Genomic DNA, 144,179 nt, shown 5'->3' on the forward strand with positions numbered 1-144,179 from the left:
CCTCGTCTTCCTCACCCCTCGCTCTCCTCAACCCTCGTCCTCACCTCGTTTTTCTTCTCACCCCCCGTCCTCACCCCTCGCTCTCCTCAGCCCTCGCCTCGTCCTCCTCACCCACACACCTCGTTCTTCTTACGTCTCACCCCCCGTCCTCCTCACTTCTCATCCTCCTCACCCCTCGCTCGTCCACCGCACCCTGCTCCTCATCCTCCTCACCCCTCACCTCGTCCTCCTTACCCCTCACGTCATCCGCTTGACCCCTCACCTCGTCCTCTTGACCCCTCACCTCATTCTCACCCCTCACCTCATTCTCACCCCTCACCTCGTCCACCTCACTTGTCCTCAACCCTCACCTCGTTCTCACCCCTCACCTCGTCCTCACCCCCACAGCTCGTTCTTCTTACTCCTCACCCCTCACTCTCCTCAGCCCTCGTCCTCCTCACTCTCATCCTCCTCACTCTCGTCCTTCTCACCCCTCGTCCTCCTCACCCCTCACTCTCCTCACCCCTCGTCCTCCTCACTCCCGTCCTCCTCACCCCTCGTCCTCCTCACCCCTCGTCTTCCTCACCCCTCGTCTTCCTCACCCCTCGTCCTCCTCACCCCTCGCCTCATCTTTCTCACCCATCGTCCTCCTCACTCCTCGTCTGCCTCACGTTTTACCTCGTCCTCCTCACCCCTCGACTCATCCTCACCCCTCACCTCTCGACTCATCCTCACCCCTCACCTCGTCCACCTCACCCGTCGTCCTCAACCCTCACCCCGTTCTCACCCCTCGCCTCTCGTTCTACTCACCTCGTCGTTACCCCTCACCTCGTTCTCACCTCATCCTCACACGGCTACCTGCACTCTCTGTAGTAGACGTGAATAATTGACTATAATTCAGATTGTTATTAATAACTTTATTACATGTTTTGTCACGAATCAAACATCACCTCCTCCTCACCCTTCACCTCGTCCTCACCCCGTCCTCGCATCTCGCCTCGTCCTCCTCACCCCGTTCTCCTTCACCCCTCGTTCTCACCCCTCACCTCGTCCTCCTCACCCCTCACCTCGTCCTTCTCATCCCTCAGCTCGTATTCCTCACCCCTCACCTCGCCCTCACTTCGTCCTCCTCACCCCTCGCCTCGTCCTCGCCTCGTCCTCGCCTCGTCCTCACCCCTTGCCTCGTCATCTTTACCCCTTAGCTCATCCTCCTCACCCTCACCTCGTCCTTCTCTAACCCCTCGCTCTCCTCACCTCGTCCTCACCCATCACCTCGTCCTCCTCACCCATCGCCTCGTCCTCCTCAACCCTCGTTCTCACCCCTCGCCTCCTCCTCACCGCTCGCCTTGTCCTCCTCACCCCTCGTTCTCCTCACCCCTCGTTCTCCTCACCCCTCACTTCGTCCTCCTCACCCCTCACCTCGTCCTCCTCACCCCTCACCTCGTCCTCCTCACCCCTCACCTCGTCCTCTTCACCCCTCACCTCGTCTTCCTCAGCTCGTCCTCTTCACCTCACCCCTCGCCTCGTCCTCCTCACCCCTCGTTTTCCTCACCCCTCGCCTCGTACTCACCCCTCACTCCATCCTCCTCACCCCTCACTTCGTCCTCCTCACCCCTCACCTCGTCCTCGCCTCGTCCTCACCCCTTGCCTCGTCATCTTTACCCCTCAGCTCATCCTCCTCACCCTCACCTCGTCCTCCTCACCCGTCACCTCGTCCTCCTCACCTCGTCCTCCTCACCCCTCAGCTCGTCTTCCTCACCTCGTCCTCACCCCTCAGGTCGTCCGCTTGACCTTTCACCTCGTCCACACCCCTCACCTCATCCTCACCCATCACCTCGTCTTCCTCACCCCTCACCTCATCCGCTTTACCCCTCAGCTCGTCCTCCTCACCCCTCGTCCTCCTCACCCCTCAGCTCGTCTTCCTCACCCCTCACCTCGTCCTCCTCACCCCTCGTCCTCCTCACCCCTCGCCTCATCTTCCTCACCCATCGCTCTCCTCACCCCTCGTCCGCCTCACCTTTTACCTCGTCCTCCTCACCCCTCGACTCGTCCTCTCACCTCAGCTCGTCCTCCTCACCCGTCGTCGTCCTCACCGCTCACCTCGTCCTTCTCACCCCTCACCTCTCCCTCGCCTCATCCTCCTCACCCTTAGCTCGTCCTCACTCCTCGTCCTCCCCTCCCCTCGCTGTCCTCACCATTTGCCTCGTCCTCCTCACCCCACACCTCGTTCTTCTTACCCCTCATCTTGTCCTCCTCACCACTCGACTCGTCCTTCTCACCCCTCACCTCACCTCACCCTCCTCACCCATTGTCCTCACCCATTGTCCTCCTCACCCATTGTCCTCCTCACCCCTCGTTCTCCTCACCCCTCGGCTCGTCTTCCTCACCCCTCACCTCACCTCGTCCACCGCACCCCGCGCCTCGTCATCCTCACGCCTCGCCCACCTCACCCCGTCCTTCTCACCCACACCGCGTTCTTCTTACCCCTCACCTCTTCCTCCTCACCCCTCGACTCGTCCTCCTCACCCCTCGTCCTCCTCACCCCTCACTCTCCTCACCCCTCGCTCTCCTCACCCCTCGCTCTCCTCACCCCTCGTCCTCACCCCCACACCTCGTTTTTCTTCTCACCCCCCGTCCTCACCCCTCGCTCGTCCACCGCACCCTGCTCCTCACCTCCTCACCCCTCGTCCTCCTCACCCCTCGCTGTCCTCACCCCACGCTCTCCTCACCCCTCGCTCTCACCCCTCGCTCTCCTCAGCCCTCACCTCGTCCTCCTCACCCCTCGTCCTCCTCACCCCTCGTCCTCCTCACCCCACACCTCGTTCTTCTTACTTCTCACCCCCCGTCCTCCTCGCCCCTCGTCCTCCTCACCCCTCGCTCGTCCACCGCACCCTGCTCCTCATTCTCCTCACCCCTCACCTCGTCCTCCTTACCCCTCACGTCGTCCGCTTGACCCCTCACCTCGTCCTCTTGACCCCTCGCCTCATTCTCACCCCTCACCTCGTCCACCTCACTTGTCCTCAACCCTCACCTCGTTCTCACCCCTCACCTCGTCCTCACCCCCACAGCTCGTTCTTCTTACTCCTCACCCCTCACTCTCCTCACCCCTCGTCCTCCTCACTCTCGTCCTCCTCACCCCTCGTCCTCCTCACCCCTCACTCTCCTCACCCCTCGTCTTCGGCACCCCTCGTCCTCCTCACCCCTCGTCCTCCTCACCCCTCGTCCTCCTCACCCCTCGTTCTCTTCATTCCTCGTTCTCCTCACCCCTCTCCTCGTCCTCCTCACACCTCATCTCGTCCTCCTCACACCTCACCTCCTGACCTCGTTCTTCTTACCCTTCACCTCGTCCTCCTCACCCCTTGCCTCGTCCTCCTCACTCGCTCCTGACACGGCCAACACACACGCCCATGGCAACCTCACTTAGGGCACGGCACACCGACTTAGCATCACCCTCATTTATACCTCCACGTTTATCGGCCTCGTTCTATCGTGACGGCCAAGACGCTGGACGTTTGTGATAAAGAACTTCGTAGCTCATCGGATTCCTCCTCCAGTGTACAAATAAATAAATATCACGGCTCTGATCTCTTTGCGGCGCCGCAGTGGCGTTCATCACTCGCCGCCTCCCCATGGCACGACTACGACGCCCTCTGTTGGACGCTGTGTGTCATCAACATTGTTGCCTGTGATTACACTCAACACAACGTTGTTGTAAGTGATTACACTCAACACAACGTCGTTGTTAGTGATTACACTAAACACAACGTCGTTGTGTGTGATTACACTAAACACAACGTCGTTGTTAGTGATTACACTAAACACAACGTCGTTGTTAGTGATTACACTAAACACAACGTCGTTGTTAGTGATTACACTAAACACAACGTCGTTGTTAGTGATTACACTAAACACAACGACGTTGTGTGTAATTACACACAACGTCGTTGTGAGTGATTACACTCAACACAACGTCGTTTTGAGTGATTACACTCAACACAACGTTGTTGTTTGTGATTACACTCAACACAACGTCGTTGCGTCTCATCAATATTTTTGTGTGTGATTACACACACAACAACGTTGTGTTTAATCACACAACAATGTTGCGTGTAATCACTCACATATTGAGTGATTACACACTCGGCGTGTGTCTGTAGCAGTTGTACGTGTGCCTCTTGTCGTAGATGTTCGCGGTTTGAATCCAGCGGCCGCCCTGTTTAATGCTACAGGCGTGTTCACCGCAAAGGCACCATGTGCCGTCTGCTTCAGTGGACGTTGAAGATCCCAGCGTCATGGACCAGATTAACCGAATTAAATACAATTGCCCGCAAATTACCCAGTTGGAATATACTGTGCCTAGTAATCATTGCTGGGAAATGTGGTAGAACCCTCCTGAAAAGAGCCAGTAGGGCTATCCTGGGTAAAACTGACCACCCACCCCCTCGTGTGGCATGCTAGCCTTAATAGGTGCTCGCTAACAGAACTTATTTATCGAACAGACTGTTAAATGAAGGGACTGTGTCTTCATTTGAGTCCGTGACTGTGTAACCTGGTACATAAGGGTGCCGCGGTGGTGGGATGTTAACTCCTTGACCTGGTATGCAATTGGTCGTGAGTTCGATCTGGACCCTGACGCCTGTATATTTGGAGTTTGCATGTCTCTCTCTCTCCCGTGGTCGCGTGGATTGTTCTCCAGGTCTTCCAGTTTTTCCCTCCATATTTAGAAACATGCGTTCAGAGCAGGAGTCTCAAACTCAACTTACCTGGGGGCCGCTGGAGGTAGAGTCTGGGTGAGGCTGGGCCGCATCAAGTATTACAAAAAAAGTGCAAGTAATCCAATCTTCTCAATCTTTATTAATAACAGTTCAGAACATGAACGGTTCTTCAGAACATAGGCTTCTCTTACCTACTCCATGCTTCCAGAGACCTGGCAGCGCTTCCTCTTCTTACACAGCTGAGCCACATTTGGCTTGAGGGAGGAAGCAATTGAGACCCTCAGTATGGCTTGAAATGCTCATCAGTAAGTTTGGACCTGTACTTTGACTTATTAAAGTTCATGGTGCAAAAGAGCTTTTTCACACAGATATATGCTCCCAAAAAGGCGCATGGTCCACTTGAACATCCTGGAAAGCTCAGGGAAGGTGGGGGTGATATATTTACATGTTTTTATCCCAATACCTGAGTATTTGGGATCTTATTTAGTATGCCCTTTCTATATATTCTGAGAGGTATTTGAAAACTTTATCATTGTTCATGCTTTTTTGAGCACTTCGTTTTTCTTATCATTATTTAAGTCATCAATCGTGTTCTCTCTCAGGTGTTTATACCTTTCACATTCATAAATAAAGTGATCTAGATTTTCTTTTTGTTCACATCCTACATATCTTTCTGCTCTAACGAATCTCTCTGGATGCCATTGAGCTAACTCTGGTGTCCATGTTACTCCACCTGTCTTAATTCTTAACATCAAGTGCATTGTCTCATGTTTTATATCTTTTAATTTCTTGCTCTTTTTGATTAAATTGTTCTTGGTAAATTATTTTCTTTTGCGATTGCACATATCTGTCCTTTTTCCTTTTCTTTGTTTCTCTTGTAATAATAATCTATAACTTCTTTATAATATTCAGGTTCTAACCAACATTTGGCTTTTGTTCTTGCCACCCATCTCATGCTATTTGCTATCCATGTAATTATTTTCCCTTTCCTATTGCAACACTCTGTTGTCTTTATTAGGTCACTGATTACACTTGTTGAGTCCGCCCACTTCCTAAGTCCTCTGTACCTTGCACTGGGTGACAGGATATATTTTCCTTCCACTTGGTGTCACTCCGGAATCACGTTTCAACCAAGTGACTAACGTTGCTAATTCGCGTTGGCTAACTTGTCAACAAACACCGGAAGCTGTCACGAGCCTGAGCTATGGTAAAAAAATATAATAATAATAAAATAAATAAATAATTGGCACCAAATAGTGGGCCACAAAATATCGTTCCGCGGGCCACAATTGGCCTGCGGGCCGCGAGTTTGAGACCCCTGGTTTAGAGTATTTTACTGCTATAAATTTCCACAAGATGAGCCACTCCGTTAAAACTAACATTTGTGACCAGATCGCTTTTTAAAAAGAGCTATATGGCTCACTTACCTGGTAAAATAAAAAGTTACATTTCAAATAATCACCACGGTAATGTGTCACCCACACGACCTTGAACTTGAGGCATCGCGCAGAACGCGGCATGCAGTGTGGGGTTAGCTGGGTGGTGCAGGGAGCTGCTACTACTTGCAGAGGGGCGGCGGGGCAGGGGGGGACTGAGTCCTCTTGCATAATTGACTTGCGGATTGACCGATGCATAGACGAAAAGATAGCACGTGAATGAATGAGTGTACGGCTGGACTGCAAATGAATGGACAATATTCTTCATCGCCATTTTAAAAAAACTTTACATTGTAATCCATCACCCTGTACATCTGCTGAACCAAGGGATCCTACAGCAGCATATGAGTGTGTTTTCATACATTGCCTGAGTGTGTGTTTCTTGCGTATGATCGGTATGTGTTTTACGCATGATCCATATTTGATATCACGCAAGATATTTGCCTGTTTTTCTAATGATCTGCACGTTTTTCACGCATAATCTCTGGGTTTCACAAATGTTCTGTGTGGGTGGCCGGGACCACCCTCAGCTGCCTTTTTCTCCCGAGTTGCGATGTGTACACATCGTACCAGATACTAATTTAAGGCTGAACCGACCTCTCGAGATCCAGGACGTACTGGTGATGGTGGCTGTAAGCGGGAATCGAGCTCGGGTCGCCGGATTCATTGTAGCGCAGCGTGCTAAACCCACACGCTCACAGACAGGACTCCAGCTCATCCACCTCGCGCACCTTTGCCAGGAACTTCCAATTGTGGAGCGACGAGCAAATGAAGCGACCCGACCTCCCCTCGGGATACGATGGCTGGCAGGTGGTTGAAGCTATCCGGCAGGAAGCGAGTGCAGGTAACGCTCACCTGAGCGTTGCGAGGCGTGCCCCGCAGGTGGTATCACGTGGGACGATGGATGTGCGACCACGCTATGGCCCTTTCACGATTCCGCTGCTGTATGGGGACCGCCACAACCTAGCGGATCGTTGCGGTGTATTTGACCATACTTCACCACGCTGGTTGGTTGCAGGTGTGGGGAGCGGCACAGTGCAAGGGTTCATGTTGCTGGACTGCCCCTTTTCTGATCATGTGACCCTTGCCAGATTAATTCTGCAAATGCGCAATCGCCGAGCCATGCGACAGCACCCCCGGTTTGCCACGTGTAGCTCTTGTAGACGATGACAACAAACACGCACCCTGCTCTACGGAGCCTGACAGCAGTCATGATGGTGGTGGTTTGCGTGGTACCTTACCATCAGACAAAAAAACTAAACAATTTTGTATTTTACCCGGTAAAGCTCACTGAGCTACATAGATGTTTCTCTGAAGCGACCTGGCTATCACAAATGATAACTCAACGAAGTGGCTTATCACGCGGAAATGTATTCTAGCCTCGATATTACAGCTGAATACAAATCCTCTGAGGGTACCCACGAGCCCGGGCAGCAAGGGGGCAGTTGACAGATGGTAAGGGGCCAAGGAGCAAGGGGGAGGATGGAGAAGGGCAGTGGGGAGTGGAGCAGTGGTGTGGCACGTTCGAGTGATGCAAATATTAACTGATTTGTATTGAATACAACTAGAACAATTTACACCGGTGCGTTGATCGATATGATGTTGGTTATAATGTTAACGATAATTATGTTGAGATTAGGATATGCAGGAGATAGTGAATATAATGATAATGTCTCTACGCATGGTGATGGTAGAGATCTTTTAATCTGGTGATGATGTAATGATGATGGCTTGGCAAGTTGAAGATGGTGATGATAGTGCTCCTGCTGGTGGTGGTAATTCAGATGATGATTATGATGCTGCGACTTGCTGTAGCTGCTTATAATAATAATGATGCTGCATTTGCTGCTGACGATGATGATCCCCCCCACCCTCGTCCACCTCCGCAGGTTTAGAGGATCGCCGCATGGTGGTGCAAGCACTGAGCCTGCTGAAGCGCGGGAGTGCGGAGAGGCGACCCCGCGAGATGGAAACAGGAGGGACAGGGTCCTCCTGGGGGGATATCGTGAGCGGCGCAGGGGGTCCTAGCGGGGTCGAGAGGGGAGGAGACACAGCGGATGGACACCTCATTGTTCCCCCCGACGGGGACCCTAATGGGGTCGCAGTGGGCGGGGACTCGGGTGGGAGATAACGGCCGAGGTTCGCGTGGCGAGAACAAACGCGCGACCCCGTGTGCGCGTGAGCGTGCGGGGCCACGAGGGCATGTACACGGGACCCAACCTCGGCGGGTTCGAGGAGGCCCTCCTGGAGCTTGGACTGCACGAGGCTTGAGACGGAGGTAGGTGGCTGAGGGGTTGGGTGAGCGACAGGTTGGGTGAGTGAAGGAGGCATTGATTGATTGCGTGGGTAGAGGGTGAGTGGGTAATGTTGAGTGAGCGGGTGTATGTGGTTGAGTTAGTTGGTAGGTAGCCGAGTGGGTGAATGTGGGAGGTTGAGGGGGTGAATGAATGGTTGGATGAGAGAGTGGGTTGGTGAGTAGGTGGGTGAGTGTGGGAGGTCGAGTGGGTGAGTGAGGGGGGTCGAGTGGGTGAGTGAGACGGATGGTGAGTGGGTGGGGGAGTTTGAGTGGGTGAGTGGATGCGTGGGTGATTTGGTAAGTGCATTGTTAATTGTGTAAATGGCTCGGTGAGTCAGTGAGTGCGTGCATGGGTGGGTAAGTGAGAGGATGAGTGGGTTGGGGAGTGCGTGAGTGGGTTGGGGAGTGCGTGAGTGGGTTGGGGAGTGCGTAAGTGGGTGGGGGAGTGAGTGGGGGAGCGAGTGGGCGGGTTAGTGATTTAATCAATCATCGTGTGATTGAATGGCTGAACGGAGGGGTAGGTGAATGAGTGTTTGTGGTTTAGTGAGTGTGTGTGGATGAGTTAGTGGGTGGGTGAGTGGATGATTGTGGGAGGTTGAGGGGGTGAGTGGATGTGTAATTTAATGGTTGTATGGGTGGGTGAGCGTGGGAAGTTAAGTGGGTAAGTGTGAATGAGTGAAGGGGTGGGTGAGTTGAGTGGGTGAATTATTGGGTGGCTGAGTGGGTGTGCGGGTGAGTTAGGGGGTGGGTCAGTATGGGTGGATGGGTGATGGAGTCGGTGATTGAGTTTGTAAATTGAGTGGGTGATTGAGTAGTAGGGTGAGAGTGGGAGGTTGGGTGGGTGGAGGTGAGGGGTTGCATGAGTGAGGGGTTTGGTGAGTTGGTGGGTGGGTGAATGAGTGGATTGATCAGTTAGTGTGTGGTTGAGTGGGTGGTTGGCTGAGTGGGTGAGAAGATGGGTCGTTGAGTGAGTGGATGGGTTATAGATTGAGTGGGTGGTTGTGTGATTGATTGGCTGAGCAAAGGGGTGAATTAGTGGATTTGTGTGGTTGAGTTACTGGTTAGGTGGGTGAGTGCATGAGTGTGGGAGGTTGAGAGTTCGTTGGTGAGTGTTTGAGTTAGATATTGAGTTGGTGGTTATGTGATTGAGTAGGTGAGCGGAGGATTGGGTGAGTGAATAGATGTTTATGTTTGAGTTAGTGGGTGGGTGATTGGATGAGTGGGTGGGTGATTGGATGAGTGGGAGGGTAATTGGATGAGTGGGAGATTTAAATGGTGAGTGAATGGGTGATTGAATGCTTGGATGGGGGGTGAGTGATTGAATTGGTGGGTGCGAGATTGAGTGGGTGGCTGGGTGAGTGGGTGAGATGATGGGTGGGTTAGTGAGATGATGATGGGTGGGTTAGTTGATGTGTGAGTGGGTAGGTTAGAGATTCAGTGGGAGGGAGGGTGGGTGAGTGGTTACGTGGCTCGTGGGTGAGTAGCTCAGTGGCTGGTTGAAGTGGTGAGTTAATTTGTGCGTGATTGATTTGGTGAATGGGTGAGTGAGTGGATGGATGAGGGAATGGATGAGTGAGATGGTGAGTGCGTTGGTGAGTGATTGAGTTAGTGGGTACGAGATTGGATGACCGTGGAAGGTTGGGTTGGTGAGTGAGTGGATGGATGTGAGAGGTTGAGTGGGTGAGTTATTGCGGTTAAGTATGGAGGGGGTGGGTAAGTGAAGGGGTGGTTCAGTGAGTGGGTGAGTGAGTGGATGGTTGGTGAGTGAGTGGGGTGAGTGAATGCGTGGGTGAGCAAGTGAATGAGTTGGTGAGTGGTTGTGAGTAGTGGGTGAGTGGGTGGTGAGTGAGTGGATATTTGTGGGTGATTTAGTCGGTGGGTGATTTGGTCAGTATGGGAGCTTGAAGCAGTGAATGGTTAGGTGAGTGAGGGGTGGGTAAGTGAGTAGATGAATGAATTAGTTAGTGGGAGCACTAGTGGGTGGGTGAGTGAGTGGGTGAAAAATTGAGTCAGTTGGTGGGTGGGTGGTTCCGTGGGTAGTGCGTCTTGGGTGAGTAGGTCAGTGGCTCGGTGAGTTCCTGAATTAATGGGTGGGTTAGTGAGTTGATGGGTGAGTGAGTGGGAAAGTGCATTGGTAAGTGTGAGGGTGAGTGGGTGGGTGGTTGCATGAGTGTGGTTTAGATATTTTAGTGGGTGGCTTTTTGAGTGGATGAGTTCGAGTGGGTCAGTGGTTGCGTTAGTGGGTGGTTGCGTTAGTGGGTGGGTGAATAATTACGTGGGTAGTGGGTGAGTGTGTGAAGAGGTGAGTGGCTGAGGGAGTAGGTGTGTGGGTGGGTTAGAAATTGAATGGGTGGCAGAGTGAGTGAGTCCTGGGTGAGTTAATGAGTTGGTGGGTCGGTCAGTGGGTGAGTGTCTGGATGGGTGATTGAGTAAGTCGGTGAGTGAGGGGTTGGGTGAGTGATGGGTTGGGTATGTGTGTTTATGGTTCGCGAGTTTGTGGGTGAGTGGGTCAGTTCTTGGTTGGGTGAGTGAGTTCGTTGGTGAGTGTTTGAGTTAGTATGTTGGTGGGTGAGTGTGTAGTTTAGTGAGTGAGTGATTTAGAGATGAAGTGGGTCATAGGGTGAGTGGGTGGGTGAGCAAGTGGTTAACTAAGTGAGTGGTTGGGTGGGTCGGTGAGTTGTTGACTGAATGGGGTCAGAAAGTAGGTGAGTGAGTGAATGGGTGAGTGACTGCTGGGTGGGTAAGTTAATGTGGGAGGTTGAGTGGGTAAGTTAGCTTGTGAGTGATTGGGTGAGTCAAAGAGTGGGGCGCTACGGTGGTGAAATGTTCACTACCTCGCCTAGTATACATGAGGTTGTGGATTCGATTGCGATCCTGCCGCCTGTATATTTGGAGTTTGCATGTTCTCCCCCTGGTCGTGTGGATTTTGCTCCGGGTCCTTTCCGCTGCATTTAGAATCAACATGCCTTTTGAGGATTTGGCTGCAATAAATGTATGTGATAAGCCACTTCGTTTATCTATCATTTGTAGCCAGGCCGATTCTGAAAAGGGTCTATATAGCTCAATGAGCCTTACCTGGTGAAATAAAAAGTAGTTTAGTTTAGGGGGTGGGTGGCTGTTTGGGTCGGTAGGTTGGTTAGAGGTTGAGTGGGCGGCAGGGTGAGTGGGTGGCAGGGTGAGTGGGTGAGTAGGTAAGTAGCTGGGTGAGCGGGTGGACTGGTGAGTGTGCGAGTTAGAGATTGAGTGGGTGAATGGGTTGGTGTGTAAGTGGATGCGTCGGTAAGTGGTTGAGTTGGTGGCAAGGTGCGGGTTTTTGAGTGGGTGGGTGTTTCTGAGTGGGTAGGTGGCTGAATGGGTGGGTGAGTGGGTGACTGAGTCAAGAAAGTGGAGCGCCATGGTGGTGAGATATTAACTACCTCGCCTTTTGTACAGGAGCTTGTGGGTTCGATCTCGATTATGACGCCTGTATATTTGGAGTGTGCATGTTCTTGTGGTTGCATGGATTTTTCTCCGAGTCCTCCGGGTTTTCTCTCCATATTTAGAAACATGCATTTCGAGGTTTTGGCTGTTCTGGAACTCACCCACTCAACTACTAAAGCCACCCACCAACCCACTCACAAACCCGCTCACCCTACCATGCACTCAATTTTTAATCAACGCACTCACGCACACACCCACTCACTCGCTCAACCACTCATCCACGCACCCACCTACACACGCACTCACTGACTTATTTGAGCAGTCATTTGTGGCCGCGTCGCTTATGAAAAAAATCTATATAGCTCCGTGGGCCTTTCCTGGTAAAATTAAAATAGTTAAATTTTAGTTTACAGTTGGGTGAGTGGGCGGTGAGTGCGTCGGTTCGATGAGTGAATGGGTGGTCAAGTAAGTAGGTGAGGGGCTGGGTGAGTTGTTGGGAGATTGAGTGGGTCACAGTGTGAGTGGGTGGGTTGGAGCGTGAGTTGGTCACTGAGTGAGTGGGTGGGTGAGGTGAGTGGGCGAGTGAGTTAGTGAGTGCATGTGTAGGTGGGTGCGTGGATGAGTGGTTGAGTGAGTGAGTGGGTGTGTGCGTGAGTGCGTTGATTAGAAATTGAGTGCATGGCAGGGTGAGCGGGTTTGTGAGTGGGTTGGTGGGTGTCTTTAGTAGTTGAGTGGGTGAGTTCGAGAATTGTACGCCACTGTGGCGAGATGTTAGCTACGTCGCCTGGTATTTTGGAGTTTGTAGGTTCCATCCCAACCCTGATGCTTGTATATTTGGGGTTTGCATGTGCTCTACGGTCACATGGATTTCGACTCCACATTTATAAACATTCATTTATCGGATTTGGCTGCTATACATTACTATGTGATAGGCCACTTAGTGAAGCTCTCATTTGTGGCCAGGTTACTTTGGAAAAATATTTTATATAGCTCTGTGGGTCTTACCTGGTAACTTAAAAAATAGTTGAATTTAGTCAGTTTGGATTAGTGAGTAGGTGGAATGTTGAGTGCGTGGGTTAGAGATTGATTTTGTGGCAGGGTGAGTGGCTGGGTGAGTTTGTGATTGGTTGGGTGGGTGAGTGTGTGAGTTAGACATTGAGTTGGTGGATGGGTGGGTGTGTGAGGGAGTGAATAGGTGACCTGGTGGGTGAGTGGATTGTTGAGTGAGTGGGTTGTTGAGTTAGGTAGTGGGTGGGTTGGTGAGTTAGTTTGTGGGTGTGTGGGAGAGTCAGTCAGTTAGAGATTGATTTGATTAGTGTGTTGAGGAGTTCCCGACGACGACTCGGAGACGGCTTGAAGGTAAGGGCTTTCGCCAAAGGTTTATTAAGTATATTACAATAACACAAAGGGTGTGACAACTTCCCAGGGGTTAGGGGTCCTACACTAGGTCCTGGTCCAGCCCGGCTAGCTCCGGTCTCTCTCCCTCGAGTCGGATGGGGGAACTTGCCAACCCCACCGACCGGGAAGAGCAGCACCTCCTACAGCTACCACCGGCTTCACTCCTGACTCTTCGTCGATCCCTCTCTACCCCTGGTTCCCTCTCCACCCTTCTCACTCTACCCGTTCCCACAGTGACCCCGCTTTCGTCACGGGGTCCCCCTTAAATACTAGAGGAGACGTGATGTCATGTGTGCAATCTAGTGCGATGATGCCACGTTCCGTGACGTCATCGCACTAGACGGCACACATGACGTCACGTCCCCATTTTACTCTACAAGTGGTTTGTGTGTGGGGGGGTGGGTGTTTGAGTGGGTGGTTGAGTTAAAGAGTGGAATGTCAAGGTTGCAAAATTTTAAGAACCTCGCCTGTATATTTAGAGTTTGCACGTTCTCCCCCGTGGTTGCATGGAATTTTCTCTGGGTACTCCAGGTTGCCCCTCCACATTTAGAAACATGCATTTATAGACTTTGACTGCTATAACGTTCTATGTGAAAAGCCATTCCATTGAGCAATCATTTGTACTCTGCTTGTTTCTGAAAAAGATGTATATAGCATGGGCCTTACCTAGTAAAGTAAAAAAAAGCTACATTTTTATTTGGTGTGTAGATGGGCGGTTTTGTGGGTGGGTGCGTGGATGAGTGAGTGCGACGTTCGATGGGTAGTAGGTGAGAGGCTTGGTGAGTGAGTGTGGATTGGAGATTGAGTTCGTGGCTTGGCGAGCGCGTGGCTGGGTGAGTGAGTGTGCAAGGCTCGGTGGTTGAATTAATGGATGGTTGAGTTAGTGGGTCGGTGTTTGAGTGTGGTTTCGTGGGTGGAAGAGTCAGAGAATGGAGTGTCATGGTGGCAAGATGTTAACTACCTCGCCGGGTATACAGGATGTTGTGGGTTCGATTCCACATTAGAAACATGCATTTAGAGGAGTTGGCTGCTATAAATGTATACGTGATAAGCCACTCTGTTGAGCTATCATTTGTGGCGAAGTTGCTTCTGAAAATCATCCATATATCTCAGTGGGCCTTGCCTGGTAAAACAAACAATTTATATTTAGGCTGTGTTGGTGAGTGGTCGGGTTGGTGAATTAGTGGGTGAGTTAGTGGGTTAGTGGGTGGGTTAATAATTGGATGGGTGAGTTCATGAGTGGGTGGGTGAGGGTGGGTCAGTGGGTGTGTTAGTGGGTACGGGTTTGAGAGGGTGGCTGGGTGAAAAGGTGGGTGGGTGAGTGATTGCGTGGGTGGTTTGGTGCGTGGGTGAGTGAGCAGGTGGGTGGGTGAGTGAGCAGGTGGGTGGGTGAGTGAATGGATGTTTGTGTTTGAGTCAGTGGGTGGGTGATTGGATGAGTGGGAGGTTGAAAAGGTGAGTGGATGGGTGATTTAATGCTTGGGTGGGTGAGTGGTTACGTGGGTAGTGGGTCGTGGCTGGCTGAGTTGGTGTGTGAGTGTGTCGGTGAGTGAGTTGGTGAATGGGAGGGTGGGTGAGTGATTAGAGTTAATGGGTACAAGATTGAGTGAATAAGAAGATGGGTGAGTTGGTGAGTGTTTGGGTTAGAGATTGAGTTGGTGGTTATGTGATTGAGTAGGTGAGTGGAGGGATGGGTGAGTGAATGGGTGTTTGAGTTAGTGGGTGGGTGATTGGATGACTGTGCGAGGTTGAAGGGATGAGTCGATGGGTGATTAAATGGTTGGTTGAGAGGGTGGGTTGGTTAGTGGGTGGGTGAATGTGGGAGGTTCAGTGGGTGAGTTATTGGGTGAGTGTGTGGATGAGTGAAGGGTTCGGTGAGTAAGGGGGTGGGTGAGTGAATGTATGGATGGGTGAGTGAATGGGGTGAGTGAATAGTTGGTTGAGTGAGTGGGTAGGTGGTGAGTGTGGGAGGTTGAATCTGTGAGTTTATGCGCGAGTTTATGCGCGAGTGGTTGCTGAGTGGTTTGGCTGGTAGGTGAGTGGGTTGGCTGGTAGGCGAATGGGTTGGCTGGTAGGTGAGTGGGTTGGCGGGTAGATGAGTGGGTTGGCGGGTAGATGAGTGGGTTGGCGGGTAGATGAGTGGGTTGGCGGGTAGGTGAGTGGGTTGGCGGGTAGGTGAGTGGGTTGGCGGGTAGGTGAGTGGGTTGGCGGGTAGGTGAGTGGGTTGGCGGGTAGATGAGTGGGTTGGCGGGTAGGTGTTGGGTTGGCGGGTAGGAGAGTGGGTTTGCGGGTAGGTGAGTGGATTGGCGAATAGGTGAGTGGGTTGGTGGGTGGGTGAGTGAGTGAGTGGCAGTGGGTGTAGTCGAGTTGTAGCCTCAGTAGTGGGTGAGTGACTGGGTGAGTATGTGGGTGGATGAGTTCGTGGCAGGAGAGTTAGTGGATGCGATAGTGAGTTAGTGCATGAGTGGGTGAGGGGATGGGTGAGTTAGTGGTTGGATGATGCGGTGAGTTTGTGAGTGCGTGGGTAGGTATTTGAGTGAGTGGATTGTTGAGTGAGTGGATGGGATGTTGAGTGAGTGGATGGGATGTTGAGTGAGTGAGTGGGTGGTTGGGTTGGTTCGTGACTTTGTGGGTGGGTGAGAGGTGAGTTCGTGGGTGAGAAAGTGAACGAATGCCTGTTAATACGTGGGTGGATGAGTAGGTGGGTGTGGGGGTTGGTAAGTGAGTGGGTGGATTAGAGATTGAGTGGGTGGTTGTGTGATGGAGTGGGTGGTTGTGTGATTGAGTGGGTGAGTGGACGGGTGAGTGTGTGGATATTTGTGGTTGATTAAGTCGGTGGCTGATGTGAGCAGTGTGGGAGCTTGAAGGGAGTGAGTGGTTAGGTGAGTGAGGGGTGGGTGAATGAGTTAGTAGGAGCGTTAGTGGGTGGGTGAGTGATTAAGTGAGTGAGTTGAGTGGCTGAGTGAGTGACTGGATGGGTGGATGACTGGGTGAGTGAGTGGGAGAGTGATTGAGTAAGTGAGTCAAGCGGGTGGGTGGGTGGGTGAGAAATTGAGTCAATTGGTGGGAGAATGGGTGAGTAGTTACGTGTGTAGTGCGTCGTGGGTGAGTAGGTCAGTGCCTGGATGAGTTTCTGAATAATGGGTGGGTTCGTGAGTTGATGGGTTGGGTCAGTGATGTGGTGTGTGGGTGATTGAGTGGATGGATGAGTGAGTGAGTAGGTGAGTGCATTGGTAAGTGTGAGGGTGTTTGAGTTAGTGGGTGGGTGATTGGATGAGTGTGCAATGTTGAAGGGGTGAGTGGGGATGGGTAATTGAATGGCTGGATGAGAGGGTGGGTTGGTGAGTGGGTGGGTGAATGTGGGGGGTTGAGTGGGTGAGTGTGTGGATGAGTGAGGTTTTGGGTGAGTGAGGGGTTTGGTGAGTGAAGGGGTCGGTCAGTTCGTGGGTGAGTGAATGGATGGAATGGGTGGGTGAGTGAATGGGTGGTTGACTGAGTGAGTGAGTGGATGGGTGGATGAGTGAGTGGGTGGGCAAGCGGGTGAGTTGTTGCATGGGTAATGGGTGAGTGGGTGGTGAGTAGGTGTATGTGGTTGACTTAGTGGGAGGGTGGGTGAGTGGATGAGTGTGGGAGGTTGAAGGTGTGAGTGAATGGGTGAGTCAGTGGCTGAATGAGAGGATGGATGGATTGGTGAATGAGTGTGTGAGTGTGGTATGTTGAGTGGATGAGTTAATGTGTTGGTGTGTAACTGAATGAGTGGGTGGGTGAGTGAGTGGGTGGCTTATTGAGTTAGTGGGGTGAGTGAGTGAGTGGGGGTGAATAGGTGGGTGGCTGAGTGGATGGTTGGTTGAAGTGAATGAGTGTTTGGGTTAGTTAGGGAGTTTGTGGGTGGGTCAGTTGGTGAGTTATTGGGTGGGTGGGTTGGTGATTGAGTCTGTGGGTGAGTGAGTGGGAGGGTGAGTCTGTGCATAAGTGTGTGGGTGGGTGAGTGGGTGGGTGGGTGAGTGAGCTCGTGGGTACAAGATTGAGTGGGTTGCTTGATGAGTGCGTCAGGATGGGTGAGTTTGTGGGTGTATGGGCAGGTTAGAGATTGAGTAAGTGGGTAAGCTAGTGGGTGGGTTAGAGATTGAGTGGGTGAGCGGAGGGATGAGTGAATGAGTGAGTGATTTGTGGGTGTGGTTGGATGACAGGATGGGTTTGTGATTGGGCGGGTGCAATGGCAGAGCCAGGATTTTCAGGTAAGGGGGAAACCCCTCCAGCAATGAAAAATCATAGGAGTTGTTTGTAAGTAAGAACTTGTCCCTTGCTTTTTATTCAACGCGTGTCCAGCGATGGCGCAGCCATCGATCGAGGGTCGGATTCGAACGTGTTGTGTGATCGGCATCGCGCTCACTAAAGGTGAATGCCTTGAGGGAAGTTGTGTACTATGCGCAACTTCGCACAATTCTGTGAGTCACTTATAACTGCTTTGCCGTTACTTATTGCCAATTATGGATCAGACTATTATCCTATCATCTCATAGAGTTCCTGGCACGTAATAATATGCTACACAATGGCAGTAGGGGTCGCAAAATGCCGATTTATTACTAATAAACCCCAATGATCCGATCGAAATTAGGGATTTTGGTCGGATCATTGGGGGGGCCACGTGCCATTATCCCCCCCCCCCCCCCCCACTGGCGGAGTGGATGGGTGGGTGAGTGTGGGAGGTTGAGTCGGTGAGTTTATGCGTGAGTGTGGCTGAATGAGTGGGTGGGTATGTGAGTGAGTAGTTGGGTGGGTTAGTGGGTGTGTGAGTGGGTTTGTGGATGGGTTAGTGGGTTGGCGGGAAGGGGAGTGGGTTGGCGGGTGGGTGGGTGAGGGGGTTGGCGGGTGGGTTAGTGGGTTGGCAGGGAGTGGGTTTGGGGGTAGGTGAGTGGGTTGGGGGGTAGGTGAGTGGGTTGGCGGGTAGGTGAGTGGGTTGGCGGGTAGGTGAGTGGGTTGGCGGGTAGGTGAGTGGGTTTGTGGGTGGGTCAGGAGTGACTAGGTGGGTGGGGGAGTAGTGGAGTGGTAGCCTGGGTAATGGGTGAGTGGGTGGGTTGTTCACTGGGTGACTACGTGCGTGGGTTCCTTAGTGACAGGCGACTTAGTGGATGCGATAGTGAAGATGCAATAGTGAGACAGAGTGGATGGGTTGTTGATTGAGTGGGGTGAATGAATGAGTGAGTGGGTGAGTTAGTGAGTGGATTGGTGAGTGGGTGGGTGAGTGCACGAGTGAGTGGATGGGTTAGAGATTGAGTGAGTGGTTGAGTGGATTGGTGATTCAGTGGGTGAGTTAGTGGGTGTTTGAGTTAATTTGTCTGTTAGTCTGTGGGTGATGGAGTCGGTGACTGGGTGAGTCTGTGCTGGTGGCTCGGTGGATGGTTGAGTTCATGGGTGGGTTTTTGAGTGAGTGGATGGGTTGTTGAGTGAGTTGATGGGTGAGTGAGTGGGTGAAACGGTGCGTGGGTAGGTTAGTGAGTGAGTGGATGGGTGGGTGATTGATTGGGTGAGTGTGTTGGCAAGTGAGAGGGTGAGTGGGTGAGTGAGTGGGTGGTTAATCGGTTGGTGGGTGCGTGAAGGAGTGGTTGGGATGAGTGAGTTATTGAGTGGATACGTCAGTGAGTGAATGGGTGGGTGAGTGAGTGAGAGGTTGCGTTGCTAGTAGGTGAGTGGGTGGTGAGTGGGTTGGTTCTTGAGTGAGTAGGTGGTTTGTTAAGTGAATGAGTGGGTGGTTGGGTTGGTTAGTGAGTTTGTGGGTGAGTTGGTGGGTGGGTGAGTTAGTGGTTGAGTTAGTGAATGAATGCCTGTGTTAATAAGTGGGTGAGTGGGTGTGGGGTTGGTGGATGAGTGGGTTGGTGAGTGAGTTAGTGAGTGGATGGGTGGATGAGTGAGTGATTGAGTGGATGGGTGGATGACTGGGTAAATGATTGGGTAAGTTATGAGGGTGAGTAAGTGAGTTACAGGGTGAGTGGGTCGGTGGGTGATTGGGTGGGTGGGTGAGTGGGTGTGATCATCGCCATGCTCTCCATGGAGCTCTCTGTAGTGAGGGGCAGCTCACAGGGACAGCTGTTGCAGAGATTCACAACAGCTGCTTCTCCTCCTCCAGTTCTGAACCAGCTGACCAGGGTTGCCAGACGAGGCCAAGCAGCTCCTCGAGTTGTTCCACAGCTTCCTTCATGCCTGCCGTGCCACGTGCAGCTTCTGCATGAGGCTACTCTTCCTCCTCAACCGTGACAAGCTGTGGACATACTGACCCATTAGACACTACACACAACTCAGTACTTGGCAGACAAATGCCAATTGCACACCAGGTGCTGAGTCACCTTGTGCCCACAGGGACATCTGTCATTGGGGGTGCCCTTTCACACGTGTTGAGATGAGATGTGATGTAAAGCGCTCTGAGATGCCCCGGTGTACAGAAAGGTGCTAAATCATTCTCATCGTTATCACTGTGTCCAGCAATAATGAAATTGTCTATAGATAGATAATCTGTATTTGTAAACGGGGACCATGACGGCTTAACGTGATGGTTAGACCAGCTCATCATTATCATAATACACTGAATCGTGTGTGCATGAATCTATTATTTACGTTAAACGCAAATTATATACGTGTGTGTGTGTGTGCGATGCGCGAGTGCTGTGCACTCACCTCCACCTCGCTCTGCAGATGCTGCTGCTCCGAGTGTGCACTCTGCTCGTTGTCGCGGTAGGGCGCCAGCTCAGCGTGCAGCTCTGCCACTACACGTTGATACCAGTGAATCTCTGCCTGCAGAGATTCCAGTTGCCAATTCCTGTCAATGAGCTGCGTGGGCCACGGGCAAATGGCGGCAGAGGGACACAGGAAAGCATTTTAACGACTGCGTGAGGTTATTGCAGAACATACAGGTATAATGACACACACACAACCAGGATCTTCATTTATAATTGAGTAATGTAATGAGCTACGAAGCTCTTTTACACAGATGTCCATACACCACCTTTGACCAAATAAACCGAAATGCATCCAATCATCTCAGATCTTGGAAGAAAAGCATGGTTGAACCTCAAGTGCTTGGATGGGCAACCACCATCAATACAAACCAAGATAACACCTATAAAAGCATGATGAAGACCGCTTGTTTTGCAATCGAAACGGCGTGGTTTTTTTTATATTATTAAAAAAAAGTACGTGACTTTACCGAAAGAATCAAGAATATGAATTCCTGCAGTCACGAAAGTTTTATGTTAAACATTTTTTAGGAATTAATTAACCCAAAATCTGGATTAAAATAATAGATTAAGATCGCTTCCCAACCAAAAAGAGGGAGGGGATGGAGATGCATGTAGCAGAGGGGAGCAGATGGTCTAGTAGTCGTAGGTACTTCTATTAGAGGTGGGATGGTGGATCGTAACGTGGTACAGTCCTTAAACAGAGAATGCTCAGTAACCTAGTGCGCATCCATTCTGTACAACCTTCAGTGTGAAAAATAAGTGTATACATACAGTCCTCGACTTAGGAACACCATACTTACGGAGACCCGACTTACGGATACCCGACTTCCGAATCTGTTTCTATGAACTGTATTAATTTTTGGTTACCATTGACTTTAAAACGCGAACTTGCACTTCCAAACTGAACCACAGAACTATTTTGTTCAGTGCTGCGATCCTCCACGAGATGTCATGAGTCAGCCTCATGCACGCGCACATGTGCGTATATGTGAAAGTGATTGTGTGGGGAGCGGTAGTGTTGCAGTTCACGCGCTGCGCTACAAACCCACTGACCCAAGTTCAATTCCAAGTCACGGCCAACACCAGTGACGATTATCTGAACCATTCCTGGGCCTCCCGTAGGTCAACTCGGCCTCAAATGAGCACCTAGCGCGCTGTATAAACATCACCACTCGGGACACAAATGCAGCTGGGTGTGGTGCTGGCACACAACCCCTCGCATGCCGTGCTGGCTTTCATAGGCTATCGCTAACAGCACGTGCCCCAACAGCCTATTAAGCTACAAGTGTAGCGGTGAGCACGCTTGTGATTTGAAAGCGGTGAGTGAAAATAAAAAAAAATATTTTTACTACATTTTATGTATTACTTACGATACACTATAATTTTAGTGTTAATGCAAATGTACATGATTTCTTATTTACGAGTTTAACAATGCTTGACTCTTTTGTTGAACCTTAACACATTTTATAACACTGACAATATGGGAATTTAAATATCGCACAATATTGTATTCCGAATTACGAACCGTTCCGACTTATGAATGGGCCTCAGGAACTAAATGCGTTCGTAAGTCGAGGACTGCCATATTATTGATATATTTGTCTATTATACTGTGTGTATTATTAGTTGTTTATCATGTAAAATTAGTTTACACTTGAAAAATATTCACCATAAATCCGGTATGTGGGGAAAAAATATTGATAGAGTATGTGTAGTGGCATAGCGCTAGCTGCTGGTAAAAAAGGGTAACTGCGGTGTATGGTAGTACCCACGTCAGCAGGCCACGATAGACACGAGAGGGGGACATCTAGGGGAAAGGTCACAGAGGGGGGGCCATCGGGAACCCGCTAGTAGGTTCCAGAGAGGGGGCGTGGCCGTGGCGGAGCGAGGCCACGCTGAGAGTATAAGAAGGGCCCCTGTGAGGGACCTTGTGGCTGTTGCTGGAAGTGGGATCCTCGTCGTGCTGTTCGTATATATAAGATAGTCGTCGTCACCATCTCGTCATCGTCGTTGTCGTCTCGTCGCTGTCGTCTTGTCGCCATCGTCGCTGCCGTCTTCACTCGATATTACGCTGCTAGATAGGTGTTCGCTGTCTCCGTTCAGTGCTGTCAGTGTTAGATGGTTAGTGTTTTGTATAGGCCAGCAACGGTAATAGTGTGTACCCACGTAGGGTGTCTGTATTATCCCAATGGTGCTCGTTAAATAAAAGAAGCGCCTAAAAGTCTTACTGTCTCTGAGTTAGTCACTACACATGTACACATAAAAGTGACTACTGTAGTCAGAGATGCAAACGCTTGGGCGTCATCTGGTGCCTTACTGTCGCCATCCAGCGTAAACTATTTGGGTCTTTATAGTAAAGTTCGTAAATCTCAAGTACGCTATGGCAAGGTACCACAGTACATAACATGCGATTGGCTATCAATGACTTGAGTACGTTAATAGTGAAAGTATGTACAACGGGAGGGCGTAAATAATGGTATTGCTGTATATATCTGCGTTTGTGCCATGCCGGACTTCATAGGTGCTCGCTAACAGCACTTGCTCACCTTCGCCTCACTCTGCTGGTGCAGCACTTGCAGATCCTGGAGCTGACAGTGAATGCTCTGCAGGTTTTCTTGGCATGGCGCCAGCTCAGCGTGCAGCTCTGCCACCACACGCTGGTAACCCAAAATCCCCACCTGCAGGGATCCCAGGTGCTCATTCTTTTCGATGAGCTGCATGGGCCACGGACAAACGGCAGCAGAAGGACATGGCTAAGCATTTTAACGACTGCGTGCAGTTGTTAAAGAACATACAAATCCAACAAACACATACAGAACCAGTATCTTTATTTTAAATGAAGGAATCTGATAAGCTATGAAACTCTTTTTCACAGATGTCCATACACCACACCACCTATGACCAAATGACCCGGAATGCACCCAATATTATAAGATCTTGGAAGAAAAGCAGGGTTGAACTTTTATGGTACTTGGATGGGTGACCACCATCCATACAACCCAAGATAACACCTATAAAAGCCCAGATATATGGATTAATTAACCCAAAAGCTACTTTAAAATGTCCGATTATAATTGCCTCCCAACCAAAAATAGGGAGGGGATGGACATGCACGTAGCAGAGGGGAGCAGATGTTCTAGTAGTAGTAGGTACTTTTACTAGAGGTGGGATGGTGGATTGTAATGTGGTACAGTCCCTAAACAGAGGATACTCAGTAACCCAGTGCGCATATACACATCTGTGTGAAAAATAAGTGTATATATAGGCAGTCCTCAACTTACAAACACCTGCACTTACGAACCTGCTTCCATCAAATATATATTTTATAACATTGACTTTAAACGCGAACTCGCACTTGAAAATTGAACCGCGTCACTATTTTGTTCAGTGGAGCAATCCTCCGCGACATGTAATAATTCAGGATGGCGCTTGGAGCAAGTGTTTGCCTATGAGTGTGTGTGTGTATGCACGCGCACGTGTCTATGTGTATGAAAGTGAATGTGTGGGGAGCGGTAGTGTAGCGATTAGCCTTCGAAAGCGGCGACCCGAGTTCGATTCCCGTTCATGGCCAACACCAGTGACGATTATGTGAACCGGTCCTGGGCGTCCCCTAGATCGACCCAGCCTCAAATGAGTACCTGGTGCGATGTGTAAACACCACCACTGGAGAGACAAAGGCAGCGAGGCATGGTGCTGGCCAATCACCCCCTTGTGTGCCATGCCGGCCTTCATAGGTGCTGCTCACTAACAGTACTTTCCCCAACAGTCTATTAAGGCTATACGGGGAGTCTTTGTCTGCGACGTGCGAATGCAGTGTACTCACCTCCGCCTCGCTCTGCTGGCGCAGCATGTCCAAATGCTGCAGCTGTGAGCGTGCGATCTGTGCGTTTCCGCGATACTGCTCCAGCTCTGTGTGCAGCTCGGCCAGCATACGCTGATACCAAAGAATCCCCGCATGCAGGGATCCCAGCTCCTGGCTCCTCTCGAACAGCTGCTTGGGCCACAGGCAGAGGGACAGAGAAAAGCATTTTAACGACTGTGTGCGGTTATTGTAGAACATACAGATGCAACAACAGACACATTTAGAACCAGAATCTTTATTCATATTGGAGGAGTCTGATGAGCTGTGAAAATATTTTTCACAGATGTCCATACCCCATGTTTGACCAAATCACCCAGGATGCACCCAATCTTGTCAGACCATCATGCACACAACCCATGATTACGCCTATAAAAGCCCACATATATGGATTAAGTAACCCAAAATCTGCAGTAAAAGGTCAGATTAAAATCGCTTCCCAAACCAGGACAGGGAGGGCATGGACATGCACGTAGCAGAGGGGAGCAGATGGTCAGACCCTACACAGCCTGACGACTCAAGTGCTGTGTCACGGTCAGACCTGGGCCGTTCCGGGGCCAGGAGAGCCTGGGTTCTCAGCGGCCGTGGGAACGAGGCTGGGAGCATTACCTGACGCAGAGTGTCCTCATTCTCAGCTTGGGACGTGGTCAGCTGATCCTGCAGCGCCGACAGTCCCTGTTGGGGGGTGGAGAGCTCCGGCTGGGCACTGGCACGCTCCGCCTCACTCGCTGCGAGCTCCTCCTTGCTCGCCTTGAGCTCCTCCCTCAGCCGAGTGATTGTGTCCTCGTCCTCCTGAGCCTTAATACAGGCAACGTTCGTTTTACCATCGTAATCATCACCATCATCATCATGAACAGCCATGATCCGTCCACCGCTGAATGTGTTTTTGTGATACTGCTGGATGAAAGTTTCCCTGAGCCATACCGGTCATGGGAATTAATTGATCATACTTCATCACACTGGTCAGCACGAAGTGGTACACCCAAGACTGGGTCAGATTTCACTGGCCACCAATGCTAGCCATGGTTGGTAATCAAACTCGGACAGCTTGGTTCAGAGTGCAGAAGGCTCATCACAGTAAATTAATACGTTGTATATCATCATAAATATTTCGCCGCACAAGGGTCTCCTCCTCTTGTGAACGCTGCCACAAATGTCTTAAAACTCAAACTTTAATTATCTTTATTTTACCAGCTAAGGCCTACTGAACTATATAGCTCTTTTTCAGAAGCGACCTGCCCACAAATGAAAGTTCAACGAAGTGGCTTATCATGTGGAAATGTATTGCAGCTATAGAATCTAAACGCACGTTTCTAAATGTGGAGGAAGAACCGGAGGACCCGGAAAAAATCCACGTGACCACAGGGAGAACATGCAAACTCCAAATATACAGGTGTCGGGGTTGGGATCAAACCCACAACCTCCTGCATACAGGCGAGGTAGTTAACATCTCGCCACCGTGGCGCCCCTCTTCAGTGCCAATCGCGGCTTCACCACGCGTGCCCTTGCGAGCCGATACCTTCTTGGAGTTGCGCTCGAACTGCTTAAAAGCATCGGTGAGGGTGAGCCGGACCTCCTCCAGCCCTGTCGCCAGCTCGCAGGCCTCTTTCCGATGCGCGTCCTGCTGCTGCGCCTTCTCCATCCCAAGTGCCTGGACGTGCCCCTCCGACTCCTTCAGCTACAGGCACGCACACGTTCCACAATGCTGGATTCATGTCTGGGGAAGTATACTGAATATGGTGTGCAGAATGTGGAAATCTTTTCTGGGTTGGAAAAGACCCAGCTGTAATTAAGCCCGGCTTGCAAACAGATAAATAATTCATAATAAAGGTTTTTGGGTTAGATCGCGTTTATTTATAAATGTGTCGTAACCCTCCACCACCCGACACGGCCAATCAGCAAAGAAAAGTGTCACGTTGACAAAAGACAAATAATTCACTACTTCAGCCCACCGGTGTGTTGAAGAGTTAATCCACATTTACAGTTTGAGTACGACGTTTCGCTGGTAAATACTTCCAGCATCATCGGGCAATTCGCCAGAATGGTAAAGCCCTCGCTTGCTCCCGGTTTTATATAGAGCAGAAGAGTGACGTCATCACTTAACTCATCAGGTGCAGTGATTAGAGGCGGAGGGGGGGGTAATGTAATTATATAATCGATTAGTAATCAGTCATTGGTTATGATTAGTAATGAGTTGTAGATTAGTAATTCTTTAAATCAAAATGTAATGTGTATTATTTAATAATACGCTTCCAGGCCGCACTAAGCCGGTAGCTGTCAGAGCGATTAAAGTTATTCTTGTTCCTCTCAATTTCAATGGATTCTCTAATTAGTCTTTGCCAGTAATAATTAGTTTTACACACCACTGCAACATTGTCAAAATCAATTGAGTGTCCTTGTTGACAAGCATGTTCTGCCACTGCCGACAGTTGTGTTTGAGATAATTTAATATTTCTCTGATGTTCTTTTAGTCTTACGCTGATGTTACGTCCCGTCTGCCCAATGTAGCAGCTGCCACATGAACAATTAATCCGATATACACCTTCTGTTGATAGTTTAGGTAATGCGTCTTTAGTGCAAGATACTAGTTTTTGAATTTTGTGTACTGTACCAAATCTTACTGTAATGTTTTGCTTTTGCAAAACGCGGGCTAATTTGTCAGTTACTCCTGAGATATATGGAATTTTTATTGTTTTAACAATCTGGTCGCTTTCAGTAGTATTGCTTTGCGATCGTGATTTGGCATTCAGTGCTCTGTTAATTTGAGCATTATTGTAGCCATTCTGTCGTAGTGCGTCTTTAACGTGTTTAATCTCTCTCACTAGACTCTCACCATCTGACACTGTTTTCGCCCGATGTACGACCGTCTTGATAAGAGAGGAACAAGAATAACTTTAATCGCTCTGACAGCTACCGGCTTAGTGCGGCCTGGAAGCGTATTATTAAATAATACACATTACATTTTGATTTAAAGAATTACTAATCTACAACTCATTACTAATCATAACCAATGACTGATTACTAATCGATTATATAATTACATTACCCCCCCCCTCCGCCTCTAATCACTGCACCTGATGAGTTAAGTGATGACGTCACTCTTCTGCTCTATATAAAACCGGGAGCAAGCGAGGGCTTTACCATTCTGGCGAATTGCCCGATGATGCTGGAAGTATTTACCAGCGAAACGTCGTACTCAAACTGTAAATGTGGATTAACTCTCCAACACACCGGTGGGCTGAAGTAGTGAATTATTTGTCTTTTGTCAACGTGACACTTTTCTTTGCTGATTGGCCGTGTCGGGTGGTGGAGGGTTACGACACATTTATAAATAAACGCGATCTAACCCAAAAACCTTTATTATGAATAATATTGGTCGCGAAAGCCTACGTGTTAAACAGATAAATAATTACCACTTAAGTCATTTAAACTCTGTGGTGTGCATATAGCTGTGTGTCTGCAAGCCTATATTGTTTCTCTAACAAATGCAAGCCAATCACATTTTAGAAAAAGTCCTGTAAACTGCAGCTGACTTTATAATTAAATTGTATTTATTCTAACTGAAAGTATGAAAATGTGAGAAAATACATTCGCAACTCTGAATCATGACAAATTATGAGAGGTAGTGAATTAGTTAAAGGCCTAGTCAGAAATTGCCTTGTCTAGTGTAATTACCTCATCCAACATTCACATATCTGCAGACAAAATTAAGAGCCATGAGGGGAGGACCGATCCTGTGGTCACAATTATACCTTTTGCCATATAGAAATGCATTATCATACTACATTCGAAAAAAACATTCTGGCTGTCTGCCTTCCTGGCTGCATCCATATTACTTATATAACCACTTCAGGTTTCAGCCACCTGTGATTAAGCCAGGTTCACATGTGCAGTGAGTTAATGATCTCAGCCTGATCATCAATGACTTCACAGAAAAGCCCATGAAAACAATGTCGGCTTTACACTACATCGAGCGAAGTTCCAGCTCTGAAAACCAAAGATCCGACTGTTTTGTGATGAACATTACTCATTACTCTCCATAGCAGGGCAGATATCAAAGTATTTCCTCCTATTGGGTGGGTACCAGAGGGCACTTAAATATTTCTCAGAAGTAGTTATGTGATTTATGCTTCTGCAAACCATTCTCTAACATGAAACTTGAATTTGGAGCTTTCGTGACTGCAGGAATTATTCTTTGGTTTTTATTATTAATTTTATTATTTCTTATTTCTACGTGACTTTACCTAAAAAAAACATTCTCGAACATGCGATGGTGCACTGCTCAGGCGATGAGGACAGGCCTCATGCACACACATGGAGGTGGGGGGGCTGTCGCATAAGGCTCTGGTTACCTGGTGCTGCAGCCCGGCGATCTGGCCGTGCATGCACTCCATCTCAGCATCCGTGTGCTGAAGTGTGTGCTGCAGCTGCACCACCTCCTGTGCCCTCGCGGCCTCCTCTGCCCTGGAGACTCCCAGCTCGGCCTTGAGAAAGTCCGTCTGTTGCTCCAGAGAATTGCCTGTCGGAAGGGACACAAAACCATGCCGATGAAGACAGTACAGCCACCAGTGGCAGCAGACAGAGAAGGAGCAGCAGCTCAGGAGGAAGAGTACCAGCAGCGGGAGTAGTAGCAGACAGAATAGGTCTGAGGTCCCTCAGACCTATTCACCAGCTTGCATGCAAACACAGGGTCCAGAATAATAATATATGCACAGGAAGGGCCTAGTGAGAGAGCAGTTAGTAAACCCAGTGCAGTCCTATGTTAGACAGCGGAAGTGGTCCACGTGGGAAATGAAGTAAAAACGAGGAATTACTCGTTTTAACTCGTAAAAAGAAGTTATTGGTGCACAGTGCTCGACAAAAATTAGTGTTCAATGGGTCCGTGGATTCAGAAAGATTTTGGAGCACAGGCCCCTACCCACCGGTCTCCTCGCAGCAAGCGTTAGCCTCCTGCAGTCGTTGCTGCAGCTCCAGTACTTCATGCCGCAGGTTGTCCACCTCGGTCTGCTGCACCTCTTGGTTGGTAAAGAGGTCGCGCATGTTCGCTCTCAGCTCCGCGGCCTCGGTGCCCAGCCGCTCGGTTTCAGTCCCGCGCTCTCGCGCCTCTTCCCGCGCCGCCACCAGGTCTGCCTCTGAGCGCCGCAGCAGCTCGTCACGCTCCTTCAGCGCCTGCGGGCGGAGACGGGCAGCATCTAAATTACACGTAATTACAACATGTAATTTGAATATATTAATAAATTGTTTAGCATTCATCCAAAATATTGAGAAAATAAGTGGGCTTGGGCAGGACACATTGCTGTTGCAAGAAGGGGGGTGGCTGTTGCGAGAGTGGAGGCCTCACCTTCTGGAGGACCGTGATGTGCACAACGTGAGCGTCGTACTCTGAATCTTCGTGCATATGTGATGCACGATATTCGGCCAGCTCTATGTATGCCAGATGCAGAGTCGCATCGTGCTCACGCCTCAGCTGCTCCTCGCGCTCGCCCCACCGCACTGCCTCCAACTCCACCTGCAGGCTGTTGATGGCCTGCGAGTGTGCCATTAGCTGCTCACGGGCAGAAGGGCACAGTGTCACAGGCACGTGCATGCATAGGTGGGCATCCCTTCATCACAGACACATGCAGCGTGCAGATGAGGACAGGTACAGACATACAGACACACGGAGCATGTAGTTGTACAGAGAGATAAGAGACTATAGACATGGGCAGGAGGCACAAGAAAATAAATTACAGATGCAGAGACATACACACAAAGACACAAGCAAGTCATACAAATTTGGACACATTATGGAAAGACAGTGCATGTGGAGAGAGCTGTACATAGCCAAAGGCAGAACATGCAGAGGGAGACAAGATAAGAATGCGGAGACACGGGCATTGAGTACAGAGACGCACATACAGGCGCCTCGCATGCAGATGGACGCACACGTGCAGTGGATGCTTTTCAAGATGAAAATAAGAAATTGAGATTCTATTGTAAACAAATCAAGAACTACAAAAATATGCAAGGTAAACACCTGTGGTCTTATTGAACATACCACAATCACGTTTAAAATATTTAGAATGATAATAGAAAGTCAAAAAATAGAACCATGATACATTGTATACATCAATCAACGATTGGTAAGCGTGCATACAACATGGCAACGTTCTTCATCATAAGATAATGAAGAAACTCGTTGCACCCAAATGTTCATCTTCAAATTGAGTCAATATTCAAAACAAATAACTAACAACGCCTCCTCACACCATGTCGGTCATGGGAATGTGTTTGACTATACTTCCCCATGCTGGTCAGCACCGTACAGATGTATTAATCAATAAAACATAATACATGCACATTATGTGGGGAGATGCTATGATACAAAAATTTAGTTTGATCTGCTTTTATCTTTTCATTTTCAACATTATTGGGAATAAAACCATGGACCACTCGCTACAGTGAATTTAGCAAAATTTATTACGGAACCAAAATATAATTCGATGGGTTTTTTTGTGCACTCATTTGCAACTAGGCTGAGACCACTATGCTTGAGAATCCGGTTTAATCACTGTGGTTGGGCGGCTGTAATCCACATTCAATCCTGGCATCTCAGCCATGCTGGCACAGCATGTCTGACCCCTGGGGCACCTAGCTACCTCCCAGAATGCACTCATTTAATGTGCCATTTCCTTGACGTTCAGATCGTAACTCTGAATAAAAACTCAACGCATGAATCAATAATGATGCACTTAATAGGGCAGAGCTTCTAAAAGGTGATGTTTCAGGCAATGGCCTTCATCGCATCAGAGAAGTCAAAGCAGTATCCATTGCAGCGTTATTGACGAATATGTTGAGGTTTTGTTATCTCTGCTTGTGTGCCACGCAGCTTCACAACGTGAACACGTTATTCGGGTCTTTCGGTAAGGCCATGTAGATACAAAAATAATAAAAAAATAATAACAATATCACGACATTTCGATCGCAACACAAGCAATCGTCATCAAGTGAAGGATATGGCAGGAGAGCTGCCGAGGCAGGAAAAAATATATGGCGGGAGCGCTGCTAAGGCAGGGAGTTAAAAAGGTTTGAGATGGGTGTAGCTCAAGGGTCAGTGGGCAGGGCTTGATGAAATTTGCATGTAAATGTAAGATCGACGAAATCTTGACAAACGAAGTTTCATTTTAGCCGTGCTCCGTGTAACAAGGGGACAGGGGGGTTGGTGGTGGCCACAGTACCTCCTCAGCATGGTTTTTCTTGAGTTGGTGCAGCATCTCATGGAGACTCTTCTCTGTCTGGCGCAGTGCGCCACGCAGGGTGGCGAACTGCGCTCTTGCCCTGCTCAGATTGTCCCGCAGGGTCGATACCTCCCGGGACAGCTGGTGCATTTCTTTCTCCGGCATTTCCAACTGCGACGGGAGCAAGGGCACATGGCACGGGCACGTTAGCGCCTCCCAGCGTAAATCCTGCCTTCAATCGCATTGTGACATGCCATTCGCCATCGGATGGTGGAGACAACACCATGGCACATGGCAAGTGAGGTGCCTAATACACAGGTAAACACACATAGGACAGATGGGCTGACACCCACACACCCAAGCAAAGGCAACACCACGATTCCCCGCACAGCCTAAACAGAGTGGTAGAATGCGCAGCAGCGCTGGCCTAGGAAACGCACCCACACCATCTTCATTTACATTCGCTCAGCCAATGAGAGTGACAAATGCTCCAAGACAACCAGCATTCATGGCCATGAGTACTTAAAAATCAATAATTTCGTCAATGTTAATACAATATTTGAACCTTATGGGGTCCCATAAGCCCCCGGCTCTCGCATAAACTGCGTTGCGACATCATTTTGTCTGTTGAAGGCGAATAAAAAAACGGCAAACTATTCCTCTCGACGAGCTCTACACGATGCGCTAATCAAAGTTTCAAAGTTTGGTTTCTTCTGCGCATTCGTCCTCGCTGCGCTTGGACGGCATGACAACAGAATGATCCGCGCCAGGTAGGTCGCGCCGTTTATGTGCGCGGTGTGACGGAGTCACCAAAAATGTATTCATTACGATTTTGACTTACGTTTATTCGCGACCTCGGGGTCCCGCCATAAGGTTAATTTGATATTCAGTTTTATCACAGTACGCTCTGAGCCACACAGCGCTTGCCAATTTTTAAAAGACAAACTCGTCCGCCGACGTGTTTGCTCCTCCTTGGTCTCTCTGCCTTAGCCCCAAAATGTCTGGGAATGTCAACATGCCAGTGATAAGGCCGGTCGAGGTGAGTGAGCATATGGCGATTACACTGGTGAGTACAGTACATAATACTTCCTGATGCTATTATTTAAAAAAAAATTCGTTTTGATGGAATGTTTACCATCTGTTTTATTACTCTTATAAAATAGCGCTGATACTGATACTCCAATGAAGCCCTCATTTATTGTTCATAAGCGATAACGCTGTCGAGAAGTCATCCCCATATATAATGGTATAACCCTTTTCGCGCTGATTTCCTGAATGCTCATTTCTCCACATAGGCATCTTGAGCGCTAAGCGAGACTGCCTGTATTCATTTCAGCCTAAGTCGACATAGGGGAGTCCCAACACTGGCTCAGATATCCCTCGCCACTGGTGTTAGCAGGTATTTGTGGTTCATGCGGACTTGCTGCCTTGTAAAAGGTGTCAATCTGGTGTTGGGGCAAAGCTTTTTTTTATCATTCCATACACGTTTGCATTTTAGCTGGTAAGTGGCAGAGTGGTGGCCTCCACTCCAGCCTAGATTTGTGTCTGTCCCCTACCTCTTGCCGAGTACAACTCCTCTGACATCAAAACACAAGGGGCCGTCCATAAATGACGTCACGCGATTTTGGACCCCTCCCCCTTTGTCACACGGTGTCACAAAAAGTCAGACCCCCCCAAAAAAAAACATGCTTCAAATCGCTTTAGTTCATAGTTCCATTTATTTGGTATAGCCCTGCGAGCCATTCAGCTCTTGAATCGGGTGCAACCGCAACAAACAAAAACATGAACAAGAAAACATCTTAAACTATTGTCATTGTAGTGCGTATTAATGTGGTGCTGCACTCTGATGTTGTAGAACATTTATTAAAAAGTATTTAATTAAGTAGAACGTGTTGTCTATTTTTATTTAAAATTGCGCATTTTGATGTGACATCACATTTCTCAAACCCCCCCCCCCGTCACACATCGTCACAAATGTCTGCCCCCCCCCCCAAGTGCGTGACGTCATTTATGGACGGCCCCCAAGAGGTGGCACTACGCACCTACACTGTTGACACATTCATTGTCTCATGTGTTGCTTTCTCAACTGTGGTCTGTTGAAGAATATCATGTATATTCTTGCCGACGCAGATAAAGAAACACAGGTGCTCAGATCGCTGGCTTTGCCCGAATTACAGGCCACCACGCAGCGATAAGGAGCCCGCAGCGCTGACGTAATCAAATGCAGCGATGACGTTGATGCAGCGATTACGCCTTCGACTACAGCGATGACGACATCGATTAGTGATGACGTCATCAATTACAGTGACGACGTCAATTTCAGTGAAGAAGGCATCGAATACAGTGACGATGTCATCAATGGCAGTGATTACGTCACTGGCTTTACCCAAAAAGGGCGGAGCCAATGGCTCGGGCCTTATTGCGTCACCAAACGTCACGTGACCCCCAGGCACAGCTGCTGGGAAATGGCAGTTGACACGAGATGCTATCACCTTGGCAACGCAAACAAGGACCAACTGCCCAGAGAAAGCTTTCTCCGACTAAAATCCTTGATGAAACTCTCAATCTGTGATCTTAAACTATGAACCTCGTTACCCACGCATCAAGCGCTCAATTTAAAGTAAAATTTAAATATTTTAAAAAATAATATTTTTTCTCGATGTGATCACAGTACTATATTTGTTACTTCGTATAACTCCAACGCAAGAGGTGGCGCCACTCACCTCCACTGTTGACGAATTTGGAGTCTCCAGCGTCGCTTGCATCTGCTGCCGTCTCTTGAAGAACTTCATGGCTCCTGTTGGGGGCGCAAGAGACAAACGCAGCCGCTCAGCTCGCTCGCCCTGCCGGAGTGACGTAACACCATTGGGGTCGGAGGTGAGAGCGCAGGAAGTGACGCACTTGGCCCCGCCTACCATGGGCGGAGCCAGATCACGTGCCCCCAGGCACCCTATGGCGGCAGAGGAAGCTGCCTCCGTATCAGCCAGGGCTCAAATTTCTCGACGCGGCTTTTGCGTCTGCGATTTGAAACTCGGAACCTCTTCACTCACGTGTCGAGAGTTCAATGTTTGAATGCAATTTAATCGAGGCCACTGTCTTGGTATGGTCCTTTGACTGTTGGTGTTTTGCCATCTTGCCCAAGCTTGGATTTGATGTTGACAAATCTACAAGAAGGTATGACCTTGCACAGTTTGATTTTACATGACATTTATTCGTGACTTGACTACATTTTCTCAATCCTTACTCGAGTATCTTTAATTGCATTTTGTTGTTGATGCAACTGGCTAACCCGACCCTTCTGGACGTGTGTGAAAGAGAACGTCAAAACTCATGTAAAATACAGATTCTGATTTATCTACACGCACACGCGGAAGGCAAACGCGGGTACCTGGCCTCTATGCAGCAGACACGAGTAATGTATTATCTTTCAGGATGTTATTTAGAACTTTATTGAATGTTATGTCACCAACCAAACATCGAGCATAGCAACAAATATCATGCAACACTCCGGAGACGGACACCTCCCTTACCGACCTCACCTCATCCTCCTCACCCCTAGCCTCGTCCTCACCCCTAGCCTCGGCCTCCTCACCCCTAACCCCTCACCTCGCCCTCCTCACCCCTCGTTCTCCTCACCCCTCATCTTCTCACCTCGTTCTCCTCACCCCTCGCCTCGTCCTCACCCCTAGCCTCGGCCTCCTCACCCCTAACCCTTCACCTCGTCCTCCTCACCCCTAGCCTCGTCCTCACCCCTAGCCTCGGCCTCCTCACCCCTAACCCCTCACCTCGCTCTCCTCACCCCTCATCTTCTCACCTCGTTCTCCTCACCCCTCGCCTCGTCCTCACCCCCGTTCTACTCACCTCGTCCTCACCGCTCGCCTCATCCTCACCCCTCGCCTCATCCTCACCCCTCGCCTCATCCTAACCCCTCACCTCGTCCACCTCACCCGTCGTCCTCAACCCTCACCTCGTTCTCACCCCTCGCCTCTCGTTCTACTCACCTCGTCCTTACCCCTCACCTCGTTCTCACCTCATCCTCACACGGCTACCTGCACTCTATGTAGTAGACGTGAATAATTGACTATAATTCAGATTGTTATTAATAACTTTATTACATGTTTTGTCACGAATCAAACATCACCTCCTCCTCACCCTTCACCTCGTCCTCACCCCGTCCTCGCATCTCGCCTCGTCCTCCTCACCCCGTTCTCCTTCACCCCTCGTTCTCACCCCTCGCCTCGTCCTCCTCACCCTTCACCTCGTCCTTCTCATCCCTCAGCTCGTATTCCTCACCCCTTACCTCGCCCTCACTTCGTCCTCCTCACCCCTCACCTCGTCCTCGCCTCGTCCTCACCCCTTGCCTCGTCATCTTTACCCCTTAGCTCATCCTCCTCACCCTCACCTCGTCCTTCTCTAACCCCTCGCTCTCCTCACCTCGTCCTCACCCATCACCTCGTCCTCCTCACCCATCGCCTCGTCCTCCTCAACCCTCGTTCTCACGCCTCGTTCTCACCCCTCACTTCGTCCTCCTCACCCCTCACCTCGTCCTCGCCTCGTCCTCCTCACCCCTTGCCTCGTCATCTTTACCCCTCAGCTCATCCTTCTCACCCTCACCTCGTCCTCCTCACCCCTCACCTCGTCCTCCTCAGCTCGTCCTCTTAACCCCTCGTCCTCCTCACCTCGTCCTCAACCCTCACGTCGTCCGCTTGACCTTTCACCTCGTCCACACCCCTCACCTCATCCTCACCCATCACTTCGTCTTCCTCCCCCCTCACCTCGTCCTCCTCACCCCTCGACTCGTCCTTCTCACCCCTCATCCTCCTCACCCCTCGTCCTCCTCACCCCTCGCCTCATCTTCCTCACCCCTCGCCTCATCTTCCTCACCCATCGTCCTCCTCACCCCTCGTCCTCCTCACCCCTCGACTCGTCCTCTCACCTCAGTTCGTCCTCCTCACCCGTCGTCGTCCTCACCGCTCACCTCGTCCTTCTCACCCCTAACCTCTCCCTCGCCTCGTCCTCCTCACCCTTAGCTCGTCCTCACTCCTCGTCCTCCCCTCCCCTCGCTGTCCTCAACATTAGCCTCGTCCTCCTCACCCCACACCTCGTTCTTCTTACCCCTCATCTTGTCCTCCTCACCACTCGACTCGTCCTACTCACCCCTCACCTCGTCCTCCTCACCCCTCGTCCTCCTCACCCCTCGTCCTCACCTCTCCTCCTCCTCACCCATCGTCCTCCTCACACATCGTCCTCCTCACCGCTCGTTCTCCTCACCCCTCGTTCTCCTCACCCCTCAGCTCGTCTTCCTCACCCCTCACCTCACCTCGTCCACCGCACCCAGCGCCTCGTCATCCTCACGCCTCGCCCACCTCACCCCTCACCTCGTCCTTCTCACCCACACCGCGTTCTTCTTACCCCTCACCTCTTCCTCCTCACCCCTCGACTCGTCCTTCGCACCCCTCACCTCCTTACCTCTCGTCCTCCTCACCCCTCGTCCTCCTCACCCCTCGCTCTCCTCACCCCTCGCTCTCCTCACCCCTCGTCTTCCTCACCCCTCGCTCTCCTCACCCCTCGCTCTCTTCACCCCTCGCTTTCCTCAACCCTCGTCCTCACCTCGTTTTTCTTCTCACCCCCCGTCCTCACCCCTCGCTCTCCTCAGCCCTCGCCTCGTCCTCCTTACCCACACACCTCGTTCTTCTTACGTCTCACCCCCCCTCCTCCTGACTTCTCATCCTCCTCACCCCTCGCTCGTCCACCGCACCCTGCTCCTCATCCTCCTCACCCCTCACCTCGTCCTCCTTACCCCTCACGTCGTCCGCTTGACCCCTCACCTCGTCCTCTTGACCCCTCACCTCGTCCTCTTGACCCCTCACCTCGTTCTCACCCCTCACCTCGTCCACCTCACTTGTCCTCAATCCTCACCTCGTTCTCACCCCTCACCTCGTCCTCCTCACCCCCACAGCTCGTTCTTCTTACTCCTCACCCCTCACTCTCCTCACCCCTCGTCCTCCTCACTCTCGTCATCATCACCCCTCGTCCTCCTCACCCCTCACCCATCGTCCTCCTCACCCCTCGTCCGCCTCACCTTTCACCTCGTCCTCCTCACCCCTCGACTCGTCCTCACCTCTCACCTCAGCTCGTCCTCCTCACCCGTCGTCGTCCTCACCCCTCACCTCTCCCTCACCTCGTCCTCCTCACCCTTAGCTCGTCCTCACTCCTCGTCCTCCCCTCCCCTCGCTGTCCTCAACATTTGCCTCGTCCTCCTCACCCCACACCTCGTTCTTCTTACCCCTCATCTTGTCCTCCTCACCACTCGACTCGTCCTACTCACCCCTCACCTCATCCTACTCACCCCTCGTCCTCTTCACCCATTGTCCTCCTCACCACTCGTTCTCCTCACCCCTAGTTCTCCTCACCCCTCAGCTCGTCTTCCTCACCCCTCACCTCACCTCGTCCACCCCACCCCGCGCCTCGTCATCCTCACGCCTCACCCCTCACCTCGTCCTTCTCACCCACACCGCGTTCTTCTTACCCCTCACCTCTTCCTCCTCACCGCTCGACTCGTCCTCCGCACCCCTCACCTCCGCACCCCTCACCTCCTCACCCCTCGTCCTCCTCACCCCTCATTCTCCTCACCCCTCGCTCTCCTCACCCCTCGTCCTCCTCACCCCTCGCTCTCCTCACCGCTCGCTCTCCTCAAACCTCGTCCTCACCCCCACACCTCGTTTTTCTTCTCACCCCCCGTCCTCATCCCTCGCTCGTCCTCCGCGCCCTGCTCCTCACCTCCTCACCCCTCGTCCTCCTCACCCCTCGCTGTCCTCACCCCTCGCTCTCCTCACCCCTCGCTCTCCTCACGCCTCGCTCTCCTCAGCCCTCGCCTCGTCCTCCTCACCCCTCGTCCTCCTCACCCCCACACCTCGTTCTTCTTACTTCTCACCCCCCGTCCTCCTCACTTCTCGTTCTCCTCACCCTCTCGCTCGTCCACCGCACCCTGCTCCTCATCCTCCTCACCCCTCACCTCGTCCTCCTTACCCCTCACGTCGTCCGCTTGACCCCTCACCTCGTCCTCTTGACCCCTCACCTCGTTCTCACCCCTCACCTCGTCCACCTCACTTATCCTCAACCCTCACCTCGTTCTCACCCCTCACCTTGTCCTCCTCACCCCCACAGCTCGTTCTTCTTACTCCTCACCTCTCACTCTCCTCACCCCTCACTCTCCTCACCCCTCGTCCTCCTCACTCTCGTCATCGTCACCTCTCGTCCTCCTCACCCCTCGCCTCATCTTCCTCACCCCTCGCCTCATCTTCCTCACCCCTCGCCTCATCTTCCTCACCCATCGTCCTCACCCCTCGTCCGCCTCACCTTTCACCTCGTCCTCACCCCTCGACTCGTTCTCACCTCAGCTCGTCCTCCTCACCCGTCGTCGTCCTCACCGCTCACCTCGTCCTCCTCACCCTTAGCTCGTCCTCACTCCTCGTCCTCCCCTCCCCTCGCTCTCCTCACCATTTGCCTCATCCTCCTCACCCCACACCTCGTTCTTCTTACTTCTCATCTTGTCCTCCTCACCACTCGACTCATCCTACTCACCCCTCACCTCACCCTCCTCACCCCTCACCCTCCTCACCCCTCGCCTCGTACTCACCCCTCACTTCGTCCTCCTCACCCCTCACCTCGTCCTCCTCACCCCTCACCTCGTCCTCGCCTCGTCCTCCTCACGCCTTGCCTCGTCATCTTTACCCCTCAGCTCATCCTCCTCACCTCGTCCTCCTCACCCCTCACCTCGTCCTCCTCACCTCGTCCTCCGCACCCCTCAGCTCGTCTTCCTTACCTCGTCCTCACCCCTCACGTCGTCCGCTTGACCTTTCACCTCGTCCACACCCCTCACCTCATCCTCACCCATTACCTCGTCTTCCTCACCCCTCACCTCATCCGCTTTACCCCTCAGCTCATCCTCCTCACTCCTCAGCTCGTCCTCCTCACCCCTCGTCCTCCTCACCCCTCGACTCGTCCTTCTCACCCCTCATCCTCCTCACCCCTCGTCCTCACCTCTCATCCTCCTCACCCCTCGTCCTCTTCACCCCTCGTCCTCCTCACCCCTCGCCTCATCTTCCTCACCCATCGTCCTCACCCCTCCGCCTCACCTTTCACCTCGTCCTCCTCACCCCTCACCTCTCCCTCGCCTCGTCCTCCTCACCCTTAGCTCGTCCTCACTCCTCGTCCTCCCCTCGCTGTCCTCACCATTTGCCTCGTCCTCCTCACCCCACACCTCGTTATTCTTACCCCTCATCTTGTCCTCCTCACCACTCGACTCGTCCTACTCACCCCTCACCTCACCCTCCTCACCCATTGTCCTCCTCACCCATTGTCCTCCTCACCCATTGTCCTCCTCACCGCTCGTTCTCCTCACCCCTCGTTCTCCTCACCCCTCACCTCACCTCGTCCACCGCACCCCGCGCCTCGTCATCCTCACGCCTCGCCCGCCTCACCCCTCACCTCGTCTTTCTCACCCACACCGCGTTCTTCTTACCCCTCACCTCTTCCTCCTCACCCCTCGACTCATCCTCCGCACTCCTCACCCCTCGTCCTCCTCACCCCTCGCTCTCCTCACCCCCCGCTCTCCTCAGCCCTCGCCTCGTCCTCCTCACCCCCACACCTCGTTCTTCTTACTTCTCACCCCCCGTCCTCCTCACTTCTCGTCCTCCTCACCCCTCGTCCTCCTCACCCCCACACCTCGTTCTTCTTACTTCTCACCCCCCGTCCTCCTCACCCCTCGTCCTCCTCACCCATCGTCCACCTCAGCCCTCGACTCGTCCTCACCTCTCACCTCAGCTCGTCCTCCTCACCCGTCGTCGTCCTCACCGCTCACCTCGTCCTCCTCACCCCTCACCTCGTTCTTCTTACCCCTCATCTTGTCCTCACCACTCGACTCATCCTACTTACCCCTCACCTCACGTCACCCTCCTCACCCCTCGTCCTCACCCATTGTCCTCCTCACCGCTCGTTCTCCTCACCCCTCAGCTCGTCTTCCTCACCCCTCACCTCGTCCACCGCACCCCGCGCCTCGTCATCCTCACGCCTCGCCCGCCTCACCCCTCACCTCGTCCTCACCCACACCGCGTTCTTCTTACCCCTCACCTCTTCCTCCTCACCCCTCGACTCGTCCTCCTCACCCCTCGTCCTCCTCACCCCTCGCTCTCCTCACCCCTCGCTCTCCTCACCCCTCGCTCTCCTCACCCCTCGTCCTCACCCCCACACCTCGTTCTTCTCACCCCCCCGTCCTCACCCCTCGCTCGTCCACCGCACCCTGCTCCTCACCTCCTAATTCCTCGTCCTCCTCACCCCTCGTCCTCCTCACCCCTCGTCCTTCTCGCCCCTCGTCCTCCTCACCCCTCGCTCGTCCACCGCACCCTGCTCCTCATCCTCCTCACCCCTCACCTCGTCCGCTTGACCCCTCACCTCGTCCTCTTGACCCCTCACCTCATTCTCACCCCTCACCTCGTCCACCTCACTTGTCCTCAACCCTCACCTCGTTCTCACCCCTCACCTCGTCCTCACCCCCACAGCTCGTTCTTCTTACTCCTCACCCCTCACTCTCCTCACTCCTCGTCCTCCTCACCGCTCGTCCTCCTCACCCCTCGTCCGCCTCACCCCTCGTCCTCCTCACCCCTCGTCTTCCTCACCCCTCGTCTTCGGCACCCCTCGTCCTCCTCACCCCTCGTCCTCCTCTCACCCCTCGTCCTCCTCACCCCTCGTCCTCCTCACCCCTCGTCCTCCTCACCCCTCGTTCTCTTCACTCCTCGTTCTCCTCACTCCTCGTCCTCCTCACACCTCATCTCGTCCTCCTCACACCTCATCTCGTCCTCCTCACACCTCATCTCGTCCTCACACCTCACCTCCTGACCTCGTTCTTCTTACCCTTCACCTCGTCCTCCTCACCCCTTGCCTCGTCCTCCTCACCCGCTCCTGACACGGCCAACACACACGCCCATGGCAACCTCACTTAGGGCACGGCACACCGACTTAGCATCACCCTCATTTATACCTCCACGTTTATCGGCCTCGTTCTATCGTGACGGCCAAGACGCTGGACGTTTGTGATAAAGAACTTCGTAGCTCATCGGATTCCTCCTCCAGTGTACAAATAAATAAATATCACGGCTCTGATCTCTTTGCGGCGCCGCAGTGGCGTTCATCACTCGCCGCCTCCCCATGGCACGACTACGACGCCCTCTGTTGGACGCTGTGTGTCATCAACATTGTTGCCAGTGATTACACTCAACACAACGTTGTTGTGAGTGATTACACTCAACACAACGTTGTTGTTGTGATTACACTCAACACAACGTCGTTGTTAGTGATTACACTAAACACAACGTTGTTGTTAGTGATTACACTAAACACAACGTCGTTGTGTGTGATTACACACAACGTCGTTGTGTGTAATTACACTCAACACAATGTCGTTGTGAGTGATTACACTCAACACAATGTCGTTGTGAGTGATTACACTCAACACAATGTCGTTTTGAGTGATTACACTCAACACAACGTTGTTGTTTGTGATTACACTCAACACAACGTCGTTGCGTCTCATCAATATTTTTGTGTGTGATTACACACACAACAACGTTGTGTTTAATCACGCAACAATGTTGCGTGTAATCACTCACATATTGAGTGATTACACACTCGGCGTGTGTCTGTAGCAGTTGTACGTGTACCGCTTGTCGTAGATGTTCGCGGTTTGAATCCAGCGGCCGCCCTGTTTAATGCTACAGGCGTGTTCACCGCAAAGACACCATGTGCCGTCTGCTTCAGTGGACGTTGAAGATCCCAGCGTCATGGACCAGATTTACCGAATTAAATACAATTGCCCGCAAATTACCCAGTTGGAATATACTGTGCCTAGTAATCATTGCTGGGAAATGTGGTAGAACCCTCCTGAAAAGAGCCAGTAGGGCTATCCTGGCTAAAACTGACCACACCCACCCCCTCGTGTGGCATGCTAGCCTTAATAGGTGCTCGCTAACAGCACTTATTTATCGAACAGACTGTTAAATGAAGGGACTGTGTCTTCATTTGAGTCCGTGACTGTGTAACCTGGTACATAAGGGTGCCGTGGTGGTGGGATGTTAACTCCTTCACCAGGTATGCAAGAGGTCGTGTGGTCGATCTGGACCCTGACGCCTGTATATTTGGAGTTTGCATGTCTCTCTCTCTCCCGTGGTCGCGTGGATTGTTCTCCAGGTCTTCCAGTTTTTCCCTCCATATTTAGAAACATGCGTTCAGAGCAGGAGTCTCAAACTCAACTTACCTGGGGGCCGCTGGAGGTAGAGTCTGGGTGAGGCTGGGCCGCATCAAGTATTCCAAAAAAAAGTGCAACTGATCCAATCTTCTCAATCTTTATTAATAACAGTTCAGAACATGAACGGTTCTTCAGAACATAGGCTTCTCTTACCTACTCCATGCTTCCAGAGACCTGGCAGCGCTTCCTCTTCTTACACAGCTGAGCCACATTTGGCTTGAGGGAGGAAGCAATTGAGACCCTCAGTATGGCTTGAAATGCTCATCAGTAAGTTTGGACCTGTACTTTGACTTATTAAAGTTCATGGTGCAAAAGAGCTTTTCACACAGATATGTGCTCCCAAAAAGGCCCATGGTCTGCTTGAACATCCTGGAAAGCTCAGGGAAGGTGGGGGTGATATATTTACATGTTTTTATCCCAATACCTGAGTATTTGGGATCTTATTTAGTATGCCCTTTCTATATATTCTGAGAGGTATTTGAAAACTTTATCATTGTTCATGCTTTTTTTGAGCACTTCGTTTTTTTTTATCATTATTGAATTCATCAATCGTGTTCTCTCTCAGGTGTTTATACCTTTCACATTCATAAATAAAGTGATCTAGATTTTCTTCTTTTTGTTCACATCCTACATATCCTTCTGCTCTAATGAATCTCTCTGGATGCCATTGAGCTAACTCTGGTGTCCATGTTACTCCACCTGTCTTAATTCTTAACATCAAGCGCATTGTCTCATGTTTTATATCTTTTAATTTCTTGCTCTTTTTCATTAAATTGTTCTTGGTAAATTATTTTCTTTTGCGATTGCACATATCTGTCCTTTTTCCTTTTCTTTGTTTCTCTTGTAATAATAATCTATAACTTCTTTATAATATTCAGGTTCTAACCACCATTTGGCTTTTGTTCTTGCCACCCATCTCATGCTATTTGCTATCCATGTAATTATTTTCCCTTTCCTATCGCAACACTCTGTTGTCTTTATTAGGTCACTGATTACACTTGTTGAGTCCGCCCACTTCCTAAGTCCTCTGTACCTTGCACTGAGTGACAGGATATATTTTCCTTCCACTTGGTGTCACTCCGGAATCACGTTTCAACCAAGTGACTAACGTTGCTAATTCGCGTTGGCTAACTTGTCAACAAACACCGGAAGCTGTCACGAGCCTGAGCTATGGTATAAAAATATAATAATTAAAAAATAAAAAATTGATGTCAAATAGTGGGCCACAAAATATCGTTCCGCGGGCCACAATTGGCCTGCGGGCCGCAAGTTTGAGACCCCTGGTTTAGAGTATTTTACTGCTATAAATTTCCACAAGATGAGCCACTCCGTTAAAACTAACATTTGTGACCAGATCGCTTCTTAAAAAGAGCTATATGGCTCACTTACCTGGTAAAATAAAAAGTTACATTTCAAATAATCACCACGGTAATGTGTTACCCACACGACCTTGAACTTGAGGCATCGCGCAGAACGCGGCATGCAGTGTGGGGTTAGCTGGGTGGTGCAGGGAGCTGCTACTACTTGCAGAGGGGGGTGGGGCAAGGGGGGACTGAGTCCTCTTGCATAATTGACTTGCGGATTGACCGATGCATAGACGAAAAGATAGCACGTGAATGAATGAGTGTACGGCTGGACTGCAAATGAATGGACAATATTCTTCATCGCCATTTAAAAAAAAAACTTTACATTGTAATCCATCACCCTGTACATCTGCTGAACCAACGTATCCTACAGCAGCATATGAGTGTGTTTTCATACATTGCCTGAGTGTGTGTTTCTTGCGTATGATCGGTATGTGTTTTACGCATGATCCATATTTGATATCACACAAGATATTTGCCTGTTTTTCTAATGATCTGCACGTGTTTCACGCATAATCTCTGGGTTTCACACATGTTCTGTGTGGGTGGCCGGGACCACCCTCAGCTGCCTTTTTCTCCCGAGTTGTGATGTGTACACAACGTACCAGATACTAATTTAAGGCTGAACCGACCTCTCGAGATCCAGGACGCAGTGGTGATGGTGGCTGTAAGCGGGAATCGAGCTCGGGTCGCCTCGTCCTCCTCACCCCTCACCTCGTCCTTCTCATCCCTCAGCTCGTATTCCTCACCCCTCACCTCGCCCTCACTTCGTCCTCCTCACCTCGTCCTCGCCTCGTCCTCGCCTCGTCCTCACCCCTTGCCTCGTCATCTTTACCCCTTGCCTCGTCATCTTTACCCCTTGCCTCGTCATCTTTACCCCTTAGCTCATCCTCCTCACCCTCACCTCGTCCTTCTCTAACCCCTCGCTCTCCTCACCTCGTCCTCACCCATCACCTCGTCCTCCTCATCCATCGCCTCGTCCTCCTCATCCCTCGTTCTCACCCCTCGCCTCCTCCTCACCCCTCGCCTCGTCCTCCTCACCCCTCGTCCTCCTCACCCCTCGTCCTCCTCACCCCTCGTCCTCCTCACCCCTCGTGCTCCTCACCCCTCGTCCTCCTCACCCCTCGTCCTCCTCACCCTCGTCCTCCTCACCCCTCGTTCTCTTCACTCCTCGTTCTCCTCACCCCTCTCCTCGTCCTCTTCACACCTCATCTCGTCCTCCTCACCCCTCACCTCCTGACCTCGTTTTTCTTACCCTTCACCTCGTCCTCCTCACCCCTTGCCTCGTCCTCCTCACCCGCTCCTGACACGGCCAACACACACGCCCATGGCAACCTCACTTAGGGCACGGCACACCGACTTAGCATCACCCTCATTTATACCTCCACGTTTATCGGCCTCGTTCTATCGTGACGGCCAAGACGCTGGACGTTTGTGATAAAGAACTTCGTAGCTCATCGGATTCCTCCTCCAGTGTACAAATAAATAAATATCACGGCTCTGATCTCTTTGCGGCGCCGCAGTGGCGTTCATCACTCGCCGCCTCCCCATGGCACGACTACGACGCCCTCTGTTGGACGCTGTGTGTCATCAACATTGTTGCCTGTGATTACACTCAACACAACGTCGTTGTTAGTGATTACACTCAACACAACGTCGTTGTGTGTGATTACACTAAACACAACGTCGTTGTGTGTGATTACACACAACGTCGTTGTGTGTAATTACACTCAACACAACGTCGTTGTGAGTGATTACACTAAACACAACGTCGTTGTTTGTGATTACACTCAACACAACGTTGTTGTTTGTGATTACACTCAACACAACGTCGTTGCGTCTCATAAATATTTTTGCGTGTGATTACACACACAACAACGTTGTGTGTTTAATCACACAACAATGTTGCGTGTAATCACTCACATATTGAGTGATTACACACTCGGCGTGTGTCTGTAGCAGGTGTACGTCTGCCGCTTGTCGTAGATGTTCGCGGTTTGAATCCAGCGGCCGCCCTGTTTAATGCTACAGGCGTGTTCACCGCAAAGACACCATGTGCCGTCTGCTTCAGTGGACGTTGAAGATCCCAGCGTCATGGACCAGATTAACCGAATTAAATACAATTGCCCGCAAATTACCCAGTTGGAATATACTGTGACTAGTAATCATTGCTGGGAAATGTGGTAGAACCCTCCTGAAAAGAGCCAGTAGGGCTATCCTGGGTAAAACTGACCACCCACCCCCTCGTGTGGCATGCTATCCTTAATAGGTGCTCGCTAACAGAACTTATTTATCGAACAGACTGTTAAATGAAGGGACTGTGTCTTCATTTGAGTCCGTGACTGTGTAACCTGGTACATAAGGGTGCCGCGGTGGTGGGATGTTAACTCCTTCACCTGGTATGCAAGAGGTCGTGGGTTCGATCCGGACCCTGACGCATGTATATTTGGAGTTTGCATGTCTCTCTCTCTCTCTCCCGTGGTCGCGTGGATTGTTCTCCAGGTCTTCCAGTTTTTCCCTCCATATTTAGAAACATGCGTTCAGAGCAGGAGTCTCAAACTCAACTTACTTGGGGGCCGCTGGAGGTAGAGTCTGGGTGAGGCTGGGCCGCATCAAGTATTCCAAAAAAAAGTGCAACTGATCCAATCTTCTCAATCTTTATTAATAACAGTTCAGAACATGAACGGTTCTTCAGAACATAGGCTTCTCTTACCTACTCCATGCTTCCAGAGACCTGGCAGCGCTTCCTCTTCTTACACAGCTGAGCCACATTTGGCTTGAGGGAGGAAGCAATTGAGACCCTCAGTATGGCTTGAAATGCTCATCAGTAAGTTTGGACCTGTACTTTGACTTATTAAAGTTCATGGTGCAAAAGAGCTTTTCACACAGATATGTGCTCCCAAAAAGGCACATGGTCCGCTTGAACATCCTGGAAAGCTCAGGGAAGGTGGGGGTGATATATTTACATGTTTTTATCCCAATACCTGAGTATTTGGGATCTTATTTAGTATGCCCTTTCTATATATTCTGAGAGGTATTTGAAAACTTTATCATTGTTCATGCTTTTTTTGAGCACTTCGTTTTTCTTATCATTATTAAATTCATCAATCGTGTTCTCTCTCAGGTGTTTATACCTTTCACATTCATAAATAAAGTGATCTAGATTTTCTTCTTTTTGTTCACATCCTACATATCCTTCTGCTCTAACCAATCTCTCTGGATGCCATTGAGCTGACTCTGGTGTCCATGTTACTCCACCTGTCTTAATTCTTAACATCAAGTGCATTGTCTCATGTTTTATATCTTTTAATTTCTTGCTCTTTTTCATTAAATTGTTCTTGGTAAATTATTTTCTTTTGCGATTGCACATATCTGTCCTTTTTCCTTTTCTTTGTTTCTCTTGTAATAATAATCTATAACTTCTTTATAATATTCAGGTTCTAACCACCATTTGGCTTTTGTTCTTGCCACCCATCTCATGCTATTTGCTATCCATGTAATTATTTTCCCTTTCCTATCGCAACACTCTGTTGTCTTTATTAGGTGACTGATTACACTTGTTGAGTCCACCCACTTCCTAAGTCCTCTGTACCTTGCACTGAGTGACAGGATATATTTTCCTTCCACTTGGTGTCACTCCGGAATCACGTTTCAACCAAGTGACTAACGTTGCTAATTCGCGTTGGCTAACTTGTCAACAAACACCGGAAGCTGTCACGAGCCTGAGCTATGGTAAAAAAATATAATAATTAAAAAAAATAAAAAAATTGATGTCAAATAGTGGGCCACAAAATATCGTTCCGCGGGCCACAATTGGCCTGCGGGCCGCGAGTTGAGACCCCTGGTTTAGAGTATTTTACTGCTATAAATTTCCACAAGATGAGCCACTCCATTAAAACTAACATTTGTGACCAGATCGCTTCTTAAAAAGAGCTATATGGCTCACTTACCTGGTAAAATAAAAAGTTACATTTCAAATAATCACCACGGTAATGTGTCACCCACACGACCTTGAACTTGAGGCATCGCGCAGAACGCGGCATGCAGTGTGGGGTTAGCTGGGTGGTGCAGGGAGCTGCTACTACTTGCAGAGGGGGGCGGGGCAGAGGGGGACTGAGTCCTCTTGCATAATTGACTTGCGGATTGACCGATGCATAGACGAAAAGATAGCACGTGAATGAATGAGTGTACGGCTGGACTGCAAATGAATGGACAATATTCTTCATCGCCATTTAAAAAAAACTTAACATTGTAATCCATCACCCTGTACATCTGCTGAACCAACGTATCCTACAGCAGCATATGAGTGTGTTTTCATACATTGCCTGAGTGTGTGTTTCTTGCGTATGATCGGTATGTGTTTTACGCATGATCCATATTTTATATCACACAAGATATTTGCCTGTTTTTCTAATGATCTGCACGTGTTTCACGCATAATCTCTGGGTTTCACAAATGTTCTGTGTGGGTGGCCGGGACCACCCTCAGCTGCCTTTTTCTCCCGAGTTGCGATGTGTACACATCGTACCAGATACTAATTTAAGGCTGAACCGACCTCTCGAGATCCAGGACGCAGTGGTGATGGTGGCTGTAAGCGGGACTCGAGCTCGGGTCGCCTCGTCCTCCTCACCCCTCACCTCGTCCTCGCCTCGTCATCTTTACCCCTTAGCTCATCCCCCTCACCCTCACCTCGTCCTTCTCTAACCCCTCGCTTTCCTCACCTCGTCCTCACCCATCACCTCGTCCTCCTCACCCATCACCTCGTCCTCCTCACCCATTGCCTCGTCCTCCTCAACCCTCGTTCTCACCCCTCGCCTCCTCCTCACCCCTCGCCTCGTCCTCCTCACCCCTCGTCCTCCTCACCCCTCACCTCGTCCTTCTCATCCCTCAGCTCGTATTCCTCACCCCTCACCTCGCCCTCACTTCGTCCTCCTCACCCCTCACCTCGTCCTCGCCCTCGTCATATTTACCCCTTAGCTCATCCTCCTCACCCTCACCTCGTCCTTCTCTAACCTCTCGCTCTCCTCACCTCGTCCCCTCACCCATCACCTCGTCCTCCTCACCCATCGCCTCGTCCTCCTCACCCATTGCCTCGTCCTCCTCAACCCTCGTTCTCACCCCTCGCCTCCTCCTCACCCCTCGCCTCGTCCTCCTCACCCCTCGTTCTCCTCACCCCTCGCCTCGTACTCACCCCTCACTTCGTCCTCCTCACCCCTCACCTCGTCCTCGCCTCGTCCTCCTCACCCCTTGCCTCGTCATCTTTACCCCTCAGCTCATCCTCCTCACCCTCACCTCGTCCTCCTCACCCCTCACCTCGTCCTCCTCTGCTCGTCCTCTTCACCCCTCGTCCTCCTCACCTCGTCCTCCTCACCCCTCAGCTCGTCTTCCTCACCTCGTCCTCACCCATCACGTCGTCCGCTTGACCTTTCACCTCGTCCACACCCCTCACCTCATCCTCACCCATCACCTCGTCTTCCTCAGCCCTCAGCTCATCCGCTTTACCCCTCAGCTCGTCCTCCTCACCCCTCAGCTCGTCCTCCTCACCCCTCGACTCGTCCTTCTCACCCCTCGTCCTCCTCACCCCTCGTCCTCCTCACCCCTCGTCCTCCTCACCCCTCGTCCTCCTCACCCCTCGTTCTCTTCACTCGTTCTCCTCACCCCTCTCCTCGTCCTCCTCACACCTCATCTCGTCCTCCTCACACCTCATCTCGTCCTCACCCCTCACCTCCTGACCTCGTTCTTCTTACCCTTCACCTCGTCCTCCTCACCCCTTGCCTCGTCCTCCTCACCCGCTCCTGACACGGCCAACACACACGCCCATGGCAACCTCACTTAGGGCACGGCACACCGACTTAGCATCACCCTAATTTATACCTCCACGTTTATCGGCCTCGTTCTGTCGTGACGGCCAAGACACTGGACGTTTGTGATAAAGAACTTCGTAGCTCATCGGATTCCTCCTCCAGTGTACAAATAAATATCACGGCTCTGATCTCTTTGCGGCGCCGCAGTGGCGTTCATCACTCGCCGCCTCCCCATGGCACGACTACGACGCCCTCTGTTGGACGCTGTGTGTCATCAACATTGTTGCCTGTGATTACACTCAACACAACGTTGTTGTTGTAAGTGATTACACTCAACACAACGTCGTTGTTAGTGATTACACTAAACACAACGTCGTTGTTAGTGATTACACTAAACACAACGTCGTTGTTAGTGATTACACTAAACACAACGTCGTTGTGTGTAATTACACTCAACACAACGTCGTTGTGAGTGATTACACTCAACACAATGTCGTTTTGAGTGATTACACTCAACACAACGTTGTTGTTTGTGATTACACTCAACACAACGTCGTTGCGTCTCATCAATATTTTTGTGTGTGATTACACACACAACAACGTTGTGTTTAATCACACAACAATGTTGCGTGTAATCACTCACATATTGAGTGATTACACACTCGGCGTGTGTCTGTAGCAGTTGTACGTGTGCCGCTTGTCGTAGATGTTCGCGGTGTGAATCCAGCGGCCGCCCTGTTTAATGCTACAGGCGTGTTCACCGCAAAGGCACCATGTGCCGTCTGCTTCAGTGGACGTTGAAGATCCCAGCGTCATGGACCAGATTAACCGAATTAAATACAATTGCCCGCAAATTACCCAGTTGGAATATACTGTGCCTAGTAATCATTGCTGGGAAATGTGGTAGAACCCTCCTGAAAAGAGCCAGTAGGGCTATCCTGGTTAAAACTGACCACCCACCCCCTCGTGTGGCATGCTAGCCTTAATAGGTGCTCGCTAACAGAACTTATTTATCGAACAGACTGTTAAATGAAGGGACTGTGTCTTCATTTGAGTCCGTGACTGTGTAACCTGGTACATAAGGGTGCCGCGGTGGTGGGATGTTAACTCCTTGACCTGGTATGCAATTGGTCGTGAGTTCGATCCGGACCCTGACGCCTGTATATTTGGAGTTTGCATGTCTCTCTCTCTCCCGTGGTCGCGTGGATTGTTCTCCAGGTCTTCCAGTTTTTCCCTCCATATTTAGAAACATGCGTTCAGAGCAGGAGTCTCAAACTCAACTTACCTGGGGGCCGCTGGAGGTAGAGTCTGGGTGAGGCTGGGCCGCATCAAGTATTACAAAAAAAGTGCAAGTAATCCAATCTTCTCAATCTTTATTAATAACAGTTCAGAACATGAACGGTTCTTCAGAACATAGGCTTCTCTTACCTACTCCATGCTTCCAGAGACCTGGCAGCGCTTCCTCTTCTTACACAGCTGAGCCACATTTGGCTTGAGGGAGGAAGCAATTGAGACCCTCAGTATGGCTTGAAATGCTCATCAGTAAGTTTGGACCTGTACTTTGACTTATTAAAGTTCATGGTGCAAAAGAGCTTTTCACACAGATATATGGTCCCAAAAAGGCACATGGTCCGCTTGAACATCCTGGAAAGCTCAGGGAAGGTGGGGGTGATATATTTACATGTTTTTATCCCAATACCTGAGTATTTGGGATCTTATTTAGTATGCCCTTTCTATATATTCTGAGAGGTAGCACTTCGTTTTTCTTATCATTATTTAATTCATCAATCGTGTTCTCTCTCAGGTGTTTATACCTTTCACATTCATAAATAAAGTGATCTAGATTTTCTTCTTTTTGTTCACATCCTACATATCCTTCTGCTCTAACGAATCTCTCTGGATGCCATTGAGCTAACTCTGGTGTCCATGTTACTCCACCTGTCTTAATTCTTAACATCAAGTGCATTGTCTCATGTTTTATATCTTTTAATTTCTTGCTCTTTTTGATTAAATTGTTCTTGGTAAATTATTTTCTTTTGCGATTGCACATATCTGTCCTTTTTACTTTTCTTTGTTTCTCTTGTAATAATAATCTATAACTTCTTTATAATATTCAGGTTCTAACCAACATTTGGCTTTTTTTCTTGCCACCCATCTCATGCTATTTGCTATCCATGTAATTATTTTCCCTTTCCTATTGCAACACTCTGTTGTCTTTATTAGGTCACTGATTACACTTGTTGAGTCCGCCCACTTCCTAAGTCCTCTGTACCTTGCACAGGGTGACAGGATATATTTTCCTTCCACTTGGTGTCACTCCGGAATCACGTTTCAACCAAGTGACTAACGTTGCTAATTCGCGTTGGCTAACTTGTCAACAAACACCGGAAGCTGTCACGAGCCTGAGCTATGGTAAAAAAATATAATAATTAATAAATAAATAAATAAAAATGATGCCAAATAGTGGGCCACAAAATATCGTTCCGCGGGCCACAATTGGCCTGCGGGCCGCGAGTTTGAGACCCCTGGTTTAGAGTATTGTACTGCTATAAATTTCCACAAGATGAGCCACTCCGTTAAAACTAACATTTGTGACCAGATCGCTTCTTAAAAAGAGCTATATGGCTCACTTACCTGGTAAAATAAAAAGTTACATTTCAAATAATCACCACGGTAATGTGTTACCCACACGACCTTGAACTTGAGGCATCGCGCAGAACGCGGCATGCAGTGTGGGGTTAGCTGGGTGGTGCAGGGAGATGCTACTACTTGCAGAGGGGGGCGGGGCAGGGGGGGACTGAGTCCTCTTGCATAATTGACTTGCGGATTGACCGATGCATAGACGAAAAGATAGCACGTGAATGAATGAGTGTACGGCTGGACTGCAAATGAATGGACAATATTCTTCATCGCCATTTAAAAAAAACTTAACATTGTAATCCATCACCCTGTACATCTGCTGAACCAACGTATCCTACAGCAGCATATGAGTGTGTTTTCATACATTGCCTGAGTGTGTGTTTCTTGCGTATGATCGGTATGTGTTTTACGCATGATCCATATTTGATATCACTCCAGATATTTGCCTGTTTTTCTAATGATCTGCACGTGTTTCACGCATAATCTCTGGGTTTCACAAATGTTCTGTGTGGGTGGCCGGGACCACACTCAGCTGCCTTTTTCTCCCGAGTTGCGATGTGTACACATCGTACCAGATACTAATTTATGGCTGAACCGACCTCTCGAGATCCAGGACGTACTGGTGATGGTGGCTGTAAGCGAGACTCGAGCTCGGGTCGCCTCGTCCTCCTCACCCCTCAGCTCGTATTCCTCACCCCTCACCTCGCCCTCACTTCGTCCTCCTCACCCCTCACCTCGTCCTCGCCTCGTCATCTTTACCCCTTGCCTCGTCATCTTTACCCCTTAGCTCATCCTCCTCACCCTCACCTCGTCCTTCTCTAACCCCTCGCTTTCCTCACCTCGTCCTCACCCATCACCTCGTCCTCCTCACCCATCACCTCGTCCTCCTCACCCATTGCCTCGTCCTCCTCAACCCTCGTTCTCACCCCTCGCCTCCTCCTCACCCCTCGCCTCGTCCTCCTCACCCCTCGTCCTCCTCACCCCTCATCTTCTCACCTCGTTCTCCTCACCCCTCGCCTCGTCCTCGGCCTCCTCACCCCTAACCCTTCACCTCGTCCTCCTCACCCCTAGCCTCGTCCTCACCCCTAGCCTCGGCCTCCTCACCCCTAACCCCTCACCTCGCTCTCCTCACCCCTCATCTTCTCACCTCGTTCTCCTCACCCCTCGCCTCGTCCTCACCCCCGTTCTACTCACCTCGTCCTCACCGCTCGCCTCATCCTCACCCCTCGCCTCATCCTCACCCCTCGCCTCATCCTAACCCCTCACCTCGTCCACCTCACCCGTCGTCCTCAACCCTCACCTCGTTCTCACCCCTCGCCTCTCGTTCTACTCACCTCGTCCTTACCCCTCACCTCGTTCTCACCTCATCCTCACACGGCTACCTGCACTCTATGTAGTAGACGTGAATAATTGACTATAATTCAGATTGTTATTAATAACTTTATTACATGTTTTGTCACGAATCAAACATCACCTCCTCCTCACCCTTCACCTCGTCCTCACCCCGTCCTCGCATCTCGCCTCGTCCTCCTCACCCCGTTCTCCTTCACCCCTCGTTCTCACCCCTCGCCTCGTCCTCCTCACCCTTCACCTCGTCCTTCTCATCCCTCAGCTCGTATTCCTCACCCCTTACCTCGCCCTCACTTCGTCCTCCTCACCCCTCACCTCGTCCTCGCCTCGTCCTCACCCCTTGCCTCGTCATCTTTACCCCTTAGCTCATCCTCCTCACCCTCACCTCGTCCTTCTCTAACCCCTCGCTCTCCTCACCTCGTCCTCACCCATCACCTCGTCCTCCTCACCCATCGCCTCGTCCTCCTCAACCCTCGTTCTCACGCCTCGTTCTCCTCACCCCTCACCTCGTCCTCGCCTCGTCCTCCTCACCCCTTGCCTCGTCATCTTTACCCCTCAGCTCATCCTTCTCACCCTCACCTCGTCCTCCTCACCCCTCACCTCGTCCTCCTCAGCTCGTCCTCTTAACCCCTCGTCCTCCTCACCTCGTCCTCAACCCTCACGTCGTCCGCTTGACCTTTCACCTCGTCCACACCCCTCACCTCATCCTCACCCATCACTTCGTCTTCCTCACCCCTCACCTGGTCCTCCTCACCCCTCGACTCGTCCTTCTCACCTCTCATCCTCCTCACCCCTCGTCCTCCTCACCCCTCGCCTCATCTTCCTCACCCCTCGCCTCATCTTCCTCACCCATCGTCCTCCTCACCCCTCGTCCTCCTCACCCCTCGACTCGTCCTCTCACCTCAGTTCGTCCTCCTCACCCGTCGTCGTCCTCACCGCTCACCTCGTCCTTCTCACCCCTAACCTCTCCCTCGCCTCGTCCTCCTCACCCTTAGCTCGTCCTCACTCCTCGTCCTCCCCTCCCCTCGCTGTCCTCAACATTAGCCTCGTCCTCCTCACCCCACACCTCGTTCTTCTTACCCCTCATCTTGTCCTCCTCACCACTCGACTCGTCCTACTCACCCCTCACCTCGTCCTCCTCACCCCTCGTCCTCCTCACCCCTCGTCCTCACCTCTCCTCCTCCTCACCCATCGTCCTCCTCACACATCGTCCTCCTCACCGCTCGTTCTCCTCACCCCTCGTTCTCCTCACCCCTCAGCTCGTCTTCCTCACCCCTCACCTCACCTCGTCCACCGCACCCAGCGCCTCGTCATCCTCACGCCTCGCCCACCTCACCCCTCACCTCGTCCTTCTCACCCACACCGCGTTCTTCTTACCCCTCACCTCTTCCTCCTCACCCCTCGACTCGTCCTTCGCACCCCTCACCACCTTACCTCTCGTCCTCCTCACCCCTCGTCCTCCTCACCCCTCGCTCTCCTCACCCCTCGCTCTCCTCACCCCTCGTCTTCCTCACCCCTCGCTCTCCTCACCCCTCGCTCTCTTCACCCCTCGCTTTCCTCAACCCTCGTCCTCACCTCGTTTTTCTTCTCACCCCCCGTCCTCACCCCTCGCTCTCCTCAGCCCTCGCCTCGTCCTCCTTACCCACACACCTCGTTCTTCTTACGTCTCACCCCCCCTCCTCCTGACTTCTCATCCTCCTCACCCCTCGCTCGTCCACCGCACCCTGCTCCTCATCCTCCTCACCCCTCACCTCGTCCTCCTTACCCCTCACGTCGTCCGCTTGACCCCTCACCTCGTCCTCTTGACCCCTCACCTCGTCCTCTTGACCCCTCACCTCGTTCTCACCCCTCACCTCGTCCACCTCACTTGTCCTCAATCCTCACCTCGTTCTCACCCCTCACCTCGTCCTCCTCACCCCCACAGCTCGTTCTTCTTACTCCTCACCCCTCACTCTCCTCACCCCTCGTCCTCCTCACTCTCGTCATCATCACCCCTCGTCCTCCTCACCCCTCACCCATCGTCCTCCTCACCCCTCGTCCGCCTCACCTTTCACCTCGTCCTCCTCACCCCTCGACTCGTCCTCACCTCTCACCTCAGCTCGTCCTCCTCACCCGTCGTCGTCCTCACCCCTCACCTCTCCCTCGCCTCGTCCTCCTCACCCTTAGCTCGTCCTCACTCCTCGTCCTCCCCTCCCCTCGCTGTCCTCAACATTTGCCTCGTCCTCCTCACCCCACACCTCGTTCTTCTTACCACTCATCTTGTCCTCCTCACCACTCGACTCGTCCTACTCACCCCTCACCTCATCCTACTCACCCCTCGTCTTCTTCACCCCTCGTCCTCCTCACCCATTGTCCTCCTCACCGCTCGTTCTCCTCACCCCTCGTTCTCCTCACCCCTCAGCTCGTCTTCCTCACCCCTCACCTCACCTCGTCCACCCCACCCCTCACCTCGTCCTTCTCACCCACACCGCGTTCTTCTTACCCCTCACCTCTTCCTCCTCACCGCTCGACTCGTCCTCCGCACCCCTCACCTCCTTACCTCTCGTCCTCCTCACCCCTCATTCTCCTCACCCCTCGCTCTCCTCACCCCTCGTCCTCCTCACCCCTCGCTCTCCTCACCGCTCGCTCTCCTCAAACCTCGTCCTCACCCCCACACCTCGTTTTTCTTCTCACCCCCCGTCCTCATCCCTCGCTCGTCCTCCGCGCCCTGCTCCTCACCTCCTCACCCCTCGTCCTCCTCACCCCTCGCTCTCCTCACCCCTCGCTCTCCTCACGCCTCGCTCTCCTCAGCCCTCGCCTCGTCCTCCTCACCCCTCGTCCTCCTCACCCCCACACCTCGTTCTTCTTACTTCTCACCCCCCGTCCTCCTCACTTCTCGTTCTCCTCACCCTCTCGCTCGTCCACCGCACCCTGCTCCTCATCCTCCTCACCCCTCACCTCGTCCTCCTTACCCCTCACGTCGTCCGCTTGACCCCTCACCTCGTCCTCTTGACCCCTCACCTCGTTCTCACCCCTCACCTCGTCCACCTCACTTATCCTCAACCCTCACCTCGTTCTCACCCCTCACCTTGTCCTCCTCACCCCCACAGCTCGTTCTTCTTACTCCTCACCTCTCACTCTCCTCACCCCTCACTCTCCTCACCCCTCGTCATCGTCACCCCTCGTCCTCCTCACCCCTCGTCCTCCTCACCCCTCGTCCTCCTCACCCCTCGTCCTCCTCACCCCTCGCCTCATCTTCCTCACCCCTCGCCTCATCTTCCTCACCCCTCGCCTCATCTTCCTCACCCATCGTCCTCACCCCTCGTCCGCCTCACCTTTCACCTCGTCCTCACCCCTCGACTCGTTCTCACCTCAGCTCGTCCTCCTCACCCGTCGTCGTCCTCACCGCTCACCTCGTCCTCCTCACCCTTAGCTCGTCCTCACTCCTCGTCCTCCCCTCCCCTCGCTCTCCTCACCATTTGCCTCGTCCTCCTCACCCCACACCTCGTTCTTCTTACCACTCATCTTGTCCTCCTCACCACTCGACTCATCCTACTCACCCCTCACCTCACCCTCCTCACCCCTCACCCTCCTCACCCCTCGCCTCGTACTCACCCCTCACTTCGTCCTCCTCACCCCTCACCTCGTCCTCCTCACCCCTCACCTCGTCCTCGCCTCGTCCTCCTCACGCCTTGCCTCGTCATCTTTACCCCTCAGCTCATCCTCCTCACCTCGTCCTCCTCACCCCTCACCTCGTCCTCCTCACCTCGTCCTCCGCACCCCTCAGCTCGTCTTCCTTACCTCGTCCTCACCCCTCACGTCGTCCGCTTGACCTTTCACCTCGTCCACACCCCTCACCTCATCCTCACCCATTACCTCGTCTTCCTCACCCCTCACCTCATCCGCTTTACCCCTCAGCTCATCCTCCTCACTCCTCAGCTCGTCCTCCTCACCCCTCGTCCTCCTCACCCCTCGACTCGTCCTTCTCACCCCTCATCCTCCTCACCCCTCGTCCTCACCTCTCATCCTCCTCACCCCTCGTCCTCTTCACCCCTCGTCCTCCTCACCCCTCGCCTCATCTTCCTCACCCATCGTCCTCACCCCTCCGCCTCACCTTTCACCTCGTCCTCCTCACCCCTCACCTCTCCCTCGCCTCGTCCTCCTCACCCTTAGCTCGTCCTCACTCCTCGTCCTCCCCTCGCTGTCCTCACCATTTGCCTCGTCCTCCTCACCCCACACCTCGTTATTCTTACCCCTCATCTTGTCCTCCTCACCACTCGACTCGTCCTACTCACCCCTCACCTCACCCTCCTCACCCATTGTCCTCCTCACCCATTGTCCTCCTCACCGCTCGTTCTCCTCACCCCTCGTTCTCCTCACCCCTCACCTCACCTCGTCCACCGCACCCCACGCCTCGTCATCCTCACGCCTCGCCCGCCTCACCCCTCACCTCGTCTTTCTCACCCACACCGCGTTCTTCTTACCCCTCACCTCTTCCTCCTCACCCCTCGACTCATCCTCCGCACTCCTCACCCCTCGTCCTCCTCACCCCTCGCTCTCCTCACCCCTCGCTCTCCTCAGCCCTCGCCTCGTCCTCCTCACCCCCACACCTCGTTCTTCTTACTTCTCACCCCCCGTCCTCCTCACTTCTCGTCCTCCTCACCCCTCGTCCTCCTCACCCCCACACCTCGTTCTTCTTACTTCTCACCCCCCGTCCTCCTCACCCCTCGTCCTCCTCACCCATCGTCCACCTCACCCCTCGACTCGTCCTCACCTCTCACCTCAGCTCGTCCTCCTCACCCGTCGTCGTCCTCACCGCTCACCTCGTCCTCCTCACCCCTCACCTCGTTCTTCTTACCCCTCATCTTGTCCTCACCACTCGACTCATCCTACTTACCCCTCACCTCACGTCACCCTCCTCACCCCTCGTCCTCACCCATTGTCCTCCTCACCGCTCGTTCTCCTCACCCCTCAGCTCGTCTTCCTCACCCCTCACCTCGTCCACCGCACCCCGCGCCTCGTCATCCTCACGCCTCGCCCGCCTCACCCCTCACCTCGTCCTCACCCACACCGCGTTCTTCTTACCCCTCACCTCTTCCTCCTCACCCCTCGACTCGTCCTCCTCACCCCTCGTCCTCCTCACCCCTCGCTCTCCTCACCCCTCGCTCTCCTCACCCCTCGCTCTCCTCACCCCTCGTCCTCACCCCCACACCTCGTTCTTCTCACCCCCCCGTCCTCACCCCTCGCTCGTCCACCGCACCCTGCTCCTCACCTCCTAATTCCTCGTCCTCCTCACCCCTCGTCCTCCTCACCCCTCGTCCTTCTCGCCCCTCGTCCTCCTCACCCCTCGCTCGTCCACCGCACCCTGCTCCTCATCCTCCTCACCCCTCACCTCGTCCGCTTGACCCCTCACCTCGTCCTCTTGACCCCTCACCTCATTCTCACCCCTCACCTCGTCCACCTCACTTGTCCTCAACCCTCACCTCGTTCTCACCCCTCACCTCGTCCTCACCCCCACAGCTCGTTCTTCTTACTCCTCACCCCTCGCTCTCCTCACCCCTCGCTCTCCTCACCCCTCGTCTTCCTCACCCCTCGCTCTCCTCACCCCTCGCTCTCTTCACCCCTCGCTTTCCTCAACCCTCGTCCTCACCTCGTTTTTCTTCTCACCCCCCGTCCTCACCCCTCGCTCTCCTCAGCCCTCGCCTCGTCCTCCTTACCCACACACCTCGTTCTTCTTACGTCTCACCCCCCCTCCTCCTGACTTCTCATCCTCCTCACCCCTCGCTCATCCACCGCACCCTGCTCCTCATCCTCCTCACCCCTCACCTCGTCCTCCTTACCCCTCACGTCGTCCGCTTGACCCCTCACCTCGTCCTCTTGACCCCTCACCTCGTTCTCACCCCTCACCTCGTCCACCTCACTTGTCCTCAATCCTCACCTCGTTCTCACCCCTCACCTCGTCCTCCTCACCCCCACAGCTCGTTCTTCTTACTCCTCACCCCTCACTCTCCTCACCCCTCGTCCTCCTCACTCTCGTCATCATCACCCCTCGTCCTCCTCACCCCTCACCCATCGTCCTCCTCACCCCTCGTCCGCCTCACCTTTCACCTCGTCCTCCTCACCCCTCGACTCGTCCTCACCTCTCACCTCAGCTCGTCCTCCTCACCCGTCGTCGTCCTCACCCCTCACCTCTCCCTCGCCTCGTCCTCCTCACCCTTAGCTCGTCCTCACTCCTCGTCCTCCCCTCCCCTCGCTGTCCTCAACATTTGCCTCGTCCTCCTCACCCCACACCTCGTTCTTCTTACCACTCATCTTGTCCTCCTCACCACTCGACTCGTCCTACTCACCCCTCACCTCATCCTACTCACCCCTCGTCCTCTTCACCCCTCGTCCTCCTCACCCATTGTCCTCCTCACCGCTCGTTCTCCTCACCCCTCGTTCTCCTCACCCCTCAGCTCGTCTTCCTCACCCCTCACCTCACCTCGTCCACCCCACCCCTCACCTCGTCCTTCTCACCCACACCGCGTTCTTCTTACCCCTCACCTCTTCCTCCTCACCGCTCGACTCGTCCTCCGCACCCCTCACCTCCTTACCTCTCGTCCTCCTCACCCCTCATTCTCCTCACCCCTCGCTCTCCTCACCCCTCGTCCTCCTCACCCCTCGCTCTCCTCACCGCTCGCTCTCCTCAAACCTCGTCCTCACCCCCACACCTCGTTTTTTTTCTCACCCCCCGTCCTCATCCCTCGCTCGTCCTCCGCGCCCTGCTCCTCACCTCCTCACCCCTCGTCCTCCTCACCCCTCGCTCTCCTCACCCCTCGCTCTCCTCACGCCTCGCTCTCCTCAGCCCTCGCCTCGTCCTCCTCACCCCTCGTCCTCCTCACCCCCACACCTCGTTCTTCTTACTTCTCACCCCCCGTCCTCCTCACTTCTCGTTCTCCTCACCCTCTCGCTCGTCCACCGCACCCTGCTCCTCATCCTCCTCACCCCTCACCTCGTCCTCCTTACCCCTCACGTCGTCCGCTTGACCCCTCACCTCGTCCTCTTGACCCCTCACCTCGTTCTCACCCCTCACCTCGTCCACCTCACTTATCCTCAACCCTCACCTCGTTCTCACCCCTCACCTTGTCCTCCTCACCCCCACAGCTCGTTCTTCTTACTCCTCACCTCTCACTCTCCTCACCCCTCACTCTCCTCACCCCTCGTCATCGTCACCCCTCGTCCTCCTCACCCCTCGTCCTCCTCACCCCTCGTCCTCCTCACCCCTCGTCCTCCTCACCCCTCGCCTCATCTTCCTCACCCCTCGCCTCATCTTCCTCACCCCTCGCCTCATCTTCCTCACCCATCGTCCTCACCCCTCGTCCGCCTCACCTTTCACCTCGTCCTCACCCCTCGACTCGTTCTCACCTCAGCTCGTCCTCCTCACCCGTCGTCGTCCTCACCGCTCACCTCGTCCTCCTCACCCTTAGCTCGTCCTCACTCCTCGTCCTCCCCTCCCCTCGCTCTCCTCACCATTTGCCTCGTCCTCCTCACCCCACACCTCGTTCTTCTTACCACTCATCTTGTCCTCCTCACCACTCGACTCATCCTACTCACCCCTCACCTCACCCTCCTCACCCCTCACCCTCCTCACCCCTCGCCTCGTACTCACCCCTCACTTCGTCCTCCTCACCCCTCACCTCGTCCTCCTCACCCCTCACCTCGTCCTCGCCTCGTCCTCCTCACGCCTTGCCTCGTCATCTTTACCCCTCAGCTCATCCTCCTCACCTCGTCCTCCTCACCCCTCACCTCGTCCTCCTCACCTCGTCCTCCGCACCCCTCAGCTCGTCTTCCTTACCTCGTCCTCACCCCTCACGTCGTCCGCTTGACCTTTCACCTCGTCCACACCCCTCACCTCATCCTCACCCATTACCTCGTCTTCCTCACCCCTCACCTCATCCGCTTTACCCCTCAGCTCATCCTCCTCACTCCTCAGCTCGTCCTCCTCACCCCTCGTCCTCCTCACCCCTCGACTCGTCCTTCTCACCCCTCATCCTCCTCACCCCTCGTCCTCACCTCTCATCCTCCTCACCCCTCGTCCTCTTCACCCCTCGTCCTCCTCACCCCTCGCCTCATCTTCCTCACCCATCGTCCTCACCCCTCCGCCTCACCTTTCACCTCGTCCTCCTCACCCCTCACCTCTCCCTCGCCTCGTCCTCCTCACCCTTAGCTCGTCCTCACTCCTCGTCCTCCCCTCGCTGTCCTCACCATTTGCCTCGTCCTCCTCACCCCACACCTCGTTATTCTTACCCCTCATCTTGTCCTCCTCACCACTCGACTCGTCCTACTCACCCCTCACCTCACCCTCCTCACCCATTGTCCTCCTCACCCATTGTCCTCCTCACCGCTCGTTCTCCTCACCCCTCGTTCTCCTCACCCCTCACCTCACCTCGTCCACCGCACCCCGCGCCTCGTCATCCTCACGCCTCGCCCGCCTCACCCCTCACCTCGTCTTTCTCACCCACACCGCGTTCTTCTTACCCCTCACCTCTTCCTCCTCACCCCTCGACTCATCCTCCGCACTCCTCACCCCTCGTCCTCCTCACCCCTCGCTCTCCTCACCCCTCGCTCTCCTCAGCCCTCGCCTCGTCCTCCTCACCCCCACACCTCGTTCTTCTTACTTCTCACCCCCCGTCCTCCTCACTTCTCGTCCTCCTCACCCCTCGTCCTCCTCACCCCCACACCTCGTTCTTCTTACTTCTCACCCCCCGTCCTCCTCACCCCTCGTCCTCCTCACCCATCGTCCACCTCACCCCTCGACTCGTCCTCACCTCTCACCTCAGCTCGTCCTCCTCACCCGTCGTCGTCCTCACCGCTCACCTCGTCCTCCTCACCCCTCACCTCGTTCTTCTTACCCCTCATCTTGTCCTCACCACTCGACTCATCCTACTTACCCCTCACCTCACGTCACCCTCCTCACCCCTCGTCCTCACCCATTGTCCTCCTCACCGCTCGTTCTCCTCACCCCTCAGCTCGTCTTCCTCACCCCTCACCTCGTCCACCGCACCCCGCGCCTCGTCATCCTCACGCCTCGCCCGCCTCACCCCTCACCTCGTCCTCACCCACACCGCGTTCTTCTTACCCCTCACCTCTTCCTCCTCACCCCTCGACTCGTCCTCCTCACCCCTCGTCCTCCTCACCCCTCGCTCTCCTCACCCCTCGCTCTCCTCACCCCTCGCTCTCCTCACCCCTCGTCCTCACCCCCACACCTCGTTCTTCTCACCCCCCCGTCCTCACCCCTCGCTCGTCCACCGCACCCTGCTCCTCACCTCCTAATTCCTCGTCCTCCTCACCCCTCGTCCTCCTCACCCCTCGTCCTTCTCGCCCCTCGTCCTCCTCACCCCTCGCTCGTCCACCGCACCCTGCTCCTCATCCTCCTCACCCCTCACCTCGTCCGCTTGACCCCTCACCTCGTCCTCTTGACCCCTCACCTCATTCTCACCCCTCACCTCGTCCACCTCACTTGTCCTCAACCCTCACCTCGTTCTCACCCCTCACCTCGTCCTCACCCCCACAGCTCGTTCTTCTTACTCCTCACCCCTCACTCTCCTCACTCCTCGTCCTCCTCACCGCTCGTCCTCCTCACCCCTCGTCCTCCTCACCCCTCGTCTTCCTCACCCCTCGTCTTCGGCACCCCTCGTCCTCCTCACCCCTCGTCCTCCTCTCACCCCTCGTCCTCCTCACCCCTCGTCCTCCTCACCCCTCGTTCTCTTCACTCCTCGTTCTCCTCACTCCTCGTCCTCCTCACACCTCATCTCGTCCTCCTCACACCTCATCTCGTCCTCCTCACACCTCATCTCGTCCTCACACCTCACCTCCTGACCTCGTTCTTCTTACCCTTCACCTCGTCCTCCTCACCCCTTGCCTCGTCCTCCTCACCCGCTCCTGACACGGCCAACACACACGCCCATGGCAACCTCACTTAGGGCACGGCACACCGACTTAGCATCACCCTCATTTATACCTCCACGTTTATCGGCCTCGTTCTATCGTGACGGCCAAGACGCTGGACGTTTGTGATAAAGAACTTCGTAGCTCATCGGATTCCTCCTCCAGTGTACAAATAAATAAATATCACGGCTCTGATCTCTTTGCGGCGCCGCAGTGGCGTTCATCACTCGCCGCCTCCCCATGGCACGACTACGACGCCCTCTGTTGGACGCTGTGTGTCATCAACATTGTTGCCTGTGATTACACTCAACACAACGTTGTTGTGAGTGATTACACTCAACACAACGTTGTTGTTGTGATTACACTCAACACAACGTCGTTGTTAGTGATTACACTAAACACAACGTTGTTGTTAGTGATTACACTGAACACAACGTCGTTGTGTGTGATTACACACAACGTCGTTGTGTGTAATTACACTCAACACAATGTCGTTGTGAGTGATTACACTCAACACAATGTCGTTGTGAGTGATTACACTCAACACAATGTCGTTTTGAGTGATTACACTCAACACAACGTTGTTGTTTGTGATTACCCTCAACACAACGTCGTTGCGTCTCATCAATATTTTTGAGTGTGATTACACACACAACAACGTTGTGTTTAATCACGCAACAATGTTGCGTGTAATCACTCACATATTGAGTGATTACACACTCGGCGTGTGTCTGTAGCAGTTGTACGTGTACCGCTTGTCGTAGATGTTCGCGGTTTGAATCCAGCGGCCGCCCTGTTTAATGCTACAGGCGTGTTCACCGCAAAGACACCATGTGCCGTCTGCTTCAGTGGACGTTGAAGATCCCAGCGTCATGGACCAGATTTACCGAATTAAATACAATTGCCCGCAAATTACCCAGTTGGAATATACTGTGCCTAGTAATCATTGCTGGGAAATGTGGTAGAACCCTCCTGAAAAGAGCCAGTAGGGCTATCCTGGGTAAAACTGACCACCCACCCCCTCGTGTGGCATGCTAGCCTTAATAGGTGCTCGCTAACAGCACTTATTTATCGAACAGACTGTTAAATGAAGGGACTGTGTCTTCATTTGAGTCCGTGACTGTGTAACCTGGTACATAAGGGTGCCGTGGTGGTGGGATGTTAACTCCTTCACCAGGTATGCAAGAGGTCGTGTGGTCGATCTGGACCCTGACGCCTGTATATTTGGAGTTTGCATGTCTCTCTCTCTCCCGTGGTCGCGTGGATTGTTCTCCAGGTCTTCCAGTTTTTCCCTCCATATTTAGAAACATGCGTTCAGAGCAGGAGTCTCAAACTCAACTTACCTGGGGGCCGCTGGAGGTAGAGTCTGGGTGAGGCTGGGCCGCATCAAGTATTCCAAAAAAAAGTGCAACTGATCCAATCTTCTCAATCTTTATTAATAACAGTTCAGAACATGAACGGTTCTTCAGAACATAGGCTTCTCTTACCTACTCCATGCTTCCAGAGACCTGGCAGCGCTTCCTCTTCTTACACAGCTGAGCCACATTTGGCTTGAGGGAGGAAGCAATTGAGACCCTCAGTATGGCTTGAAATGCTCATCAGTAAGTTTGGACCTGTACTTTGACTTATTAAAGTTCATGGTGCAAAAGAGCTTTTCACACAGATATGTGCTCCCAAAAAGGCCCATGGTCTGCTTGAACATCCTGGAAAGCTCAGGGAAGGTGGGGGTGATATATATTTACATGTTTTTATCCCAATACCTGAGTATTTGGGATCTTATTTAGTATGCCCTTTCTATATATTCTGAGAGGTATTTGAAAACTTTATCATTGTTCATGCTTTTTTTGAGCACTTCGTTTTTTTTATCATTATTGAATTCATCAATCGTGTTCTCTCTCAGGTGTTTATACCTTTCACATTCATAAATAAAGTGATCTAGATTTTCTTCTTTTTGTTCACATCCTACATATCCTTCTGCTCTAATGAATCTCTCTGGATGCCATTGAGCTAACTCTGGTGTCCATGTTACTCCACCTGTCTTAATTCTTAACATCAAGTGCATTGTCTCATGTTTTATATCTTTTAATTTCTTGCTCTTTTTGATTAAATTGTTCTTGGTAAATTATTTTCTTTTGCGATTGCACATATCTGTCCTTTTTCCTTTTCTTTGTTTCTCTTGTAATAATAATCTATAACTTCTTTATAATATTCAGGTTCTAACCACCATTTGGCTTTTGTTCTTGCCACCCATCTCATGCTATTTGCTATCCATGTAATTATTTTCCCTTTCCTATCGCAACACTCTGTTGTCTTTATTAGGTCACTGATTACACTTGTTGAGTCCGCCCACTTCCTAAGTCCTCTGTACCTTGCACTGAGTGACAGGATATATTTTCCTTCCACTTGGTGTCACTCCGGAATCACGTTTCAACCAAGTGACTAACGTTGCTAATTCGCGTTGGCTAACTTGTCAACAAACACCGGAAGCTGTCACGAGCCTGAGCTATGGTAAAAAAATATAATAATTAAAAAATAAAAAATTGATGTCAAATAGTGGGCCACAAAATATCGTTCCGCGGGCCACAATTGGCCTGCGGGCCGCAAGTTTGAGACCCCTGGTTTAGAGTATTTTACTGCTATAAATTTCCACAAGATGAGCCACTCCGTTAAAACTAACATTTGTGACCAGATCGCTTCTTAAAAAGAGCTATATGGCTCACTTACCTGGTAAAATAAAAAGTTACATTTCAAATAATCACCACGGTAATGTGTTACCCACACGACCTTGAACTTGAGGCATCGCGCAGAACGCGGCATGCAGTGTGGGGTTAGCTGGGTGGTGCAGGGAGCTGCTACTACTTGCAGAGGGGGGTGGGGCAAGGGGGGACTGAGTCCTCTTGCATAATTGACTTGCGGATTGACCGATGCATAGACGAAAAGATAGCACGTGAATGAATGAGTGTACGGCTGGACTGCAAATGAATGGACAATATTCTTCATCGCCATTTAAAAAAAAAACTTTACATTGTAATCCATCACCCTGTACATCTGCTGAACCAACGTATCCTACAGCAGCATATGAGTGTGTTTTCATACATTGCCTGAGTGTGTGTTTCTTGCGTATGATCGGTATGTGTTTTACGCATGATCCATATTTGATATCACACAAGATATTTGCCTGTTTTTCTAATGATCTGCACGTGTTTCACGCATAATCTCTGGGTTTCACACATGTTCTGTGTGGGTGGCCGGGACCACCCTCAGCTGCCTTTTTCTCCCGAGTTGTGATGTGTACACAACGTACCAGATACTAATTTAAGGCTGAACCGACCTCTCGAGATCCAGGACGCAGTGGTGATGGTGGCTGTAAGCGGGAATCGAGCTCGGGTCGCCTCGTCCTCCTCACCCCTCACCTCGTCCTTCTCATCCCTCAGCTCGTATTCCTCACCCCTCACCTCGCCCTCACTTCGTCCTCCTCACCCCTCACCTCGTCCTCGCCTCGTCATCTTTACCCCTTGCCTCGTCATCTTTACCCCTTAGCTCATCCTCCTCACCCTCACCTCGTCCTTCTCTAACCCCTCGCTTTCCTCACCTCGTCCTCACCCATCACCTCGTCCTCCTCACCCATCACCTCGTCCTCCTCACCCATTGCCTCTTCCTCCTCAACCCTCGTTCTCACCCCTCGCCTCCTCCTCACCCCTCGCCTCGTCCTCACCCCTCGCCTCGTCCTCCTCACCCCTCGTCCTCCTCACCCCTCACCTCGTCCTTCTCATCCCTCAGCTCGTATTCCTCACCCCTCACCTCGCCCTCACTTCGTCCTCCTCACCCCTCACCTCGCCCTCGTCATATTTACCCCTTAGCTCATCCTCCTCACCCTCACCTCGTCCTTCTCTAACCCCTCGCTTTCCTCACCTCGTCCTCACCCATCACCTCGTCCTCCTCACCCATTGCCTCGTCCTCCTCAACCCTCGTTCTCACCCCTCGCCTCCTCCTCACCCCTCGCCTCGTCCTCCTCACCCCTCGTTCTCCTCACCCCTCGCCTCGTACTCACCCCTCACTTCGTCCTCCTCACCCCTCACTTCGTCCTCCTCACCCCTCACCTCGTCCTCGCCTCGTCCTCCTCACCCCTTGCCTCGTCATCTTTACCCCTCAGCTCATCCTCCTCACCCTCACCTCGTCCTCCTCACCCCTCACCTCGTCCTCCTCTGCTCGTCCTCTTCACCCCTCGTCCTCCTCACCTCGTCCTCCTCACCCCTCAGCTCGTCTTCCTCACCTCGTCCTCACCCATCACGTCGTCCGCTTGACCTTTCACCTCGTCCACACCCCTCACCTCATCCTCACCCATCACCTCGTCTTCCTCACCCCTCACCTCGTCCTCCTCACTCCTCGACTCGTCCTCCTCACCCATCGTCCTCCTCACCCCTCGTCCTCCTCACCCCTCGTTCTCTTCACTCGTTCTCCTCACCCCTCTCCTCGTCCTCCTCACACCTCATCTCGTCCTCCTCACACCTCATCTCGTCCTCACACCTCACCTCCTGACCTCGTTCTTCTTACCCTTCACCTCGTCCTCCTCACCCCTTGCCTCGTCCTCCTCACCCGCTCCTGACACGGCCAACACACACGCCCATGGCAACCTCACTTAGGGCACGGCACACCGACTTAGCATCACCCTCATTTATACCTCCACGTTTATCGGCCTCGTTCTGTCGTGACGGCCAAGACACTGGACGTTTGTGATAAAGAACTTCGTAGCTCATCGGATTCCTCCTCCAGTGTACAAATAAATAAATATCACGGCTCTGATCTCTTTGCGGCGCCGCAGTGGCGTTCATCACTCGCCACCTCCCCATGGCACGACTACGACGCCCTCTGTTGGACGCTGTGTGTCATCAACATTGTTGCCTGTGATTACACTCAACACAACGTTGTTGTTGTAAGTGATTACACTCAACACAACGTCGTTGTTAGTGATTACACTAAACACAACGTCGTTGTTAGTGATTACACTAAACACAACGTCGTTGTTAGTGATTACACTAAACACAACGTCGTTGTGTGTAATTACACTCAACACAACGTCGTTGTGAGTGATTACACTCAACACAATGTCGTTTTGAGTGATTACACTCAACACAACGTTGTTGTTTGTGATTACACTCAACACAACGTCGTTGCGTCTCATCAATATTTTTGTGTGTGATTACACACACAACAACGTTGTGTTTAATCACACAACAATGTTGCGTGTAATCACTCACATATTGAGTGATTACACACTCGGCGTGTGTCTGTAGCAGTTGTACGTGTGCCGCTTGTCGTAGATGTTCGCGGTTTGAATCCAGCGGCCGCCCTGTTTAATGCTACAGGCGTGTTCACCGCAAAGGCACCATGTGCCGTCTGCTTCAGTGGACGTTGAAGATCCCAGCGTCATGGACCAGATTAACCGAATTAAATACAATTGCCCGCAAATTACCCAGTTGGAATATACTGTGCCTAGTAATCATTGCTGGGAAATGTGGTAGAACCCTCCTGAAAAGAGCCAGTAGGGCTATCCTGGGTAAAACTGACCACCCACCCCCTCGTGTGGCATGCTAGCCTTAATAGGTGCTCGCTAACAGAACTTATTTATCGAACAGACTGTTAAATGAAGGGACTGTGTCTTCATTTGAGTCCGTGACTGTGTAACCTGGTACATAAGGGTGCCGCGGTGGTGGGATGTTAACTCCTTGACCTGGTATGCAATTGGTCGTGAGTTCGATCCGGACCCTGACGCCTGTATATTTGGAGTTTGCATGTCTCTCTCTCCCGTGGTCGCGTGGATTGTTCTCCAGGTCTTCCAGTTTTTCCCTCCATATTTAGAAACATGCGTTCAGAGCAGGAGTCTCAAACTCAACTTACCTGGGGGCCGCTGGAGGTAGAGTCTGGGTGAGGCTGGGCCGCATCAAGTATTACAAAAAAAGTGCAAGTAATCCAATCTTCTCAATCTTTATTAATAACAGTTCAGAACATGAACGGTTCTTCAGAACATAGGCTTCTCTTACCTACTCCATGCTTCCAGAGACCTGGCAGCGCTTCCTCTTCTTACACAGCTGAGCCACATTTGGCTTGAGGGAGGAAGCAATTGAGACCCTCAGTATGGCTTGAAATGCTCATCAGTAAGTTTGGACCTGTACTTTGACTTATTAAAGTTCATGGTGCAAAAGAGCTTTTCACACAGATATATGCTCCCAAAAAGGCACATGGTCCGCTTGAACATCCTGGAAAGCTCAGGGAAGGTGGGGGTGATATATATTTACATGTTTTTATCCCAATACCTGAGTATTTGGGATCTTATTTAGTATGCCCTTTCTATATATTCTGAGAGGTATTTGAAAACTTTATCATTGTTCATGCTTTTTTTGAGCACTTCGTTTTTTTTATCATTATTGAATTCATCAATCGTGTTCTCTCTCAGGTGTTTATACCTTTCACATTCATAAATAAAGTGATCTAGATTTTCTTCTTTTTGTTCACATCCTACATATCCTTCTGCTCTAATGAATCTCTCTGGATGCCATTGAGCTAACTCTGGTGTCCATGTTACTCCACCTGTCTTAATTCTTAACATCAAGTGCATTGTCTCATGTTTTATATCTTTTAATTTCTTGCTCTTTTTGATTAAATTGTTCTTGGTAAATTATTTTCTTTTGCGATTGCACATATCTGTCCTTTTTCCTTTTCTTTGTTTCTCTTGTAATAATAATCTATAACTTCTTTATAATATTCAGGTTCTAACCACCATTTGGCTTTTGTTCTTGCCACCCATCTCATGCTATTTGCTATCCATGTAATTATTTTCCCTTTCCTATCGCAACACTCTGTTGTCTTTATTAGGTCACTGATTACACTTGTTGAGTCCGCCCACTTCCTAAGTCCTCTGTACCTTGCACTGAGTGACAGGATATATTTTCCTTCCACTTGGTGTCACTCCGGAATCACGTTTCAACCAAGTGACTAACGTTGCTAATTCGCGTTGGCTAACTTGTCAACAAACACCGGAAGCTGTCACGAGCCTGAGCTATGGTAAAAAAATATAATAATTAAAAAATAAAAAATTGATGTCAAATAGTGGGCCACAAAATATCGTTCCGCGGGCCACAATTGGCCTGCGGGCCGCAAGTTTGAGACCCCTGGTTTAGAGTATTTTACTGCTATAAATTTCCACAAGATGAGCCACTCCGTTAAAACTAACATTTGTGACCAGATCGCTTCTTAAAAAGAGCTATATGGCTCACTTACCTGGTAAAATAAAAAGTTACATTTCAAATAATCACCACGGTAATGTGTTACCCACACGACCTTGAACTTGAGGCATCGCGCAGAACGCGGCATGCAGTGTGGGGTTAGCTGGGTGGTGCAGGGAGCTGCTACTACTTGCAGAGGGGGGTGGGGCAAGGGGGGACTGAGTCCTCTTGCATAATTGACTTGCGGATTGACCGATGCATAGACGAAAAGATAGCACGTGAATGAATGAGTGTACGGCTGGACTGCAAATGAATGGACAATATTCTTCATCGCCATTTTAAAAAAAAACTTTACATTGTAATCCATCACCCTGTACATCTGCTGAACCAACGTATCCTACAGCAGCATATGAGTGTGTTTTCATACATTGCCTGAGTGTGTGTTTCTTGCGTATGATCGGTATGTGTTTTACGCATGATCCATATTTGATATCACACAAGATATTTGCCTGTTTTTCTAATGATCTGCACGTGTTTCACGCATAATCTCTGGGTTTCACACATGTTCTGTGTGGGTGGCCGGGACCACCCTCAGCTGCCTTTTTCTCCCGAGTTGTGATGTGTACACAACGTACCAGATACTAATTTAAGGCTGAACCGACCTCTCGAGATCCAGGACGCAGTGGTGATGGTGGCTGTAAGCGGGAATCGAGCTCGGGTCGCCTCGTCCTCCTCACCCCTCACCTCGTCCTTCTCATCCCTCAGCTCGTATTCCTCACCCCTCACCTCGCCCTCACTTCGTCCTCCTCACCCCTCACCTCGTCCTCGCCTCGTCATCTTTACCCCTTGCCTCGTCATCTTTACCCCTTAGCTCATCCTCCTCACCCTCACCTCGTCCTTCTCTAACCCCTCGCTTTCCTCACCTCGTCCTCACCCATCACCTCGTCCTCCTCACCCATCACCTCGTCCTCCTCACCCATTGCCTCTTCCTCCTCAACCCTCGTTCTCACCCCTCGCCTCCTCCTCACCCCTCGCCTCGTCCTCACCCCTCGCCTCGTCCTCCTCACCCCTCGTCCTCCTCACCCCTCACCTCGTCCTTCTCATCCCTCAGCTCGTATTCCTCACCCCTCACCTCGCCCTCACTTCGTCCTCCTCACCCCTCACCTCGCCCTCGTCATATTTACCCCTTAGCTCATCCTCCTCACCCTCACCTCGTCCTTCTCTAACCCCTCGCTTTCCTCACCTCGTCCTCACCCATCACCTCGTCCTCCTCACCCATTGCCTCGTCCTCCTCAACCCTCGTTCTCACCCCTCGCCTCCTCCTCACCCCTCGCCTCGTCCTCCTCACCCCTCGTTCTCCTCACCCCTCGCCTCGTACTCACCCCTCACTTCGTCCTCCTCACCCCTCACTTCGTCCTCCTCACCCCTCACCTCGTCCTCGCCTCGTCCTCCTCACCCCTTGCCTCGTCATCTTTACCCCTCAGCTCATCCTCCTCACCCTCACCTCGTCCTCCTCACCCCTCACCTCGTCCTCCTCTGCTCGTCCTCTTCACCCCTCGTCCTCCTCACCTCGTCCTCCTCACCCCTCAGCTCGTCTTCCTCACCTCGTCCTCACCCATCACGTCGTCCGCTTGACCTTTCACCTCGTCCACACCCCTCACCTCATCCTCACCCATCACCTCGTCTTCCTCACCCCTCACCTCGTCCTCCTCACTCCTCGACTCGTCCTCCTCACCCATCGTCCTCCTCACCCCTCGTCCTCCTCACCCCTCGTTCTCTTCACTCGTTCTCCTCACCCCTCTCCTCGTCCTCCTCACACCTCATCTCGTCCTCCTCACACCTCATCTCGTCCTCACACCTCACCTCCTGACCTCGTTCTTCTTACCCTTCACCTCGTCCTCCTCACCCCTTGCCTCGTCCTCCTCACCCGCTCCTGACACGGCCAACACACACGCCCATGGCAACCTCACTTAGGGCACGGCACACCGACTTAGCATCACCCTCATTTATACCTCCACGTTTATCGGCCTCGTTCTGTCGTGACGGCCAAGACACTGGACGTTTGTGATAAAGAACTTCGTAGCTCATCGGATTCCTCCTCCAGTGTACAAATAAATAAATATCACGGCTCTGATCTCTTTGCGGCGCCGCAGTGGCGTTCATCACTCGCCACCTCCCCATGGCACGACTACGACGCCCTCTGTTGGACGCTGTGTGTCATCAACATTGTTGCCTGTGATTACACTCAACACATCGTTGTTGTTGTGATTACACTCAACACAACGTCGTTGTTAGTGATTACACTAAACACAACGTCGTTGTTAGTGATTACACTAAACACAACGTCGTTGTTAGTGATTACACTAAACACAACGTCGTTGTGTGTAATTACACTCAACACAACGTCGTTGTGAGTGATTACACTCAACACAATGTCGTTTTGAGTGATTACACTCAACACAACGTTGTTGTTTGTGATTACACTCAACACAACGTCGTTGCGTCTCATCAATATTTTTGTGTGTGATTACACACACAACAACGTTGTGTTTAATCACACAACAATGTTGCGTGTAATCACTCACATATTGAGTGATTACACACTCGGCGTGTGTCTGTAGCAGTTGTACGTGTGCCGCTTGTCGTAGATGTTCGCGGTTTGAATCCAGCGGCCGCCCTGTTTAATGCTACAGGCGTGTTCACCGCAAAGGCACCATGTGCCGTCTGCTTCAGTGGACGTTGAAGATCCCAGCGTCATGGACCAGATTAACCGAATTAAATACAATTGCCCGCAAATTACCCAGTTGGAATATACTGTGCCTAGTAATCATTGCTGGGAAATGTGGTAGAACCCTCCTGAAAAGAGCCAGTAGGGCTATCCTGGGTAAAACTGACCACCCACCCCCTCGTGTGGCATGCTAGCCTTAATAGGTGCTCGCTAACAGAACTTATTTATCGAACAGACTGTTAAATGAAGGGACTGTGTCTTCATTTGAGTCCGTGACTGTGTAACCTGGTACATAAGGGTGCCGCGGTGGTGGGATGTTAACTCCTTGACCTGGTATGCAATTGGTCGTGAGTTCGATCCGGACCCTGACGCCTGTATATTTGGAGTTTGCATGTCTCTCTCTCCCGTGGTCGCGTGGATTGTTCTCCAGGTCTTCCAGTTTTTCCCTCCATATTTAGAAACATGCGTTCAGAGCAGGAGTCTCAAACTCAACTTACCTGGGGGCCGCTGGAGGTAGAGTCTGGGTGAGGCTGGGCCGCATCAAGTATTACAAAAAAAGTGCAAGTAATCCAATCTTCTCAATCTTTATTAATAACAGTTCAGAACATGAACGGTTCTTCAGAACATAGGCTTCTCTTACCTACTCCATGCTTCCAGAGACCTGGCAGCGCTTCCTCTTCTTACACAGCTGAGCCACATTTGGCTTGAGGGAGGAAGCAATTGAGACCCTCAGTATGGCTTGAAATGCTCATCAGTAAGTTTGGACCTGTACTTTGACTTATTAAAGTTCATGGTGCAAAAGAGCTTTTCACACAGATATATGGTCCCAAAAAGGCACATGGTCCGCTTGAACATCCTGGAAAGCTCAGGGAAGGTGGGGGTGATATATTTACATGTTTTTATCCCAATACCTGAGTATTTGGGATCTTATTTAGTATGCCCTTTCTATATATTCTGAGAGGTAGCACTTCGTTTTTCTTATCATTATTTAATTCATCAATCGTGTTCTCTCTCAGGTGTTTATACCTTTCACATTCATAAATAAAGTGATCTAGATTTTCTTCTTTTTGTTCACATCCTACATATCCTTCTGCTCTAACGAATCTCTCTGGATGCCATTGAGCTAACTCTGGTGTCCATGTTACTCCACCTGTCTTAATTCTTAACATCAAGTGCATTGTCTCATGTTTTATATCTTTTAATTTCTTGCTCTTTTTGATTAAATTGTTCTTGGTAAATTATTTTCTTTTGCGATTGCACATATCTGTCCTTTTTCCTTTTCTTTGTTTCTCTTGTAATAATAATCTATAACTTCTTTATAATATTCAGGTTCTAACCAACATTTGGCTTTTTTTCTTGCCACCCATCTCATGCTATTTGCTATCCATGTAATTATTTTCCCTTTCCTATTGCAACACTCTGTTGTCTTTATTAGGTCACTGATTACACTTGTTGAGTCCGCCCACTTCCTAAGTCCTCTGTACCTTGCACAGGGTGACAGGATATATTTTCCTTCCACTTGGTGTCACTCCGGAATCACGTTTCAACCAAGTGACTAACGTTGCTAATTCGCGTTGGCTAACTTGTCAACAAACACCGGAAGCTGTCACGAGCCTGAGCTATGGTAAAAAAATATAATAATTAATAAATAAATAAATAAATGATGCCAAATAGTGGGCCACAAAATATCGTTCCGCGGGCCACAATTGGCCTGCGGGCCGCGAGTTTGAGACCCCTGGTTTAGAGTATTGTACTGCTATAAATTTCCACAAGATGAGCCACTCCGTTAAAACTAACATTTGTGACCAGATCGCTTCTTAAAAAGAGCTATATGGCTCACTTACCTGGTAAAATAAAAAGTTACATTTCAAATAATCACCACGGTAATGTGTTACCCACACGACCTTGAACTTGAGGCATCGCGCAGAACGCGGCATGCAGTGTGGGGTTAGCTGGGTGGTGCAGGGAGATGCTACTACTTGCAGAGGGGGGCGGGGCAGGGGGGGACTGAGTCCTCTTGCATAATTGACTTGCGGATTGACCGATGCATAGACGAAAAGATAGCACGTGAATGAATGAGTGTACGGCTGGACTGCAAATGAATGGACAATATTCTTCATCGCCATTTAAAAAAAACTTAACATTGTAATCCATCACCCTGTACATCTGCTGAACCAACGTATCCTACAGCAGCATATGAGTGTGTTTTCATACATTGCCTGAGTGTGTGTTTCTTGCGTATGATCGGTATGTTTCGATTTAAAGCTTTCGTGACTGCAATGATTCATCTTCTTTGGTTCTTTCGGTAAAGTCACGTAGAATGAGAAAAAAATAATAAATTGATAAAATAAAATAACACAATAATATTCTCACGACGTTTCGGCCACAACACAAGCGGCCTTCATCAGGTGAAGGGACGAGACTGTCTGGTAGGACAGCGCTGGAGTGAAAGAGCCACGTTCAGATCACGACCTTTAAGCTGTGTGAGAGGAAACAAAGCGCCCTCAACTATAGCAACACGGATAGCTACGGGCCTCGTTCAGACGGACGAGTTCATCCATGGTCGGAACAGAGGAGGGGGAGAGAGACAGCTGTTCCGACCATGGATGAACTCGTCCGTCTGAACGAGGCCCGTAGCTATCCGTGTTGCTATAGTTGAGGGCGCTTTGTTTCCTCTCACACAGCTTAAAGGTCGTGATCTGAACGTGGCTCTTTCACTCCAGCGCTGTCCTACCAGACAGTCTCGGCCCTTCACCTGATGAAGGCCGCTTGTGTTGTGGCCGAAACGTCGTGAGAATATTATTGTGTTATTTTATTTTATCAATTTATTATTTTATTCTCATTCTACGTGACTTTACCGAAAGAACCAAAGAAGATGATCGGTATGTGTTTTACGCATGATCCTTATTTGATATCACAAGATATTTGCCTGTTTTTCTAATGATCTGCACGTGTTTCACTCATAATCTCTGGGTTTCACACATTTTCTGTGTGGGTGGCTGGGACCACCCTCAGCTGCCTTTTTCTCCCGAGTTGCGATGTGTACACATCATACCAGATACTAATTTAAGGCTGAACCGACCTCTCCAGATCCAGGACGCACTGGTGATGGTGGCTGTAAGCGGGAATCGAGCTCGGGTCGCCGGATTCATTGTAGCGCAGCGTGCTAAACCCACACGCTCACAGACAGGACTCCAGCTCATCCACCTCGCGCACCTTTGCCAGGAACTTCCAATTGTGGAGCGACGAGCAAATGAAGCAACCCGACCTCCCCTCGGGATACGATGGCTGGCAGGTGGTTGAAGCTATCCGGCAGGAAGCGAGTGCAGGTAACGCTCACCTGAGCGTTGCGAGGCGTGCCCCGCAGGTGGTATCACGTGGGACGATGGATGTGCGACCACGCTATGGCCCTTTCACGATTCCGCTGCTGTATGGGGACCGCCACAACCTAGCGGATCGTTGCGGTGTATTTGACCATACTTCACCACGCTGGTTGGTTGCAGGTGTGGGGAGCGGCACAGTGCAAGGGTTCATGTTGCTGGACTGCCCCTTTTCTGATCATGTGACCCTTGCCAGATTAATTCTGCAAATGCGCAATCGCCGAGCCATGCGACAGCACCCCCGGTTTGCCACGTGTAGCTCTTGTAGACGATGACAACAAACACGCACCCTGCTCTACGGAGCCTGACAGCAGTCATGATGGTGGTGGTTTGCGTGGTACCTTACCATCAGACAAAAAAACTAAACAATTTTGTATTTTACCCGGTAAAGCTCACTGAGCTATATAGATGTTTCTCTGAAGCGACCTGCCTATCACAAATGATAACTCAACGAAGTGGCTTATCACGCGGAAATGTATTCTAGCCTCGATATTACAGCTGAATACAAATCCTCAGAGGGTACCCACGAGCCCGGGCAGCAAGGGGGCAGTTGGCAGATGGTAAGGGGCCAAGGAGCAAGGGGGAGGATGGAGAAGGGCAGCGGGGAGTGGAGCAGTGGTGTGGCACGTTCGAGTGATGCAAATATTAACTGATTTGTATTGAATACAACTAGAACAATTTACACCGGTGCGTTGATCGATATGATCTTGATTATAATGTTAACGATAATTATGTTGAGATTAGGATATGCAGGAGATAGTGATTATAATGATAATGTCTCTACGCATGGTGATGGTAGATAACTATTAATCTGGTGATGATGTAATGATGATGGCTTGGCAAGTTGAAGATGGTGATGATAGTGCTCCTGCTAGTGGTGGTGGTAATTCAGATGATGATTATGATGCTGCGACTTGCTGTAGCTGCTTATAATAATAATGATGCTGCATCTGCTGCTGACGATGATGATCCCCCCCACCCTCGTCCACCCCCGCAGGTTCTGAGGAGCGCCGCATGGTGGTGCAAGCACTGAGCCTGCTGAAGCGCGGGAGTGCGGAGAGGCGACCCCGCGAGATGGAAACAGGAGGGACAGGGTCCTCCTGGGGGGATATCGTGAGCGGCGCAGGGGGTCCTAGCGGGGTCGAGAGGGGAGGAGACACAGCGGATGGACACCTCATTGTTCCCCCCGACGGGGACCCTAATGGGGTCCCAGTGGGCGGGGACTCGGGTGGGAGATAACGGCCGAGGTTCGCGTGGCGAGAACAAACGCGCGACCCCGTGTGCGCGTGAGCGTGCGGGGCCACGAGGGCACGTACACGGGACCCAACCTCGGCGGGTTCGAGGAGGCCCTCCTGGAGCTTGGACTGCACGAGGCTTGAGACGGAGGTAGGTGGCTGAGGGGTTGGGTGAGCGACAGGTTGGGTGAGTGAAGGAGGCATTGATTGATTGCGTGGGTAGAGGGTGAGTGGGTAATGTTGAGTGAGCGGGTGTATGTGGTTGAGTTAGTTGGTAGGTAGCCGAGTGGGTGAATGTGGGAGGTTGAGGGGGTGAATGAATGGTTGGATGAGAGAGTGGGTTGGTGAGTAGGTGGGTGAGTGTGGGAGGTCGAGTGGGTGAGTGAGGGGGGTCGAGTGGGTGAGTGAGACGGATGGTGAGTGGGTGGGGGAGTTTGAGTGGGTGAGTGGATGCGTGGGTGATTTGGTAAGTGCATTGTTAATTGTGTAAATGGCTCGGTGAGTCAGTGAGTGCGTGCATGGCTGGGTAAGTGAGAGGATGAGTGGGTTGGGGAGTGCGTGAGTGGGTTGGGGAGTGCGTAAGTGGGTGGGGGAGTGAGTGGGGGAGCGAGTGGGCGGGTTAGTGATTTAATCAATCATCGTGTGATTTAATGGTTGAACGGAGGGGTAGGTGAATGAGTGTTTGTGGTTTAGTGAGTGTGTGTGTGGATGAGTTAGTGGGTGGGTGAGTGGATGATTGTGGGAGGTTGAGGGGGTGAGTGGATGTGTAATTTAATGGTTGTATGGGTGGGTGAGCGTGGGAAGTTAAGTGGGTGTGTGAATGAGTGAAGGGGTGGGGGAGTTGAGTGGGTAGGTTGTTGGATAATTGGGGTGAGTGAGTGGGTGAATTATTGGGTGGCTGAGTGGGTGTCCGGGTGAGTTAGGGGGTGGGTCAATATGGGTGGATGGGTGATGGAGTCGGTGATTGAGTTTGTAAATTGAGTGGGTGATTGAGTAGTAGGGTGAGAGTGGGTGGTTGGGTGGGTGGAGGTGAGAGGTTGGGTGAGTTGGTGGGTGGGTGAATGAGTGGATTGATCAGTTAGTGTGTGGTTGAGTGGGTGGTTGTCTGAGTGGGTGAGAAGATGGGTCGTTGAGTGAGTGGATGGGTTATAGATTGAGTGGGTGGTTGTGTGATTGATTGGCTGAGCAAAGGGGTGAATAAGTGGATTTGTGTGGTTGAGTTACTGGTTAGGTGGGTGAGTGCATGAGTGTGGGAGGTTGAGAGTTCGTTGGTGAGTGTTTGAGTTAGATATTGAGTTGGTGGTTATGTGATTGAGTAGGTGAGCGGAGGATTGGGTGAGTGAATAGATGTTTATGTTTGAGTTAGTGGGTGGGTGATTGGATGAGTGGGAGGGTAATTGGATGAGTGGGAGATTTAAATGGTGAGTGAATGGGTGATTGAATGCTTGGATGGGGGGTGAGTGATTGAATTGGTGGGTACAAGATTGAGTGGGTGGCTGGGTGAGTGGGTTAGTGAGTGGGTGTGTGTGTGTAGATTAGTTTGGTATGAGATTGAGTGGGATGCTGGGTGAGTGGTTGAGAAGATAGGTGGGCAAGTTAATGAGTGAGTGGGTGGGTAAGCGGAGGGGTGAGTGACGGGTTGGGTGAGTGAGTGAATGGGTGAGTGACGGCTGGGTGGGTAATTTAACATGGGAATCTTCTTTGGTTCTTTCGGTAAAGTCACGTAGAATGAGAATAAAATAATAAATTGATAAAATAAAATAACATAACACAATAATATTCTCACGACGTTTCGGCCACAACACAAGCGGCCTTCATCAGGTGAAGGGACGAGACTGTCTGGTAGGACAGCGCTGGAGTGGCGGTGTCCTACCAGACAGTCTCGTCCCTTCACCTGATGAAGGCCGCTTGTGTTGTGGCCGAAACGTCGTGAGAATATTATTGTGTTATGTTATTTTATTTTATCAATTTATTATTTTATTCTCATTCTACGTGACTTTACCGAAAGAACCAAAGAAGATGAATCATTGCAGTCACGAAAGCTGTAAATCGAAATTTAACATGGGAAATTGAGTGGGTAAGTTAGCGTGTAAGTGAGTGGATGGTTGAGTCAGAGAGTGAGGCGCCAAGGTGGTGAGATGTTCACTATTTTGCCTTGTATACAGGAGGTGGTAGATTCGATCCCGACCCTGTCGCCTGTATATTTGGAGTTTGCAAGTTCTCACCCGTGGTCGCCTGGATTTTGTTCTAGATCCTCAGGGTTTTCCCTCTGCATTTAGAAGCAACATGCGTTTAGAGGATTTGGCTGCAATAAATGTATCTGTGATAAGCCACTCGTATATCTATCATTTGTAGCCAGGTCTATTCTGAAAAGGATCTATATAGCTTAATGGGCCTTGCCTGGTGAAATAAAAAGTAAATTTCAGTTTAAAGCTTTCATGACTGCAAGGATTCATCTTCTTGGTTCTTTCGGTAAAGTCACGTAGAATGGGAATAAAATAATAAAATAAAATAAGACGATAAAATTATCACGACGTTTTGGCCACAACACAAGTGGCCTTCTTCAAGTGAAGAGACAGGTCTGTCCGGAAGACAGCTTGAATGAACGCTGACATGCAAGGACCGCGTCTATTAAGCTGTGTGGGCGGAGTTAAAATATGAATTTGCATGTTACCTGCATCACCTCCGGAGAGGAGGAGGGAGGGGGCTGGGAACACAGGCAGAGAGGAAACAAGAAAAGGGGCAAGTGCAACAGCCAAGGTGCGCTGTTGTGTCCTGAGTTGCCTTATGACTATGCTGTAAACTGGACTACTATATAATACAATATTATACCTTCCAATCTAAACTACATGGTATAACATCACATCATAGACAAATTCCACTTTTGAATTATACAATGCGTTACTTTACACTACCCTATACTTTAGATTATAAACTATTAGACTTGTGATATTACACTGTCTTATTCTATGAACCCAACTATATACCACACTGATGTATATTCATTATGCAATTACGATGCTATATATTGCCTTATGAGTTATGTTAAACATTACAATGTTATACTATTAATTATTATACTACATGTTGTAAAGCATACCATTGACCGTGGTGTGAGAAGTATTAAGAGGCAGTGCCAGCGAAAGGGCTGCGGTCTGAAAATCACCATAAAATACAATCAATTAAGAACCGAAATGGTTTAAAACATCTTTCCAATGGTTACTAAGCCAGAATCCATCTTCTCGGTTGAAATTGTCTCTGTGCTTGTATATGTGGATGGCCTCATGAACGAATCTCTCATGGTAGCTGGTTGGCTTGCAACGAACCTCTGTCTTGGAGAAGTCAATGTCATGTGAGCCCACTGAATTATAACAGTGATCTGCCACGGCAGAGGCGTTCGTCCTACCGTGTTTCAAGTCTGCTTTATGTTCGCGGATGGGGTCCAATATATGTCGTATGGTTTATCCAATGTAGCTGCTACCACAGAGGCACTTTAGTTTGTAAAAGCCCAGGTACTGTATGTCTGGAACCACATCCTTTACAGATGGAACCAGATCACGGATTTTTTGTACTGTGTTGAATCGGACCTGGATCTTGTGTTTATTCAGGATTTTGGAGATATTTTAGTGACCCCCGCAATGTACAGTGAGGGAAAAAAGTATTTGATCCTCTGCTGATTTTATACGTTTTCCCACTGACAAAGAAATGATCAGTCTATAATTTTAATGGTCGGTTTATTTGTGGTGAAGGTTGTTTTGAAAACGAGCTATGTAGCTCATTGGGCCTAACCTGGTAAAATAAACATAATTTAGTGTGTAGGTGAGTGAGCGGCGTGTGAGTGAGTGCATACGTGTGTAGGTGAGTGGGCGGTGGGTGAGTGAGATATTGGGTTAGAGATATAGTAGTGGATGGCTTGCTGAGTGGGTGAGTGGCTCTGTGGTTAAGTTAGTGGGTGGTTGAGGTAGTGGGTGGTTTAATTAATAGGCGATTTAGTTTGTGAGTGGTTGAATTATTGGGTGGTTGACTGATGGGTGGGTGAATAATTCCGTGGTAATGGGTGAGTAGATGAGTCGGCGGGTGGTTGGGTGAGTGGGGGATTAGAAATTGAGTGGATTGCAGGGTAAGTGGATGTGTAAGTGGGGTGGGTAAGTAGGTGAGTGGCTGAGGGAGTGGGCAGCTGGTTGGGTGAGTGGGTGGGTTAGAAATTGAGTGGGTGGCAGGGTCAGTTGATGTGTAAGTACTGGGTGAGAAGGTGAGTGGCTCATTGAGTAAGTGAGTGGATGGGCGAGTAGGTGAGTGGATGGATGAGGGAGTGAGTGGGTGGGTGAATTAGTGGGTGGGTGAGTGGATGTTTGGGTGGGTGGATGAGTGAGTGAGTGTGTGGGTGAGTGAGTGAGTGTGTGGGTAGGTGGTTAGGTGGTTAGTGTGTGGGTTAGAAGTTGAGTGGGTTAGTACCTGAGTGAGTGAGTCGGCGGGTGGGTTGGTGAGTTCGTTGTTGGATGAGTGGGTGAGTATTAGTGGGTAGGTATGTAGGTGAGTGATTGACTGTGTGGGTGGGTGAGTGAGTGAAGAGATGGGTAGGTGGGTTGGTTGGTGGGTGCGTGAGTGAGTGAGTAAGTGGGTGCGTGAGTGCATAAATGGGTAGGTGAGTGAGTTAGTGGGTATGAGATTGCGTGGGTGGTTGGGTGAGTGGTTGAGAATTAATTTTGATGAGTTAGTGGGTGGGTGATTCGGTGAGTGAGTGGTTGGGTTAGCGTATGGGTAAGTGAGCAAGTGGTTGGGTGAGTGTGTGGGGTAGTGAGTGATTGAATAAGTGGGTGAGTGAGGGGCTGGGTGGTTGGCTTGGCTAGTGAGATTGTGGGTGGGTAAGTGAATGGGTGTATTGGTCGGTGAGTGTGTGAGTAAGTTAGTCGGCACGTGATTGAGCGGGTGGCTGGCTGAGTGCGGGAGAAGATGGGTGGGTGAGTTAGTGGGTAGGTGAGTTGGTGCGTGGTTGAGTGAGTGAGGGGGTGGTTGGGTGAATGGGGGAGTGACTGGTGGGTGGGTAAGTTAATGTGGGAGGTTGAGTGGGTGAGTTAGTGTGTAATTGGGTGAGTGGGTCAGAGAGCGGGGTGCCACTATGGTGAGATATTAACTACCTCACTGAGTATACAGGAAATCGTGTATTCGATTCTGACCCTGCTGCCTGTATATTATGAGTTTTAATGTTTTGCCTGTGTCCTCGTAGATCTTTCTCCGGGTCCTCCAGATTTATCCCTCCGCATTTAGAGTCAAGATTTGTTTAGAAGAAATGTCAGCTTGATAAGCCACTTCGTTCACGTATCAGTTGTAACCAGATCACTTCTAAAATGTTTTATATAGCTCTGTGGGGCTTACCTGGTAAAATACAAAATAGTTTAGTTGTAGTTTATTGGATGCTGGATTGGGTAGGTGGGTAGTTCGGTGCATGGGTGGGTTAGAGGTTGAGTAGGTGGCAGGATGAGTGGGTGGGTGAGTAGATAAGTGGCTGGTGAGCAGGTAGGTGGGTGAGTGCATGAGTTATAGATTAAGTGGGTGAATGGGTCAGTGTGTGATTTGGGGCATGAATAGGTGATTGGGTGGGTTAGTGGAGTGTTGAGTGAGTGGGTCGTTGAGTTAGTGAGTGGGGGGTATGCAGGTGGGTTCGTAGGTAAGTGGTTAAGCGAGTGGCTGGGTGTGTTGATGAGTGAGTGGGTTTCGCGATTGAGTGGGTGCCACGGTGATTGGGTTCATGAGTGCTTGGCTGGGTGTTTGAGTGGGTGGGTGGGAGGCTGAGTCAGAGTGGAGCGCCAGGGTAGCAGAATGTTAACTCCCTCGCCATTTGTATAAGACATTGTGGGTTCGATCCCGATTGTGACGCCTGTATATTTGGAGTTTGCATGTTCTCCCTGTGGTTGCATGGATTTTTCTCTGGGACCTCCGAGTTTTTCATGCATATTTAGAAATATACATTTAGAGGCTTTGGCTGCTATAAATGTCCACGTGATAAGCCACTTCTTTGAGCTATCATTTGTTTGCCACGTCGTTTCCGACAAGGATCTATATAGCTCAGTGGGCCTTACCTGGTGAATTTTAAATAATTCAATTGTAGTTGAACTATTTAAGTGAATAGGTGGATGAGTGGGTCGGTGGGTTGGTGAGTGGCTGGTTTAGTAAGTGAGAGGTTGGATGAGTGGGTGGGTGGTTGAGTTGTTGGTTTAGAGATTCAGTACGTGGCAGGGTGAGTGAGTTTGTGGTTGAGTTGTTGGTTTAGAGATTCAGTACGTGGCACGGTGAGTGAGTGGGTGGGTGGCTTTACGAGTCGGTGGGTGGGTGGATAAGTCAGAGAATGGGGCGCCATGGTGGCTAGGAGATGTTAACTGCCTCGCCTGGTATATTGGACTTCGTAGGTTCGATCCCGACCTTGACGCCTGCTGTATATTTGAAGTTTGCATGTTCTCCCCATGGTCGTGCAGATTTTTCTCCGGTTTCTCCAGTTTTTCCCTGCACATTTAGAAACATGAGTATTTTGAGCATTTGGCTGCTATAAATTTCCCTGTGATAAGCCACTTCGTTAGGCTATCATTTGTGGCCAGGTCGGTTCTGAAAAATAGCTCTGGTAAAATAAAAAATGGTTTCATTTATAGTCTACATAGGATTGACTTCCCAGGAAGTAACACTCATTGTATAAACCCCAGAAGAATATTGTTTTGAGTCACCCAAACCAGAATGTGAACTGATATATTCGTATTTTCAAGCGAGGTTCTCGGCCACAGGCCACCTGGACAAATATGATGTAGTTTAGTTTGCATATGAATTATTACTTGGGGTTTGTTGACATGATAAAGTTAATATTTTCTTTGACAGGTCTATTGTGTTGTACACTCTGACAGGGGCTCAGGCTTGTTGGGGCAGCATCTGGCTGAAATGCACCTTCACAACAGGAAGATTGGAGAGAGGCTTCACAAGGAAGAGAAAACTATCGGTATTGAATCATGAAATTGTAAAACATGTGGAAAACTAGGCCCACCGATCCAACCCTAGCATCATGTCAACTATGTATTATGTTGACATTCCTTCGCACTGAGAGTAGGCATGCCAATGGGATCTAATGAATATGTGTTAACAGGCGATTTGTGTGTAAACAAACACACATTTCATACAGCTGTTTATTAATCGTAAAAATCAAGCGATTGAGCTAGTGAATGAGATACACACATGCTGTCATTATTTCATACATGAACACAACCAGTGAGCCAGCGGTCATGATTTTCCACACCTAATCACATTCATCTCTTTGTTTTAGCCATCTTTGTGATGAAGGGAACTGTATTGTTCATGTGTGTGCAATGTACTTTTATATGAATTATGTTGGGTAATATATGAAAGTCCATCAGGGCAAACTCTTCTGCAAAGGAGACTTAGAGAATTCAACATTGCGTCCCTTTATATTTTTGCTAATCGCAATATTTTTCGATTTAAAGCTTTCGTGACTGCAGGAATTCATATTCTTGGTTCTTTCGGTAAAGTCACGTGGAAGGGAAATAATAAAATAATACAAATAAAACATTATATAATAAAATTTTCACGAAGTTTCGGCCACAACACAAGCAGACGTCCTCAGATGAAGAAACAGAGCTGTCGGAAAGACAGCGTCTTAATGAACACTGGGCAGTGAACACTGGGCAGTGTTCATTAAGACGCTGTCTTTCCGACAGCTCTGTTTCTTCACCTGAGGACGGCTGCTTGCGTTGTGGCCGAAATGTCGTGATAATTTTATTATATTATGTTTTATTTGTATTATTTCCCTTCTACGTGACTTTGCCGAAAGAACCAAGAATATAATCGCAATATGTTCAGGAGATAAATGTCAAGGTCTGCTAGCCAAAAGAAGGCTTTAGGAGAGAGTTCATGTAGTTTTGCTATTCATTCATTAAAGGGCAATAGAGTAAATGCTCAAATAAATGTTTTCAGCTAATTTTGTATATACGCTAGATTTACAAGTCTATAATGTACAGAAAATACCATGGTTGGCCAGACCATCGCTCGGCATCTGCATGTGGCTCCTGGGCAGTTCAAGTGTGGCTCTGCAGAGGCGCTGCTAATTTGTAACTCTTCAATTTAACTTTATATGAAGTGAGAACAATCTGGTATCGGAGGCAGGCCATGAGTACTCCCAGGGCACTGAGATTTCTAAACTCAAAATTCCACAGCCAGTCGACACGAGTCAACTTCTGTATGGCTAATCTTTATCTCTTGTGGCTCCCGCGGCCATCTGAAGATTATGGTATGCTGCTGGTAGGGTCAGGAAAGTTGGTCACCCTTGGTATATATCTGTATATGGGTTGATGATTTTGTGCAATGTTCAGCTGCTCCGTCACGACAGGGGTCCCAGTCAGTTTGAGACTGCTAAATTAAGGTTCTCATGTGCTTTACAGATTTTGATAAAAATTTCAGTCTTGAATTTCTCCCAACAGGTATGGACCCTGGGCAGGAGGATGTAGAGTATGTGGGATTCATACGGCTATATGCTGTGGTTACATCCCACATGTGATCTCCGCTTTAAAGTCATGAAACTGGTTGTAGCCCATTTAAATTTTAATATACCCGTTTAACACGTAGGCTTTCGCGGCCAATATCATCCATAATATCGTTTTTTTTTGGGTTAGATCGTTGAAATATAAATTTGTCGTTAAACCCGCCACCACCGACACAGCCAATTCGTAAGGTTTGTCACATAAACAGAACATTCCAATTCGTGAAGGGCTCACAAGTGACGTAATCACATCTATCCCTCCAAGGAATGAAACAGGAGGATTTCTCTACGAATTTGGCTGTCCACCTAATGATGATAGTTGTAATTACTGGCGAAACGTCATACTCAGATTGTAAATGTTGTGGATTTTCTCTCCAACACTTCTGTTTGCTGTACAAGTAGCGGATTGGCATGTTCCGTTTACGTGACAACCTTACTAATTGGCTGTTAGGTGGTGGTGGGTTTAACGGCTCATTTATTTTTATGCGATCTAACCCAGAAAAACTATATTATAGATTTAATGTACCCTTTTGTTGAAGGACAGCCTGGGTGACCAAAGTTTTATAGGAACGGCAATAATGTTTACTTGATTAAATTAGTTTTATCATGGAGCGGTGAAATCAGCTGTTGTTCAGATGTCAGTCTAATTAGTATTACATCGTAGAAATATGAGAGTCCTTTGTGTAATAGTCTATTAACCACTGATGATGGTAACATTGGTTTAAGGTTACATTTTAAGAAGAACTAGATTGGCGTACATTTTATCTTGCATAAGTACACAAATTTATAAAACAATATATTTGATTAAAAAAATGCATATATTTTCTTCCATTGCACACAGTTGTACCATTGATAACAGGGCACACAGTTACAACTGACATCACCAGATGTCACTCAAGTTCCCTCAGAGATCGATCTTGCATAACCAGTGTTCACATAATCAGTTATGTTTTCGCTAATTACCAATTACACTCAGCCGGGTTTGACAGACTTGTATGAATGTATGTTGAACTTCCTTTCCACCGTACATAGCCAACCGTGCTAAACGGAGGTGTGGGAATTAAGTGCAGAACCTATCGTTAGGATCAATGCTGTTGTATTTTTTATGAGGATATCAATTGGTGGCTGAAATGAGATGTTCAAAGACTACACCATGATAATCGGTACATAACATGAGTGTCGAATTATGTCTTAAGAATTACCCAGCCATTTGTACGTAAATTTCAACGTTGCTGGGTGACATCTTAAGTCCGTGTTCTTCATTGCAAGGCCCGCGGGCCGGTGGCAGTCCCTGGTGTCCTTTTTACTGCGACCCCTGACGTGCAGTCCCCGACAATACACACAAGTGAAAACACCCCATCATGCTGTCAAACCCCCCAATGGTTTTAAATGTGAGGTGGCTCTTTCACTGATAATGTCTTATTCGCGAAAGTGGCCCCCCTCCGAAAATGAGTGAATATCCCTGTTTTAGGTCAAGGATTGGCCAAATAAAGTAGGTATTATTTGCTTATGTTTCTAAATGTCCGTAATAAAACTATATTTATGCCACCAGCTGAATGAGTGGCAGGAGGACTGGGTGACGTTCTTCTCACGGCAGCGACTGCAGCTTCAGCTGGACATGATAGAGAAGGACTACGGTGAACGGGAAACCCGCGAGCTCTGGTCTCGGCTTCAGGTTCGTAAGCTGTTTCACTCTCGCCCTTAACCCTTTCCTGTTCCGAGACGACTGCTCATTTCAGGATGGGTCTCGTTCACCGAATCTCGGGACGCGCAAGCGGTTCAGCGGTAATTTTATTTAGAGAGGCATAGCGCCGTTGTTTTTAAAGACATTGTACTCGCCACAGAGCACCGTAGCGACAGGACAGCACTCTGTTATAGCTGGTACCAAACTGTGCTACACACCTTCCCGCACGGCCTTGTGGGATCCTCGGTACTAATAAAGTTTTTTAATATTTACTTCCTATTACGTTCCGATGGCGTACACGAGATTCAGCGGTGAACGGGATGCACCCCGCAACTTGCAGTCATCTCGGAGCAGGAAAGAGTTAATACATGCAGCAGTGTAGCTCATCATTTGCACAGCCATATGGGAAACCCATTTGATCGCAGTGGGTTTTCGAGGTGACTTTAAAGGTAAAGTGGTGTTTCACACGCAGGCTTTCGCGACCAATATTATTCATGATAAAGTTTTTTTTGGCTTAGATCGTGTCAGTGTAAATGCGTCGTACACCCACATCCACCCAACACAGCCCATTAGTAATGTTTCTGACATGAACAGAACGTGCCATTTATGTTATTGCTTCGGCACTCTGGTGTGTTAGAGAGGAAACGCAGAACATATTCAAACGAGTACGACCTTTCGCTGGTGATTACAACCAGCATCAAGCAATTGCCAGAAGCGTTCTGACTTCTGGCAATTGCCTAATGGCAATTGGAGGTGGGTGTACGACGCATGTAAATTTATGCGATCTAACTCGAAAACAACGTTATCATGAATAAAGTGGTGTTGTTTTTTGCGTGGTGTGCAGCTTCGGTTGGGGGATTTTTTTCCGGGATGTAGAGGTGGTTCCGGCACTGCTCCACGGTGACCTATGGACTGGGAACGCTGCAGAGATTCATGAAGGGCCCGTGATCTTTGACCCAGCCTCCTTCTATAGGCACTCGGAGTACGAGCTTGCCATCGCTGGGTAAAAAAGCTACAAACAACCAAAACAATAGCAGCAACTGCCGTTCACTGCCCTGTCTGTGGCATGCAAGGTTCATTCGTATAACCTCTGTGGCAAGGGCTGGCTCATTAATTAAATAACAGAGACCAGGTAGAGTTGTGGTTGAGATCTCTACATGCTGAGGTCTCCACCCTCTATATTTGCTAACTTACAAAGACTCATCCTTCCTTGCTAAGGCTTTTTGGGCAAATCCTGTTAAAGCTGATACGGTGCACAAAACAATAGTGGAACGATAAAACTCTTACTTATCCACGGCACTTGAGGATGCTTGAATGTTCCAGAAACACAGTTTGTCGAACAAGGAACCCCTGGTTCAGAGACAAGTTGCCACTGATGTGCTTTACCAGGAATCCAAGCTGAAGATAATTCATTACACGTCAAATAGAATTCAAACCCTCAGAGCTGGGATATGCTTCAGTGAACAAAACACATTTGACATTATGTTTACTGAGCAGCCATTGGTGACCAAGTTGAGAGCACAGCATTCCTGCCCTCAATTCGCAGGAACGTTTGTTGATAGATGGCTCACTGAATTTTGAACGGAGGACCTCAATGGCATTGGCTCGGTGCTCTGACATTGAAATTAACCTCGAGCCACTCAATTACCTGCATTACGTTGAATTTGTGAAAATGTTCATTTTGATTTTAAAGCTTTCGTGACTGCAGTAATTCATATTCTTAGTTTTTTCGGTAAAGTCACGTTGAAGAGAAACAACAAAATAATAAAATATATATAAAACAATAAAAAATTCTCACGACGTTTCGACCATAACTCAAACGGTCGTCTTCAGGTGTGTTGGTTCGCATAAATTAATTTTTAAACGGCGCATTTATTTATTTATAAAAACCGTTAGCGCCACGCGCAACGATTTGGCAGTTTACCCAGGACTAGTCCATCTATATTCTGAAAAGAGGAGGGGGGAGACGAAATTTTGTATAATGTTTGCTGTCTGAAAGCCACTGTAAGCGTGAACAATCAATTAAGACCTGAAATGGTTTATCAAATCTTTCCAATGATTGCTAAGATAGAATTCATCTTCTCGGTTGAAATTGTCTCTGTGCTTGTATATGTGGATAGCCTCATGAACGAATCTCTCATGGAAGCCAGATGGCTTACAAAGAACCTCTGTCTTGGAAAAGTCAATGTCATGTGAGCCTACTGAATTATAACAATGATCTGCCACGGCCGAGGTGTTGGTCCTACCGTGTTTAAGGTCTGCTTTGTGTTCACGAATGCGGTCCGAGACATGGCGTTTGGTTTCTCCAATGTAACTACTACCACAGAGGCAACTTAGTTTGTAGACACCAGGGTATTGTATGTCCGGAATCACATCTTTTACAGACGGAACCAGATCACGGATTTTATGTAATGTGTTGAAACGGACCTGGATCTTGTGTTTATTCAAGATTTTGGAGATCTTTTTTGTGATCCCAGCAATGTAGGGTAATGTGATGGTTTTGAAAGGCTCCTCAAGAGGGTTCTTCTTCATGGTTTGAGTGATAGCTTTGCGGATTGTATAGTCGGAGTAACCATTAGCCCTAAGAGCTTGGTGTACGTGCTTGAGTTCACTGCTTGTGTGTTCCTGGTCGGATATGCATTGGGCTCTGTGATACAGAGTCTTGATGAGAGAATTCTTCTGTGATGGATGGTGGTGGGAATCCGGTTTCAGATAAGCATCCGTATGGGTAGCTTTCCTGTAGACAGAGTGGCTCATTGAACCATCAGGTCTCTTTTTAATTAGGACATCCAAAAAAGGTATCTTGCCATCTATTTCGACTTCCATGGTAAATCTGATGGCTGGGTGTATGGAATTGATGTGGTCGAAGAATTGGTCTAGAGCAGGCCGGCCATGTGGCCAGATGACAAAAGTGTCATCCACGTACCTCTTCCATAAGGTTGGGCGCAGAGTGGCAGTCTGGATGGCGTCAGTCTCAAATTTCTCCATGAAAATGTTAGCTATAACTGGAGAAAGGGGGGAGCCCATTGGGGTGCCCTCTGTTTGTAGAAAGTTCCATTCCAAGTGCAGTATGTATTGGTTAAACAATGTCTCACCAGGGGGGGTACCTCAGTGTTTAGTCCTTGATGAACTAAGTCTTCAATGATTGCAATGGTGTCAGGTACAGGAACCTTGGTGAATAAGGAAACTACATCAAAACTGACAAGCAGGTCGTCTGGGGACAGGGAAATACCCTTGATTGTCGATACCAGGTGAGTAGAATTTTGTTCTGAAGACGACCGTTTGAGTTATGGTCGAAACGTCGTGAGAATTTTTTATTGTTTTATATATATTTTATTATTTTGTTGTTTCTCTTCAACGTGACTTTACCGAAAAAACTAAGAATATGTTGTTCATTGTTATGTTGTTCGTGCTGGAACAGCAGCATTGTAAGATTTTGAATGTTTGGTGTTGTTTGGGTACAGGATGTTCCAGGAGCTTTAGCTCCACGCTTCACTCATCCTACCACGCTCTCATCCCAAAGTCACAAGGCTTCGGCAAGAACCAGAAGCTCTAGCAACTCTTCCACTACCTGAACCACTGGAATCACTTTGGGACAGGATACCGAGGGTCATCCATCTCCACCATGCGCAGTCTCCTCAAGTGAATGAACGGTGCAGGAAATCGTGGGCTATGGTGTATGACTATAAAAATTCTTATCGGCCATGATATACATTGTTGAATAAAGGCCTTCCCTAAGCCACCACTCAATCTCACAAAACTAGTCCATTTAAATGCTGTGCAATGCCCTAGGCATTCGACGTGAGTGTGACCGGGGGTCCCTTTGTTCCACATCCTGGCCGTGATCTCCACGCGAAAACTGGGTCAGTTAATGTCCGAATCAGAATCTTTAATTAGGCTGGACGAATCTGATGAGCTATTAAGCTCTTTTTCACAGATGTCCAGTCGGGGCGAGTCAGAAAGTTACAACAACAAACAACAATACAAACAGATAGGAGGGCAAAGTAAAGGAACGCGAAGCAAATTTTGACTTAACTTTCGTGACTGCAGGAATTCATATTCTTGGTTCTTTCGGTAAAGTCACGTAAACACCAAACAAAAACAATAAAATAAAGACCGCTTGTGTTGCGATTGAAACGTCCTGGGTTTTTTGCTTTTATTATTTTCAATTTATTTTTTATTTGTTTTTTTATTGATTTTTTTTATTTAATTTGAATTTTATTTCTTGTTTTCTATTTACGTGACTTTACGGAAAGAACCAAGAATATGAACGCTAAGCAAGTCATGAAATAAAAATATATAAGAGTTCAAATTGCATTAGTGCATCAATTCCTGCCAAATTTTTTTTATCACCAAATGCCATTTTGGGCAAGGCAGCATAACAAAAACAATCCCAGATGTTTGACTAGTACCAGTTACAGTGTATGTTTTTGTTGTTGTTTTGCTATGGGAGTAAACCTTTGCAGAGAAAGGGACCAGAATTAGGAAAGCTAAGCCAGGCACTCCTTCAGAAGATGCCATGCACGGGCGTGACCACTGCACCACCCTGACGCCCAAACAAATGGAATTCAAATAATCTGCAATACTGGCAAATAATAAACCCTATTAGTATCAACCGAATGTCTGGACAATCTGACCCCCTCTACACAAGCAACAGCTGAGAGTCAACGCTGTGATGCTGTGCGATTGGTGCAAGCGACCCATCGTTGTGTTTTAATGTTGAGCGGTTAAACTTGCACTGTTGTGGGGTGAGGTCAAGGCCAATGGCTGCTTCCAGCGGTGTCAAGATCAGCGTTTTGAAGAGGCTCACGAAGGATGATACTTGGCAGTTGGCTGCAGTCTCCCTCCATTAACAACAGAGGGCAGAGGAGCGACGCTCACAACAATTGGCTGAGCACTGGGCGTATACAACGCATGAAGTCGGCAGCAAGTTTATCTCAGGGAGTTGACCCGCACACGACAACTGGGTCTGTCCCGCGTGTTCACGCTATAACGCGGTTGCCTTCATTTAGGGAACGCGCACCGCCATAAGGCGACTTGTGAGCGGTCGACGCCGAACTACTTTCTTGAGCTGCGCGGTTGAGCGAGACGAGACGGTAACGCGGCGGCGTCCCCCCAAGTTATTTGTAACCCAATTCTGACTGCGCGTGGACATTCATTACGGGGGAAATATTTTCGCTTAGCGCGGCACTTTTCAGGAACGCATCTACTGCGTTAAACGAGGACCCGTCGTACAGGTGCTGTGCACACTGTACTGGGAATCAAAATCTGTTTTGACCCTGGAGAAATCCGAAGCGCTATCAAGCTCTCACTCACAGGTGTCCAGTAAGAGGCGGTGGGGGGGTCACCAAGTGACACGCAGCTTGACCGTGGAGTAGACCGCGAGGACGCCAGCATCGCCTAGGCAACGCCGCCCCCCTCTGGCTCTGCCTGCCTCGCTCTGTGCACGTGAGGTGTCAACCACGTGACGCGGGCCACTGCGCGCGTTGCGTCACCGCTCACCGTGGGGGGCCCCTCCGCTACGTCCACATCGTACAGTCGCACATTCATTAATAGTCACACTCTTAATCATGTTTATGGTCATCGTCATTAAAGGTGAGTTTAATAATACTACTACACAATGTGTGCATTAATATATACGGCATGAATAAAATGCACCTGTAAATATTCTAAGTAAGTTTGACCTGACATTATTGCACAACAATTGCCCAGCCACCGTGGGATGTTTATCCTCCAATGTGTATCTGGCTTTGACCTGACTTATATAAAAGTGCAGCTCTGCAATTGCTTGGTCACCACCACTGGTGAAAAGACCTTCATGAGAGCGAACTCTTTACGAGTATTTGGTCTACTTTTCCATATAACAATAGGGTTTACCCTTTCTGGCAATACAACAGGTGTCAAGATGTTAAAACACCAAACAGAATCCTTATTCAAGGAATCCTGTCTGCATTAACCACACGTACTTGTGGTGAACATGGAAACATGCTCTGATAATATATGCATTGTCTTTGAAACTGATTAGTCCACACCAGGAAGGTCCCATATTCTACTTTTCCACGTTGACCAGATGTGTTGGAAGAGCCGGCTGAAAGCCACACTTTGCTGCATCACACACGACTTGCCGATCAGCTAACTGTGGTGTACCCATTTAGCGACCTCTGGTCTGTGAGTTCAGTTTACTAACCATTAACAGCATGGCAGCTTTCTAAGTGGCTTTTTGTGACAATTCACCTGTGTCATTATCTCTTGCACAGCCTGAAATAAGTTTTGGCGTAAGGGAAGGAAATTATGACTCACCCACCTGCACCTGCCTTGTGCTCCCAGACACCTAAGGACCTTACTACCGCTGTGAGAAATTGACGGGCGTAGACTGCTGCATGGCGATGATGTATTCACGTCGTTCCTGCTGTTTTCCTCTTTTGCTAGGTGATGCAATTGGTGTGCCAACACCTCCAGATGCAGTTCCTGAAGGACGTGGGCATTCGGGACATGTTCGTTTTGCCTGCGAGTTTGTCCGAACACACAGGGAAGTCAGCCTGTTCATCGAGGTGCGTTTCCCATGTTTATTTAACTCGATTGGTCGTCTGTTTGCAAGGTCATGCTGTGCCCAGAGGTCACCCACTGAGTTTTTTTTACCGTAACATTACCGTCACTTGGGTTTGGTGATCGATTCAACAGGGCAAAAATATTTGTAAGAAGCGTAAACGTGGCAACGTGATCATTGTCAGGACACGGAGGACCTTCAGAATGCCGAGTATGATCTTTAAATTTATCCTGGGCTGGTTCGGGGGATATTTGAACAATTTGAATATTGGGGAGATATCGTCTTGCTACGGGTCTGAGTGAGAAGTCTCCCAGCGGTTTTTTGAGTCCATAATCGAGATTTTTGGGTTAGAGCACGTAAACATGCACTCAATGATACACTAAATATGCACTATTTATTTATATATACAGTGAGGCAAAAAAGTATTTGATCCCCTGCTGATTTTGTACGCTTGCCCACTGACAAAGAAATTATCAGTCTATAATTTTAATGGTAGGTTTATGTGAACAGTGAGAGACAGAATAACAACAACAAAATCCGGAAAAAACGCATGTCAAAAATGTTATAAATTGATTTGCATTTTAATGAGTGAAAAAAGTATTTGACCCCTCTGCAAAACATGACTTAGTATTTGGTGGCAAAACCTTTGTTGGCAATCACAGAGGTCAGACGTTTCTTGTAGTTGGCCACCAGATTTGCACACATCTCAGGAGGGATTTTGTCCCACTCTACTTTGCAGATCTTCTCCAAGTCATTAAGGTTTTGAGGCTGACTTTTGGCAACTCGAACCTTCAGCTCCCTCCAGAGATTTTCTATGGGATTAAGGTCTGGAGACTGGCTAGGCCACTCCAGGACCTTAATGGGCTTCTTCTTGAGCCACCCCTTTGTTGCCTTGGCCGTGTGTTTTGGGTCATTGTCATGCTGGAATACCCATCCATAACCCATTTTCAATGCCCTGGCTGAGAGAAGGAGGTTCTCACCCAAGATTTGACGGTACATGGCTCTGTCCATCGTCCCTTTGATGCGGTGAAGTTGTCCTGTCCCCTTAGCAGAAAAACACCCCCAAAGCATTATGTTTCCACCTCCATGTTGGACGGTGGGGATGGTGTTCTTGGGGTCATAGGCAGCATTCCTCCTCCAAACACGGCGAGTTGAATCATTCAGATGTTCATTGGCAAACTTCAGACGGGCATGTATATGTGCTTTCTTGAGCAGGGGGACCTTGCGGGCGTTGCAGGATTTCAGTCCTTCACGGCGTAGTGTGTTACCAGTTGTTTTCTTGGTGACTGTGGCCCCAGCTGCCTTGAGATCATTGACAAGATCCTCCCGTGTAGTTCTGGGCTGATTCCTCACGGTTCTCATGATCATTGCAACTCCACGAGGTGAGATCTTGCATGGAGCCCCAGGCCGAGGGAGATTTACAGTTCTTTTGTGTTTCTTCCATTTGCGAATAATCAAACCAACTGTTGTCACCTTCTCACCAAGCTGCTTGGCAATGGTATTGTAGCCCATTCCAGCCTTGTGTAGGTCTACAATCTTGTCCCTGACTTCCTTGGAGAGCTCTTTGGTCTTGGCCATGGTGGAGAGTTTGGAATCTGATTGATTGATTGCATCTGTGGACAGGTGTCTTTTATACAGGTAACAAGTTGAGATTAGGAGCACTCCCTTTAAGAGTGTGCTCCTAATCTCAGCTCGTTACCTGTATAAAAGACACCTGGGAGCCAGAAATCTTTCTGATTGAGAGGGGGTCAAATACTTATTTCCCTCTTAAAATGCAAATCAATTTATAGCATTTTTGACATGCGTTTTTCTGGATTTTTGTTGTTGTTATTCTGTCTCTCACTGTTCAAAAAAACCTACCATTAAAATTATAGACTGATAATTTCTTTGTCAGTGGGCAAACGTACAAAATCAGCAGGGGATCAAATACTTTTTTCCCTCAATGTATACTAAATTCTTCTGTTGATATGTAAACTCTGACTTTAACATAGCCACTTCCGTGACCAGTTACATGCTAATTCGTCACATTAACATTATGCTAATCTCCCAGTTACATGCTAATTTCTGACTTTAACATCCTGCTAATCTCTCACATTAACATAGCTACTTCAATGCAAAATTATTCTGTTGATATGTAAACTCCTTTGTCAAGGCGCTCTGCTCCTCCCATCCAGCTTAAAATACGCTGCCAAGCTTAGCAGTGTTCATTGGAGCGCTGTCTTTCCGACAGCTCTGTTTCTTCCCCTGAGGACGGCTGCTTGTGTTGTGGCCAAAACGTCGTGATAATTTTATTTTATTATGTTTTATTATTATTCTTTTATTATTTCCCTTTTACGTGACTTTACCGAAAAAACCAAGAAGATTAATCCCTGCAGTCACGAAAGCTTTAAATCGAAATCAACACACGTGGTAGGAAACAAGTATTGTATGTTATAATAATAATATAAACATGTAATATTCACGGCAATGGCAGTGTTGTTCAGCGTGCTCTGCTGTGGAAGCCAGCCACATGAGTTTGATAACCAGTCATGGCTAGTATCAGTGGAAAGCAAAATCTGAACTGGTTCAATGCTTCGCTGACCCAGACTGAGCAGTATGGAGTACTAATAAGTTAACCCGATGATACATTATTATTTGGCAATGCTGTTGCTGCGTTGGCAGTGGTGCCCAAGAACAATTAACTAAAAAGCTCAACACATTAGTCAGTAATGTTGTGGCCTCAATAGACACAACATTATATGCAACGTTTCGGGCAATGGTCCGTCTCCCATTTGTACAATGAAAAAGGGCCATTGCCCAAAAGTCTACATTTTTCCATTTTTATTTAATTTTAAGGTCATTGTTATTTACGAACGTGTTGAGTTCCCATGATAATTAAGAACAAATTTTGGTAAGAAAAGTCCTGTTACTATGATGAATGTATCCTATAGACAAACATACAAATTCATCACAGGGTTGCCTAAAGCTTGCCAATATAAAATAATGCCGATCAAGTTGTGGGCACCTGACATTCACTTGCCCTGCGGCCACTCCCTCAGTGACACGAGTCGCATTGACTCAGGGTCCCGCGGGTAGTTCCACGACTCGGTGGTCCAGGAGAGTGGCACGAGCGATGCGGGCATCAGCTGGGGCACCACAGGGGCAGCCACGCTTCGAGTCACTCGCACAGCTCCCAGTTCAGCACGACGTGAACGCATTCCCAGCCTTCTGATCTATGTGGCTTTTCCGAATGAAGCAAATTGTCACTGATAATTTAGCACATTTGCTAAGCTATTTAAAAGTATATATAGCGATTCATTTTATATAGCGTCGTTCATGATAATTGCATCTCAGAATTGCAGAGGAGCCAAAGACCAAGCTGGAATATTGCAAGGGAGGTGAGCCTGCGCCAATAATTGCCCTGCATTTCTATATATGTCCAGATGTTGCCAGCCAATTAGTGAGTGTATATATGTGGAAGGAAACTGGAGCACACAGATAAGTCACTGCTGAGTGCATTAATCACCCTTTGTGACATTTGTTTGTTTTTAAGTAAGAGGAGAGCGGAGTTTTAATGCCATGTCCTGAATGGGCCTTCCACAACAAAGTCCTCATTCAGGATCCCAGTCCCACAACATTTCAAGCCTGCCTCTCAGTTCTACTGCTCTTTGCACTGAACATTTAAACCTACTTATTGGACCTTCTGATATGCCTTCTTTGGTATCATGACATGCCATTTCCTATACTGGGTCATTGTAATCAGCGCTCCATCATGCCTCCTTGTCAGTCAGTAAACTTCTAACATTGGTGTCGTGTGTGTCTGTTGCAGGGATACTCTGGGGGGCCCTTTGTTTGCCAGGACTCAAACGGCCGCTGGTTCCTTTCTGGAATCGCCAGCTGGGGTGTTGGCTGTGCACGGGCTTACCAGCCAGGTGTCTAGCGCACCGTCGCCAAGTTCATGGACTGGATTCACCAGAACATGCAGTAGTCTCTTACACATTTCTGCACAAGCAGAATACTATAGACCAGGGATATAAATATTATGGGAACTATACATCAAAATAATTAATTAAGGCAATAAATATATTTTTCAAAAACTGATTTAAAGTTAATGTTTAAAGGTTAATTTAATGAGCTGAATACTATATTTTAACTGCACCATAATGCAAAAATGATTTCCAAGTGAACACGGATTTTGGGTCAAATCAGAAAAGTCTTTTTTTTACATGCGTTGTCAATAGCGTTTTTAACTTTTGGGTTTGCCACACATGTCAACGGGCCTGGCAAAGCAAACATGAGCATGATGTTGGCATTGGCAGAAGATGAAGACAGAGCTTGCTATTTTTCAATGTTGCTTAATTCTTTCAAAACTGACACAATGAATAATGAATGCACTGTCTAAATATTTGGCCCAACCTGATTATACATGATAGCAAAGTGAGTGTTGTCCAAACTACGTATGATACATTTATATTCTTGTTTTATTTTCACCTGGGTCATCAACTCGCATCTCCCATACATTAATTGCCATGGATGTTGAGCAGTCGGGGTACTCAGAGAGGGGTCTATTGGCCTTCTAGGGGACCACTGCAATGATCGGGGCATCCAGAAGGGATGATGAGTTCCACAGGGAGAACGTCCTTTACAGAGGTTGTCTTAGAGTATGTCCATGGCAAGGTTATTGTTGATTATCTTCACCTCCCCCGGTCAACACAGTCCATGAGTTTGTGAGTTTTGCTTTACTAACGACGTGAAAACAAGACTGGTTTGCACAAGGAGCCTGCAAAAAATTAATTTAGATAACCTCATGAAATGTGCTGCATGGCACTTATCTGAGACGCCCCTTATCTGAGACGCTCCTGTGTAAATGGCGTGATATCAAAACCATTATTATAGTGAACTACATGACGCATGTAAGAAAACTATATAAACATCTATTGGAAACATTTCATGAAAATATGTACAAAAATGAACACTTTAATAGTGTTTCATGGTATTCCAAAAATCATAGCATATTTGATTGGTTAAGATGGTTTACTGGTCGGGATGATAAATGGCAATGATCCTTCATCATGTAAAAGACTGTAAGCTGCTCTCAAAAATATATATATTTGAAGATCGTATTCACACTCTGCAACAGTCTATTTTCCACATCAAACCGTAATGTGTCTGTCGACTGCAATTGGAAATTGATGCATGCTTAGTAGCAATCGGGTAAATAAACATTGAAATGTGTCACATGTTCGTGTCTGGTGGCTTTTTGCTTGAGATTAGGGATCTTGTGAAAACAGTTATAAGACTTTATATGAAAACCTCCTCCACAGAGGCCGATTTTGACACTGTTGGTACAAGTCATCAAAGTCCAATTAGCTCCATCCACATCCTTCTGTACCACATCATTCCATCTCTCTTCTAGCCTATGACACATCCATTTAGCCCCATCCAGCCAAACAAGCTGTATCATGGGACCTTTTTCCAGAATCAGTGTGAAAAATAACAAAAGGTTTTACCCTTTCTGGCAGTAAAACAGGAAGTGGTGTTAAAATGTTCAAACAACCAATTAGAAACCTGTTGCAATGAATCAAGTCTGCATTAACCACACACGGTACTTGTGGTGAATATGCAAACAAACATGCTCTGATAATTTTGATTTAAAGCTTTCGTGACTGCAGTAATTCATATTCTTAGTTTTTTCGGTAAAGTCACGTTGAAGAGAAACAACAAAATAACAAAATATATATAAAACAATAAAAAATTCTCACGACGTTTCGGCCGCAACGCAAGAGGCCGTCTTCAGGTGAAAAGAACAGACCTGTCGGGACGACAAAGAAGATGAATCCTTGCAGTCACCAAAGCTTTAAATCGAAATTTAAGCTCAACATACATACATGCTTAGCGGCCAAGTTATGATTTGTTTTTGTAAGCATGCTTATGTAGCACTACTACCACTAGGTTAATGAGTATACTAGTGTATCACTACCACCACTAGGTTAACGAGTATACTAGTGTATCACTACTACCACTAGGTTAATGAGTATACTAGTGTATCACTACCACCACTAGGTTAATGAGTATACTAGTATATCACTACTACCACTAGGTTAATGAGTATACTAGTGTATCACTACCACCACTAGGTTAATGAGTATACTAGTGTATCACTACTACCACTAGGTTAATGAGTATACTAGTGTAGCACTACGACCACTAGGTTAATGAGTATACTAGTGTATCACTACTACCACTAGGTTAATGAGTATACTAGTGTATAACTACCACCACTATGTTAATGAGCATACTAGTGTATCAATACTACTACTAGGTTAACGAGTATACTAGTATATCACTACCACCACTAGGTTAACGAGTATACTAGTGTATCACTACTACCACTAGGTTAATGAGTATACTAGTGTATCACTACTGCCACTAAGTCAACGAGTATACTAGTGTATAACTACCACCACTATGTTAATGAGCATACTAGTGTATCACTACTACCACTAGGTTAATGAATATACTAGTGTATCACTACCACCACTAGGTTAACGAGTATACTAGTATATCACTACCACCACTAGGTTAATGAGTATACTAGTGTATCACTAACGCCACTAGGTTAACGAGTATACTAGTGTATCACTACCACCACTAGGTTAATGAGTATACTAGTATATCACTACCACTACTAGGTTAATGAGTATACTAGTGTATCACTAACGCCACTAGGTTAACGAGTATACTAGTGTAGCACTACGACCACTAGGTTAATGAGTATACTAGTGTATAACTACTACCACTAGGTTAATGAGTATACTAGTGTATCACTACTGCCACTAAGTCAACGAGTATACTAGTGTATAACTACCACTACTAGGTTAATGAGTATACTAGTGTATCACTACTACCACTAGGTTAATGAGTATACTAGTGTATCACTACCACCACTAGGTTAATGAGTATACTAGTGTATCACTACCACCACTAGGTTCACGAGTATACTAGTGTATCACTACCACCACTAGGTTAATGAGTATACTAGTGTATCACTACTAACACTAGGTTAATGAGTATACTAGTGTATCACTACCACCACTAGGTTAATGAGTATACTAGTGTATCACTACCACCACTAGGTTAATGAGTATACTAGTGTATCACTACCACCACTAGGTTAATGAGTATACTAGTGTATCACTACTACCACTAGGTTAATGAGTATACTAGTGTAGCACTACGACCACTAGGTTAATGAGTATACTAGTGTATCACTACTACCACTAGGTTAATGAGTATACTAGTGTATAACTACCACCACTATGTTAATGAGCATACTAGTGTATCAATACTACTACTAGGTTAACGAGTATACTAGTATATCACTACCACCACTAGGTTAACGAGTATACTAGTGTATCACTACTACCACTAGGTTAATGAGTATACTAGTGTATCACTACTGCCACTAAGTCAACGAGTATACTAGTGTATAACTACCACCACTATATTTTGATTTAAAGCTTTCGTGACTGCAGTAATTCATATTCTTAGTTTTTTCGGTAAAGTCACGTTGTTTTTACATTTTTGGTTTTCAGTAGGGATTTGTTTATTTTGTAGTCTAGAAAATTTATTAATTTGGTTAGTTTTTGTTAGTTTAAACACATTATCAGCCGATTGTTGTGTTATGTTATCGATTATATTCCAATAATGCATAGATACACTATTGCTTATATCTAAGTGTAACTGCTTTAGCGATTCTGAAATGTAAGATAATTCACTCCTATTGTGCTGTATTCTCTCTATTAATAATAATTCGCTAGCTTTGTGTAGTATCCAGTTCACCATGGAAATGGAGGTGAATAACACACTCCCATTCCTAGATATTTTGCTTGGACATGGCCTAAACGGTAAAATAACACACAGCGTTTACAGAAAGCAAACGCACACTGATGCCTATCTGAATGCAGAATCACATCATCATCCAGCTCAAAAATCCTCTCTTATCAAGACGCTCGTACATCGGGCGAAAACGGTGTCAGATGGTGAGAGTCTAGTGAGAGAGATTAAACACGTTAAAGACGCACTACGACAGAATGGCTACAATAATGCTCAAATTAACAGAGCACTGAATGCCAAATCACGATCGCAAAGCAATACTACTGAAAGCGACCAGATTGTTAAAACAATAAAAATTCCATATATCTCAGGAGTAACTGACAAATTAGCCCGCGTTTTGCAAAAGCAAAACATTACAGTAAGATTTGGTACAGTACACAAAATTCAAAAACTAGTATCTTGCACTAAAGACGCATTACCTAAACTATCAACAGAAGGTGTATATCGGATTAATTGTTCATGTGGCAGCTGCTACATTGGGCAGACGGGACGTAACATCAGCGTAAGACTAAAAGAACATCAGAGAAATATTAAATTATCTCAAACACAACTGTCGGCAGTGGCAGAACATGCTTGTCAACAAGGACACTCAATTGATTTTGACAATGTTGCAGTGGTGTGTAAAACTAATTATTACTGGCAAAGACTAATTAGAGAATCCATTGAAATTGAGAGGAACAAGAATAACTTTAATCGCTCTGACAGCTACCGGCTTAGTGCGGCCTGGAAGCGTATTATTAAATAATACACATTACATTTTGATTTAAAGAATTACTAATCTACAACTCATTACTAATCATAACCAATGACTGATTACTAATCGATTATATAATTACATTACCCCCCCCTCCGCCTCTAATCACTGCACCTGATGAGTTAAGTGATGACGTCACCCTGCTGCTCTATATAAAACCGGGAGCAAGCGAGGGCTTTACCATTCTGGCGAATTGCCCGATGATGCTGGAAGTATTTACCAGCGAAACGTCGTACTCAAACTGTAAATGTGGATTAACTCTTCAACACACCGGTGGGCTGAAGTAGTGAATTATTTGTCTTTTGTCAACGTGACACTTTTTTTTTTGCTGATTGGCCGTGTCGGGTGGTGGAGGGTTACGACACATTTATAAATAAACGCGATCTAACCCAAAAACCTTTATTATGAATAATATTGGTCGCGAAAGCCTACGTGTTAAACTGGTCGAATGTAAAGCGGCACTTCGACACGCGCCACGCTACCTTTGCATCAAAATACCCTGCGGGAGACAGCAGAAAGAAAGCGTGCCAAGAGCTGAGCAGGGTGCAAGCTAGCCAGCAGCAACTCCGCGTATGGACCCGGCAAGGTGACTATAATTTGGCTAGCTTTGCTGGTTCTTTAGCAATAGTGAGGAACGGAAAACCATTCACAGATGGCGAGTATGCTAAAACGTTCATGCTGGATGTAGCCAATGAACTTTTTGATGATCTTCCGAACAAAGACAAGATAATCAAACGGATACAAGACATGCCTCTGTCGGCAAGAACTGTTCATGATCGTACCATCGTGATGGCAAACAAAGTGGAGGAAACGCAAGTGAAGGACATAAATGCAGCGCCGTTCTTTTCTCTGGCTTTGGATGAGTCAACAGACGTGAGCCATTTGTCGCAGTTCAGCGTGATTGCAAGATATGCTGTTGGTGACACACTGCGCGAAGAAAGTCTTGCTGTTCTGCCATTAAAAGGGTCCACAAGAGGTGAGGATTTATTCAAGTCTTTCATGGAGTTTGCTCAAGAAAAAAGTCTACCTATGGATAAACTTCTCTCAGTGTGTACTGATGGTGCTCCGTGTATGGTGGGGAAAAACAAAGCATTTGTGGCGCTTCTCCGTGAACATGAAAATAGACCCATCCTAAGTTTCCATTGCATTATACACCAGGAGGCACTTTGTGCTCAGATGTGTGACAGGCAGTTTGGCGAAGTGATGTCGCTGGTCATTCGTGTGATCAACTTTATTGTTGCCCGAGCCTTAAATGATCGCCAGTTTAAAACACTGCTGGATGAAGTTGTAAATAACTATCCTGGTCTGCTTTTGCACAGCAATGTGCGTTGGTTGTCAAGAGGGAAGGTGCTTAGCCGTTTTGCGGCTTGCCTGAACGAAATCCGGACTTTCCTTGAAATGAAAGGCGTCGGGCATCCTGAGCTAGCCGACACCGAGTGGCTCCTCAAGTTTTACTATCTCGTAGATCTGACTGAACATCTGAACCAGCTCAACGTGAAAATGCAAGGCATTGGAAATACAGTGTTATCCCTTCAACAAGCTGTATTTGCTTTTGAAAACAAGCTGGAGCTTTTCATCACGGATCTTGAAACAGGTCGTTTACTACATTTTGAAAAACTGAGCCAATTTAAAGATGCATGCACAGCAAGTGAGCCCATTCAAAACCTTGATCTCCACCAGCTAGCTGGCTGCACATCCAGTCTCCTACAGTCCTTCAAAGCACGCTTTGGAGAATTTCGTGAGCACACTCGTCTTTTTAAGTTCATCACCCATCCAAACGAGTGTTCACTGAACACAGCCGACCTGAATTACATCCCTGGTGTCTCCGTCAGAGATTTTGAAGCAGAAGTGGCTGACCTGAAGGCCTCAGACATGTGGGTGAATAAGTTCAAGTCACTGAATGAAGATTTGGAAAGAATCACACGACAGAAAGCGGAGTTGGCGAGCAAGCACATGTGGACAGAAATGAAAAAACTCCAACCCGAAGACCAGCTGATTCTCAAAACTTGGAACGCGCTTCCTGTCACATACCACACACTGCAGCGTGTGAGTATTGCTGTATTGACCATGTTTGGATCTACGTATGCATGTGAGCAGTCATTCTCACATTTTAAAAACATCAAGTCCAACCTACGATCACGTTTAACGGATGAAAGCCTCAACGCTTGCATGAAGCTTAACCTCACCAAGTACCAACCCGACTACAAAGACATCAGCAAATCCATGCAGCACCAGAAGTCGCATTAATGGTGAGTGTTATAACAACATTATTTAAAAGAATAAATTCAGAGGCTTATTATACTGACATTTAGTTGAATTCACTTTTTAAATATATTATATGGCTCTCACTGAAATAAATTTCCAAATTTTTTGCTTTCATGGCTCTCTTAGTCAAAAAGGTTCCCGACCCCTGTTCTAACCCCTCCAGGCCACCACCATCAAACAGACACAACACCTACAACATGGACAGACAACTTAAGTGGGCTGATATCTTGGAGCGCTATGAGAGTAAGTTACATATACCTACATAAAATAGTTTGTTAGAATCAGAATATTTATATATTCTGGAGAATTCTGATGAGCTATAAACTTACTTTTCACAAATTACTAGGAAATGCAGAGGAGATCTCCATAATAATGGCATTCAGCAGAACTGGCTTGGTGGGTAAGGGATTAGACACTGATCCAGCATGGCAGAGAACGTTTATTAAGCTCTGGGTTTCAGCAACCTATAATTAAACTAGGGTCTCAAGTTTATGGAATGAATGATCTCAACATGCTCACAAAAATATGACATGTAAAGTGTTAATGCCATGTGATGAATATTTCTCAATAGCAGGGCCTGTAGTGTGATAAGAGGTAACTAGAGGGATCTCAGAATGAGTTCTGTGAAATCTCCATGTGCTTCGTTCTCTAACCCATCACTCATCCTTTGAATGAAATGTCTGTGCTCCGTAGTCCGGAAGTCGCAGCTCCAAACGACCACGTGGGGGACATTATGGACAGAGTTGACCCTTTCCCGAACCAAGGTGACAAGAATGGCGACCAAAAGGTGTGTATGTGGTCGGTGAGGGTCAAGGACACCGTCTGTACACGATAGCACACCATGCCACCACACGATAAAACTACAACATGACTACACATCACATCACCAAACCATCTCTCCACACCACCTTTCCCATCATACCACCCCACCATCCAGTCAATAACCCATCACAGAACCTCACCATGTGTCTACACCATCACATGACACGATCTCTCCATAACATTCCAACACATCACATCTAAATACCACCACATCATCTCCCGACATCACCCCATCTTGCCACCATGTCACGCCATATCCCACTCGTGCATGCACATAAATTGGCCTTTTTTTCAGGCAGTGACGCGACCTCTGTCTGTGAGCTCATTGGAAGGTGCTATTCCAGTTGCCCACGATGAGCGCTGCTGTTAGATTTTTCCAGATTATGGGCAGCTAGATCCTTACAATGGAACATTCTGTGGCACCTATTGCCCGTGATGAATGTTAATAACAATCGCCATTAAATTATCGCAGTTGATCAAGGTCTCAATGGGGTTCGTGAGGTCTGTGGGGTCGATAGGTGTCTGTGGGAATATATGAGGGTGTAACATGTATCATTAGTTTGTAGGGTTTAGGTGAATTAGTGGTTAGGGCTACATTAATGCTGTGTTCAAAAGTACTGATTGGTAAAGGTTTGTTTTAACATCGGGTGATTGTGTATATGTATGTGTGTGCTCAGCAAATTTGGATGAGTCAATATACATGTTTGCGTCCATGCATAGGTGTGTGAGTATGCATTTGTGTATGGGTGGAAATGCATGTTTGCGTGCGTGTGGGTATTATTTTGTGCATGTGTGTGCATGTTTGAATGTTCCTGTGCTAATCGTTGCGCATATGCACGAATAGAAGCAGCTCAAGTGTAGGCGCCCCAAGAACCAGAGGAGCATTCGGGAGGTGAATAACCTCGGCGAGGTGAAGCCTCTCGAGGAGGAGAAGCGCTTCACCAAATTGAAGCACCACTGCCTCCAGACCACGGCCACCAGCACCACCGCTAGCACCACCACCAGCACCACCAGCACCACTGCCAGCACCACCACCAGCACCACCACCAGCACCACCACCAGCACCACCACCAGCACCACCGCCAGCACCGCCGCCAGCACCGCCGCCACCTCCTCCGCTACCGCTACAACCACCACTACCACTCCTGTGCAGGGCCCAATCACACTGCACATTGGAGAAGATGTCTTTAGAGAAGGAGCCGCTGAGCCAGGGTAAGCAACTCTGCGTGTGTCCTGTGTGTATTTATTATGATTGTTTACGCAGGATAAGCATCAGTGAGTCTCAAGACCTTTTTTCAGCAGGGTCCTGCCAAGTTTTGTTAGTAATCGGGAACAAAATGACTGTTGTTTGCGATCCTATTTGAGTGATTTGCATTGCTTATGTGGGTTCAGTTATGGGGAGAAAGCAGAGCCCACCCAGAACAGGGGGAGAGAACAAACTCCACACAGAGAAAGTGGCCCAGTTGGGAATCGAACCCAGATCCCTCTAGTTATGATGCAAAGATGTTCCAGCTCTGCCACCCGCACAAACACACAGACAATGCAAACCCCACATGTACATTCGGCGATAGAAATGTTCTCCATAATTGCTTTCTGGGTGAGACCACGTAACAATGCGGTAATATATTCACCATGTAACCCTACATCCACTATATTGTTGCCAGACTAATGCCCGTTTCCTGGCCAACTACCAAGTGTATTTTTACTGCACAAGGATAGCTGCCATTGGGAGGAGGGGGGTGCCCCCTTTCAAATGCATTGAGACGAGAAATGCAAGATGTGAGTGGCTCATCACGTGTAAAGCGCTCTGAGATGCCATCAAAGTCAAAGGGGGCAACTTAGTCGACCACGAATCACCATAGATATTTTTCCACAATCGTGCATGGGTGAAGCGGGCCAGCGATAGCGGGTTCATCACTCACTGCTTACAGTTCAGCTCTGGCGTCCTGCCCTGGGTATTAGTGCTGCTGCGTAAACCACAAAGACACGCACACCCTCTCCTTCATAGCACACGTTAAAAATCTCCCCTGATGTCATTAGAAATGAGTATGCCATTGTGTGCCAGGGATCAATTATAGTACACATATACAAATGTCACTGCAAGTTATTCCATTGGATTTACACAGCAATTCCAGCCACTACTGTGAAACTACAGCAGTCTGTGTTAGATTCAGCAGCACCTTTCTTCGTGCTAGCCTTGCATTGAGAGAATGACAGCTGCAATGCCAAGCGTACTCACTGATTGTGATGTTTTGTGTGGTTATTAAATTCGAATTAGTCCGCCACACAGTCCACCTACAGATTGTAAGGAGACGACTGCGTTGTCTGCCATAGCAGGAAGGTTGAACGGTGTCATGCGCGTCTATTCACAGAGCGGAGTCAGCGCAGCAATCCTCGCAGGCCGTTGAAGAGAAGAGAGAGGTTGTGGAGAAGAAGATGAAAGAGGAAGTGAAGGAGGAGGTGAAAGAGGAAATGGAGAAGGTGGAGAGGGAGTTGGAGAAGACAAATGAGGAGATAGCGGTGGAGGACGAAGAGGACGACAAGGAGATGGAGGAGAAGATGGCTGTGGAGGAGGAAAAGGAGAAGATGGTGGTGGAGGAAGAGATGGTGATGCAGGAGGTCGAAAAGACGGAGAAAGAGAAGACGGAGGAGACAAAGGAGGCGACGGGGAAGGAGACAGAGGAGGAGACAGAGGAGGAGACAGAGTGGCAGGAGGCGGTGGTAGTGCAGGAACGAAAGGGCCTGGCTCGTGTGGCGAACGCGATCCATGCGCTCTTCCGCAGCATGATGCTGTTTGGTTGCGGCCGGTCGACCGCACAGTTGGGGTGATGGAGGTGCCACTGGGACCGCAGCCGGGGAAGGAAACTGAGCAGCAGATGCCAGGACTGTACTGGACACTGACTGCTGCCAACAGACTAACTCTGTTAAGAGTTAGCATCAATCCAATGCATTATGTAATAATTATCATTGTTGTTTTTATTATAAACTTTATGACATAAACCTATGAGGAAACAATGTAACTTTGCATTGCTTGTGAGCGCTGCCTGGGTTGGTTCAATGTGCCTTGGCTCGTGTGCAGTGTCCCGGCTGTGTGTGCGGCGGTACAATGACAACTATGTCATGAGAGAAGTTTCAGGCAATGGCCCTTCTTCAGAACGTGTACAAGCAGTGGTGGGAAAAGATCATCAGGCGATTCGTCTGACACATCCACCCCTTCACTGCCCCACTGCCCCTCTGCCAAGCTGCTTCCGCTGTCCTGCTGCCCCTCTGCCCACTGCCCCATTGCCTCACTGCCCCTCTGCTCCGCTGCCCCACTGCTTTGGTGCCACTCTGCCCTAATGCCCCGCTGTTCCATTGCTCCACTTTCCCACTGCCATCACATCCATCACGAAGCAGCGAGACGTCCATACCACCTCATTAAATATTACCCTGATGTGCACGCAGAGAGAGAGACCCTCGTTTAGCATTGCATACTGGAGGGGGCTGCTGTGATGCAATGGCTCGTAAACTTCACTGGCAATAGAGAGATTGCTGGTTCCACCTTCTGGCACAGCAGTTGAAACAAATGGTCGAGTATCTGAAGTTCCCCTGCCTCTGTCCGCCAAACAGTACAACTGGGTACACCATAATCGAGTGGCAAGTTGCGTGTGGTAGGTAAAAGTGTGGGTACTCCTTCCTCTTCAAAATCATCTGACGAGTATGGAAGAATAGACCAAAATATCGTTCAAACGCCTTTCTAGAGGTCTCTATTGTGTAAATTCTTCTTGCCAGCAGAGGCATGAGAAAGCAATTGCAGGACTGCTCCACAATACCAATTGTCTTGGCAAAGTATTCCAATAATGCTTCTTACTAAACAGGCTGCTTATATATTTAACATGGGGGGGGGGGGGTGTTGATTGTTTAGAGATGGTCCAGTGGCTCAGAGGTCAGAGCACTAAAATGGGGTTGAATCCAGGCATTCACCTACGATTAAAGCAGGTTCTCAAGTCTGGTGAATTAATGGTCTCAGCGCAGTTGCCATTGACTGCACATTATAAACCATCACATTACTGCTTGGGTGAGTGGGAAATTGAGTAAGTGGGTGGGTAGGTGGTGGATGAATGAGTGCATCGGTGTGTGGATATGTGGGTGAGTGGATGGGTAATTGGATTAGTTGGTGCCTGGGTGAGTGGATGGTTGGTGGTTGAATGGGTGGATGGGTAATTTAATGAGTGGGTTAGTGTGTAAATTGGTGGATGTGTGAATGTGTTAATGAGTAAGTGGATGGTTGAGTTGGTGAATGATTAGGTGGGTGGATGAGTGAGTGGGTGGGTCAGTGAGTTAGTTTGAATGAATCAGTGGTTGAGTGGCTAATTAAATGAATGGGGAACTGGATACATGATTTGGTGCTTGGGTGGGTCAGTGGGTAATTGAGCGAGTGGGTGAATGAGTATAGGGGTGAGTGGATTTTTGAATGAGTGATTGGGTGAATGGGTGAGTTCGTGAGTCTGTGTGTGAGAGGGTAATGGAGTGGTTGGATGTGTGAGTGAGTAAATTAGTGGGTGAATGAGTGGTGGGTGAGTGGGGAGATGATTGAGTGAGTGGGTGAGTTAGCTGGTGGGCAAGTGGGTGCGTGGGTGGGTGGGAGAGCGGGTGGGTTAGTTAGTAGGTGGGTGAGTGAGTGAGCGGGTGAGTGAGTGAGTGGGTGGCTGGGTGAGTGGGTGGTTGAATGGGTGGGTGGGTGAGTGGGTGGGTGAGTGAGTGGGTGAGTGGGTGGGTGAGTAGTTGAGTGGGTGGGTGAGTGGGTAATTGAGTGAGTGGGTGAATAAGTACGTGGGTAAGTGGTATTTGAATGATTGAGTGATTGGGTGAGTTGGTGAGTGTGTGTATGAGTGAGTGAGTGGGTGGGTGAGTGAGAGTGGGTGGGTGAGTCAGAGTGGATGGGTGAGTAGGTGGGTGGATGGGTGGGTGAGGGTGAGTGGGTGGGTGGGAGATTGAGTGAGTGGATGAGTGGGTGGGTGAGTGAGTGTGTCGATATGTGGTGAGTCTGTCCCTGGTGAGTGTCTCTGGTGAGTCTGAGGACCAGACACTGTTCTGACCATTCCGTCCCCTTCGAGCGCCTTGCTGGCCTTCATCGGGGCTCACTACCAACACGAGCTGCCCCAGATATGTATATGAGAATCAAAATCTGAATATGTAATCATACTGGAGGAATCCGATGAGCTATAAAGCTTTTTTCAGAGATGTCCAGTAGGGACGGCTTTGTACGTTACAGCAACAAACAATACAAAAAAAAAGATCGGAGTGCAAGGTATAGGAAAAGTAAACAAATCACTAAAAAAAGAATAAACTAAGCAATTTTTTAAAATATTATCAGGTAAAGTCCAATGAGGTATTAGCTTATTTTTCAGAAGCCAATTGACCACAAATGATAACTCATGTCTGGGGGCAGCTATTGAAGGCTGAATTTCTTTCGCACCGTACATAGCCAACCGTGCTAATCGGAGGTGCCGGGGAAGGACACCAAAAGTATTAGGTTAGGGTCAGGGCTATAGGGTCAGGGCTATAGGGTCAGGGCTATAGGGTCAGGGCTATAGGGTCAGGGCTATAGGGTCAGGGCTATAGGGTCAGGGCTATAGGGTCAGGGCTATAGGGTTAGGGCTACAGGATGTAGGGGCACTGCAGGTTCTCCACAAGGCACGTGATGCCCTCTAGTGGACAAACGCATAACTACAGCTGCTGCTGCTGCAGCTCAAGGAACAAGATATCCGAGTTGTACAGCCTCCACATCGCCACTTCTCCACGCACACAATGCGAGTGGTGCTACTCAGCCGCACAAGCTTCTAAGAGTGCATCTCATCATCAACATTAACTCAACACAAGCAGCACCCTGAAACAGGCTTCGTCTCTCAGTGTCTCATCAGCAGTCAGGCTCGCTTGAACTGGTGAACTGCCAGATGTTACTGAGATGGGGGGGGGGGTTCCATGTGGAGGACGTAACCTGTTCATGATTATTGAGGGCGGCTGTTCGATGTGGAGTGACGTCACTTGTTCATGATTATTAGTGAGGGGGGGAGTACTGCATCTTGAGTGACGTCACCCGCTTATGATTATGAATGAGGCGTGGGGGTGTGTCCATTTGGAGGACGTCACCTTCTCATGAATATTAATGAGGGGGGCTGGTCGATGTGGAGTGACGTCACGAACGTTAAGGACATACATTCCTGGGTGATTACAGTAGATATATAACAACAACCGCCATTCGCCACTAAGTGGCGGTGACGTCACCACGACGCTTGTGCCAGGCCATGTGCACCTTGAGGCCACGTGAAGTGTCGAACGCCCGCTGGCAGGAGGTCACGGGGCAGACCCAGGTGCCACGGGTTGACTGACTGAGATGACTGAGATGACTGGCTGATGCACCACCTGTGCCCCCTATTGTGCCAACCTGCTGTGCCCTAGCCACCCGGCGCTCCCCTCGTTGTTGTGAGCGTCGCTCCTCTGCCCTCCGTTGTTGTTGGAGGGCGACTACCTCCAAATGCCCAGTAGCGTCCTTCATAAGCCTCCTCCACAGAGGCCGATTTTGACACTGCTGGTACCAGTCATCGGCAACTCCACTCAGCTCCACGTCCTCCTGTACCACATCACTCCATCTCTTCTCTAGCCCGTGCCGCGCCCGTTTAGCCCCCTCGATCCGGCCGAACAAAAGCTGTTTCGGCATGCGGTGGCTGGGCATGCGGGCTACATGACCCAGCCATCGCAGCCTTGCCTGCCGGAGGAGCTCATCGATGGGACCTTGCCCAGATCTTTCAAGGATTTGTGAGCTCCTCACACAATCCAGTCTGGTTAAACCCAGGATGGATCGTAGGCAGGCCTGTCTAAATGTTTCTAACCGGCGAAGATGTTCCATTAGGGGGGTCCACGTTTCGCAAGCGTAGAGAAGTGAGGAAATGACCGTGACCGAGAAGACCCGAAGCTTCGTGTGGCGCGACAGACCAGGCAGCTTCCACACAACGTTACGCAACCGATGAAAAGATATTGCCACTCGACTTATTCAGAGTGAGACCTCTGCTGTTAAACTGGAGCCGGTCATAAGCACACTACCCAGGTATGGGAAACTCTCTACTCTCTCCACAACTGCCCCATCACCGATTGAGAGTTGTGGGGGTGGAGTGTCCGATGGTACAAAATACCCAGGCAGGTGCTTAGTTTTGGTGTTGCTGATGGTAAGGCCCCATCTATTAGTAGCACGCTCCAGTCTCAGCAGCAGCATCTCCAACTCCTCCTCTGAATGAGCAGCTATTACCAAATCATCGGCATACATAACATGACGATTTAAAGCTTTCGTGACTGCAATGATTCATCTTCTTTGGTTCTTTCGGTAAAGTCACGTAGAATGATAATAAAATAATAAATTGATAAAATAACACAATAATATTCTCACGACGTTTCGGCCACAACACAAGCGGCCTTCATCAGGTGAAGGGGGCGAGACTGTCTGGTAGGACAGCGCTGGAGTGAAAGAGCCACGTTCAGATACGGCCTTTAAGCTGTGTGAGAGGAACAAAGCGCCCTCAAATTTCAGCACCACGGATAGCTACGGGCCCCGTTCAGACGGACGAGTTCGTCCATGGTCGGAACAGAGGAGGGGGAGAGAAACAGCTGCGAGGCCCTAGTATGCTCCATGTTGTAAAACTATACCATTAACCGTGGTGTGAGAGGTATTAAGAGGCAATGCTGGCGAAAGAGCTGCGGTCTGAAGGTCATCGTAAAAATACAATTAATTAAGAACAGAAATGATTTAAAACATCTTTCCAGTGGTTACTAAGCCTGAATCCATCTTCGCGGTTGAAATTGTCTCTGTGCTTGTATATGTGAATGGCCTCATGAACGAATCTCTCATGGTAGCCGGTTGGTTTGCAAAGAACCTCCGTCTTGGAGAAGTCAGTGTCATGTGAGCCCACTGAATTATAACAGTGATCTGCCACGGCAGAGGAGTTCGTCCTACCGTGTTTCAAGTCTGCTTTGTGTTCGCGCATGCGGTCTGAGATATGTCTTTTGGTTTCTCCAATGTAGCTACTACCACAGAGGCACTTTAGTTTGTAAACGCCCGGGTACTGTATGTCTGGAACAGCATCTTTTACAGATGGAACAAAATCACGGATTTTATGTGCTGTGTTGAATCGGACCTGGATCTTGTGTTTGTTCAGGATTTTGGAGATCTTTTTAGTGACCCCTGCAATGTAGGGTAAGGTGATGGTTTTGAGTGGCTCCACAAGAGGATCCTTCTTCATGACTGGAGTGATGGCTTTGCGGATTGTGTAGTCGGAGTAGCCATTAGCCCCGAGAGCCTGGTGTACGTGCTTGAGTTCACTGGTAATGTGTTCCTGGTCGGAAATGCATTGGGCTCTATGGTATAGAGTCTTGATGAGGGAGTTCTTCTGGGATGGATGGTGGTGGGAATCCGGTTTCAAGTAAGCATCTGTATGGGTAGCTTTCCTGTAGACAGAGTGGCTCATTGAACCATCATGTCTTCTTTTAATTAAGACATCCAAAAAGGGTAGGACGCACTCTTCTGCCGTGGCAGATCACTGTTATAATTCAGTGGGCTCACATGACATTGACTTCTCCAAGACGGAGGTTCTTTGCAAACCAACCGGCTACCATGAGAGATTCGTTCATGAGGCCATTCACATATACAAGCACAGAGACAATTTCAACCGAGAAGATGGATTCAGGCTTAGTAACCACTGGAAAGATGTTTTAAATCATTTCTGTTCTTAATTAATTGTATTTTTACGATGACCTTCAGACCGCAGCTCTTTCGCCAGCATTGCCTCTTAATACCTCTCACACCACGGTTAATGGTATAGTTTTACAACATGGAGCATACTAGGGCCTCGCAGCTGTCTCTCTCCCCCTCCTCTGTTCCGACCATGGACGAACTCGTCCGTCTGAACGGGGCCCGTAGCTATCCGTGGTGCTGAAATTTGAGGGTGCTTAGTTCCTCTCACACAGCTTAAAGGCCGTATCTGAACGTGGCTCTTTCACTCCAGCGCTGTCCTACCAGACAGTCTCGCCCCCTTCACCTGATGAAGGCCGCTTGTGTTGTGGCCGAAACGTCGTGAGAATATTATTGTGTTATTTTATTTTATCAATTTATTATTTTATTATCATTCTACGTGACTTTACCGAAAGAACCAAAGAAGATACATAACATGGTTGAGCAATAGGGAGCCATCCCTTGACCGCACCCGGGCATCGATCAGCCTCCCATTATATCTGTACCATTTGGAGATTCCCCCGGTACAGCTATTGAAGGCTTCACGAACTACGTGGTCAAAATAGATGTTAAATAATGTGGGAGCTAGAGGACATCCCTGTCGTACCCCAAGGTATACAGGGAATGGCTCGGACTCCCGGCCACGTAGTTTTACCCGGGCCCGCTCACCCTCATGAAGGTCCTTAATGATCGTGAGCAAAGGGTCAGGTACTCCAAAAGCACGAAGAACAAACCAGAGCCCAGGCCTACTGATGGTATCATAGGCCTTGACCAGGTCAATAAAGCAGAGATGTAGGTCTTGCTGGAATTCCCTACACCTCTGCTGTAGCAGACGGACAGAAAATATGGCATCTGTGCAGGACCGCCCTTTCCTGAAACCGCATTGGGGCTCCGCAAGCCTCTCCTCAGCGTGCCTGGAAAGGCGATGTTGAATAATCCTTGCCAGGACCTTTCCCGGCACACTGAGGAGTGAGATGCCCCTGTAGTTGTTACAGTCTGTGCGGTCTCCCTTCTTAAAGAGGGGGACCACCAGGGCATCCTTCCAATCCTGCGTAACCTGTCAAGTGGTCCTGACTGTTGTTATGATGTCATATAGGGCAGTCTGTGCACCAACGCCACCTTCCCTCAGCATTTCGCTTGGGAGATCATCTTTGCCCGCTGCCTTTCCTGGTCTCAGACTCCGGATTGCCTTCAGTACTTCCTCAACAGATGGCACTTCAGCCAGCCACTCACAGGCGGTGACTTCTTCCAATATTTGAGGCACCGCAGCCTCAGCAGAGTCATCCTCACTTTGTGCCACGATTTTTTCCTGGCTGAGGGATTTTCCTTCCCCCAGGACCTCACAGAAATGCTCAGCAGATCTGCAAACCTGTTTCACCGGGGGGTCAGAGATTGGATCACCGTTTTTTCCCCTAATGATGGTAATAGGTGTGGCGCTGCAGGTTACTTTTTTGATGGAGTTAAATAGAGATTTGTGATCGTGGGCCACTGAGGCAGACTCCATCTCCTCAGCAACCCGCGACCACCACCCATCCTTGCAGCGCCTCACGGCTCTCCGAACCTCCGAGCGAAGGCTGCGGTAAGCCTCCTCATTCTCTGACGTGGGATTCTGTAGCCAATGACAGTGGGCCTGTCGCTTTTTCTCAACCATCTTGAACGCCTCCTCTGTCAACCAGGGTCTCTGGGGAGGTCTGGACCGCGTACCCAAAAGCAGCCATTGCAGCTGCATGAGTCACAGTCCTAAACCTCGCCCATTTACCCTCGACATCAGGAGGAGTGGGGGACGATGCCAACCCCAGCCGCAGGCGATGATGAAATTCTCAGTAGATATATGGGCCCTGCTTCACCCACCCACCCATTCACTCCCTCAGCCATCCACTCACCTACTCACCCATGCACTCACTTACTCAATGAGCCGCTCACCTTCTCACCCAGTACTTACACATTAACTGACCCTGCCACCCACTCAATTTCTAACCCACCCACTCAATTTCTAACCCACTCACTCACTCAACCAGTTGCCCACTCCCTCAGCCACTCACCTACTTACCCACCCACTTACACATCCACTTACCATGCAACCCACTCAATTTCTAACCCACCCACTCACCCAACCACCCGCCCACTCATCTGCTTACCCATTACCATGGAATTATTCACCCACTCACCCATCAGTGAACCACCCAATAATTCAACCACTCACAAGCTAAATCACCTATTAATTAAACCACCCACTAACTCAACCACCCACTAACTCGACCACCCACTAACTCAACCACCGATCCACTCACCCACTCAGCAAGCCACCCACTACTATATCTCTAACCCACTATTTCACTCACACACCGACTCACTCACCTATCCACTTATGCACTCACTCACCCACCTCCCACTCACCTACACACTAAACTAAATCTAAATTATGTTTATTTTACCAGGTAAGGCACACTGAGCTATACAGCTCGTTTTCAAAAAAACCTTCACCACAAATGATAGCTCAACAATTTGGCGTATCACGGATACATTTATAGCAGACAACTCCTCTAAATGCATGTTTCTAAATGTTTAGGGAAATAGAGACGCAACAAGGTAGGGATTGAACCTAGAAGCTCCTGGATACCAGGCAAGATAGTATCTCGTCACCATGGCGCTTCGCTCTTGGACTCTCTCACCCACTCAAACACCTACCCACTAACTTAACCACTCACTAACTCAACCAGCCACTTACTCAACCACCCACAAACTCAACCACCGAGCCATTCACACACGCACCCACTCACCATGCCACCCACTGTTGTTATTCTGTCTCTCACTGTTCAAATAAACCTACCATTAAAATTATAGACTGATCATTTTTTTTGTCAGTGGGCAAACGTACAAAATCAGCAGGGGATCAAATACTTTTTTCTCTCACTGTATATGTGATAAACCACTTTTTTCCTGTCATTTGTAACAAGGTCGCTTTTGAAAAAGATCTATATATCTCTGTGGGCCTTAGCTAGTACGATGAAAAATAGTTCAGTTTTAGTTTATTGAGTGGGTAGGTGTGTGATTGAATCATGGGTGGTTGGGTAGGTGGGTGAGTAGGTAAGTGGCTGGGTGAGCGGGCGTGTGAGTGTGTGAGTTAGAGAGTGGGTGGGTGGATGGGTGGGTTTGTAAGTGGGGGAGTGAATAGGTGAGTGGGTGGGTGAGTGGAGTCTTGAGTGAGTGGGTCAGTGATTGAGTGAGTCGGTTGGTGGGTGGGTCGTAGAGTTAATGAGTGGGTGTGTAGGTGGGTGCACAGGTAAGTTTTTGAGTGGCTGGCTGTGTCCATGAGCGAGTGGGTTGGCGGCTGAGTGGGTGGCAGGGTGACTGGATTTGTGAGTGAGTTTGTGAGTAAGTGTGTGGGTGGCTTTAGTAGTTGACTGGGTGGTGAGTCAGATAATGAGGCGCCACAGTGGCGAGATGTTAACTCCCTCGCTTGGTATATTGGACATTGTAAGAAATAAAATTAAACCCCTCTTATGGATGATATTGGTCGCGAAAGCTGACGTGTTAAACTGGTATATTGGAATTAATAGGTTTGACCCCAACCCTGATGGCTGTTTATTTGGAGTTTGCATGTTCTCCCTGTGGTCGTGGGCATTTTTCTCTGGGTTCTCTGGGTTTTCCCTCCACATTTACAAACATGCCTTTATAGGAAATTAGCTGCTATACATTTATATGTGCTAACCCACTTGGTTGAGCCATCATTTGTGGCCACGTCGCTGCTGAAAAAGATCTATATAACTAACTTGTAGTTTTTGTTTATTGAGTGAGTGAGTGGGTTCCTGGGTGGTTGGGTGGGTGGGTTTGTGGGTGTTTGAGTGAGTGGGTCATTGTGTGAGTGGATAAGTTAATATGTGAGTGGTGAGTAGGTGAATGTGTGGGTGGTTGAGTGAGTGGGTGTTTGGATAAATGGTTGGGTGACTGGTGGGTGGGTAATTTAGTGTGGGAGGTTGAGTGGGTGAGTTAGTGTGTGAGTGGGTGGTTGAGTCAGAAAATGGGTCACTACGGTGTTGAGATGTTAACTACCTCGCCCAGTATACAGGAAGTCATCAATCCCAACCCTGAGCCTGTATATTTGGAGTTTGCATCTTCTCCCGTGGTTGCGTCGATTTTTCTCTGATTCCTTCGGGTTTGTTTAACACGTAGACTTTCATGACCAATATCATCCATAATAGGTTTCTTTGGGGGTTAGATCGCGTAAATCTATAAATGTGTCGTTAAAACCCACCACCACCCGACACAGCCAACTAGTAAGGGTTGTCACGTAAACAAAACATTCCAATTTGTAACTAGTACAGCACACCGGTGTGTTGGAGAGTCAAGCCACAACATTTACAATCTGAGTACGACGTTTCGCCAGTAATTACAACTAGCTTCAGCAGGCGACTGCCAGATTTGTGGAGGCGTTCACCCTGTTTCGTTCCTTATATAGAGACGTAGATGTCGTGCCCGTCTTTATCATTTGCCTGTTATCAATTTAAAAGTAGAAATAGTTGTTATTATTGTTGTAATCACGTTATAAGGAGAACAAATTGTGATTATTTCGTTAAAAGAAGAAATAAATATTGTTATCAAGTTGTAAGTGGAAATAATAATTATTGGTATCATTCGCCTGTTCTTACCATTCGTCTGTTCTCATTCGCCTGTTGTTCTCATTCGCCTGTTGTTATCAAGTTATAAGTAGAAAGTTATTATTGTTATCATTTGCCTGGTGTTGGTAGCGCACGTCTCTAATCCAGCACTGTGGAAGGTAGCGAGGGTTGGCGAATCACCGCACAATGATGTTGTCAAATCCCCTTCCCGTGGGCGTCAAGGTGCTATAACCTGACTCGCCAGGAGAACGCAGTAGAGCAAGTGGACTAATCACCATCTTCACCTTGTTGTATATCTGTACAGGGATAGAGTGTTTCACCCTCGCACGCATGGGTTTTCTATGGGTACTCCGGTTTCCCCCACGTGTATAAACACTCGTAATTAATTGGCGCATAATGCCTCCATAGAGGACTGCAGAGCTTGGACAATCGTTGGTACTGGCTCACCACGTGGCTTCCTTCCTGCACGTGTGTGGTTCCTCATGCCTCTGAGTCGTTCTTGTGCGCGCTAATAAACTTTAAATAATTACTATTATTCACCAGGCGGTCGTGTTGCAAGCCTGTAATCCAGCAGTGGAAGGCAGCAAGGGTTAGTGGACCACACAGTGAATGTTGTGAAACCCCCTTCCCGTGGGCGTCGAGGTGCCTTCTCCTGGCTGGCTGGCCAGGAGAAGACGGTACAGAAATTGGGATAATCGCCATCTTTGCCTGTACGATTTAAAGTGCTGCCCCCTCGTATGCGTGGGTTTTCTCCAGGTGCTCTGGTTTCACCCACTTGTGTAAGCACTCATCATTCATTATAGCTTCAACCGAGAGGATGGTTTAAAATTAAGCAACCACTGGAAGGACGTTTTAAATCATACCAAACGTCAACTAATTTCTAACAGTAATTTCAAGTAGTGGTATACCAAGCATATTCCTTCCGAACTTTCTATTTCCCTTTTTTATACTTCCCCCTTACATCACTTTCTTGCCGATCTTTAATTTTTATATATTTTTTCCGTTTCTATTGCACACACACAGTGACCCATCCCACGCACCCTCTACACAACAAAAGACGGATTAACTCAGCCCCGCACCCCACCAAGGTCCCCCTACATGGCTCCTCCCCCCCCCCTTAACCTGCATTTAAGCTGTTCTATTTCCACGGTTTTCTACTCTGCACCTTGCAGCACATTCTTGCCGATCTTTAATTTTTTCTATTGTTCCTTTTCTATTGCACACACACAGTGACCCACCCCCTCACCCTCTACACAGCAAAAGACGGATTAACTCAGCCCCTCACCCCACCAAGGTCCCCCTACATGGCTCCCCCCCCCCCTCCCTTAACCTGTATTTAAGCCAGAGGTTCCCAGAGCCTCGCCACTTGGTGCAGCAATTTTTTGCTGTGACTGTTTCCACCTGAAGACGGAAGCTTGTGTTGCCTCCGAAACGTCGTTTAAATTTTTTCTTTTATTTAATTTTAATTTGTTTTTTACCTACGTGACTTAACCGAATAAAACCAAAGAGTATGAATTCTTGCAGTCACGAAAGCTTCAAATCTAGAATTAACAACTTCTACGGGGAAGATTTTCACCTATCTGTCAGAGCTTTTAACAGACGAGACAAGAAGTCACAGCTCATCGAGACGCTGACCTTCCTCAAAAAATGCCGCGACCAGAAGGTAATACCCATCACTTTCACTCTCACATCTGCAGCTGTATCTTCACCGAACTCTAAACAGATTCTATTTAAGGCAAGTCTATCATTAATCTCAGAGAGGATTAGGTTAATTCTAGATTTAAAGCTTTCGTGACTGCAAGGATCCATACTCTTTGGTTCTATTTGGTAAAGTCACGTAGGTAAAAAATAAAACAGCAAAAATCACGACGTTTCGGCCACAACACAAGCGGCCTTCATCAGGTGAAGGAACCAGGCTGTCTCGAGGACAGCGCTGGAGTGAAACACAGCCACGCTCAGACCGCGACCTTTAAGCTGTGTGCGAGGAAACAAGATGCCTTGACAAAGGAATTAGCATAAAAATAGCATTTGATTGGCCGACTTAGCATGATGAACGGTGTACATGCGGGTGCACATGCCGGTTGGCGCGGGGGGGGGAGGGGGAGTTTACCTATTGATGGTGTGAAAAGGGAATTTTTAAGAGCTGCGAAAGTTTGGGGTACCACTACTTGAAAAATATACTGTACCATTGAAAATTAGTTTAATGTTTGGTTCGATTTAGAACATCTTTCCAATGGTTGCTTAATTTGAAACCATCTTCTCGGTTGAAATTGTGTCTGTGTTTGTAGATCTGAATTGCCTCGTGAACAAATCTCTGATAAAAACCCGTGGGTTTGCAAAGAACCTTGGTATCGGATAAAATTATATCATGATCAATCACAGCGTTGTAACAGTGATCAGCTACGGCAGAAGAATTCGTTCTGCCGTGTTTCAAATCTGATTTGTGCTCGCGAATTCGGCCAGAGACATGTCGCTTTGTCTCCCCGATATAGCAATCACCGCAGGTACAACTCAATTTGTAAACCCCGGGGTACTGTAAGTCAGGAATGACATCCTTCATGGATGTGATCAGATCACGAATTTTGTCTACTGCATTGAACCGGACCTGGATCTTGTGTTTGTTTAGAATTTTGGAAATCTTTTTGAAACGCCTGCTATATATGGTAATGTGATGGTTTTGACCGGAGTATCAAGTGGTTGTTTCTGTATGGAGGGAGAAACAGCTTGGCGGATGGTACGGTCAGGGTATCCATTCCTTTTGAGGGCCAGTTGTACATGTTTTTCATTCACTGGTCAGGTGGTGTTGGTCCGAAATGCAATGAACCCTATAGTATAAAGTTTTGTTGAGATAATTCTTTTGGGCTGGGTGGTGGTGGGAATCAGGTTTCAAGTAGGAATCTGTGTGGGTGGGTTTCCTGTAGACAAAATGCCCCAATGAGCCATCAGGTCTCCTCTCAAACAGAACATCTAAGAATGGTAGCTTGCCATCTTTCTCCACTTCCATGGTGAATTTGATGGCGGGTTGTCTGGAATTGATGTGGTGTAGGAAAAGGTTCAGAGCTGGGAGGCCATGTGGCCAAATGACGAAAGTGTCATCCACATATCTCTTCCAAAGGGAAGGTCTGAGGGTGGAAGTCTGGATGGCATCTGATTCAAATTTCTCCATGAAAATATTGGCTATCACTGGTGACAAGGGGGATCCCATGGGGGTACCCTTATTTTGTTTGTAGAAGGAGCCATTCCAAGTAAAGTAGGTATTGGTGAGGCAGTGCCTAACCAGTGCAGGTGTATCGGGGTCTAGTCCATGTTGGACCAAATTTTCAATTATTTCAATGGTATCAGGTACTGGGACCTTGGTGAACAAAGAGACCACATCGAAGCTGACAAGAATATCATCAGGGGACAGTACAACGTCTTTGACCATAGAGACCAATTGGGCTGAGTTAAGTACTGCTGAGGCGGTCTTGCCAGTGAAAGGCAGCAAGGTATCTGACAGAAAATGGGCTAGTCTATAGGTAGGGCAGTTGATCGTGGATACGATGGGTCGTAGTGGGGTGCCTTCTTTATGAAGACCATAGAATCTAGGAGTTCTTGCAGTAGAAGGTTTTAGGGAGGGACGTTTAGTTGGGTCGATTAGGGAGGTCGAACTTGTGATGATCTTGTTGGTTTTCATCGCTAGGCTATTGGTAGGGTCATTTTTTTTATTTTTGAGTAACTTCCATCGTTGAGCAGATTCTGAATTTTGTTGTTGTATGAATCTTTATCCATAATTACAGTAGTGTTGCCTTTATAGGCTGAGAGGATGACTATATCACTTCTGTTTTTTTAAATTCGCAAGTTCATGACATTCAGTTTTGCTGATGTTACTAATGGGTTTCTTAGCATTCTTAAGAAAAGTGGCTATTTCAGCTCTCGCAACGTCTGCTTGGATGTGTCCTACGCCTTTGAGGGCTACATCGACCTGAGAGATCATATCATCTACTGGTATGTGTTTTGAGGTGACAGCAAAATTCAGTCTTCTAGCCAGTACTGTTTCCAGATTATCCGAAATTGGGGTGCTACTCTGATTAATGACGATTTTGTTGATGTCTAGTTTTGTTATATGTGGAACTGGGTTCTTCTTTGATAGGTGGTTGAATTTAGAAATCAGGTTAGCTTTACATTTGACTGACAGTGAATCAGCAGAAGAAGCAGTCATGTTGTCTACGTGATTCCAATCCGCACCAACCGGCATGTGCACAGGCATGTACACCACCTCTACACCGTTCATCATGCTAAGTCGGCCAATCAAATGCTATTTTTTATGCTAATTCCTTTGTCAAGGCACCTTGTTTCCTCGCACACAGCTTAAAGGTCACGGTCTGAGCGTGGCTGTGTTTCACTCCAGCGCTGTCTTCGAGACAGCCTGGTTCCTTCACCTGATGAAGGCCGCTTGTGTTGTGGCCGAAACGTCGTGATTTTTGTTGTTTTATTATTTACCTACGTGACTTTACCGAATAGAACCAAAGAGTATGGATCCTTGCAGTCACGAAAGCTTTAAATCTAGAATTGATAACCTCTACGGGGAGGGCTTTCACCTATCTGTTAGAGCTTTTAACAGACTACGGGACAAGAAGTCACAGCTCATCGAGACGCTGACCTTCCTCAAAAGATGCCGCAATCACAAGGTAATACCTATCGCTTTCACACTCATTTCTTCTGCTGTATCTTCTCCGAATTCTAAACAGATTCTGTTTAAGGCCAGCCTATCTTTAATCTCAGAGAGGATAAGGCTACTCCGATTTGAACTCGATACTTTAGACAGGACTCTCCTACAAGCTCATTTAATGTTAACACAAAAAATGTCACCTTCTGATTGGAATCACATAGACAACATGACTGCTTCTTCCGCTGATTCACTGTCAGTCAAATGTAAAGCTAACCTGATTTCCAAATTCAACCACCTATCAAAGAAGAACCCAGTTCCACATATAACAAAACTCGACATCAACAAAATCGTCATTAATCAGAGTAGCACCCCGATTTCGGACAATCTGAAAAAGTACTGGCTAGGGGACTGAATTTTGCTGTCACCCCAAAAAACATACCAGTAGATGATATCATCTCTCAGGTCGATGTAGCCTTCAAAGGCGTGGGACACATCCAAGCAGACGTTGCGAGAGCTGAAATAGCCACTATTCTTAAGAATGCTAAAAAACCCATTAGTAACATCAGCAAAAATGAACGCTCTGAACTCGCGAATTAAAAAAAACAGAAGTGATATAGTCATCCTCTCAGCCGATAAAGGCAACGCTACTGTTATTATGGATAAAGATTCATACAACAACAACATCCAGAATCTGCTCAACGATGGAAGTTACTCAAAAATTAAAAATGACCCTACCAATAGCCTAGCGATGAAAACCAACAAGATCATCACAAGTTCGACCTCCCTAATCGACCCAACTAAACGTCCGTCCCTAAATCCTTCTGCTGCAAAAACTCCTAGATTCTATGGTCTTTCCAAGATTCATAAAGAAGGCACCCCACTACGACCCATCGTATCCACGATCAACTCCCCTACCTATAGACTAGCCCGTTTTCTGTCAGATACCTTGCTGCCTTTCACTGGCAAGACCGCCTCAGCAGTACTTAACTCAGCCCAATTGGTCTCTATGGTCAAAGACGTTGTACTGTCCCCTGACGATATCCTTGTCAGCTTCGATGTGGTCTCTTTGTTCACCAAGGTTCCAGTACCTGATACCATTGAAACAATTGAAAATTTGGTCCAACATGGACTAGACGCCGATACACCTGTACCGGTTAGGCACTGCCTCAACAATACCTACTTTACTTGGAATGGCTCCTTCTACAAAAGATATGAGGGTACCCCCATGCGATCCCCCTTGTCACCAGTGATAGCCAATATTTTCATGGAGAAATTTGAATCAGACGCCATCCAGACTTCCACCCTCAGACCTTCCCTGTGGAAGAGATATGTGGATGACACTTTCGTCATTTGGCCACATGGCCTCCCACCTCTGAACCTTTTTCTACACCACATAAATTCCAGACATCCCGCCATCAAATTCACCATGGAAGTGGAGAAAGATGGCAAGCTACCATTCTTAGATGTTCTGTTTGAGAGGAGACCTGATGGCTCATTGGGGCATTCTGTCTACAGGAAACGCACCCACACAGATTCCTACTTGAAACCTGATTCCCACCACCACCCAGCCCAAAAGAATTATCTCATCATAACTGTATACCATAGGGTTCATTGCACTTCGGACCAACATCACCTGACCAGTGAATTAAAACATGTACACCTGGCCCTCAAAAGGAATGGATTCTCTGACCGTACCATCCGCCAAGCTGTTTCTCCCTCCATACAGAAACAACCACTTGATACTCCGGTCAAAACCATCACACTACCATATATAGCAGGCGTTACTAAAAAGATTTCCAATATTCTAAACAAACACAAGATCTAGGTCCGGTTCAATACAGTACACAAAATTCGTGATCTGATGTCATTCCTGACTTACAGTACCCCGGGGTTTACAAATTGAGTTGTACCTGCGGTGATTACTATATCGGGGAGACAAAGCGACATGTCTCTGGCCGAATTCGCGAGCACAAATCAGATTTGAAACACGGCAGAACGAATTATTCTGCCGTAGCTGATCACTGTTACAACGCTCTGGGTGATCACGATATAATTTTCTCCGATACCAAAGTTATTTGCAAACCCACGGGTTTTTATCAGAGATTTGTTCACGAGGCAATTCAGATCTACAAACACAGACACAATTTCAACCGAGAAGATGGTTTCAAATTAAGCAACCATTGGAAAGATGTTCTAAATCGAACCAAACATTAAACAAATTTTCAATGGTATAGAATATTTTTTAAGTAGTGGTACCCCAACTTTCGCAGCTCTTAAAAATTCCCTTTTCACACCATCAATAGGTAAACTCCCCCTCCCCCCCCCCCGCACCAACCGGCATGTGCACCCGCATGTACACCACCTCTACACCGTTCATCATGCTAAGTCGGCCAATCAAATGCTAATTTTTATGCTACTTCCTTTGTCAAGGCACCTTGTTTCCTCGCACACAGCTTAAAGGTCGGGGTCTGAGCGTGGCTGTGTTTCACTCCAGCGCTGTCCTCAAGACAGCCTGGTTCCTTCACCTGATGAAGGCCGCTTGTGTTGTGGCCGAAACGTCGTGATTTTTGTTGTTTTATTTTTTACCTACGTGATGTTACCGAGTAGAACCAATGGATTAGGTTACTCTGATTTGAACTCGGTAGTTTAGACAGGACTTTCCTACAATCTCATTTAATGCTAACACAAAAAATAACACTTTATGATTGGAACCACTTTGATAATATGACTGTTTCTTCTGCTGATTCACTATCAGTCAAATGCAAGGCTAACCTAATTGCTAAATTCAACCACCTATCAAAGAAAAACCCAGTTCCACAGATCACAAAACTAGACGTGAACAAAATTGTTATCAATTAGAGTTGCACCCCGATTTCGGACAATCTGAAAACTGTATTGGCTAAAGGGCTAAATTTTGCTGTCACCCCAAAATATATACCAATAGATGATATCATTTGTCAGGTCGATGTAGCTCTCAAAGGTATAGGACACATCCAAGCAGACGTCTCGAGAGCTGAAATAGCCACTATTCTTAAGAGTGCTAAGAAACCCGTTAGCAACATCAGCAACCATGAACGCTCTGAACTCGCTAAATTAAAAGAGAGAGATGATATAGTCATCCTCTCAGCCGATAAGGGCAATGCCACTGTAATTATGGATGAAGACTCATACAACAATAAAATTCAGGACCTACTCAATGATGGGAGTTATTCAAAAATTAAAAATGTCCCTACTAACAGCCTAACGATTAAAACCAACAAGATCATCACAAATTCGACCTCCCTAATTGAATCAACCAAAATTCCCTCCCTAAAACCCTCCGCTGCGAGACCTCCTAGATTCTATGGTCTTCCCAAGATCCATAAAGAAGGTACCCCACTACGACCCATCGTGTCCACGATCAACTCCCCTACCCACAAACTGGCCCGTTTTCTGTCAGATACTCTGCTTCCTTTTACTGGCAAGACCTCCTCAGCAGTACTTAACTCATCCCAATTGGTCTCTATGGTCAAAGACATTGCACTGGCCCCTGACGATATCCTCGTCAGCTTTGATGTGGTTTCTCTGTTCATCAAGGTCCCAATACCTGACACCATTAAAATAATTGTGGATCTGGTCCAACACGGAGTAAACCCCGAGGTACCCACGTTGGTTAGGCACTGCCTCACCAACACCTAATTTACTTGGAATGGTACCTTATACAAGCAAAATGAGGGTACTCCCATGGGTTCCCCCTTGTCACAAGTGATAGCCAATGTTTTCATGGAGAAATTTGAATCGGACGCCATCCAGACATCCACCCTCAGTCCTTCCCTGTGGAAGAGATATGTGGATGACACTTTCGTCATTTGGCAACATGGCCTCCCAGCTTTGAACCTTTTCCTGGACCACATCAATTCCAGACACCCTTCCATCAAATTCACCATGGAAGTAGAGAAAAATGGCAAACTGCCATTCTTGGATGTTCTGTTTGAGAGGAGGTTTGATGGCTCGTTGGGACATTCTGTTTACAGAAAGCCCACCCACACAGATTCCTACTTGAAACCGGATTCCCACCACCACCACCCGGCTCAAAAGAATGCTCTCATCAAAACGTTACACCATAGGGCTCATTGCATCTCGGACGAACACCACTTGACCAGTGAATTAAAATTGGTACGGCTGGCCCTCAAGAGGAACGGATACTCTGACCGTACCATCCGCCAAGCTGTTTCTCCTACCACACAGAAACAACCACTTGATACTCTGATCAAAACCATCACACTACCATACATAGCAGGCGTTACAAAAAGATTTCCAAAATTCTAAACAAACACAAGATCCAAGTCGGGTTCAATACAGTACACAAAATTCGTGATCTGATCCCATGTGTAAAGGATGTCATCCCTGACTTACAGTACCCCGGAGTTTACAAATCGAGTTGTACCTGCGGTGATTGCTATATCGGGGAGGCGAAACGACATATCTCTGACCGAATTCGCGAGCACAAATCGGATCTGAAACACGGCAGAACGAATTCATCTGCTGTGGCAGATCATTGTTACAACGCTATGGGTGATCATGAGATTGTCTTCTCCGATACCAAGGTTCTCTGTAAACCTCTAGGTTATCACCAGAGATGTGTTCACCAAGCCATTCAGATATACAAATACAGGCATACCTTCAACCGAGAGGATAGTTTCAAATTAAGCAACCACTGGAAGGACGTTTAAAATCATACCAAACGTCAACTAATTTCTAACAGCAATTTCAAGTAGTGGTGTACCAAGCATATTCCTTCTGAACTTTCAATTTCCCTTTTTTCTACTTCCCCCTGACAGCACATTCTTGCCGATCTTAAATTTTTCTATTTTTTTCCGTTTCTATTGCACACACACAGTGACCCATCCCCCGCACCCTCTACACAACAAAAGACGGATTAACTCAGCCCCGCACCCCACCAAGGTCCCCCTACATGGCTCCTCCCACCCGCCCCCCCCCCCCTTAACCTGCATTTAAGCTTTTCTATTTCCACGGTTTTCTACTCCGCATCTTACAGCACATTCTTGCCGATCTTTAATTTTTTCGTTTCTATTGCACACACACAGTGACCCACCCCCCACACCCTCTACACAACAAAATACGGATTAACTCAGCCCCTCACCCCACCAAGGTCCCCCTACATGGCTCCTCCCCCCCCTTCCCTTAACCTTTATTTAAGCCAGAGGTTTCCAGAGCCTCGCCACTTGGTGCAGCGATTTTTTGCTGTGACTGTTTCCACCTGAAGACGGAAGCTTGTGTTGCCTTCGAAACGTCGTGTTTAATTTTTTTATTTAATTTTAATTTATTTTTTACCTACGTGTCTTAACAGAATAAAACCAAAGATTATAAAATAAAACCCCAATTCAGGACCCTACTGTGACTCAGTGTGGATTTCTTGGAGTAAGTCTTTTATTATTATAAAGAATTACAGGGGCTGTTTGATGACACGACTAGGGAGCTGGCTTGCACTGCGGGGAACTTAATATTCAACTTGGATTCTGCAACCCTCAATGGCCTTTTTAAGTTCCATTTGTGCATGTAAAACTCGCACAAACAACCATACCCAGAAACCCATAGACTCCAACAGAGACCCACACATTCCTACAGACACTCAGACTCACACGGCAACCCCATAGACTCACACAGAGTCATTTTGACATGCACAGAGACCAATAGCCTCACACAGAGATCCATACACTCAAGAGACCCAAAAACTCACACAGAAATCCATAGATTCGCACAGAGGTCAATAGAATTTTAATCTGAATATTTATTTATACTGGATGAATCTGATGAGCTATAACGATCTGTTTTCACAGACGTCCAATCGGGCGGGTCAGAACATAACAAAAATACAATACAAAAACACGACAGGAAAGGTAAACAAATTGTTTAAATATATACAAATTAAACTGAACTGTTTTTATCTTACCATAGACTAAAATAAACCTGTTGGACTCGCACAGAGACCTTAACCACTAAACCTCGAACAAATAAAACCCTCTAAACCTCTAAACCCCGTAACTATCTAAATCCCTAACCATTTAAACCCATAACCATCTAAACCGCTAATCCTCTCAAACCCTTTACCCTTAACCCTAACCCTCCAAAAACCCCTCACTCTCCAAACCCCTTAGTCTTTTAACCCTAACCTTCAAAGCCATTAAAAACCAAACCCTCAACCCTCTGAATCCCTAACCCTCTAAACCTTGAAACTCTATCCTTCTAAAACCCTAAATCCCTAATATTCAAAATACCAACCAATCTAAACCACAACCCTCTAATGAACTAACCCTCTAGACCCCTAACCCTCTGAACTCACAACCTTCTAAATCCTCAACTTCTAAAACCCTAACCCTCAAAACCCTAACGTTCTAAAACCCTAAATCCCTAATCTAATCCCAACACATTTAAACCCCAACCCTCTAAAGAACTAACCCTCTAGATGCCTAACCCTTAAAACACCTATACCCCTAAAATGCTAACCCTTTAAACACATAACCCACTAAACCCCTAACCCTCTAAACCCATAAATGTTTTTTGGGGGTTAGCTTGTGTAACTATAAATGTGTCGTTAAACCAGCCACCACCCGACACAGCCAATTAGGAAAATTTGTCACATCAACAAAAAGTGCCATTTAGTGTTGGAGACTAACCCAATATTAGTTGTGAAAGTCTAGGTGTTAAACCCTCAACTCTCAAACCACTAAACCCCTAACACTCTAAATCCCTAACCCTTGAAACCCCTATACCTCTAAATCCCTAAACACATACCCTTATAACCTCCTCAACTCCTAACCATCTAAACCATTCAACCTCTAACAATCGAAACCCATAAACCTCTAAACACATAACTCTCTAAACCCTCTAAACTCAAAACGTTCTAAACTCTAACCCTCTAAACACCAAATTCTCTAAAGGACTTTACCCTGAAGACTCCAACCGTCTAAACACCTCACCCTTTAGAACCCTAACCCATAAACCCCAAAAACTCTTAACTGTCTAAACCCTTAACCTTCTAAACCAGACATGGGCAAAGTACGGCCCATTGGGCTTTTTAATCCGGCCCGCCGAACGTGTACAAATATTATTATTAAATTAAATTTTACCTTTCTCCTGTAATGCCCCCATTTCCCCATTAGATGGTGCACTTTGACCGGGAGTTACGACATGTTTTTGTATTTTTCATGTTGGTGCAATTTGTTAAATTGCCTTGCAAATAAATGCTTTGCTACCTGTTAAAGGCCAAATCCTTTCATGTTATTATTTTTACATGACATTTATATTAGTTCACACAAACACTCCATCCATCTGTTCCTGGCCCGGCCCCTCTGTCAAATTTTAGAACCCATTGTGGCCCGCGAGTCAAAAAATTTGCCCACCCCTGTTCTAAAACCCTTAAACCCCAAATTGTCTAAACCCATAAACCTGTAAAACCATAACCCTTTAAACCCCTCACCTTATAAGCCTCTAATCCCCGAAACCTCTAAACCCATAACCTTCTCAAACTCGTAACCTTGTAAACCAAAACACCGAGCAATCAAAACCCATAAACCCCCTAAACCTCTAAACACCGACAGTAACTCTAAACCCTTAACCCTCTAAACCCATAACCTTCTAAACTCTACCAAATAAAGACCTCAACCCCTTCACCATTAAAACCCTATCTGTCTAAACTCCTCACCCTTTGAAATCCTAACCCAAATACCCCGAAAACCCCAACCCTCTAAACCCCTCACCCTCTAATCCCCTAACCCTCTACACCCTTAACCCACTAAAACCCTAACCCTCAAAACCCCTAATACGCTCAAACCCTAAACATCATAACCCTTAAAACCCCCCAAACCTCTAAACTGCTTACCCCCTAACAACCCCAAAACCTCTAAACCCCTAAGCCCATAACCTTATAAACTCCTAACCCTCTAAACCACTAACCCTTTAACAATCAAACCCCATAAACCCTCTAAACACCTAATTCTCTAAACCGAGAACCCTTTAAAACCATAACCTTCTAAACTGTAACCCTCTAAAACTCAACCCTCAAAACCTCTTTACCCTTAAAACCATAACGGTCTAAACCCATCACGCTCTAAAATCCTAACCCATAAACCCCCAAACCTCTAACCTACTGAACCCCTAACCTAAACCCTTAAACACAAAATCTTTAAACCCAAAACCCTCTAAATCCTAACCCTCTTAACCCCTCTACCCTTAAAACCATAACCCTCTGAACCCCTAACTCTTTAAACCCCTATACCCCTAATAGCCTAATCCTCTAAACACCTAACCCTTTAAACCCCTTTACCCTTAAAACCCTAACCCTCTAAACCCCTAACTCTAGAATCCCCTAAACCCCTAACACTCTCAACCCCTAAACCCTATAACCCTCGAAATACCTAAACATATAAACCCCTTATCCCCAAAATACCCCAAAACCTCTAAACCCATAACTTTATAAACCCCTAACCCTCTAAACCCCTAGCCCTTTGTGTAGTGTGTGGTGGGTGTCACGGGGTTGGTGGGTGCAGGGTGTGTGTGGTGGGTGGTGGGTATCACAGGGGGGTGTATGTGTGGAGTGTGCATGTGGTGGGTGTGGTGATAGTGGTCGTGGTTCACAACGATCCATGACCACCACCTCTACTGTGTGGTGGACCGGCCACCACACAGCAGCGCGCGTCGGAGGAGTGAACGGATGGTTCTCCGTATGCGGGCCAGGCCCCCTCGCTTCCTCTTCTCCTCCTGCATCACCATCGCCTGATCCTCTTTCCTTGTCATCTCCTTCTCCTCCACCAATATCTCCTGCACCACCATCTCCTCCTCCTGCTCCTTCTTCATCTCCACCTCCTCTGTCTCCCCCTCCATCTCCTCTTCGTCCTGCACCACCAGCTCCTCCATCAAGGTCTCCTCCTCCTGCACCACCAGCTCCTCCACCAGACTCTCCTCCTGCACCACCAGCTCCTCCACCAGGGTCTCCTCCCCCTCCTGCACCACCAGCTCCTCCACCAGTGTCTCCTCCTGCACCACCAGCTCCTCCACCAGGGTGTCCTCCTCCTCCTGCACCACCAGCTCCTCCACAAGGGTCTCCTCCTCCTGCACCACCAGCTCCTCCACAAGGGTCTCCTCCTCCTGCACCACCAGCTCCTCCACTAGGGTCTCCTCCTCCTCCTGCACCACCAGCTCCTCCACCAGGGTCTCCTCTTCCACCACAAACGTCAGCATCCATTTAGAGGCCAGGGCAAGCGCGGAGGATGGGGGCAGCGCCGGCTCCGCTCTGTAAAGAGATGCGCACGACACCGTTCCAACTTCCTGCTACAGCAGAGATCACAGCCCCCCCACCATCGTCCGCGTACGGACTAACTGTGTGCAGAGATAGATTAACCAGGCTAATAACGATGCTGCAATAATGCAGCATACCTTTGCCCATCGTGGGTCTGGTTACAGAATGGGCATTAGTCTTACGATATCACAAAGGATGAAGGGCTACATGGCAAAGATATGGCTGTCTCATTATTTGTCCTCACCCAGGAACCAATTATAAAAATACATCCGTATATAACCGAATGTATACGTGGGGTTTGAACTGTACATGTGTTCGTTTGCAGGCGGCAGGGCTGGAACTCATTCAAAGAGGGACCTGGGTTTGATTCCCATACTTGGGCCACTTTCTCCGTGTGGAATGTGGAGTGTGTTCTACCCCCTCCCCCCCCCCCGTTTTGTCCTGCATTGGTTTCCAAAATCAGAATACATTATTTAGACTGGATGAAGAGGAATCCGATAAGCTATGAAGCTCTTCTTTCACAGATATGCAGTCGAGGCACACGGTCAGCAAGTTACAACAACAAACAAAAGGAGTGCAACGTGTAAAAATGTAAGCAAGTCACAAAAAATTGAGCACATAAGCACAAAGTACATAAAATTCTGCCAGATTTTCAACACTAAATGTAAACTTGGGCAAGGCAGCAAAACATCAACAAAAACAGCCCCAGACCCCTCCAAGACAACACACAGTCCCTCAATAAAATTGTACATTAAAATGTAACTTTCATTCCTTTGGGTTTGGCATTTTCCTCCACGTAACTGAACCCTGACACACGCCACGCAACCAGTGTTGGATGGACATCCTCGCCAGTGTTAGAAATTGAACCTCCAAATCATTCAATCGGGATCGCATAGCAGCAGTAGCAAAAGCAAATTTGTTCTGTACTGCAAACAACTTGGCAGGACTCTACTGAAAAAGAGTCTTGAGACTGAGTGAGGCTCATGCTGGCTAAATAAGGGTAGTAGTAATAAATATAAATACATTAACAGGAGCAGAGCCGTCCCCCGGGTACGGTGTACTGGGGAAACCGCCCCAGGCACCGTGCTTTTGGCGGCCCTGTGCTTCGATGTCACGGTGTCAGACGTCAAATGTCTTTTTAACACGTAGGCTTTCGCACCAGATTGGCTCACAAATGATGACATCACATTCACATTTATCACTATTTACGACCGAAACAGGAATATTTCTCCACAATTCTGGCCGTCACCTTATGAGGCTGGTTGCAATCCCCGGCAAAATGTCGAAATCGAATAGTAAATGTGGTGGGTTTACTTTCCAACACTGGTGTGCTGATCTAGTAACTAATTGGCACATTTTGTTTACATGATACACCTTACTAATTGGCTGTGTTGGGTGGTGGTGAGTTTAACAACACATGTATATCTATGCGATCTAACCGAAAAAACCCCTGTATTGTTGCTAATACTTCCGATTTAATTGTGACTTGCCCCGGGCCCCACACCTCCCTATGGACTGCCTTGAACATTGGACAAGCAGCTCGTGGCTTACCGTCGCTCAACAGCTCCAAAACACTGTACCCTGCCAGGAGCAGCAATGGTGGTGGTGGTGGCGTTGCTGGTGGTGCTGGTGGCCACGGTCCGGAGCCAGCTGTGACCCAGCGCCTGCGCTGGCGTCATACGACAATCCGGATCCCATCTGTTGAGAGACGCACGGGGGTCACACGCAGCGCACATGGTGAGAGAGGCGTGGTGAGAGGATTGACGTTCCTTCCCTTCTCCCACGAGGTCCAGGAATGCACGGCAGCAGCGGTAGTCTTGGTAGCAGCGTCAATCCTTCAATACGCAGTACTCTAAAAATGCCCTGAGCCTCACACTGCCGAGGAGCATCTTTAACGGACCTCCAAAGAGGGCGATCTTAACACCGGTGGTACTGGTCATCGGCAGGTTAACTCAGCTCCACATCTTCCTGGTTATCGGTGGAGAGCGATCGTTGATCACCTTGGTGGGGGAAATCCTCATGGGGAGGGGGGAGGGAGTGGGGGATGATTCTTACCGCAGGCAGGAGCTGACAAAGTCAACAAACTCCGGGTCGTGGCTTCTGAGTGCCCTCTGAAGTGACAAGCTCCCTGGCACCCTTCTCTTGACTGGGCAGAACATCATGCCCAAACGATCTGCAGGAGACATGCACAGCAGGAGAAACACACAGTCACCAACCACCACTTTGCCCACCTACCCACTCGCCCACGCCCCTATTTACCCACCCACTCACCCAAGGAATTGAAAATACAAAGAGACCCCCCCCCCCCATGGCCACCCCCCCAAAAAAACTACAACAGCTCCAGGCCACACCCTAACACTGAATCCGGTCGGATGCTCGCCCCACCCTTCAACTCACCAAAGTAGTGCATTCCGTCAGGAGCTGCATCCATCATGCATTTTGGAGGCAACCCGAGGATCTGCACATGGTTGAGATAAAGGCAAAAGTCACCCATGTAGCCGCAGCAGACTGTAGGGGCAAGTGTTTTTAGTAGTGAGTAGAAACAGCAGCAGCAACAGTAGCGGCACCTGTTGAGGGCTAGGACTGTGGCACACACAGAGAGGGGATGGTTGGCCATATTGAAGCAGGTACACACGGCACCAGGTACTCATTTGAGGCTGATTTGTACTAGGGGATGCCCAGTACCGGTTCAGATAATCCTCACTGATGTTGGCCGTGAATTGGAATCAAACTCGCATTAGCAGGTTTGTAGCTGAGCACGCTAACCGCTACACCACTGCTCCCCCCACACGTACAAGACACACACGTGTACACACATAAAACATACGATGGCTGCCATTCGCCAGATCACCAAGTAGCCAATCGCCCCCCCTCTCCTGGCTCCCCCCCATAGCCTACAACTTCAAGAAAGGAGGGGGGAATCACGAGCGGGTGAACGCCCAGTTGGAAATACCTCCATGCAGCACGGGAGGTGGTCGTCGCAGCTGTCCGACTGGAATAAATTCCTGCCGGTCGCCAACTTCGCCACTGTGCAGCCCAGTGCCCACATGTCCACTGCACACGTTAATCTGTAGCCCAGCAATACCTCCGGAGAGAGGTATTGCAGGGTCCCACCCACATGCAGAGCTGCACAACAACAACAAATATATATGTAGGTGTGTGTGTATACTCACTGTGTCATGAACAGCATCGTTATCACACACTGTCACATGTACAGACACTAAGAGACTTGCACACACACACACACTGGAACACAGACACACCCACAGGCAGAAACTCACACCCAGGTGAGGTTACTCACGTTGCCTTTTCACAAAAAAGCTGGTGCCAAAGTCCGTGACCCTGACGGTGCCGGTTACGGGATCCTTGAGTAGAACATTTTCCTAAAGGAAGAAAGGCAGAAGGAATTCACACTCGGAGGTTACGCCGATAGCATTCAGCCAGCAGTGGATCAATCACGTACCACGGTACAAGCTAAACAGGGGAACTAGGTGAGGCGTAGCGCCGTCATCAACCTTGAGTCCAGTGCAACATTCGCTGTTTTCTGACAGCTGCCACTGGGGGTGCCCCTTTCAAATGCGTCAAGATGAGCGATGTTAGTCGAGGCTCTATAGACAACTTATCCTAGTTGCTCAGCTGCCCGATAACGAGTTACGGACCAAAAACCACGCTCGAGGGCGCATGGATTTCGTGACGCCTTCCACCGCGCGTTTGTCTTGGGAAGTTTTCCATTCACAGCATGGAAGCTGACAACGGGCAGCTGTCAGTTCAAACGCGTGTTTGGCACGTTTTGAAAATCATTCTTTTCAGCTCCGGTTTGTGTTTCCCAAAGTTTGGGGCAACGCTGTGATCTACATTGCTAGTTTTATCTGTGGTGAGTCCCCCAATAGCGACACGACTCTACACGACAGTTTAATTCATACCAGATCATCACCAGAGGTAACGTGACCCTGCTTCCTTCCAGATAGACGGACAGAGCTAACACATCGACCCTGTGACCAACGTGGTTAGTTTTCTCTATGGACCGAGTCCCCAATAATGACACAACTCCGGAACAAAGTCACGCTGAATGCTGTGTCCACTCACTGGCTTGATGTCCGCATGGATGATGCTCCTGGCCTTGGTGTGGCAAAGGAACTTGAGGATGCCCCTGGTGTAAGTTTTCACCATCCCCATGTGCAATTTCCGGAACCCCGCTTCCGTAATCACATCATAGAGGCTCTCCCTGTGAAAGAGGCAGCAGCAGCAACAACAATGACAACAACGAAGCAGCGTCAGTGTCATACCCTGCAATACTGCGTGGATTCTGATAACGACAATATTAATATTATATTTGCACATTCACGACTAATATGATTCATAGCTCAGTGTGGGTTTAGGTCATCGGTTTGCTGATGAACCAAATCAGTTAGCACATCTGTCCACTTGCTTTCATTGGCTCTGTTTCCGGGTGGTGGAATTATCCATTAGGAGATACAAACTCCACGCAGAAAGGCGTCCGAGTTGAGAATCGAACTCAGGGATTTTCACCGAGGGGCACAAGCGTCACCACTGCGCTGCAGCCAACCTGCTGATCGAGTGGAGGCGTGGCTATATAAAAGTGGGCAGGGCTGATTGAGAAAAGAGGAGTGGCCTCGTGCACCCGGGACACATGACAGCTCCACAGTACCGCAATGCGTGGGTGGCACAGGAATCCCAAAAGTAACATCTAGCCCCGGTGGTGTGACGTTACCACCCTCCCCTGGTGTGGAAGAGATCGGGGCTTTGATCCCGACCGTGACGCATGTATATTTTGAGTTTGCATGTTCTACCCCTGGTCACGTGGATTTTTCTCCGGGTTCTCTGGTTTGTCCCTCCACATTTAGAAACTTGTGTTTAGAGTATTTGGCTGCTATACATTTCCACATAAGCCACTTTTTTTAGCTATAATTTGTAACCAGGCCGCTTGTGAAAAATAACTGATAGGGCAGTGGGCTTTACCTGTTAAATAAAAGTTTTAGTTTAGCTAATGTAGTTAACCACGCTATGGGGGGTGGGGGGCGGTGGGAACACATGGTACGTACTTCAACAGCTCCAGGACAATGCAGTGGTGTCCTCTGAAGTCAAAATGGTTCAGGACTTTGATAACGTTGTACTCCTCATCACTGCCCTCGCCCTGAAGTTCCAGAGCCATCTGGAGCTCCTTTCTCTGAAATTTATCATCCTTGGAGCTGTGCAGAGAAAATCCACAAATGAATCATGACTTAGACTTGCTAAAGGAATGACCAGAAACAAATTCTATTCCGAATTAAATAAATAAATAAATATGCGTTCCCCAAGTGTAATGGCATTGTGAGTTCCGATAGCGCGCTCATGGAAGGTTCCAGAAAGGATCGGGAAGAGGATCAAATAAGCAAGGGATAGAAGGGGGTTTGGGGTGTTGCCTGAACGTAGTGATTCCCTAATGTGTGAATTGAGCCGACTCCGAGCATGGCCCCAGCCACACTCAGGATTCCCAGAAGCTGAGCCAAGCCACGGCTGAGCCACTCATGTATCTTTAACAGCAGCTGAGCGGCTCAAGCCTGAGCCAAACCATGGCTGAGCGAGAGCTGAGCCTGAGTTTTAGAGACTGAGCCACAGCTGAGTCGTGACTGAATGTGGCTCTCACAGAGCAAGGCATTATAACGTGGAATATCATGGGACCTCCTTTGCCAGTACCAAAATATCAGAATAGATTTTCCATTTTTTTCTGGCAACAAAACAGGTGTTAAGATGTTAAAACACCAAACTGAAACCTTTTACAAGGAATCATGTCTGCATTAACCATAATACTTGTGGTCAGAATGCAAACAAAAACATACTCTGATAATATATGCATTGTCTTTGAAACTGATTGGTCCACACCAGAGACAGCTTTCTTTTGAGCCTCGTCTCAAAAACGATGTTAGACCAGAGGACGCCAAAAGGCGTACAGCACAAAGACAAGCGTTATCAGAGTAATGAGAGCTCAGGGTGAACGGCTACATCATGGACCTTCTTTGGGAGTATATTTTGGTATTGGCAAAGGAGGTCCCATGATGTAGCTGCTATAACGCAGAACGCACACGTTATAACACGGAACACGCCCGTTATGACATGGGACAACCCCATTACAGCGTGGAACACGCCTTTTATAGCGTGGAACGTGCCCATGATAACATGGAAGGCTCCCGTTATAACACGGACCGCACCCATTATAATCCGGAATGCTTCTGTTCTAATGCAGGAAAGCGCCCATTATAACGTGGAATGTGCCCGCTATAAAATTGCAAAGCTGAGCGGTATGACACAGTAGGCGGAATGCGGAATGATCACGTGACGTGACAGCATGCCCTCCGTTATTGATCTCTTTACATCACTGTGTGCGTGTATTTTATCTTGCAAAACTTTATCGTTACATTATATATGGGGATATTATGTTTGCTTAATGTGCTTTCCCTTAATGCGGCACTTTTCAGGAATGCATCTACCGGGTTAAATGAAGACTTAATGTAATGTAAGAGTGAACTGATCCAGAACAGGGGGAGAACATACAAACTCCACACAGGAGGACACCCGAGTCAGGAGTCGAACCGGGGACCCTCTACGTGAGGCACGACTTGTCACCACCTCATCACACGGCCGCCCACAGCACTTGACGTAACAACAACGTCGTCCTTGTGACGACACCACTCTGAATTCTTACCTCAATGGTGATCTCAAGATCTTCACTGCCACCAGGGTGTTCATCTTGTGGTCAAGGCACCGGATCACCTGGCCTTGAGCTCCATCCCCAATCTTCTTCAGCACCTCATAGCGGTAGTGAAGGTGCTCATGGTGGACCTGCACAAAATTACACAAATTTAGACTGACTATATTTTGAAAATCACAACATGTGAGCATTATTTTACGAAATAATTGCTTTTATTAAGTATTTGGTTTTCTTAAATCTGTAATTGTGGAATGCTCTGATGTCTGCTGGCCGAGTCACCCTAAAAAAAGCTCTTTAGCTCAATGGGCTTAACTTGGGAAATAAACTTCTGATTGTGAAGTGTGTGGGAGAGTGCACGTGTGCTTTCTCTGGTTGGTTGCTGCTTAAATTGCAATGACAAGAAGCCACAAACCCCGCGACCGCTGCGCCCTGTGACCGCCCCCACGGCGGGGGCTTTGTGGCGAGTCTCACCGGAATGTAATGATGTTCGTGGTCGTCGTATCCATCGTTGTTGTGTCCCCGGGATCTGTTACGGAGCGCAAAGTACCATACTTCCTGTATGGCGACAAGCTCCAGCTTCTCCCGGTGGGTCATTTGTGGGCCAAAGAGAGCCAGGATTGCTGCAGGCAAGAGAATAACAACAGCTGTCGGTGATCTTTCATTTAAGCAGCACTGCCTCAAAAAGTCTCAAGATTCCTTTTCAGGAGGTTCCTGCAGATGCTTTACAGAGAATGGGGGCGACGCTGCTGCCATTACGTCTGCTGTGTGATCCCAATTTGAGGAATTTGCAGGGGATTTGGATGTTTTGGCCAATACCAGTTATGTCCGTATGTTAAACCGTGCTTCGGCAGCCCTGCTAATCAGAAGTGAGGGGGAAAGGCAACAAACTAACAAGTTCGCAAAAATTATTGATTTAAAAGTGCATCGCTCCAGTGGCTGCCTAATGTCGGAAGAGCATTCCAGATGACTGCAGAAGCACATCTGAAAGCGTGCCATGCAGTGATCATCTTTGTTCGATGTCCAGCTATATGCAGCTCTGAGGACATCTTAGGTTGCTTGGGTTTGAAAACGGGGTTAACGAATTAGATAAATATAACACAGGTATGCCAAGAAGGATTTTATGAAATAAGAATAGCTTTTACCATTTCTGGCACAAAAACAGGTGTTAATATGTTCAAACACCAAATAGATACCTTTTGCAAGGCATCAAGTCTGCATTTACCACACGTACTTGTTGAAAAATATGCAAACAAACATGCTCCGATAATATATGGGCATTGTCTTTGAAACTGACTGGCCCGCACCAGAGACAGCCTTCTTTATGACCTTGTCTCGTCGGTGTTAGACCAGAGAACGGCAAAATTCGAACGGTACATCACCCATGCAACATGGCCACCATGAAGTCCCCCATGCATCATGGTCACTGTGACGTCCCCCTTGAAACATGACCGTCGTGATGTCCCACCATTCAGCGTGGCCATCTTGACGTCACTCATTTCTATTCTTACCTTGTGGCGATTTGCTGTGGATGGAGCCGGTGCGCGCTGAGGACAGCGCACTCCACGTGGTGCAAGACTCGCCGTTACTCCGAGCCTCTCCAGCTCGGCTGATCTACACACACAAAAACAAAGGTCCACCACAGGGGCTTGATTAAGATGTTGGAGCAAGTGCAGTGGGCGAGCACTGAGCCAGCATCTCTGACATCCTGGGCTCCACATTCAGGAGGGTCCTGCCGAGATGTTGCCAGTTCTCAGCGTTGGGATATTTGGCCAATATCAGTTGCCATGCTTGGATTTACAATGAAAGACGTGTGGATTTCGAGGTCACACGCAGGTCAATGGGATCGTTCAAACTGTTAAGAGGAGTGAGTGGGACTCGGGCCGGACGAGCCATGGCTAGGAGGGACAACAATGGCTCACGGTCAAGAATAATAACGGAGCGACAACCAAGGAACAGAACACATCAGAGAGGAGAGCCGCCAGAGAGATGGTGCGACGAAATCGGCGCTTGGCGGATTATTCCATCACAGGATGTGAGGGGTAGTAGGGTCTCAGGGAGGGAGGCGTTCATCCATCAGTGGATAGATAACAGCGCTGTAGATGCTCACGCGTAGACGGGCACGTACACCAACAGGATCTCGGAGAGACACTCTGATAGACCCGCACACACTTAGGCGGGCAAGGAGAAGCACACCCAGGTATACAGGTGACAGGTAGGCACACGCAGAGGGGAGAACACACGTCCACCCATACTTCACCACACGAGTCGAGGAGCCACATGTACCTCCATGGTAGCAACTTGCAGACGAGGGTGCTCAGAGCTCACGGTGTCTCTCGCGCGGTCCGGGTCTCTGCGTGGAGAGCGGCAGACAGAGGCAAGGGACACGCAGAGTTGAAGGGGCATGACACACCCACGTCTAAACCCACGTCACGTCACAATGCAGACTCTCATCAACACGGACTCACATCCTCACCAGTCACACAATACGAAAAATACAAAAAACAACAACTGCCATTCGCCACTAAGTAGCGGTGATGTGACCACGGCGCCTGTGCCAGGCCAGGTGCACTTTGAGACCACGTGAAGTGCCGAAGGCTCACTGACAGGCGGTCACAGGTCAGACCCAGGTGCCATGAGTTGTCTGACTGAGATGACTGTGCCAACTTGCTGCATTTTAGATGCCCGGCTCAAAGGTTGTTGTCGTGAGCGTTGCTCCTCTGTTCGGACACCACTACTAACACTACTCCTAACACCACCAACACCACCACTACGAACACCACCACTACGAACACCACCACTACGAACACCACTACTACGAACACCACTACTAACACCACAATTAACACCACGAACAAAGATCCCCCGTATAGCCTTAACAGACTGTGGGGGTAAGTGCTGTCCGCGAGCACCTATGAAGGCCGCCACGGCACACGAGGGGGTGGGTAGCCAACACCACGCCCGGCCGCCTTTGTCTCCCCAGTGGCAATGTTTGCACCTCGCACCAGATACTCATTTAAGGCTGAGTCAATCTAGGGTGAGGCCCAGGACCAGTTCAGATAATCGTCACCAATGTTGACTGTGAGCGGGAATCAAACCCAGGTCGCCAGGTTCTTAGCGCAGCGCGCTAACTGCTACACTACCCCACTAACACCATCACTAACACCACTACTAACACCACCACCAATAATACCACCAACACTAACACCACCACTAAGACCACCACGAACACCACTACCAGCACCAATAATACCACCATCACTAACACCACCACGACTAACACCAGCAACAAAAATTCCACCATCACTAACACCAACAACAACAATCGCCATTCGCCACTAAGTGGCGGTGATGTCACCACGACGCTTGTGCCAGGCCATGTGCACCTTGAGGCCACGTGAAGTGTCGAACGCCCGCCCGCTGGCAGGAGGTCACGGGGCAGACCCAGGTGCCACAGGTCGACTGAGTGAGATGACTGGCTGATGCACCACCTGTGCCCCTTACTGTGCCAACTTGCTGTGCTTTAGCCATCCGGCGCTCTGCTCGTTGTTGTGAGCGTCGTTCCTGCGCTCTCCGTTGTTGTTGGAGGGCGACTGCCTCCAACTGCCCAGTAGCGTCCTTCACGAGCCTCTTCCACAGAGGCCGATCTTGACACAGCTGGTACCAGTTATCGGCAAGTCC

General features: G+C 48.8%; 2 long non-coding RNA genes across 4 annotated transcripts; both read left to right on the top strand.

Moving 5' to 3' along the window:
- The first annotated feature begins 33,944 nt into the window (after positions 1-33,944).
- Positions 33,945-92,341, top strand: LOC142923850 (uncharacterized). 3 transcript variants are annotated; one of them, XR_012940888.1, is made up of 6 exons: positions 76,506-76,700; positions 77,749-78,137; positions 84,877-84,968; positions 88,072-88,194; positions 89,048-89,206; positions 91,364-92,341. It is a non-coding gene; the product is annotated as an uncharacterized LOC142923850 (long non-coding RNA). The 3 variants fall into 3 exon arrangements; XR_012940890.1 differs by lacking the exons at positions 76,506-76,700; positions 77,749-78,137 and adding an exon at positions 33,945-34,228; XR_012940889.1 differs by lacking the exons at positions 76,506-76,700; positions 77,749-78,137; positions 84,877-84,968 and adding an exon at positions 33,952-34,228.
- A 1,634-nt stretch (positions 92,342-93,975) lies between these two features.
- LOC142923849 (uncharacterized) lies at positions 93,976-99,969 on the top strand. Its single transcript, XR_012940887.1, has 2 exons — positions 93,976-94,754; positions 98,559-99,969. It is a non-coding gene; the product is annotated as an uncharacterized LOC142923849 (long non-coding RNA).
- The last annotated feature ends 44,210 nt before the right edge of the window (positions 99,970-144,179 follow it).

The sequence above is a fragment of the Petromyzon marinus genome, unplaced genomic scaffold (assembly GCF_048934315.1).
Source record: "Petromyzon marinus isolate PM22_M1 ecotype Great Lakes invasive population unplaced genomic scaffold, UKy_Petmar_22M1.pri1.0 PM_Scaffold_8, whole genome shotgun sequence".
NCBI lineage: Eukaryota > Metazoa > Chordata > Hyperoartia > Petromyzontiformes > Petromyzontidae > Petromyzon > Petromyzon marinus.